At 43.3% G+C, this 144179-nt stretch overlaps 1 non-coding gene across 1 annotated transcript; it reads left to right on the top strand.

Annotated features, from left to right (window-relative positions):
* The first annotated feature begins 101990 nt into the window (after positions 1–101990).
* Positions 101991–102063, top strand: Trnar-ccu (transfer RNA arginine (anticodon CCU)). The gene has a single exon. It is a non-coding gene; the product is annotated as a tRNA-Arg (tRNA).
* Positions 102064–144179: the final 42116 nt, after the last annotated feature.

The raw sequence follows: 144179 nt of genomic DNA, 5'->3' as shown, positions 1-144179 counted from the left end.
CGTCTTCTGCATCAAGAAAAGAAACACTGTTGTCACTGCAGTGGAAATTTCAAGGTGCATTGCTTCTGCAGCAAAGGAAACGTTTCATTCCTGTCGTTGACTCTTTGCTACAAAGCTTTTATTTTCATCTTTTTTGTTTTTTTTTGTTTTTTGTTTTTTTAACTTTTTTATATACAAGAAAAGTTTTTCTTTAATTGTTTGTTTCCACTATTCTTTGCGTGAGATATCTCGGCTTATTCACGGCACTCAACGCTCGTCTTCTCGAGGGTTGCCTATTATGGTATACCCCAAGCATATGCTTGGTCTCGTTCCATTTTCCCCATTTGTATGTTATCTCCTATGTCAGAAGTTGTCTTCTCTTAGCACTGAGTGCCCAATTTCCGGATGCCACACACTGGTTGTGATGTGGAGTATGTGGAGGTGAAGGAAAGAAAAAATGCATAACACACTGCCATCAACGTTATGAACAGTCGGACGCAGTGCTTACATCTACTTCGTCGTTCTTTGTTCGTTTTTTTTTTTTTTCATCGTCTTTGTCGTTCATAGTGTCGTTATTCTCAATGCTGGTATATAGTTCGCGAACTTTTGTCTGTATTTGTCATCCTTCGTCAGCAGTTGTGCTTGTGTGGCTAGATATACTCTGTAGCCCCGGTAAGATGGCGCATCTTCGGCTTGAATTAGGTAATGCAGAGTATGTCCTGTCAGCCATGTCCATGTATTTTTCTTCGTGATGGGATAGTAAGTGCCATCAGGTTGCAACACCGATGTGATAGAGATTGTCTGTCTAGCTGGCCTGCAGATAGAGGCAAGGTTCATTCTGCACCATTCCCAGACCAGTTTATTTTCTCCGCAGACACATCTGTGTTGTAAGTTGTCTATGAGGGCACACTTCCCACATCTGTCAGTTGCCGGCAATCGTATTCTGTGTAATTTTTCTTTCGTAGGTATGGTCTCATTAACTACTTTATACCACGTTGATCTGATATTTGTTCCGAGCACTTTGTTGTGGATGTTCTTCCAGATTTGATCCCAATCCCGTAGGGGATATTTCGTTTCCATGCGGTTTACTCTTCCATCAGTATTCATTATCCGGTATAGTTGGGCGGTTGTAAGGTCCTGTAGTGGTGCGCTCAGTTTCGCTCGGAGGTAACTAACTTCGAGCAGAAACATCGGGATGTGGTTGGCTTTGTAGTGAGTTTCCCCCAGGTTTATCGGTATTGCCATATTAGTAGGTGTATACGTTGCATGGGGGCTTAATTATGTAGAATGTAAATATTTTTAGTAGCTGTATGTCGGGCTACGAAGTCTCGTAACCGGTTGGCCCTGACTAGTATTACTCCGCAATCTGACTGCATGGAATAACAACAAAGAATGAAAGGAAATTTCCGTTAACACACCTAATTAATTAAGTCCCCAGCAACTATGAAAGCTACGAAATAACAAAGCATAAGTGTAACTGTTCTGTGTGTGGAAGTGTGATTCAACGTACACATCTGGCACGGTTCTTCCTCAATACGACAAGATGCTTTAAACGCCATTTACAACGAAGTAATTAAAAAAACCCAGAAATGCTATGATTGCACATGGAAATCAGAATTACACTCTAATACATGAACACAAGCCAGATGCTTTGTTGACTGAACCTGTGACCAAGAAGCATTGTTAGTTAGGAAATTTGAAATACAAAAATTTTTTATTTCCTCATATATATTGACGAAAAATACGCTCTGATCATTACAACATCCGCAATCGAACAGCATCGGCTGTCTAGCCCATCAGAACAACTGCACACGACATGCTCACAACTAGTACTGCTATCAACATCGTCTCAACAAGCACTGCCCACGGCAACCTCCGAACTACTACTGCCCACGGCTACTTCTGAACTACTACTGCCAGTGGAGGCGGCTGAATAATACTCTTTGGCGCAATCTCTGGCGCTGTGACTCAGTGTAGCCACCTTTCAACGTCCGTAGGGCGATATGGAGCGCGCTGTCTGGGTAGTCTTGACACAGCTGAATAGTTCTCCGTATAAGAAGAGCCTTGCATTTAATGTCAACATCTATTAGCCCTAGGCCCCCTTTCTCTGGTGGGAGAGTAATAACATTAATTCCCACTTTGAATATTTCGCCCCTCCAAATATACCAACCAATTGCCGTCATTATTTGCTTGGAAATGCTGTTGACCACAGGGGTTGTCTGCCCTACATACCATATTTTCGAAAGTATACTCTTTGTATGAGGTCCTGTTCCCTGCCTTTATTTTGCTGGGGACAACCTCTCGTCATAGTCAGAAGCTCCTGCCAGTTGTCCGTAGTAGTTTTCAGAGGGCAGCGACTCATTCGTATTCCCAACAGCTTGATACTCTCGTGTACGACATATGGGCAGTTGTCATCGATTCTAAACCCTCTGCCGATCGGCATTATTTTAGTCTTTCTATAGTTGAGCTTTAAGCATGAGGCTCGTTCAACTCCCGTACACTATTAGTGACTTCTTGTAGGTCGCGCTCCGAACGTACTATGACACTTACGTCATCCGCGTATGCCACACATTTTACAGTCGTCGTATACAAGGTTAAGCCCTCAAGTTCAAATGGTTCAAATGGCTCAGAGCACTATGGGACTCAACTGTTGAGGTCATTAGTCCCCTAGAACTTAGAACTAGTTAAACCTAACTAACAAGGTTAAGCCCTCAAGTTCAAATGGTTCAAATGGCTCTGAGCACTATGGGACTCAACTGTTGAGGTCATTAGTCCCCTAGAACTTAGAACTAGTTAAACCTAACTAACCTAAGGACAACACACACATCCATGCCCGAGGCAGGATTCGAACCTGCGACCGTAGCGGTCACGCGGTTCCTGACTGTAGCGCCTAGAACCGCACGGCCACTTCGGCCGGCTCGCTCAACAGTTATTTGCCGGGAGAGTTGCCCATTGATGACGATCCTAGAACAAGCTGAGGTGTACATATTTTTGACCATGGTAATAAAACCGTCACCAAAACCTAAATGGTTCATAATTTGAAAAAGGTAGCTGTGCGAGATCCTGTCAAAGGCTTTGTATTGATCTAGAGCTAAAATTGCGGCTTCCGGTTGGATAATAGCACTAAAGGAGATGATCTCACTATAATCTGCGAGACTTTTAAAGATCGTTCGACCAGGGACGGCTGCTGTCTGGCTGTCATGTATGATTTTCTGTAAAACATGTTTAATTCTCGCTGCTAGAACGCGGGCCACAATTTTATAATCGGAGTTGAGGAGGGAAATGGGACGAAATTTATTGACATCATCTGGTGGGTATTCTTTGGGGACGAGTACAATTAGACTATCACTGAAGCCTGCTGGTAGTGGCCGACCTGCTTTAATTTCATTACATATGTTCAGAAAGCAATTTTCGAGTAAGTACCAAAATTGTTTGTAGAATTCAATGGGTAGTCCATCTTTCCCGGGCGATTTATTACCCTGAGCCTTCCTCAAAGCCTCCCGAAGTTCTTCCTCAGTGACATCACTCAATAATAGTTGTCTGTCCGTCTCGTCGAGGGTTGCTGTAAGGTAGTTTTTCAGGGTCGTAATTATGTCGTCGTTCGTGGGCTCTGACATGTATAGCCGTCGGTAATAGGCGGTTATATATTCCTTTATCTCATTCTGGGTTGTGGCGACACTGCCATCTTCTTTTTTTAATCTGTGAACCAAGTTCTGTCTTGCGCGGCGTTTCTCTTTCGCAAGATGGAAGGAGGATGGGCTTTCGTCATAGGCGCTGTTACCATCGCGAGAACGTATTTTAATTCCTTCCAGTTGTCTTCGTTACAATAGTGTTAGCTTCGCCTTAATCCTTTTGATCTGTACAAAGTTCTCCTGTGTGACATGAGTAGCAGAATACAGCTCACGGAGACATCGAAAATAAAATTCGAAAAGTTCTTTCTGCTGCCGGCTCCTTTCATAGCTGTAACCTTTCAGGCAATTGATAAGTTTGGGCTTTGCGCAGCGGCACCACCACACCTTGACCGACGGGAAATTTTGTTTGCGCCGTGAGCAGAGATTCCATACTTCCTGCACCCGTTCTCTTAGACCTTGATCGTTGAGTTTTGAAACATTCTGCCACGGTACGTTCCCTGCCGTACCATTCGGATTGTACAGTGATATGCCTCGTGGTCGGAGAAATACAACGGCCACGTCTCCGCTGCAGAGATCTTGTCCCTCAGGCGTTTTCCTACATAAATTCTGTCTAATCGGCTGGCAGTTTGAGCGGTAAAATACGTAAAACACTGACGGTCCCCGTTCAGGATTTCCCAGGTGTCTTCTAGGTCCATCAGTCGGACAGTTTCGGCAAGTGTCGCACAACCGTTAAAATTCGGCCATTGGTCTTTAGGCTTTAAAACACAATTAAACTCCCCGCCGACGACCACGTCCTCCTCATTCCTCCGTAAAAGATACAGTAAGTCAGTAGCGTAAAAATGTGTTCTGGCAGCTCTATTTTGATTCCCCGAGGGAGCATAGATGTTTATCAATCGAACTCCATTAATAAGGCACGAGATTCCTCTGCCAGACTCTAGTCTTTCCACGTCCGATACAATAATACCCTCTTTGAATAACAGAGCTGTGCCTGAGGAGCTATCTGGGATGGTATTTGTCAGAACGTCATACCCAGGAAAGTCGGGTAGAAAATGGTGTGCCACCTCTTGCAGCATCGCGATATCCGCATCACAGCTATACAAATAATCGCGGAGACTGTGTATCTTCTGCTCTGAAGTTATTTTGTTGATGTTTACAGTGACTATCTTGTAGTCCTGAAAAGGAGGCATGAAGTTCTCTATGTTAAAAGTCGCTGACCAGTTAGCACAAGCATGATGTCGGTGAGGAAATTAATACGTATCCAAATCATCATCTTTTCTCAGGTTCGTTGTCACGATTAATTTCGCTCTCGCGGCTGGCATAGCCTCCTTTGGTAGTTCAGACGTAGTCAGTCCTCGATCCACCGACATGTCCTCTATATCATCAGCCCAGCTGCCTGCATTGGACGTGCCCATCTTCTGATCTGAGCCCTTTCCCGTTGGACACTGTTCTTTTCGCCCCTCTCTCAGAAGCTACTGAGAGACCCGATCCTCGTCTGCTGCAGCGAGATTTCCAATCCCAGAGTTCGGCGTGGTCACTGTTATCGCCTGGTCTTGGCCACTCGATTGCTTCGCATCTGTCCTCCAAAGAGTTACATCAGTTAATTCAAGGTCAATTTGAGCACCTTTTTCGCGCAGCAGTGGAGCTGTTTTCTCGGCATCCTTGTGAGCGATCCGTCCCTTTTTGTGTCTTTTAGGAGAAACGTCCGTCCTTTCATTTGCCACAGGCACTAAGGAAGAGCTGCAGACTGGTAATCCGGTGTTGTAGTCGCTTCCCACTGATTTGGAATCCGCTCCTTTGTTGGTGCGTGGATCATTCTCGACATCGTGGGTTTTCTCGCCAACCTGGGCGCTAACCAAACACGTAGCCTCCGGATTGTTCAGTTTCATCGTCACGTCGGGGGTGGTGTCAGCGTTGCCCTCTGGGGTGGCAGTCTCCATTGGTGTCTGGTCAACTTCGGTGGTGTTGACAGTGGTGTCCATGTGAGTGACCTCCGTAGCTGCCATGGTCGAACCGACTGCCGCCACGTAAGTTAGAGGCATTGATGACATCTTGTTACTAGGAACACTTTCGCCTGGTGGCAAGTGCGTCACTCGTCTCTGTACGCATTGTGCGCGAACATGATCAGTTCCACCACACCCAGAGCAAGTGCGAGGCTGTCCATCGTATATAACAATGGCCCTATATCCACAGATCGTAACATATGATGGGATGTGTTTCTCCAGTTCTATTTTCACCTGTCGAACACCGTTCAAGACAGGAACTTTGAAGGACATCCACTTTTCCGCATTATTGCTGATAACCGTGTCATAATTTTTCAACACTGCATTTATTTCGTCGGCAGGAACTTCAAAAGGTAGTTCGAAAATTCTAACTGTGCGAACACTAAATCCTGCACGAGATACCTGAACTTTGCCAATATTACCATCGCTGTGAGTAAATTTAAGGCTACCACCGCATGATTGAACAATTTGGTCGCATATTTCTGCAGTTTTAAACTTTATGTGCGCAGTACTGTTAACGATCGAAAGATGTACACCAATTATTTCATCTAAAGATCGTTTCAAAACATTCTCAATCCATGCTTCAAGTTCGTAAAGCTTTAGGTCGTGCGTATTTCAGATCGAAACGTAATTTCAAAGTACCTTTTCGAGCTAGTTCATTCATAGTCAATTCGTGTCATTTTTCACACAATAACACTTATCTGTGTACGCTACAAGAGCGTCAACTCACCGTAAACAGCGCTCAGCCGGCAGCAGCGGAGACGTAAACAAACGCGCGCATCCGCTCGCCACGGCCGCCGAGGGCCGACTCGAACCATCTGACAAGGTAACCTCCCCATCGCACCCCCCTCAGATTAAGTTATAAGTTGGCACAGTGGATAGGCCTTGAAAAACTGAAAACAGATCAATCGAGAAAACAGGAAGAAGTTGTGTGGAACTATGAAAAAAATTAGTAAAGCATACAAACTGAGTAGTCCATGGGTAAGATATGCAACAACAAGGACAACGTGAACTCAGGAGCGCCGTAGTCTAGTGGTTAGCGTCAGTAACTGCGAAACGAGAGGTCTTTCGTTCAAGTCTTCCCTCGACCAAAAATTTTACTTTCGCAAAATTATGATCTGTCCGCTCGTTCATTGAAGTCTCTGTTCACTGTAATAAGTTTAGTATCTGTGTTTTGCGAACGTACCGCAAAACCGTGCGATTAGTAGACGAAAGGACGTGCCTCTCCAATGGGAACCGAAAACATTTGATCGCAAGGTCATAGGTCAACCTATTCCTCCACAGGAAAACACATCTGATATATTCTATACGACACTGGTAACGGCATGTGCGTCACATGACAGGAATATGTTGTCGACCCACCTAACTTGTACACTTGGCGAATGGGTAAAAAGATTCTTCTACCTTGTCCGATTTATGTTTTCTTGTGGATGTGATAATCACTCCCAAAAAAATGATGAAAACATAAGAGTTTGTCACATAAACTGAAAATAAAAAATTTAACTTTTCACTCGAGGTAAGACTTGAACCTAGGACATCTTGTTGCGTAGCTACTCTCGCTAACCATGGGACCACGGCGCTCCTTGACTCCCAATGACCTTAATGTTGCCTATCTTCGCATGGGCTACTCAGTTTGTATATTTTACTAATTTTTTTCATAGTTCCACACAACTTCTTCCTGTTTTCTCGATTGATCTGTGTTCAGTTTTTCAAGGCCTATCCACTGTGCCAACTTATAACTAAATCTGAGGGGTGTGCGATGGGGAGGTTCCCTAGTGAGCTACCGAAGCACGACTCAGGCCCGGTCCTCACAGCTTTACTTCTGCCAGTATCTCGTCTCCTACCTTCCAAACTTTACAGAAGCTCTCCTGCGAACCTTGCAGAACTACCACTCCTGAAAGAAAGGATACTGCGGAGACATGGCTTAGCCACAGCCTGGGGGATGGAATATTCTACCCCTGTACAACCTGGTAAATTTTGTTGGAGGAGTTCGGCATTCTGAAACGAGTGTCATTTTCTCTTTTTCTCATGGGCTAACATTAGTGATGTGGTTGTAACCTACTCAAACTCTTTCTCGGACTCTATGCATTCCTAGTACAATGATAATTCACACTCACGGCTCTTGTGTATGTGATGGTTGAAATATCGTATTGCTCTATATCTATGTCTAAACCCAATTTGATCGGTTGCCTGATTAAATCCAGTGTTTTCTCTATACGAATTTAGTGAAACATTTGTCATCAATGCACTCCTTTATAATAACATTGTTAACAAAGAAATGTATACACACACTTCATATAACGTTTTCTACATCTACATCTACATTTATACTCCGCAAGCCACCCAACGGTGTGTGGCGGAGGGCACTTTACGTGCCACTGTCATTACCTCCCTTTCCTGTTCCAGTCGCGTATGGTTCGCGGGAAGAACGACTGTCTGAAAGCCTCCGTGCACGCTCGAATCTCTCTAATTTTACATTCGTGATCTCCTCGGGAGGTATAAGTAGCGGGAAGCAATATATTCGATACCTCATCCAGAAACGCACCCTCTCGAAACCTGGCGAGCAAGCTACACCGCGATGCAGAGCGCCTCTCTTGCAGAGTCTGCCACTTGAGTTTGCTAAACATCTCCGTAACGCTATCACGGTTACCAAATAACCCTGTGACGAAACGCGCCGCTCTTCTTTGGATCTTCTCTCTCTCCTCCGTCAACCCGATCTGGTACGGATCCCACACTGATGAGCAATAGTCAAGTATAGGTCGAACGAGTGTTTTGTAAGCCACCTCCTTTGTTGATGGACTACATTTTCTAAGCACTCTCGCAATGAATCTCAACCTGGTACCCGCCTTACCAACAATTAATTTTATATGATCATTCCACTTCAAATCGTTCCGCACGCATACTCCCAGATATTTTACAGAAATAACTGCTACCAGTGTTTGTTCCGCTATCATATAATCATACAATAAAGGATCCTTCTTTCTATGTATTCGCAATACATTACAATTGTCTATGTTAAGGGACAGTTGCCACTCCCTGCACCAAGTGCCTATCCGCTGCAGATCTTCCTGCATTTCGCTACAATTTTCTAACGCTGCAACTTCTCTGTATACTACAGCATCATCCGCGAAAAGCCGCACGGAATTCCGACACTATCTACTAGGTCATTTATATATATTGTGAAAAGCAATGGTCCCATAACACTCCCCTGTGGCACGCCAGAGGTTACTTTAACGTCTGTAGACGTCTCTCCATTGATAACAACATGCTGTGTTCTGTTTGCTAAAAACTCTTCAATCCAGCCACACAGCTGGTCTGATATTCCGTAGGCTCTTACTTTGTTTATCAGGCGACAGTGCGGAACTGTATCGAACGCCTTCCGGAAGTCAAGAAAAATAGCGTCTACCTGGGAGCCGGTATATATTTTCTGGGTCTCGTGAACAAATAAAGCGAGTTGGGTCTCACACGATCGCAGTTTACGGAATCCATGTTGATTCCTACAGAGTAGATTCTGGGTTTCCAAAAACGACATGATACTCGAGCAAAAAACATGTTCTAAAATTCTACAACAGATCGATGTCAGAGATATAGGTCTATAGTTTTGCGCATCTGCTCGACGACCCATCTTGAAGACTGGGACTACCTGTGCTCTTTTCCAATCATTTGGAACCCTCCGTTCCTCTAGAGACTTGCGGTACACGGCTGTTAGAAGGGGGGCAAGTTCTTTCGCGTACTCTGTGTAGAGTCGAATTGGTATCCCGTCAGGTCCAGTGGACTTTCCTCTGTTGAGTGATTCCAGTTGCTTTTCTATTCCTTGGACACTTATTTCGATGTCAGCCATTTTTTCGTTTGTGCGAGGATTTAGAGAAGGAACTGCAGTGCGGTCTTCCTCTGTGAAACAGCTTTGGAAAAAGGTGTTTAGTATTTCAGCTTTACGCGTGTCATCCTCTGTTTCAATGCCATCATCATCCCGGAGTGTCTGGATATGCTGTTTCGAGCCACTTACTGATTTAACGCAAGACCAGAACTTCCTACGTCTGTAACCTAAACAGTCCAGTACTGCAAGCAAGGTTCTAACGTGTTCCTCTGTGCAACTGACCAGACAGAAGAGAGTGTGTGACCTCTGACATTCCAAGCAACGTTGGACGTTTTGTATTGGACAATGACTACAGGAGCGTTTTGTGCGCCGAGAGCAGCACAGTTCAAGGCGTTGGCTAAGCGCGAGACAGGTACTGATACTAATGGCAATCATTCAACGCTGAATAGTACCCGTAATGAACACGAAGGCAATTAAAGTAAGAAATCAATGAGACCTGCGAACAACATGATCCTTCCATCATAGTCTCAGGCGTACACTCACTCTCTCTCACACACACACACACACACACACATACACTCATACTCTCTCTCTCTCTCTCTCTCTCTCTCTCTCTTTCTTTCTCTCACTCATTCGCACCACCAACATGTAAAGGACATCGAAAAAGCCCTGATAGAAGCAGTGGAAGTAGTAGACATGAATATGTTCAGTCTAAGATAAGCTATTGGGCAGCTCAGCTATAGGTTCCAAAAAATCTAGAAAACATATGGATAGAAGAAAAAAATCCAGCCCACTGAGAGAGAGAGACTGAGAGTGTGGCACGGTGGCTGCTTTGTCAGATCTTAACACGTGCATCAATTTTCTGAAACGAAAGTTCAGCTACGTCACTAGGGCATGAAAATTACTTAATTGAGCTACCAGGAAATGGTCCTAAACGTGTTACTCCTAATCTGTAATCCGCCTGGGCACATTTTAGATTGCCGAATGTGGAAGACAAATTCCGACTCACTGCTTTGAAGGAAATGAGGAAGTAACGTCGAAAAATTAAAAAGTTCACTATATTCTTTTTGGCCTAGCCCGCAACACATAATACGTTATAATATGGCAGTTTATAATGATATATTCTAGACTATCTGCGAACTGTTCAATCAGTAGTGCTTCTTAATTACTGCAAATTTGTTTCGGCTGTAGTGCCATTCTCAAGTAAACGTATCGTTGGAATAGACTCTCGTATTGCATAAGCGAGTAAACTGTCGACTGTCTATTTCTTGCTAGACTATTATAAATCAAGTAATTTCTATTTGTGTAGAGTTTTTTCGTGACATACTAGGTCTACAACTTTGCTTCCGTCGTTTTTCTCAAAGTTCGGGGCTTTATTGTGAAAAACTTACAAATAATTATGATTCATAGTATTGCCCGTTGCTGGCCACTACAGTCTCCCATCTTTCGGACACCATACGAATCCCGTGGAGGAAGGACTGGGCGTCTTTTACGGGGATCCATCAATCGATTCAATTTTGCACTTGTTCAGATGATCGGAAGTGCTGGTCAGCCAGACTGTATGCCACTGACTGAAAAAGGTGGTAGAGAGAGCAACGTATGGAGAATACTGCGGGAGGGATAGGACTTCTCATTTCAACGTTTCCATGTATATTTTGACGGGTTTTACGACATGGCGTCGAGCACTGACCTGCTGCAAAATTACCTTTACGTGTCTATCGCTGTATTGTGGCCGTTTGTGTTTCAGTGCTGGGTTCGAACGCAGTTGCTTTCGATAATGATGTCCTGTGACTGTCTTCGTCTGTTTCAGTAGCTACGAAAACGTTCTATCTTTCCCCGCCATTCCGGTCTTCGACATCAAAATCACCGTTCTTAAGGCGCTGAAAACATTCTCTGCACGTTCTTCCACTAATAGTTCCCTCACCATTGGTCTTAACCAGCATTTTGAGAGTCACAGCCGAAGATTTCTTCATGTTAAAGCAGAAAATTAAAACTTCCCGCAAATGGCGAGAAATGGGTACGTAAGTTGACGTACTTTATCGAGAATAACCTTAGGATCCAATCTCAAATCTACTATGGCACTATGTCTACAGATGCCTAAGCTTATTGTATTACACCTATGACCAGTCACCCGAACCCCACTTGCCGCTACTGCCGTCTATTACAAAACGGTGGAAGCAAAGTTGTAGACCTAATACTTTTGACAGCTAGGCTGACATTTTATTCTCATTTCAGAAAACCAATTCACGTGTAAGGATGTTACAAAATTACACCGTTTCACACTCTTTCTCTCTCTCAGACAGTGTAAACATGAAGCATCAAAGAAAATAAACTGTCAGTCTAGCTGTTAAATATATTTCACGAAAAAATTCTATACAAATAGAAACTGCGTGACTTATAACAGTCCAACAACAAATAAACAGTCGATAGTTTACTTACTGTTGCAATACAGGCCTCTGTTCCAACTGGACGTTTACTTGAGAACGACACTATAGCCGAAACAAGCTTGTAGTAAGAAAGAAGCACCACTGATTAAACTGTTTGCGGCTTGCTTGAAATGATCTCTATATGTGCGGTGTCAAATGTGATGTCCTGGCTGACCGCCTGACAGCGACTCATCATCGCAGAGCCCAAACCGTTAAGGAGAGAAACTTGAAATTTGGTGAAGGTGTGGATCTTATACTGTAGACGTCGTCTGAGAAGAGAGTTTTCGAAATTCCAACCATAAGGCGGCGAAATAGGGAATGAAAGTTTTTTTTTCTTTCTATTAAAGCAATTTGGAGGCTAGACCTTCAAAAATCGGTATTTGGTTTCTCAGACATAAAGAAATACGTGTTTCATGTTTTTGGAAATTTAACCCTAAGAAGGTACAATAGCGAGTGAAAGCTTTTTTTGAAAGTGTATCATTATTAAAGAACTACCAGTGTATTTTTAAAGCTACATGTACGAACATTAGCATTTGACTCCTAGCTTAGAAATTAAAAAAAAAACACGTCTTTCATTGTTTTTGGAAATTGAACCACTAAGCGGGTCAAATAGGGGATGACGTTTTTTATGAAAATATTTAAGTATGAAAGCATTTTAAAAGCTAAATCTATGAAAATTTAAATTTAGCTTCTCAGTTATAAATAAAAAATTTGAGTTTTTACTGTGTTTGGAAATTCAACCCCTATGAGAGTAAAACGGGGGATGAAAGTTTTATGGAAATATTTCATCGTGCAAGTAATTTTGAAGCTAAATCTATGAAAATTTGTATCTTGCGTCTCTGTTAGAAATAAGACATACCCATATCACTGTTTTTGGAAATTAAACTCCTGAGGGGGTGAAATAGGGGCTGAAACGTTTTATGAAAATAATGCATTGCGAGTGCATTTTTAAAGCTAAATATTTAAAAATTGGCTTTTGCCTTCCCGGGTAGAGATGGAGAAATGCGTGTTTCACTGTTTTTGGAAATTCAACCCTTAAGGAACTGAGATAGTGTCAGACTGATTCACTGCTAAGGATAGAAACTTGCACTTTCCTGCGGGTGTGGATCTTATACTGTAGGCATCGTTTAAGAAGGGATTGACCTAAATTCCACTCCTAAGGATGAAAGACTTTTTGAAAGTATGCCACTATTAAGGGAATTCTGAAGCTAGAACTAAGAAAACTTGCATTTGGCTTCTCAATCATAAAATAAAAAAATGTGTGTTTCAGCATTTTTGGAAATTCAACCAGTAAGGGAGTAAGATAAATAATTCCTAAAGAACTACTAAAGGATTTTCAAGGCTACGTCTATGACGATTGATATTTGACTTATCGGTTAGAAATAATACGTGTTTCAGAGTTTCTGGAAATTCAACCCCTAAGGGAGTGCAACAGAGGATGAAAATTTAAAAAAAAAAAATTGTTTCGTTACATTAAAAAATATCTTGAAGATAAATTTATGAAAACTGGTATTTCTCTTCTCAGTTAGATATAAAGAAATATTTGTTAGGGGACAAAAGTTGCCGTTGAAATATCTCCACAAGAACGCAAAGGCATGATTAACAAAAACTTTGGACTCTAGCTACTAGAACCGCTTCCTGGTCAGAAGTACATTCGGAGGAGGCCATGCTTATATGGCCTTAATTAGCTTGAAAAGTTCATTATGAATTATTATAATCGTTGATATCCAAAAATTTATAGTTTCACATACACAGGTTGTCCATAAATCACATAGATTTTATCAGCTTGGCACAGTTCAGAAGCTAAATCAGCTCAAAGCTCCATTGCGTATAAATTCCTTCTCTGCGACAAATTGTTCGAGTAATTCAAAAGCCTGTTTAGCTTGCGAAAAAAAGGAAATTTCATTACTCCACTCTCCACAAGGATTTAAATTGCGGGCGACATACAACTCACGCTACAACGAAATGTTTGAGGTCCTTAACTAATTGTAGGTCTTTAACTAATTGCAGATGAAAATTCAAATACTAACGGTTGTAACAAAATGCAATCTTAACATTTCTTGTGATTACTCAAAGGGTATCCGTATGCACCCATTCGAGGCTCGCGTTACTGTTTACTACGAACAGCACAACAAACTCCATAATTAATATATAGCCTCGTACGGAAGTGAAATATGGACAATAAGCGATTCAGAAAAGAAGAGACTAGAAGCTTCTGAAATGAGGTGTTACAGAAGAACGTTAAAGATTCGATTGGTAGATCGAGTAAGTAACTGATACAGAATCTAACTGGGAAAAAAGGAATTTGTGGCGCAAAGTGACTGAAAGAAGGAATCAGTTGTTAGGACACATCCTGAGTCATAAAAAAAACATACTTTTGTAATGGAGGGAAGTTTGCTGGCTGGGTGGTAAAATAGTAGAGGGAGGCCAAGTCCTATTCAGTTTAAAATTGATGTAGGTTACTGCAGTCATACATCTACAAAGAAATTTCCACTGGACAGAGTAGCATTTAGACATGCACTAACCTAGTCGTGGGACTGAAGACCAGAACAGCAACAATGTGGTACGGTATACCACCGTTTAACATGTTTTCAGCTGAAAAACAGAAACAAGCTGGATCCTGATTCTACCTACCTACTGCATCATGGCATAACGGTTGTGCTTGCAAGTATACACACTATACGATGAAAAGAATCCGAACGCGTTAACTGAACCACGCCTGTATGAAGGTTTGAATTTTGCTGGGGACACTTTAGTGAAGTGTCATATCGTCTGTGAAGGGATGGAAGCTAATTCTCCCGCAATAGCCGAAACCAGAGAAGGTAGTGATGCTGGAGGGTGGGTTCTGGAGCCAAGTCCACGCTCTAATTCATCCCGAAGGTGATCCGTTGGGTTGTAGTAGGAACTCTGGCCAGGGGAGTTCGTTTCAGATCGTCCATATAACGCTGCCTCACAGATGCTGATTTTTGACAGAATTCATTGTCACGCTGGTACAATCGTCATCTCCAAACTGTTCCTCTGATGTACGCAATGCACAATGCTGTAAAATGTGTACATATCCCTTAAGCACAATAAAGGAATCATGCCGTAACCACGAAAAACACCTCCGTACTGTAACATCGTATTCTCCATACTGCACTGTTGGCACCACACATGATGGCATGTAACGTTCTCCAAGCATTGCCCAAACCTGAACTCTTCCATCTGATTGCCACAAGGTATAGCGTAAATCATCACTCCAGATCTTTCGCTTTCAGTCATCCTTGCACCACATCTAAAGTGGGATGGAGAAGAGAAAAATGTGACTTATGGGGAGCAGCTCCACCATTGTATGCGATTCACTGTATGCGATTCGCTGTGCTAGCTGGACTGCTGGTAGCACGTTGGAACTCATTCCGCTAATTTAAAGAGATTCTTTACAACCACCCTCCGCTGCCCATCCACCATAGTCTGCGTGGGGAGCTTTAGAAAGACTGAAATGTCCCTAATCGATTTGTTACTCAGATGGCATCCAATGTCTACTCCATGTTCGAAGTCACTGAGCTCTTCGGACCGTCCCATTGCTACGTCTACATCAGTACTCCGTAAGCCACCTGACGTTGTGGGGCGGGTGGTAGTTGTGGTACCACTGAATGATCCCCCTTCCATGTTTCAGTCGCGAATGGTACGTGAGAGGAATGATTGTCTGTAAGCCTCTGTATTACATACAGTTCCTCGAATTTTCTCGTCGTGGTCATTTCACGAGATTTATGTTGGAGGAAATGATTTGTTTACCGATTCTTCCTGGGAAGTACTCTCTTAAAATTTCAATAGTAAACCTCTCTTGTACCATCTGCCGCTGGTGTTTGTTGAGTATCTCTGAAACCATAAAGTGTCGACTATGCGATCCCGCGAGGAAACGCGCCGCTCTTCGATGGGTCTTGTCTATCTTTTCTATCAGTACTGCCTGGTAAGGGTCCCAGAGTGATGAAAAATACTTGAGAATCTATCGAGCAAGGAGTTTGTAAGCCACTTCTACCGTGGATGAATTACATTTCCTTAAGATCCTTCCTATGAGTTTGTTACTGTTTCTCTCCATACAACACTATATTCCCCGACTCCTTATATAACGATGGGTTCACCTCTCGAAACATATGGCGGTCAATTTCGCATTGCATAGGAGTGTTTGAATGCTTTTGATCAGATAATGTATGTGCCATGTGAGCAAGACATACTCTTACTTTTTCAGATGGACAAATAGTGTTCCAGAGCAGTATCAGCAAAACGTAGACACACGGTACTAAGACACTGTACTCACATTCGGGAGGGGGGCAGTTCAAATCGGAAAAGGGTTTTTGTGACAGATGAATAAAACCTGAAATACTATTTAATTAGAAACGCAGTGGCTTCATAAATCCACCAAAGGAATCTGTCCAAACACCCTTCTGCATGGGATCAAAACAGAGATACCCAAACCAAACTAAATAATTCCCAGCGTGTACCTGACAAAAAATGTAAATGTCGTCATTTTTATTATTACGCTTCGTTTCCGCAATCACATGTACACAAGTAAGAAATGCTATACACCGTCTTTTGTGACTGTAATAATAGTCTTATTAGGACCGTACGTGTTTCGCTTTGTATTAAATCGTTTTCAGTGGTCTAGATTCCTATTTCATTCTTAACCTTACTCAGGTGTTCGGTTTTATTGCACTATATTTTCACTGACACTGAATATATCGTATTTTAGTTTTCATACTCTGTAAGTCCATTTACACCTCGTGTACTCGTTTACACGAAGTGTTAACCGATCTACGCTGAAGCGCCAAAGGACCTGCATGCGTATTCAAATACAGAAATATGTAAACAGACAGAATACGGCGCTGCGGTCTGCAACGCCTCAATAAGACAACAAGTGTCCGGTGCAGTTGTTAGATCGTTTGCTGCAGTTGCAATGGCAGGTTATCAAGATTTAAGTGAGTTTGAACGAGGTGTTATAGTCGGCGCACGAGCGATGGGACACGGCATCTCCAATGTAGCGATGAAGTGGGGATTTTCCCGTATGACCATTTCACGAGTGTACCCTGAATATCAGGAATCCGGTAAAACATCAAATCTCCGACATCCGTGCTGTCGGAAAAACATCCTGCAAGAACGGGACCAACGACAACTGAAATCGTTCAACGTGGCAGAAGGGCAACCCTTCTGCAAATTGCTACAGATTTCCATTCTGGGCCATCAACGAAACATCATCGATATGGCCTTTCGGAATCGAAGGCCCACTCGTGTGCTCTTGATGACTGCACGACACAAAGCTTTACGCCTCGCCTGGGCCCATCAATACCGACATTGGACTCTTGACGACTGCAAACATGTTGCCTGATCGGACGAGTCTCGTTTCAAATTGTATCGAGCAGATGGACGTGTACGGGTATGGAGACAGACTCATGAATCCATGGACCCTGCATGTCAGCTGGGGACTGTTCAAACTGGTGGAGGCTCTGTAATGGTGTGGGGCGTGTGCAGTTGTAGTGATATGCGATCCCTGATACGTCTAGATACGACTCTGACGGGTAACACGTACGTAAGCATCCTGTCTGATGACCCGCATCCATTCATCTCCATTGTACATTCCGACGGACTTGGACAATTCCAGCAGGAGATTGCGACACCCCAGACGTCCAGAACTGCTACAGTGCGGCTCAAGGAACACTCTTCTGAGTTTAAACGCTTCCGCTGGCCACCAAACTCCCCAGACATGAACATTATTGAGTATATCTGGCATGTCTTGCAATTTTCTGTTCAGAGGAGATCTCCAGCCCCTCGTACTCTTACGGATTTATGGATAGCCCTGCAGGATTCGTGGTATCAATTCCCTCCAGCACTACTTCAGACATCAGTCGAGCCCATGTCACGTAGTGCCGCGGCACTTGTACGTGCTCGCGGGGCCCCTATTACGATATTAGCTAGGTGTTCCAGCTTCTTTGGCTCTTCAGTCTATATAAAACATTCCTTCCGCTGAAATCACGCATTTTTATAGACGCCGTCTCCGCTATGTCCGACGGTCTCAGACCGTCTGCCTGGTCGTGGTTTCGCTATGACTGTTCCTTTGCGTTTCCACTTCACAGTCACATCAGCAACAGTCAGCTTCATAAGGGGTGAAAAGTCCCTCAAGGATTTGTTGCCCAGGTGATATCCAATGACTAGTCAACATTCGAAGTCGCGTAAGTCTCCTGACCTGTCACTGCCTCTCTACTGCCAACACAATACTACCCATCTCCTTTTATACTGGCGGGTCAGCCTCTCGTGATGTCTAGTGGTCAGTTTCGCTTTACATTTGTCGAGATACTTCTGATCAGATAGCGTATATTTCCAATAAGTCTAAAATGTACGTGCGTTGTCCTGATTTTGAAGCCATTTTGTCTAAACAACAGAACGGTGCACACAAAATAAACAGTTTAGCATACGAAACTGAACTGATAAAGATGTAGGTAGAGGTATATAGTCTAAGTAGTTTCTGCAATAAAAATTTTATTTCAGCACGCATTTCAATATAATATACGAACTCTATTCTTGTCCACAGATCGTCACTAGTTTTTAACAATATGAAGTAATGAATCATTGATTTTCTATTGGCCGCTTAACTCGTCTCCCTAAATTTAGTATTGAGAACCGCTCCGTTCCGTCTCGTGTTTAGTTTTTCAGCTATGTTAATTTTATGTTAACTGTGACACGCAACAGTAATAATAGGTTTGCTGATGAATATATGGCTGATATGCAACGGCATACACTACTTGCAAATTACTGTTCAACATTCTTTCGACATGCTACCGTAAAATTAAGTACAGTACTTGGCTTTCTTTAGAATATTTCCGCCGACCGTGTTCCTTGAGTGATCACATCTGTAGAACTCAACTGTAAAGGCTTCTGGCGCGCTAAAAACGGATGGTAACCGCATCAAATTTCCGTTGTATCTGCAGGCAGATGCCTGCCAGAAATAGAAACAATACAGGTACGTTTTCTAAAGTGGAAAACAGACTTTTTTACTGTTATGAAGTTGTCTGCACAGAAAGAGAAGTAACTGGAACTTTTTTTGAGCCACCAATCTTATGACGATTCCCCAAGTTACCTTTTCCTGCGCCAACCTCTTCACTTCAGAGTCGCATTTTCATTCTACGTCTTCTTCTACAGATTTTCCCCACTGCACCTCCCTCTAGTAACAGGGAAGTTATTCCCTTATGTACCATCCTGCTCCTTCTCTTGCCTGTGTTTCTGATATGTTGCTTTCTTCGCCGATTCTGCGGAGAACAACCTCTTTTATTACTTTAGCAGTCCACCTAATTTTGAATATTCTTCTGTCGCACCACAATTCAAATGCTTCGCTTCTAATTTGTTACAGAATATGTGGTTACATGACAAATACTTTTCCGCAATCATGTGAAATGTGATACTCTCTCAATGCAACGAACGCGTGTTTTTTGTGTATCCTATTACAGCCATTGATTCTCTTTATATTTCTGACTAATGTTCGCGTTTTACCAAAGGAATGTGTGGAAGAAGAGCTTCCCATCAACTAATTCTTGGTGGCTGCTTTGGATATCGCTCAGAGCCATTTTTAATCTTTGTCGAAGTATATTTAAGGTAGCTATCTATTCTCTAAGTTGATCAGACCGCCAAAAGAGATTTCAGTGAGTTGCGAAAACGGTTCATATGAACTTTACTAGTTGAAACAGTTGTTGTGAGCTTATATTAAACATAGCTCTGTGTGATTTTTACTTCCTTTATAATACATTGTGCAAGCATCCACCGATCTCGTAGCTGAAGTGTACCCTACAAAAGACAGCGAACATTGTTATTTCAAGTCATGCAGTTCACGTCACCGAAAATAAAGGGTTTCATTGGTACCTTTCGAAGCTGGACACTATTCTGAGGTTGTATCCAGCAATCGTAACCAAGATGTAGATTGGCTGCTCTCTCGGCATAAATTTCCAAGGCAGCAAGCGGCTCCAGGGACCTGTCGCGTTTCATGCAACTTCTGTCGGCCGCGATGCTAATTCATTTACAGACCTTGTACATTTCATAATAAGAGTTTTGTCTCGATGAGATATAAATCCTTGTAACACAGGTTGCTCAGGGCTCTTTGGCCGTTTTGTTTGTAATTGTGCAAGTGCTATAGATTGTGATACAATAACTGAAAGCATATCAACAGCTATGTTAACTCCTTACTGCATGATTTTTTTTATTTTTCTGAAAAAATGTTACATGTTATATTCGATGTTCTGATTTCATAAAAAATGCTTAAAAAATTCTAAATTTTATGTAGGGGCGGTTATTTTAGAATTAAGGGTTTGTGCCATATATGGGACAGCATGCAGTAATGATTAATACCATGTGATACTAGTTTTGGGATTGATGATGCACAATGTGGAAAATATACAATAAGATACGTACATGAACTAGCAGAACTGTATTTATATAAAACAATTACACTTTCTATTCATTACAGTACACATATTTTGAGAAAATAACACAAATTCTGTTTCCATTTTTTTCTATTCATTATGAAACTTGATGAAGCAATTTCTCTCCTTATTCAAGCACAATGTCGCACTGCACTTCATACACGCTATATAGGATTTTCCCTTGCATTCTGGATACTTGCAACGACCACGGTTTTCCAGCCAGATAGGCATGTGATCTATCCCATCCAGTCGCACCTGACGCTGTGGAAGATCTGCTGTAGGGCCTCTCTTCTTCTTGCAGTCAAGCTGTTTTTGTAGTTCATTGCTTGGCCTACCACGTTTCTTGGATAAGGATTTCCCAGTTTTACAGAGGGCCTCTGCAACTGCGACCTTGAAATCAACAAGGGGCATGTAGTCTGTATTTCTTCTTCTCCATAACAGCCAGCTGTTCACACAAGCCAAGTCAACTAGATGAAAGAATATCTTCAAGTACCATTTCTTTGATCTGATTTGAATTCTGTAATATCGTAGCATAGAATCTAATAGATCGACACCCCCCATGTAGTCATTGTAGATCATCACAGAGCGTGGACAAGGTACCATTTTGTATTCCTTTTCCTTCCTGAAAAGCCTCTTGATCTAGCCTTCTGGTTTGCATCCAACGTAAGTTGACAAAGTGTTGACTACTTTATTATCAAACCAGGAGACTACTGACAGTTGCACACCGTCTACTGTTGTTATCTTTTCCTCCATGCTGGCTCGACCATTCTTCTTCATTGCTGCCTCCTTAGGTAAAATGCAACCACGTACTCGATTGGACCGGACTGTACCTAGTGATTGTATACCTTCCTTGTGCAAATACACTTCCAAGGGTACACTAGTGAACCAGTTATCAAAAAATAACTTGTGATTCACATGTCGTGGGACTGTTTGTGTAAGACGCACAACAACATTGCTGCTAGCTCCTAGATCCATAGCACCAGGTATTATGATACTACTCTGAGGTGCAGCAAAAATTTCATAATCATAGCTGAAGCCTGACACTCCGCTGAGGACAAAAGCTTTGAAGCCCCATTTATGTGGTTTACTGAGGTTGTATTGCTTTAGTGAAGATCTGCATTTTGTTGGAATAATATGTTCATCCACAGCCAAGAATTCCTCTTTTGGTACTCGCAACAGTCTTTCACGCAGTTGGTCTAGCAGTGGGCGAATTTTGAAAAGTTTGTCATGGTTGGGTTCACCAGCGGGAACTAGATTACTGTTATCACAGAAGTGTTTGAAACGCTTTATTTCTTTCCATCGATTACAACTAATTATGTCACCCACAGCAGGGTGGCCAAGATATTTGCACCAATAATGTCTTGTTGCTGGGAGTTGAATGACTAACATAAACAAGGCAGTACCAATAAATTGTTCAATTTCTCCAGCACTAACATTTACACATTTATTGGGTCGGCACTGTATCGAATACAGATTGGATTGCTCGACTATGTACTGCACTATGTCTTTAGTGAAGAAATACTGGAAATATTCCACTGGAGTGTCAAGTTCCAATACTTCCTGAGGAAGAGCAGTATTTCCAGCGAATTTCGTCTCATCATCCCCTCTAATCAAATGTCCTGGTTTCCAGTGTATGGTAGGTTTCCCCACCTTAGTTGAAGGTTTTGAATCTCGTTGCATTGCTGTCATCCTGTGTGCAAGAGGAATGCTTTCAAGGTCACAATCATCAGTAGGCCAAATCTCACTGTTGTCTTCTGTTTCTGACTCTGTTTCTGATATCACAGTACTTTTATTTTTTGTATTGTAACTCTTAGGCCTAATATCATCATCACTGTCTGATTCCGAACAGAAAATGAGATGTCCATTTTGCAAGTTTTTTTCCATGGACAATGTTTCGTCATCTGACATATCAGGATCCTCACTAGCATTTCCGTCCTCTATAACTCTTATTGCGGCCGAAGAGCCATAAAACTTTCTTACGTTCATTGCAGTAACAAAGCTGAAAAGAAAGAAAACGAAGTGCTATATGTTAGTAGGAAAGGTTAGGTTACGTTCAATTTTTACTCTTCGCTTTAAAGGCTGCATGTTGTGCCATATCCGTCACAGACCTATTTTTCAATATTATATGTATTCTCATGAACAAATATATAAACTTACCTCTTTATAACTGCCCACAGATGTCCTTTTCCCTCTGCAAATTATATAAACACTGAAATCAATCGTTTACTGCACCTGATGCAACTGTTTGTGTGACCAAACTTGGATGTAAACAGCTAGCAACACAAAGCAAAGATTCGTAACACATAATTCCTTACTCTCCCAACAGATGGCATACACTACTTGCACAGCTGCTCGTGACTGTGTGCCATATCTGTCCCAACATGCAGTTTGGAAATATATTCTCAGATATGAGATTGACAAAGAGAAAAGTGGTATGTGCCATATCTGGCACAGTATGCGGTAAGGGGTTAATTGACTAATGAGTTCTCTTTCACGATATAATGTCACTTAATGAGCACAGACTCAATGTAGGTACTGACGTTGAGAAGTTATCTTCCTTTGTAATCCGCGTAATACATTTTCCTGACTATGGACGTCAGAATCGTGTTAGCGTTTCTTTAATGAGCGAAGGGAAAATGATATACTACTGGCCATTAAAATTCCTACACCACGAAGATGACGTGCTACAGAGGCGAAATTTAACCGACAGGAAGAAGATGCTGTGATATGCAAATGATTAGCTTTTCTGGGCATTCACACAAAGTTGGCGCCGGTGACGACACCTACAACGTGCTGACATGAGGAAAGGTTGGCGACATCGCGGTGAACGCACATTGGAAGCGTGTATTCGTCATCGCCATACTGGCGTATCACCCGGCGTGATGGTATGAGGTGCCATTGGTTACACGTCTCGGTCACCTCTTGTTCGCACTGACAGCACTTTGGACAGTGGACGTTACATTTCAGATGTGTTACGACCCGTGGCTCTACCCTTCATTCGATCCCTGCGAAACCCTACAATTCAGCAGGATAATGCACGACCGCACGTTGCAGGTCCTGTACGGGCCTTTCTGGGCACAGAAAATGTTCGACTGCTGCCCTGGTTAGCACATTCTCCAGATCTCTCACCAATTGAAAAGTCTTGTCAATGGTGGCCGAGCAACTGGCTCGTCACAATACGCCAGTCACTACTCTTGATGAACTGTGGTATCGTGTTGAAGCTGCATGGGCAGCTGTACCTGTACACGCCATCCAAGCTCTGTTTGACTCAATGCCCAAGCATATCAAGGCCGTTATTACGGCCAGAGGTGGTTGTTCTGGGTACTGATTTCTCAAGATCTAATGACTCAAATTGCGTGAAAATGTCAGTTCTAGTATAATATATTTGTCCAATGAATACCCGTTTATCGTCTGCAATTCTCCTTGGTGTAGCAATTTTAATGGTCAGTAGTGTACATTTCTCTGTTATCGGTTTCGGCTACTGCCATCTTCAGATCTGTTACACGTAAAAAGCAGTAGTGTAACCAGTTTAGTTCAGTTACCTGAAACGTAATCTATAACGGGCCTGGTGATGCCGAAAAATATTTAGCATGAATAACAGCCATGCATACCAGCCAGAGATATCATAAACATCTATATTAATAGGAACATAGTAAGTGCTGGTGATGGCCTAGACGCGTTAGTATTTATACAAATAACTGAGGCCAGCAGAGGGCACCATAGCCTACAATAAAACATGACCTAACAAACAATATGTGGAATTATATCCATACGTAAAGGCTATTTGAAAGGTGTAAGTAGTCATGTGAGAAGCTCCTAGCCTGGCAAAGTAAATGACACACAGTTGTGTAAGAGTCAGAATAAAAATTTAAAAATAACATTATACATATAAATTGAAAACTTGCAGCATGATAAAACAATTAAACTATAACCATGACTGTAAGGCAATTAACAAAACGGTGACTATAAATAAAAAAAAACTCGGTCAGACGGGAAGGAATTTGAAGACTCATTTTAGAGGGCATGCATATGCAAAAATAAGACCACTTTCAGTACACATTTGGGTAAAGAAACACATGAGGCAGGAAGTATAGAGCATAATATGGAAGTTTTACATAAGGCACCAAATGGACAGTTACTGAACCTACGCAAGAAATGGAAATTTATGTTCACAGAGAACAGCAGCCGAAATTACTGATGCATGAACAGAATGCGTTTAAATTGAATGCTTATTCTAATGTATTCAGAAGCCTACTAGTTTGATGAGCGTCGAGCGTCGCAGCAGTTTGGCGTCACGTCATACGTGGGACGTCATGTGCTGTCCGGGCTCGTCTTTTGACTATGTTTTAGAGATGTATAAGCGATCATGCATAGTTCGGATCGGACGCCCATCTGTCTTTTCAGCCAAAGTTTTGCCAAGGAGTGACATATATTTATGCGCACTTGTAGCTTGGAATTTGTGGCACGTGAAGCATTATGAAACGTAGATACGTAGGGAAAGGCAGGATTCAGTGTGGAAGGGGACGTACTCAGTTACCGTTGGTTGCTCAAATGTTAATCACGTACACATTATTTGAAAACAATTGCAAATAAGGTTGACAACAAGGAACAATTATCAAATTTGACTCTTAAGACACAATGTCTAACAAAAAATTTCTTAAGAAAGTTGCACTCACGGCTGAAGGCTTTATTGACAAGAAATTCAACTTATTTGTCAGCTCAAGGCCCCAACCGTAATAACTCAAAAAACAATTTGACGGCTGAAGGCCTGGATACCAAATTCTTAAAAACGAATTAAACTTTCCAAGAGATACTAAAATATTGTAAAAAATGGACAATCAATTTTCACTATTAAGAGACAATATCTGATTAAAAATTATTAAGACAAATTGCATTCACAGATGAAGGCCTCAATGACAAGAAATCCAAATTATTTGTCGGCTGAAGGCCCATAGAGTAGTAATTCAAAATTAATTTTTTTAAAAGAATCATCACAATATGACCAAATCAAGAGAGAAGTGGGCCTCAGACAGTGCTGCAAGGATCGACCTGGGAAAGTCGCTCAAGTTCGTAGTTGATGAGACAGATAGCCAAGAGTTGTATTCACTTAACGGGATGGCAAATGAAACTAGTGACAGTTTAAACGCTCTTGCAAAATTTACCTAACGTCTGATAACCAATACAACGATGGAATAACCCAGGCAAGGCAGAACCGTCGGACAGCACTGCATCTTCAGAATCCGGTGTTTAGAACATCCAGAAGCAGAAAGAACCAATACGACCAAAGCAGACCAAAAGAAACAAATCTCCAAACCGCAACCAAGGAGGCTGTCGAACTACACGCCTTACCGGACTGCAGTGGTAAGACGAGGAAAGGCACACTGCCGCCAAAATACGCTAACGTCAAGAGCAGGTAACTGGGGCGTTAGCGGCCATTAGGCAGAAAGATACCGCTGGTTGAACTTCATCCATAAACACAAGGAATTCCAAGATTGATAACAAAAGGTGGAAGAGGGTTAATTAATGTCGCCAACTCCAAACACTCCACTCATTGCTCTTCATCTCAGCGACCCTGTGAGCAGCAACGCGCGAACAAATGGTGTGATCTCAAAATAGTGGAGGTTTCACTAGTGGGTTAATGTTCACTCAACTCAAAATCCTGTGTCCGGTGGAGAACGAAGTTGTGGCCCTTGCAAGTACAGCTCCCATCTGGCAGTGCCTGCATGCCGCCAGCTGTCCCAGCATGTCGACGCACTGCCGAACCTCACTGCTGCTCCGTCCGAATCCAACTCCCAACACACTCCTATCCGGAAAATACTTGCCACCCTTCCAAAGATAGTCCTAGGGTACTAGATATCGATAACTACAACTGCTGACACTCACAGACAGACAAGGCTAGCAAATGTAGTGGCGCCAGTAAACAAGAGAAGAAAACGAGACCCCACTATCCCTATTACATGATGCCAACTTACCCCCTCAAACACCAACTCGAGGGTAATTCAACAAGTGGCCTAACCAAAATTAATTTGATTAAGATGGACCCAGTATTGCTTACCAGTGTGATTGTCCTGAACCAGAAGATTAACTCGGCCTATAATACGCATAATAGTACAAGGACCCAGGAAACAGGGAGCGAACTTACCAAGGTTTCCAACACGCACCTCCCTCCCGGGAAAACTATGGACATACACCTTGTCTCTGGTCTCCTTGTTTACCCCTAAAGGCCCCTCGATTACGGTTGTAACTGTCAGCTTGTTTGTTATGGGCCCTGAGTATACTGTGCCTGGCACGTTTCCAGTTTTCTTTGACGATCTGAAGGGTAATATCCTCAGAGATTATATCTTGAATTCCCCATAAGTTCGAACGGGGGGAATTAACAGGATAAGCAAAGATCAAGGAAACCGCAGTAGCACTCAAAGCCTCATGGCTGGCTGTATTGAAGGCAAAACTAAGCCGAGGGAGACTAGTATCCCACTTAATAGGCGTCTTCTGATGTAAGATCAGTGCGGATTTGAGATTACGGTTGACCCTTTCCGCGAAAGAGCCCTCTGGGTAATGTGGAATGGTAGTCACCTGTTTCACACCGCTTTGAAAACAGAAAGCCTTGAAGGGAGCCGAAAGAAAGGCCGGCTCATTATCGCTAACGATTTACTTAGGGGGTCCAGAAACACTAAATACATTAGTTAAATGCGCAGTAGTAGTAGTAGTAGCAGCAGCAACCACGTTACGATTTGGAAGAAGCCAGCTGAACCTCGAAAACGCGTCACTAATAACCAATACGTATCGATGGCCTCTTTTAGTGCGAGGTAAGGGCGCTACATAATCGATAAAGAGTTTATCCATAGAGCAGGATTCTCTCTCAGAACTCGAGAAGCCCTGTTGAAGAGCGTTCTTAGGCTTGGCCACACAACACAACCGACACCGAGAAACCATCTCTCTAGCGTCTCGGTCCATAGACGGCCAAATCAAATGCTCCTTAATTTTCTGCAAGGTCTTGTACGTTCCTAAATGCCCGCCAATCAGCGAGTTGTGAGAGTAATGGAAAACGGGGCGTACCAGGGTGGCTGGTAGACAGATCTTCAACTCCTTGGCACGTTCCACCCTTTTACATAAATTGCCTTTCCTGATGACGTATCCATCCAAAGGTTCCCCCACCGGCACCCGTTCTTTAACGGGTCCCTAAATGGGGGCCTGATCCTGATGGTCGGCAACGTCACTAAATAAATGAGGAATACCGCCTAACACGACACAACTAAGATTGCCTTCCTCCGTTTCTTGGGCGCGCTCACTAGATGGATGTTCAGTGAACATATGGGTGAGGACGTCCGCGAGCACATTCTCAGTCCCCTTAATGTGTTTAACCTCGAATTCAAACGCTGAAATGCGTACTGCCCACCTGGCGATACGGCCTGTTTTACGCGTCGTGGTTTGCACCCAGCTTAAAGCTTGATTGTCGGTTTCTAGCTGAAATAGTCTATGCTCGAGATAGAAGCGATACTTCTCCATTGCGAAAAAGACGGCCAATGCCTCACATTCGTAAACGGAATATTTAAGTTCTGCATTGGTTAACCGACGAGACGCGTACACTAATGGCTGCCTTTGACCCTCGAACTCCTGTAGGAGGACGGCCGAAATCCCCGCATTAGATGCGTCGGTTTGTACAATAATTTTTTTATTAATATCAGGCACTCCAAGAACCGGAGGGTTGGCTATCGCTGCCTTAATGTGCTCAAACGCGGCATCTAGGGCAGGTCCCCATTCAAAACTCACCCCTTTTCGACGTAATTCATTTAAAGGAGCCGCCAACTGAGGAAAATTAGGGAAAAAACGCTTAAAATAATTGGCCATGCCTATGAACCTGGCAATCCCGCGTTTATCAGCAGGCGGCGGGAGAGCTCTCAATGCCTTAGTCCGCTCCTGGTCAATGCGAATGCTCTCGTCTGATACTAAGTGACCTAAGAAGGATACCTGTTGCCTGGTTAATGTCACCTTACTGGGTTTAAAAGTCAAACCGGCCCCCTGCAACCTAGCAAAAACTTGCTGCATATGTTCCAAATGCTCCCGAAACGAACGGCTATAAATCACCAAGTCGTCCAAGTAATTATAAACAAAGACTAATTTCAAGTCTCCAAGAATATTATCTAGCAAACGAGTAAGAACTCCTGCGCCAGTAGCCAGACCAAAGGGTCCCTGTTAAACTCAAACAGCTTCCAGTCAGTACAAAATGCTGTAATGTGTTTACATTCTTCGGCAAAGGGAATCTGATATTAGGCTTGATTCTGATCGAGCACGGTGAACCAATTAGCGCCGGAAAATCAAGTAACAGAGTTATGAAGATCAGGTAAAGGAACTGATTCGAGGACAACCTTGGTGTTCAGGCGCCGGTAGTCAACAACAGGCCGAAAATCCCGCACCTGATCCTTAGAAACAAGGAATATGGGGGAAGCATAAGCAGATGTAGAAGGCCTAATGACACCTTGCTCGAGCATTGTAAAGATGTTTCCTCTTGGTATCTTCATCTTAGGCGGTGAGAGACGATATGGAGACTGCCTGACGGGAATATGGTTAGATAGACGAATATGGTAGTCAAAAACATCAGTAACCCCCAGTCTGTCACAGAGAAGCTCGGGGAACCTCTGTAATAAATCCCCTAGTTCAGAGGCCTGCTGTAAAGACAGATGGGTGAGATCAAACTCATTAACCTTAACATCAACAGCCAGCGTGCCGACATTTCGATGCACCTTACGCTTAGCGCATTCACAGAACCCAAACTTCTGAGTAGAAGCGAACTTAGAGAAGAAGGTGTAAGCGGAATAATCCAAGACAAGACCAGTTTTACTGATAAAATCACATCCCAAAACCAAATCGATAGGCACTTCTTAGCCAAGGCCAAAGACAAGGGCCAGGGGAAATCCCCAACCGAGATACTCCCTCGGACCCAATCATGTAGAGGCAACACCTGCCCATTGGTAACCCATTATCTCTGCACCGAAAAAGGGACCGACCCAAGTCTCGTAAGATGACCAAATTCAAGAAACCATTCCAGGCTCCGACAAGGAGCTACCAGAACCCAAGAGGGGACAAATAGGTTCGCCACCTACTCGAGAACAAATATAAGGCAGGGGAGGTGATGATCGAGCAGCGACACGGGCACATCAAGGTTTAAGCGCTTGATCCCGAGGTCGCTGCCCAGTCCGGCGTCTTTTATTGGCTCTGGGAGCGCGCGGTTGAACGCAAGAACGAACTAAATGACCTGTGCGACTGCACCTGAAGCAACGCTGTGGTTCCCTTTTAGCAGACTCAGCCGATGTAGATAACCCAGAGTTCTTGATAACGACCGCTGGCTGAACCCTAACTTCACGGCCTGGATCGTCCGCGAGTGGTAACACAGATACCACTACAACGGCGGCATGAAGTACTTCCCAGTTGGAGGGACGACCACGAAAAACAAAGTGCGACTTATCCGACGCCCGCAGTCCCCTCAGAACAATAGAAACTAACTCCCGTTCTGGCGAGTTGACTAACAAGGCCAAGCAGGCCGTCTTAACTCTACCCACATATTGATGTAACTCCTCTTCATCTTGCTGCATCTGCCAATATAGCGACACTCGTGCTGTTTGCGAACTCCCATGGTCAATCTTTCGTTAATTACAAACTCCCTCAACTCCTGCAAGGAAAACCCCTCTGTCATGGCTCTGGATACGAGGGTCCTCAATTCGCCTCTAGCTAACGGATAGAATAGCGACAAAACTACTTGATGCGAAACGCCAAAGGCATCAGCGTGTTGCTCAAGGCGAACCAACAGCCATAATAACCTTCAAATTTACTCGGGTCGGTCTACAACTAATTCTGTGAAGTCCCGAAAGAGATGCACCAGAGGATTAGGCTATTTAGCAAACGCTGCATCTAACCTCTCGAGAGACATTAGTGCATCATTCCCGGGCTGGTTCACAAGCCCCCCTGACGACAGCAAGCCCTGCTCCCCAGTCCTCTTCCCATCAAGCTCTAAACATGTAGTCTTAAACTGTAATTCATTAATCAAAGACCCCTATTCAGCTGTTGATTCCTTATGAAGATCCTCTAACTTTAATGTCCTTCAATCCGCTATCCAGTTGGTTAAATATATTAACTGTATCCGCACCCTGTCTAACTGACTGCCACTATGTTGAGGACCATTCAAAAAGCGGATGGTGTCCTCAAGATCCCTAACAGCTTTACACAAAAACTCAATAGCTGCTTCTGTCTCACCCACAACATCCGACGTGATGTCAACCGGCTGAAGAACGGTAGCACGCAAACGGGCGGCCAAGTCCGGGACACTACCGTCAATAGGCTGCCGCCTTATCGCTAGCTCATAAATGAGGTGGTCCTTCCTCAACAGGCCGATCCCGAGGCACTGCCTGACCCCCATTAGAATTGGTCACCTGAAACAAACAAATAGCAAAGACAGATATCGTGTAACACTGACAGAGTTACAGTTCGACCCAACGGTAACTGTAATGACAATATTACAATCGCAACCACGCTCTGCTACCAGTGAAAAGTGGATACTTAGAGAAACGCAGGATTTTGTGTGGACGGGTACTTACTCAGTCACCGTTGGTTGCGCAGTTGTTAATCACGTACACTTTATTTGAAAACAATTGCAAAAAAGATTGACAATAAAGAACAATTATCAAATTTGACTGTTAAGACACAATGTATAATACAAAATTTCTTAAGCAAGTTGCACTCACAGCTGAAGGCGTTATTGACCAGAAATACAACTTATTTGTCAGCTCCAGGCCCCAACAGTAAAAACTAAAAGAAACAATTTGACGGCTGAAGGCCTGGATAGCAAATTTATAAAAACGATTTGAACTTCTCCATGAGATACTAAAATATTACAAAAAGGACAATCATCAAATTTTCACTATTAAGAGACAATATCTAACGAAAAACTGTTAAGACAAATTGCATTCACAGCTGAAGACCTTAATGACAAGAAATTATTTGTCAGCTGAAGGCCTATATAGCAGATTCTTAAGAACGAGTTAAACTTCTCCAAGAGACACTAAACATTATAAAAAGGACACTCATCAAAATTTCACTATTAAGAAACAAAAATTCTTAAGACTAATTCCATTCATGGCTGAAGGCCTTATTGACCAGAAATCAAAATTATTTGTCCGCTGAAGGCACCAAGAGTAATAATTCAATATTATTTTTTTTTAAACGATCGTCACAATCGGACCAAACCAAGAGAGAAGTGGCCCTCAGACAGTGCTCCAAGGATCGACTTGGGAAAGTTGCTCAAGTTCGTAAAAGATGAGACAGACAGCCAAGAGTTGTATTCACTTAACCACAAGGCAACTGAAACTAGTGAAAGTTTAAATGTAGGCCAACGCTCTTGCAAAATTTACCTAACGTCTGATAACCAATAAAACGATGGAATAATCCATGCAAGGCGGTACCGGCAGAGAAATGCGTCTTCAGAATCCAGTGTTTAGAACATCCAGAAGCAGAAGTATCCACTACGACCAAAGTAGACCAAAAGAAACAAATCTCTGGCCCAAATTACCGTTATCCAAGATGCCGGACAGGATGTCATCCAAGATGGCGACGATGAAGAAATCCAAGATGGTGGCTGTGATGTCATTCAAATTGGCGGATTTTGGCGGGAAGTTTGAATATTGGCGGGAAGATAGGTCGATTGGGCTACCACCTCTAACCTAACCACCCCACCCCTCCTCCAGAAAAATGGTGGGAAGTTCAAATGCCAATAGGATAATGCATCTCACTGCAGCTATCTCTACTCACCAAAAAAATCGTGGGAAAACAGGTCAATTGGCCTACCTCCACTAACCTAATTCACCTGACACCCACATCTTCCTAGGAACTGGAGCCAAGTTTGAATTTTGGCACTAAAGAAAGGTCACTTGCGCTTTCTCTACCAACCTAAGAAAATCGCGGAAAGATAGTTCACTTGGGCTACTTCCACTGTCCTAAGGTACCCGACTGCCATCTCTTCCTAGGGATTGGTGAGAAAAGGACTCAGCCTGCACTGGGCTGGTGGAGAGAGGAAGGAGTGTACTGTATTTATTTTGAACAATTTATTTAGGGTTAGAGTATATTTATTACAGTATTACAGAACACATGCTCTGACATGCCACACAGCATACAGACCTGCAAACTACACCTAAATAAATCATTTATAATGCTCTACACATGCACCTGCTAATTGCAGACTGTCAAAATAATGCATTCCACAGCCTACAGACATGCAAACCACTTATAAATCATGCAATACATTTACGTCCAGAGAGCCAAACAACTCGTAAAACGTCAAAATAATAACCCATTTAAAAGATTCTGCAAACATGCTTGCTAATTGTCAGCTGTCGAAATCATGCACCAGTCTTTATTTAAACAATTAGAGACAGCACCACCCTACAGTGTGTTCCATTAAGTTTCGAGTGTGCAGCCGCAAGAAATCTTCTTCTTCTTCTAATATTTCGGCTGTATAACGTTCAGCCATCTTCAGAGTGAGCCGAAAGACTGCCACTCCAGTGCTTGCTTCGTCCCTTTATACTGTTGTACCGCGCGACTGCTCATGCGGCCACAGATGCAAATGCGCCAGAGACGTACACTCCTTCCTTACTCTATCCAGCAGCCCAGCGAAGGAGATTTCTTGTGGCTGCACACCCAAAACTTAATGGAACAGTCTTTGCGCCGCCAAAACCTGAAGATTCACACCCTGCAATGTGTTCGTCAGGAGGTCCACACTCCAACTGACCTAGTACACAGTACCACCACCAGAGGGCGCTGTCGTCCATTTCGTGATGTAATCCATGATAGTGGGGGGAAATAGCGGGAAAACGATTCAGTTTTCGCTGGGCTGCTGGATAGAGTAAAGAAGGAGTGTACTTTATTTACTTTGGAACAGTTTATTTAGGGATGGAGTATATTTATCATATTGATACAAAACACATGCTTGAGGTCACGTATCACAGCCCATAGACCTGTAAACCACTCCTACATAATGCTCTGCAGACACGTAAACAACTCCTAATTTACCGAAATAATTTCAGTACAGACATGCAGACTCCTCCTAAATAATGCAGTACACAGATGTGCAGACATGAAATCAACCCGAGAAACTGCCCAAATAATACATACCGCAGCCTACAGATCTGCTCAGGAAATAATACAACAGACACACAAACGATGTACACAGACACCATCCGACACCCTCCTGTAGACCGCACAGAAGACTACCTGAAGCACTGCGAAGGGATGCGGCCATCAGCTGTCAAACCACACACAGATGCCCGCATACATGAGGCGGCCACATCCCTTTTATACTTTATACCTGGCAAAATCCTCTCGAAATTTGTGCTCACCTAGGCACCATTGCTGACACGACCAGGAGGGAGCACAGGCGCTCAAGCGGCGCCTGCCGTGACAGCAAAGAGCCGCCACCAGACGCAGGTGAAAGTTACCTCTATTTTTGGGTATTCAAAAAGTGTTATACTGATGTCGCAGAACTCCAAGGCATGCACATGCCAGTCTCATATGCGAGACACCTCCAGCCAGCATGTGTCTTTACCGTTGATGACAGAGTAGCACAGGACGCATTGTACCTAGCGCGACATGAGAGACGCGTCTAACTGCACTTAACTGCAAATAGCGCAGAATAACATTGACTGCCCTTTTCCCAGCGGTCCTAACGTGATGCTCCACTCCATGACGTCTTACCCTTCCTGCTTTCAACACACACAAACGTTCACACTGGAATGTAGAAGCTCCTATATCCTAGCACAAAGGATGTGAATGAATCGAGCATTATGATTGTCTCTTATCGAATATACCCACTGAATTACCGATGCTGTCAGTGTCGAAACACAATCCACCTTCTCTTTCTTTCTGCAGATGGGACTTTCAGTGGTAAAATTATTTTACACAGATCACTAAATTACATTGAAAGTTAAGCCCCCAAAGTTGTCTATAGATCATCAAATACATACAAGATTCACAAGAATATTGGATACCAGGAACATATTTACCAGTGTAACTACAATTAAATATTGCTGCTACTGTCTGGCGTTAACTGATGTACAGGTAATATCTCCTCTTGATGGCTGTGCTTCTTAAATGAATCTCAGCATCTATAGCACACATAATTTTCCAAGCAAGACATCTCTCTCACAACCTTGCAGTTATCGATGTCCTGAATCTATACATCCCTCACAATAGGACATACATTCATCCTCTCTAGTCATGACACAACATAAGCCACAGTTACTTTACAATGTAATAAATACACATTTTACACCACATAAGCCACAGAACCTTAACAATGCATTATATACACATCTGACACAAACAGTGCAGTTGTCTTTTATATCTGTACAGCACCCGAAATTATTATGGTACACCGACACTCACACTGGCTATACATCACGATGCTCCTCAATCCTAGGGAAGTACTGTCCACCTTTTCTTTCTTTCTACAGATGTGACATTCAGTGGCAATAAACTATTTTACACTTATCGCCGTATTGCACCGACAACTAAACCTCGCTAAGTGCCATCATATCGCCAAATACAGAAAGTCTCTTACTCAATTACACTGCTCTCCCAGTGAGGACAGGAGCTTGAATATTAGAGCGTGAAACCGATCTCCAATCCAGCAATACATCACCGCATACTGTGTCAGTGTAGTAAACATACAATTCATATCCTCCATCATACAAAATCATCCCTTTTACACCATAAAGCCGTCAGTGGATCGAAATCACTCTCAGAACTGTTGTGCAAAGACTGGCTCATCCCCCCCCCCCCCCCCCGCCCTGCCCTCGTTATTGTTTCTGGTCCAGACCTGCCTGCTTGCTCACGTCTCCAACCCCATCTCCAGACTCTGGGATTACAACAACACATCTAATTTCACATGGTTCACACACAACAGAATCCTACCAATCACTCGCACAACGTAATTCCGAAGATATAGACTGGGAATTATTTCTATACAAACCTGAAACTTTAGCCAGGTGGAGTGTGCTCTAGACCACTGAGTAACTAGAAATAGACGAAAGATGATATTTCCACCTGTGAATACCAATCTCAGTGATGTAACAGATTTGAAATCATCCCTATAATTTAGAAGGACAACTAAGGTGTTTCTCATGTCTAGTGAATTTGCAAATGTGTCTTCCACATGCTAGATGCACACCCCACAATTGATCTTCTCTCAACTAAGCAGAGGTGGGAAATATGCAGAAGCAGTCAACCAAACAATTTACAAATCATTCATCCTAAGAAATCGGTCACATACATATTTCATCCCTGTACTTACAACTAAATGTTACCTAGCAGTCTCAACTGAACAATGAGCGAAGTATCTGATATACACCCTTTTGATGGCTATAGCTCTGGAAATATAAATATCAGTACCATTCCTATGACTTGACATTCTCTCCACCAGCCCAGTGCAGGCTGCATGATAGGAATCTTCTAACGCTCATAATGTCGTATCTACACACGTGGCACAATTGGCGATGAACCTCTACTAGAGATTGCTTCTGAACAAGCTATAGTCTAGAAACTGCTCGGAACTTACAGTTGGCGGGTTATAATATGAGAACAGTCATTTTATCCTAGCACTGTCCGATAACCACCTCGAAGGTCTCAACTTTGTAGTCTTGCTGGAGGCTGCAATTTCTAGCATTTGCCGTAAAAGATATGCATTGAGAAAAAGAATGTTTAAAATTAAATTTTTGTTTTCTTTTTCACCATTGTTCACCATTGTTCACAGTTGCTGATGTACTATACTTGTTGAAAAAAGTTCGTTTGCGCTTTCTGTACAATTAAGAAAAATTAGAACGTGTTGCCTTTATCTGTAACTACACTACCAGCCAAAACAAGTGAAATACCTGGGGGGAGGGGGGGATGGGGTGGGGGAAATGAAGAAACGAAAGGAAACCTCATGGCTTGTGGGGATATGTGCTGTTACTGCAGTGATTATAAAATAGAGTCAGATTCATAGAAAACTTGGCAGTATGAAGGTTCTTACCAGTATACGTTACTATACGTTACAGATCCTCTGACTGGAATGCCTGCACTGATGTGGTTGGGAAGGATGCCATAAAGCCGTTGCATCCTGTCCTGAGGCAAGATGCTCAGCAATTGTTGTGACTGGTCCTTTGTACTTACACTGGGACTGGGTTGAAGTCCGAGCTGGTCGCACACAAGTTCTGTCAGGGATCGATCTGGGGATCTTGGTGGCCACGGGAGGAGCTGAAGATGAAAAAGATAACAATATATGTCAGCCGACACTGCCGTCTACTGTATACTGTATTTCAATAAGGGCGATGATTCTAGGCTGATTTTGCGTCTATCTTTAGACCATGCCAATATGGCTTTATTGGGTATTTTTAAAGCAGATCTGAAGATGATCATCTAGGACCGAAACCGGTAGTCTAAGCACATAACAAGTTTGCGATCGTAGACGGAAGTAAGAGAAATTTATAGAGACATGTGCCTTATGCGGACGAGCATTACCCTGCTGAAAAATTGTACTACGCAGGATGTCTGTGACGTCCCTCAATCACTGTCAGCTGTGAACTGTAATAGCATTACTTCTTGCGTCATGCCGACCGCTGTGGTCGAGCGATTGTAGGCGCTTCATTCTGGAACCGCGCTGCTGCTACGGTCGCAGGTTCGAATCCTGCCTCGGGCATGGATGTGTGTGATGTCCTTAGGTTAGTTAGGTTTAAGTAGTTCTAAGTCTAGGGGACTGATGACCTCAGATGTTAAGTCCCATAGTGCTCAGAGCCATTTGAACCATTTGAACCTTGCGTCATGATGTGGGGAGCCATCGGATGGGACTACAGGCGTGACCTGAGGCCACATCGAATGATTCCCCAATTGTGATGCAAGGAGTAGCACCGGTGTGACTCTCCAAGTCGTTGGAACAATGGGACCCTCCCTAGGCCACGCCAGTTATCCGGGAGAGTGGTGAACGGCGATTAATACCTGAAGATAACGCGATGCCAGCAGTCCATGTTCCCGGTCACGACAGCAATCCAAACGCAGGCTTTTGTGTAGTGCTCCTGGCAACAGCCTACACATGGGATGGTATGTCGTTAGTCTGTCTACTGCTAGTCTCCGACGATTGGTGCGGTATTACAAAGAATGCTGCGTGGAATCCATTGACTGTTTTCGGATGGAAGGAGCAGATGTGAAGAGTTTACGATGTGCTTGATGCACAATACGGCGCTCCTCTCCTGTGGTTGTCAGACACGGTAGATCGGAACCACGAAGACGAGTATGGCTGCTGTTAGGTTGCTATGCAGTTCAGCATCGGGTCACTGTCACATCCGAATGCCCTACATATCTATATACTACACGATTCTACCAGCCGGCCAAGTGCAGTCCACAATGAGGCTCATTCAAAGTCCTTTAGGTGATCAAAATGCTGCCGCAGAAGAGTACGCCTTGTTTCTGTGTCCTCACAATGATCACTCGACATCTGACGATCCCTCCCCCTCCCTCCCAACCGTCTTACCCTACCAGGGTTGAAAAGAACACTAAACAGGACCAACAATAATAATGGACTCAGGTAGTCTTGTACCTGTCACAGAGAATTGTTACTCTAATCATTTACAAGCCGACCGATGGCGTGTAGGTGTACAAAATTATATCGAGATTGCCCCACGTGTTTTGGGTGCTTTACTTTTTTCTTGTCAAGTAGTGTATTATGATCAATGTACCTTACACCACTACGAAACGACTGCCTTACTTTAGTGCTGTATCTGCTGTACTGTTTATTATGTGAACAAGTTACTGGCATTCCAGTACTTTTAGCGTAGGTAGCTGATTTAACACTCAAGCTATAGCTAGTAAACATCACAGAAAATTAGCGTGTAAAGTAACGAGCTTTTATTGTTCTGCTGAAACCATTATCCTTCACTAATGCGCGAAGGCGTGCTGCAAAGTAGTGCATTCGAATTTTAAATGTCCAAATTCTTAAAGCATTTTAAATAAAACAAATAACATTCTACATCTACACACAACTGGCCATTAAAATTGCTACACCAAGAAGAAATGCAGATGATAAACGGGTATTCATTGGATAAATATACTGTACTGGAACTGACATGTGATTACATTTACACGAAATTTGGGTGCATAGATCCTGAGAAATCAGTACCCAGAACAACCTCCTCTGGCCATAATAACGGCCTTGATACGCCTGCGCATTGAGTCAAACAGAGCATGGATGACTTGTACAGGTACCGCTGCCCATGCAGCTTCGACACGATACCACAGTTCATCAAGAGTAGTGACTGGCGTTTTGTGACGTGCCAGTTGCTCGGCCACCAATGACCAGATGCTTTCAGTTCGTGAGAGATCAGGAGAATGAGCTGGCCAGGACAGCAGTCGAAAATTTCTGTATCCGGCTGAAATGTAGGGTTTCGCAGGGATCGAATGAAGGGTAGAGCCACGGGTCTTAACACCTCTGAAATGTAACGTCCACTGTTCAAAGTGCCGTCAATGGGAACAAGAGGTGACCGAGACGTGTCGCCAATGGCACCGCATACCATCACGCCGGGTGGTACGCCAGTATGGCGATGACGAATACACGCTTCCAATGTGCGTTCACAGCGATGTCGCCAAACGCGGATGCGACCATCATGATGCTGTAAACAGAACCTGGATTCATCCGAAAAAATGACGTTTTGCCATTCGTGCCCTCAGGTTCGTCGTTGAGTACACCATCGCAAGCGCTCCTGTCTGTGATGCAGCATGAAGGGTAACCGCAGCCATGGTCTCCGAGCTGATAGTCCATGCTGCTGCAAACGTCGTCTAACTGTTCGCGCAGATGATTGTTGTCTTGCAAACGTCCCCATCTGTTGACTTAGGGATCGTGACGTGGCTGCACGATCCGTTACAGCCATGCGGATAAGATGCCTGTCATATCGACTGCTAGTGATACGAGGCCGTTGGGATCCAGCACGGCGATCCGTATTACCCTCCTGAACCAACGATTCCATATTCTGCTAACAGTCATTGGATCTCGACCAACGCGAGCAGAAATGTTGCGATACGATAAACCGCAATCGCAATAGGCTACAATCCGACCTTTATCAAAGTCGGATACGTGATGGTACGCATTTCTGCTCCTTACACGAGGCATCACAACAACGTTTCACCAGGCAACGCCGGTCAACTGTTGTTTCTGTATGAGAAATCGGTTGGACACTTTTCTCATGTCATCACGTTGTAGGTGTCGCCACCGGCGCCAACCTTGTGTGAATGCTCTGAAAAGCTCATCATTTGCATATCACAGTATCTTCTTCCTGTCGGTCAAATTTCGCGTCTGTAGCACGTCATCTTCGTGGTGTAGCAGTTTTAATGGCCAGTAGTGTACATTCTTCTTCTCTACATATTAGCATCTCTGCCGCTGGAGGGCTCCAAATTGTAGCCTGTAACATGGTGGTGTGTAACGTAACTACGTATGTCGGTGCTTGAGAAGCCTTCAGCGTGACAATGGCAGACCACTCAAGAGCGGTGCGACATGTGCAACGATCAGACGCCTTCCGTTCGCTATCATCGATCATCCTTCATACAACCCTGACTTAGGTCCATCCGATTTTCATCTGTTTCCAGATCCTGAAGAAAACCTTCGAGTTTTTCATTGTGGTCGCAATGGAGCGGTGCAACTAGAGGTGAGGTTGTGGCTCCATCGACAAAGTTAAACGTTCTACAGTAACACTAGCAACACACTGGTCTCTTGTTGCCAGAAATGTGTTCGTGGTTGGGGTGACTATGTTGAGAATAAAGATGTGCAATATTAATAACGTTTGTTTTATTTAAAAAGCTTCAAGAATTTTCACATAAAAATTCGTAGGGATTACTTTCGGCACACCTTCACAATAACAGGTATTTGCTGGTGCAACTTAGTTTAAACGTACACACGTCTGCGCTTGTTGCTCACTGGCTGTCAGCGCCGTAGCTCCATATGGTTGCATGTCCAACTTGTCGTTATCTGGAAGATTTTGCTCAACTGGACATTCCCTACCATACTCTGAGCTTATTAGGTCGTTTCTCTCCATCCTCTTCACGTTATCACTTTCCTTCTCCACGACTGTGCGACGAGGTTTTACGATAAGAACAGTTTTGAGATTTTCACTCTGCAGCGGAGTGTGCGCTGATATGAAACTTCCTGGCAGATTAAAACTGTGTGCCAGACCGAGACTCGAACTCGGGACCTTTGCCTTTCGCGGGAAGTGCTCTACCATCTGAGCTACCCAAGCACGACTCACGCCCCGTTCTCACAGTTTTACTTCTGCCAGTACCTCGTCTCCTACCTTCCAAACCTTACAGAAGCTCTCCTGCGCACACTCCGCCGCAGAGTGAAAATCTCATCCTGGAAACATCACCCAGGCTGTGGCTAAGCCATGTCTCCGTAATATCCTTTCTTTCAGGAGTGATATTTCTGCAAAGATTCGCAGGAGAGCTTGAATAAAGTTTGGAAGGTAAGAGACGAGGTACTGGCAAAGTAAAGCTGTGAGGACGAGGCGTGAGTAGTGCTTAGGTAGCTCAGATGGTAGAGCACTTGCCGGCGAAAGGCAAAGCTCCCGAGTTCGATTCTCGGTCTGGCACACAGTTTTAATCTGTCAGGAAGTTTCAATAAGAAGAGTGATTACTCTGCGGAGAGACCATTCCTCGGTTCACTCTTTCTCCAATGTCAATTCCGCCGACGACACGATAAACAAGACCTTTGGAATGCCGTTAGTGAGACGCACTCTGCCAGACGTGTAACAGAGAAGACAAACTTCTGAGAGCCTCCAATAAAATTCTATAAAGTGATAAGAAGATCTAAAAAAAATGTGCTTGCCCAAAATAGTTTTGAAAGTGGTGCTTCACAGTTCTGAAATGATTGAGGAATGATATCTTTCAAACTGCTTAAAGTGGCTGTACCAATAGGTGATAGCATCCAACGGTGTTTCGTTGACGTAAAAGACAGAGGCAATTTAAAGAAGCTTGACTTATTACCATATCTCTGCAAATACTACATGATATCGTCGTTCGTGATTATGTAACCTATTAGTTTATTATTATCATTTATTTTACAGCCACTGTGCGTAAAACAATGGACTCTCACGGCTTGTTTGTACCTGTAAACTGGCATAGTGTTATACACTACACAACAGAATTCCAGGCTCTCTTTTTCGAAACTGGAATTGGAGGTGTGTCAAGTGGTTGTCTCTCTTCGGACGCCTGGGTCTACTTTTCTCTGTAAAGGCACTATTTAAAATTCTCAATAAATGTGGGCAGGTGCCACCAAGGATTTTGCTGACTTGGGGGCTGTTATAGGGATCCGTTATTGTTTTGTACACGCTTGTGTCAATGTCGCATCGATCCGTGAATAAGCCACAAAAGTACGTGATAGAAGGGGGCTGAAAAAGCAAAAGTACCCTATGCTCCTCCGGGTCACGTTCAATATCCGTCGAATGGTTTTGAACGGTCCCTAGTGGTTCCAACCTGTGTACGACAGCCAAACTTGCGGTCACACTGCGCTCCACAGGGGTGAAACCACGTTCAGTGTGGCTGTTATCCATGATGTCCTTATAGAAGCGTTGAAGCATCAGGAAGATGTCAGCGGTAACTAAAATTGTCAGGAACGTCTAGCTGCTGCTCGTCGCACCGCAAACTGTTGTTTTCGATCGCGAAATGTGTGGAAATCAACGCCTTAAGGAAAATGGTAGTTTCATTATGCCACACTATGAGACTCTTTCATATCTTTACTGAGTGGCGGTGAGTTTGAAATGTTTTCCTCGGCCGCTCATAAGAAAACGCGTGATTTCCACTCTGGGAGTCCCGGTTCTGATTTCCACAGCGGACGCGTCGAAGGAAGGGGTGAAATGTGGGCAAGAGGGGTGTGACTCGTCCACGGTGACGTTGGGTAAAACTGTGGTGAAATTTGGTGCCAATGTGACACCATCAGCCCACATTACATTTCATTTAAACCTCCCATGGCCTTTTTTCGCACGTGTCGACAACTGCTGTTGGAAGCGTCGACGAGCCCGGGAGTGACGTCATAGGGCACTACGTTTCTGCACCGCTGCTGAGGAACCTTTGGGCCAAATTTTGTCCAAATGGAAGATAGTTACCGTGTTTTGAAAAATTAATTCGTTAATTCTGTTGCGCTGTGTAGTTATATACAGGGTGGTCCACCGATCGTGACCTGGCCAAATATCTCATGAAATAAGCGTCAAACGAAAAAACTACAAAGAACGAAATTTCTCTAGCTTGAAGGGGGAAACCAGATGGCGCTATGGTTTTTCCCGATAGATGGCGCTGCCATAGGTCAAATGGATATCAACTGCCTTTTTTAAAATAAGAACCCCCAGTTTTTATTACATATTCGTGTAGTACGTAAAGAAATGTGAATGTTCTAGTTGGACCACTTTTTTCGCTTTGTGATAGATGGCACTGTAATAGTCACAAACATATGGCTCACAGTTTTAGACGAACAGGTAGGTTTTTTAAATTAAAATACAGAACGTAGGTACGTTTGAACATTTTATTACGGTTGCTCCAATGTGATACGTGTACCTCTGTGAACTTATCATTTCTGAGAACGGATGCTATTACAGCGTGATTACCTGTAAATACCACATTAATGCAATAAATGCTCAAAATGATGTCCGTCAAACTCAAATGCATTTGGCAGTACATGTAACGACATTCCTCTCAACAGCGAGTAGTTCGCCTTCCGTAATGTTCGCACATGCATTGACAATGCGCTGACGCATGTTGTCGTCAGGCGTTGTCGGTGGATCACGGTATCCTTCAACTTTCCCCACAGAAAGAAATCCGGGGGCGTCAGATCTGGTGAACGTGCGGGCCGTGGTACGGTGCTTCGACGACCAATCCACCTGTCATGAAATATGCTATTCAATACCGCTTCCACCGCACGCGAGCTATGTGCCAGACATCCATCATGTTGGAAGTACGATTAGCCACGACAGCAGCTGAAACACCTACTTGGGCATGATCATTTGTTGCATGTCGTGGTTGACCTTTCACATGTGGCTGAACACTTCCTGTTTCCTTAAATAACGTAACTATCCGGCGAACGGTCCGGACGCATGGATGATGTCCAGGATACCAAGCAGCATACATAGCACACGCCCGTTGGGCATTTTTATCACAATGGCCATACATCAACACGATAACGACCTTTTCCGCAATTGGTAAACGGTCCATTTTAAGACGTGTAATGTATTACGAAGCAAATACCGTCCGCGCTGGCGGAATGTTTCGTGGTGGTGGTGGTGGTGGTTAGTGTTTAGCGTCCCGTCGACAACGAGGTCATTAGAGACGGAGCGCAAGCTCGGGTGAGGGAAGGATGGGGAAGGAAATCGGCCGTGCCCTTTCAAAGGAACCATCCCGGCATTTGCCTGAAGCGATTTAAAGAAATCACGGAAAACCTAAATCAGGATGGCCGGAGACGGGATTGAACCGTCATCCTCCCGAATGCGAGTCCAGTGTGCTAACCACTGCGCTACCTCACTCGGTCGGAATGTTTCGTGATACCACGTACTTATACGTCTGTGACTATTACAGCGCCATCTATCACAAAGCGAAAAAAGTGGTCCAACTAAAACATTCATATTTCTTTACGTACTACACGAATATGTAATAAAAAATGGGGGTTCCTATTTTAAAAAAACGCAGTTGATATCTGTTTGAGCAATGGCAGCGACATCTAGCGGGCCAACCATAGCGCCATCTGGTTTTCCTCTTCAAGCTAGACGAGTTTCGTTGTTTGTAGTTTTTTCCTTTGATGCTTATTTCGTGAGATATTTGGCCCGGTCACTATCAATGGACCACCCTGTATATTCAGTGTTTACTCATTTCTTGTTATTACAATATATACAAGTACATGTCAAGTCTCTCGTGTCTTTCATTGTGCGAGTCTACTTCACGAAGATAGAGGACTGAAAACATTAAATAAAAAGATACCAGTATTGACATAAGAGCTTTCGGCAGTTTTAGAATATCTTTTCAGACTCTTTTGCATTTGCAGTTTCCGCATGGTTCACCTGTCCCGAAGGAGTGAGCCACGAAGCGATCTCGACACTTGATAGGCGCGCTGACCTTTGCGAGACGGCACCAGATGGTGGTGGCTGGCTGTAACGGGACCTGACCTACCTCACGCACTCTGGAGGGGCAACCCGAGCAGAGGTGAGAGGTGTCGCTTTCTGCCCAAGACGCGGCGGCTAATGGCCCGCAGAGGGCGGAACACCTGCCGCTGGGAACTCCGGCTGCACCGCCGCGTCCCTGACCACCGCCATCTCTAGTTGCACTCGAACTGTTATAACTCCTCCTTGGGTAGATCGGTGTGACCTGTGCTTTTTCCCAGTCACATAAATCTGCATGAAATTAAATTCAGGAGTGGCTCTAGTTCACTCGAAAATTCCGTACTGAAATAGAATGGGACCATAACGGGACCTAAGATCTTAAATCTTTTAAGAACTTCAGTCTGTCTTTCGACACTACAAGTTCTGAAACTTCTCGGCGGGAGTGGCTCTAGTTCACTCGAAAATTCCGTACTGAAATAGAATGGGACCATAACGGGACCTAAGATCTTAAAGCTTTTTAGAAAGTCAGTCTGTCTTTCGACACTACAAGTTCTGAAACTTCTCGGCAGATTAAAATTTTGTGTCGACTGCGACTCTAACGTTGGACCCATTTTGCGTCTTTCGGGCAAGTGCTCCACCGACTGCGCAATTCCAGTAGGACTCACGGCTTCCTCTCACAGCTGTATTTCCGTCGTAACCTCTCACCTACATTCGAAACGTTACAGAAGTTCCTTATAATTTGCTGGCAAGCTACACTATTGGCCATTAAAATTGCGACACCAAGAAGAAATGCAGATGATAAATAGCTATTCATTGGACAAATGTATTATACTGACATGTGATTACATTTTCACGCGATTTGGATGCATAGATCCTGAGAAATCAGTACCCAGAACAACCACCTCTGGCCGTAATAGCCACCTGGGCATTAAGTGAAACAGAGATTGGACGGCGAGTGCAGGTACAGCGGCCCACGCAGCTTCAACACGATGCCACAGTTCATCAAGAGTAGTGATTGGCGGATTGTGACGAGCCAGTTGCTCGTCCACTATTGACCAGACGTTTTCAATTGGTGAGAGATCTGGAGAATGCGCTGTATCCAGAAAGGCCTGTACAGGACCTGCAACATGTGATCGTGCATTATCCTGCTGAAATGTAGGGTTTCGCAGGGATCGAATGAAGGGTAGAGCCACGGGTCGTAACACATCTGAAATGTAGCGTCCACTGTTCAAAGTGCCGTCAATGCGAACGAGAGGTGACCGAGACGTATAACCAGTGGCACCCCATACCATAACGCCGGGTGATGCGCCAGTATGGCGATGAAGAATACACGCTCCCAATGTGCGTTCACCGCGATATCGCCAAACACGAATGCGACCATCATGATGTTGTAAACAGAACCTGGATTCGTCCGAACAAATGACGTTTTCTCATTCGTGCACCCAGGTTCGTCGTTGAGTACACCATCGCCGGCGCTCCTGTCTGTGATGCAGCGTCAAGGGTAACCGCAGCCATGGTGTCCGAGCTGATAGTCCATGCTGCTGCAAACGTCATCTAACTGTTCGTGCAGATGGTTGTTGTCTTTCAAATGTCCCCATCTGTTAACTCAGGTATCGAGACATGGCTGCACGAACCGTTACAGTCATGCGGTTAAAGTGCCAGTAATCTCGACTGCTAAGTGATACGAGGCTGTTGGGATGCAGCACGGCGTTCCGTATTACCCCCCTGAACCCACCGATTCCATATTCTGCTAACAGTCATTGGATCTCGACCAACGCGAGCAGCAGTGTCGCGATACGATAAACCGCAATCGCGATAGGCTACAATTCGACCTTTATCAAAGTCGGATACGTGATGGTACGCATGTCTCCTCCGTACATGAGGCATCACAACAACGTTTCACCAGGCAACGTCGGTCAACTGCTGTTTGTGTATGAGAAATCGGTTGGAAACTTTCCTCATGTCAGCAAGCTGTAGGTGTTTGTAGGTGTCACCACTGGCGCCAACCTTGTGTGAATGCTCTGAAAAGCTAATCATTTGCATATCACAGCATGCTCTTCCTGTCGGTTAAATTTCGCGTCTGTAGCACGTCATCTTCGTGGTGTAGCAATTTTAATGGCCAGTAGTGTATATAGGGCGCAACAGCAACGTAGCTGAGTAGGAGAGAAAACCTTGTGCAGCTCAATGCAAGGGCATGCAACAAGAGCGTAGCCAGGATTTTGTCAAAAGGGGGAGGGGGTCAGATTTGTTAAAGAGGATCTTACGAAGACTTGTGTTTTACATTTATTCTGAAAATTTCCATAAAACACGACAAATCGGTTTATTAGAATTTGATCTCGGAGTTTTCACCAAGCTGAAATATAAGCTAGTTACTTAGGAGTGCTGTATTTTGGCAAACCACTAAGAAGCAGTCATACTCCAGTCTCCATTCAGCCTGGAAGTGGTCAGGAACGGACGAGCACGAATTTTTTGGGACACCGTGATTATCACCAACAGGGCTGTTCGAATAAAGAGAGTTCTGTTCGACAGAGAAGGTAGAAAAATTTTTTGTTGATCTAACGCAAAGGATCTGACATTATTCAACCATACATTTCCCAAATTTCCCCATTTAAGTGTCCATCTGTCACGTCTTGCAATGTAGAAAGATAATTTTTGACATTAAAGAATGTCTCAGCAGACAAACTCATGAGCCTAAATGAGAAGCATCTGGATTATTATGTTTTGGCTTTTAGTGCTGGGAGTCTCAAAAGAGACGTTTGGTTCGCCTTCGGTGCAGTTTCATTTAAGGAGAGAGACTGCGTTTTTAAGGGAATTGGGTCTGCCACGAAAGGAAGGAATTGGGAAGGAACTGAGTATGTCCTTTAGTAAGGGAATAAATCCAACATTTGCATAAACTGAAAATGAGGAACCGCGAAATGTGCTGTGCTGCGATACAATACAAGAAGAGTTTACGACAGTTGGTGCCAGAAGTACCATGGACGCCCGTCTGCAGCAGGAACATCGCTGTGCGCAAACCAATCATGCTGCCCGCAAAAATTAGGCTCCCTGTAGCGGTAGCGCCACCGGAAAGAGAGACGCGTGCTCAAGCATCCGCGTACGAGCAGCAGTTGCTAGTTGTGTAAGTCGGTCCGAGTCTTGCAAGAGAGTTCCTACTGAGGGTTCGTCGTGTCTTCGAGTCTTCAAGTCGTCGTGTGAAACAGAAACAGTGGCTGACAGATAGACTTCAGTAGAAACCAAACAATGAATAGAATTATCGTGTACTGACAAGACATTTAACTGAGTACTGTTATTAAGGAATAGTACATAAAGACATAAAATTAGTTTTCTTACGACTTTGTTTCACAGAAATTATTTAGTTGGTGTTCGTTGAAATGTCTTCATCGCGGGGGAGACAGGCAAAACCTGCATTCTACACTATTGGCCATTAAAATTGCTACACCACGAAGATGACGAGCTACAGACCCGAAATTTAACCGACAGGAAGAAGATGCTGTGATATGCAAATGATTAGCTTTTCAGAGCATTCACACAAGGTTGGCGCCGGTGGCGACACCTACGACGTCCTGACATGAGGAAAGTTTCCAGCCGATTTCGTATACACAAACAGCAGTTGATCGGCGTTCGACTGCTACCGTGATCAGCACATTCTCCAGATCTCTCGCCAATTGAAAACGTCTGGTTACTGGTGGCCGAGCAACTGGCTCGTCACAATACGTCAGTCACTACACTTGATGAACTGTGGTATCGTGTTGAAGCTGCATGGGCAGATGTACCTGTACACGCCATCCAAGCTCTCTTTGACTCAATGCCCAGGCGTATCAAGGCCGCTATTACGGCCAGAGGCTGTTGTTCTAGGTACTGATTTCTCAGGATCTATGCACCCAAATTGCGTGAAAATGTAGTCACTAGTCAGTTCTAGTAAAATATATCTGTCCAACGAATACCTGTTTATCATTTGCATTTCTTCTTGGTGTAGCAATTTTAATGGTCAGTGGAGTATAAATTGCTGTAATCAGCGTTACCAAATCTGAGTAACATATTTTACTAATCACTGTTCTGTGTTACTTTCATTGTGTGTGTGTGTGTGTGTGTGTGTGTGTGTGTGTGTGTGTGTGTGTGTGTGTGCTGCCCTAGAACCGATGCGTGCCTCGTACCAGCACACATTTGAAACTTCCTGGCAGATTAAAACTGAGTGCAGGACCGAGACTCGAACTCGGGAACTTTGCCTTTCGCGGGCAAGTGCTCTACCAACTGAGCAACCCAAGCACGACTCATGCCCCGTCCTCACAGCCTTGCTTCTGCCAGTACCTCGTCTCCTACCTTCCGTACCTTACAGAAGCTCTCCTGCGAGCCTTGCAGAACTAGCACTCCTGAAAGAAAGGATATTGCGGAGACATGGCTTAGCCACAGCCTGCGGGATGTTTCTAGAATGAAATTTTCACTCTACAGCGGAGAGTGCGCTGATATGAAACTTCCTGGCAGATTGAAACAGTGTGCCGGACCGAGACTCGAGTCGTGCTTGGGTAGCTCAGTTCGTAGAGCACTTGTCTGCGAAAGGCAAAGCTCCCGAGTTCGAGTCTCGGTCCTGCACACAGTTTTAATCTGCCAGGAGTTTCATATCAGCGCACACTCCGCTGTAGAGTGAAACTTTCATTCCAGCACACATTTGTTAATCGTTTCCAGCAAGATTTTCATGAAAATGGGCGGCCCCGTTCCACAGCACAAGAAACCACTTTCAAAGTTGCCAAAGATGGATTTCAGCCACCTTTCCTTCCGACTCCAGGGACTGCTAGCTCGGCGGCTCAACGTTCAGAGCTGCCGCAATCGGTCGAGAATTTGGAAAAAAAGCTGGTTGTTGCACATTACTTAAAATTAAAAAAAAGTATCACAACAAAAGAAGGAATTCTAATATTGCGTGTTTTTCCTTTAACTGTGCATGTTTGGTCTTTTGATAAATGGTTGCCGGCCGCGGTGGTCTCGCGGTTCTAGGCGCGCAGTCCGGAACCGTGCGAATGCTACGGTCGCAGGTTCGAATCCTGCCTCGGGCATGGCTGTGTGTGATGTCCTTAGGTTAGTTATGTTTAAGTAGTTCTAAGTTCTAGGGGACTGATGACCACAGCAGTTGAGTCCCATAGTGCTCAGAGCCATTGGAACCATTGGATAAATGGTTGCATGTCTTACGATTTAGTTGTGCATTGAAATCCTGTTTCAGTTGTTATAGTTTTACAACAGCGTAAATAGATTCTGGACGAATGCGTTGGTTGTGCGGGGGGGGGGGGGGGGGGAGGCGGGGGTGGACTTACGACGCAGCGTGGAGTCAAATCGGAAGAATTCAAGCAGCCCGCTAAAAAGAAACCTTTTAGAAATAAACGAACTATGGAATGTGCTATCATAACACCCCCCCCTTACGCTTTCCACAAAAGCTGCCCCATCGTTCCACATCAGATCTGGTTTTCGTAATTGAGTACAACCCGGGCAACCAGATTGAACGCTATTTTGACATTTCGGCCACTAATGGTAGAACTTTTTAAAGAAATGAAGCCATAGCCGTCTGGACGAAAATTTGTTGATCAACACAGACAGATACAGCTGTAAAAAAAGTTTTCGATGGTCCTGAACCCCAGTCATACAACATTTCTTGAAAGAATACCCCCCCCTTTTTGACTATAATTACCCTATTTCTCTTCTGTAAAATGTATATTTCGGCTTTTACTTTACAATGGCGTAAAAGCCGAAATCTAGATTGTACAGAAGGAAAATGCAGTAATATGCAGTCAAATAGAGGTGTGATCTTTCAAATAAAAAATCCAAGTGTATTTATATGCAAAAAAATTTTAATTTAATGTTATTTGTGATTATGTTTACCGAACCATGCGTTGTGAAATATTGAAATATTGCAATCCCAGAGCTCTACTAGCTTCCGAAAAACGTCTGCAGTGTTAACATTACACTAAGGTGCCAAGGTGTTTAACTGAGTAATGTTAGTAAGGACTAGTACATCAAGAAATAAATTTAGTTTTCTTCTGACTTTGTTTCACATAAATTATTTAGTTGGTGTTCATTGAAATGTAATCATCTCAGGAGAGACAGGCCAAACCTGCATTCTACAATTGCTGTAACCAGCGTTACCAAAGCTGAGTAACATATTTTACTAATCACTGTTATGTGTTACTTTCATTGCATTGTGTGTGTGTGTGTGTGTGTGCTGCCCTAGAACCGATGCGTGCGACGTACCAGCACACCTTTACTAGTCTTTTCCAGCGAGAGCGATATTTTCATGAAAGTGGGCGGCCCTGGTCCACAGCACAAGAAACCACTTTCAAAGTTGCCAGCAAATTGATTTCAGCCACCTTGCCTTCCGAATTCAGGGACTGCTTCCTCGGCGGCTCAAGGCGTAGAGCTGCCCCAATAGGTGGAGAATTTGGAAAAAAACTGGTTGTTCTACATTACTTAAAATAGAATAAAAAGTATCACAGCAAAAGAAGGAATTCTAATATTGCACTGAATAAAATGTTCTTGGGTTTCCAACCGCATCAATTGCTTAAAACTACACGAGCTTTCGGCCAAGCGCTCCTTGGCCATTGTCAAGTGGTAAGACTGCCAGTGGGCTGTTGGTGCGCCCTTGTATCCGCCAGCTGCTGGCTGTGACGTCACTGGAGCCCGTGACATTGCCATATATGGGCATGCTTTGAGTCGGGGTTCGAGGTGCCCTCTTCAACCGCGCGATTGCTGAACCCCATATATGGCAATGTCACGGGCACCAGTGACGTCACAGCCGGCATCTAGCGTATATAAGGGCGCACCAACAGCCCACTGGCAGTCGTACCACTTGACAATGGCCAAGGAGTGCTTGGCCGAAGCTCGTGTAGTTCTAAGCAATTGACGCGGTTGGAAACCCGACAACATTTTATTCAAACCTATCGCCGCGAGACTCGGCATTCATACACTAATATTGCATGTTTTTCCTTTAACTGTGCATGTTTTGTCTTTTGATAAATGGTTGCATATTTTACGATTTAATTGTGCATTGAATTCCTGGTTCAGTTGGGACCGGGGGGGGGGGGGGGGAGGCGGTGAGAGGGGTCATGGACTTAGGATGCAGGGTGGATTCTAATCGACGAATTCAAGCAGCCCGCCTGAAAACAATCTTTTAGGAATGAACGAACTATGGAATGTGCTAACAAAGCGTCCCCCTTACGCTCTCCACAAAAGCTGCCCCATTGTTCCATATTAGATCTGGTTTTCGTAATTGAGTACAACCCCGGCGACCAGATTGAACGCTACTTTGTCATTTCGGCAACTAATGATAGAATTTTTTAAAGACATGAAACCATAATGGCCGTCTGGGCGAAATTTTGTTGACCGACGTGATCAACACAGACAGATACAACTGTAAGAAAGTTTTCTATGGTCCTGAGCCCCAGTCATACAACATTTCTTGAAAGAATACTTCCCGTTTGACTATAATTACCCTATTTCTCTTCTGTAAAATGTATATTTCGGCTTTTACTTTACAATGGCGTAAAAGCCGAAATCTGGATTATACCGTAGGAAAATGCAGTAATATGTAGTCAAATCGAGGTGTGTTCTTTCAAACAAAAAATCCAAGTGTATTTATATGCACTAATTTTAATTTAAAGTTATTTGTAATGATGTTTATGGACCCATGCCTTGTGAAATATTGAAATATTGCAACCCCAAAGCTCTACTAGCTTCCGAATACCGACTGTAGTGTTAACATCACACTGAGGTGTCAAAATTCATGGAATGACGATATGCACAAACACAGATGGGGGTAGCGTCGAGTACACAAGGTATAAAAAGCCAGTGCATTGGCTAAGCTTTTTACTCAGGTGATTCATGTGAAAATGATTCCGACGAGATTAGAGCCGCACGACGAAATTAACAGACTTTGAAGACAATAATTGTAGCTAGACGCATGAGATAGTCAGCTTCGGAAATCATAAAGGAATTCAATATTCTGAGATCCATCGTTTCAAGAGTGTGCCGAGAATACCAAATTTCAGGAATTACCTGGTATCACAGACAAAGCAGTGGCCGAGGGCCTTTACTTAACGACCGAGACCAGCACGTTTGTGTAGGATTGTCAGTGCTGACTGACAAGCAACACTGCGTCAAGTAACCGCAGAAATCAATGTGAGACGTACGAAGAACGTATCCATTATGACAGTGTGGTGAAATGTGGCGTTAATTGGTTATGGCGGCAGACGACCTCTGCGAATTCCTTCGTTGACAGCATGGAATTCCCTGCAGCACATCTTCTGGGCTCGTGACCGGATCGGTTGGTTGCTGGGCGACTGGAAAACCATGGCCTGGTCAGATGAGTTGCGTGTTCAGCTGATAAGAGCCGTGGTGTAGGAGTTGCGTCGTTGATTACTAATCAAGGCGTTGTGGGTCGCGAGTTCGAAACCCGTCCCGCTTTTTTTTATTAACAATCAGAATTGGTGGCGGAAGGCTTCCGGCGTAAGAAGCCACATTCATTCTGGCAACGGCATTGTCAAGATGGCGAAGGAGAGGATAGAGGTGTCGGGCACTCTCTTGTCCTTGGGGGTGGGAAACTGCCACTAAAGGCGAAAAAGTTAGCAATTATCAATTACACTACTGGCCATAAAAATTGCTACACTAAGAAGAAATGCAGATGATAAACGGGTATTCATTGGACAAATATATTATACTAGAACTAACAGGTGAATACATTTTCACGCAATTTGGGTGCATAGATCCTGAGGAATCAGTACCCACAACAACCACCTCTGGCCGTAATAACGGCATTGATACGCCTGGGCATGAGTCAAACAGAACTTGGATGGCGTGTACAGGTACAGCTGCCCATGCAGCTTCAACACGATACCACAGTTCATCAAGAGTAGTGACTGGCGTATTGTGACGAGCAGGTTGCTCGACCACCATTTACCAGACGTTTTCAATTGGTAAGAGATCTGGAGAATGTGCTGGCCAGGGCAGCAGTCGAACATTTTCTGTATCCAGGAAGGCCCGTACAGGACCTGCAACATGCGGTCGTGCATTATCCTACTGAAATTTAGGGTTTCGCAGGGATCGAATGAAGGATAGAGCCACGGGTCGTAACACATCTGAAATGCAACGTCCACTGTTCAAAGTGCCGTCAATGCGACGAGTAACCAATGGCGTCCCGTATCATCACGCCAGGTAATACGCCAGTATGGTGATGACGAATACACGCTTCCAATGTGCGTTCACCGCGATGTCGCTAAACACGGATGCGACCATTATGATGTTGTAAACAGAACCTGGATTCGTCCGAAAAAATGACGTTTTGCCATTCGCGCACCCAGGTTCGTCGTTGAGTACACCATCGCAGGCGCTCCTGTCTGTGATGCAGCGTCTAGGGCAACCGCAGCCATGGTCTCCCAGCTGACAGTCCATGCTGCTGCAAACGTCGTCGAACTGTTCGTGCAGATGGTTGTTGTCTTGCAAACGTCCCGATCTGTTGACTCAGGGATCGAGACGTGGCTGCACGATCCGTTACAGCCATGCGGATAAGATGCCTGTCATCTCGACTCCTAGTGATACGAGGCCATTGGGATCCAGCAGGTCGTTCCGTATTACCCTCCTGAACCCACCGATTCCATATTCTGCTAACAGTCATTAGATCTCGACCAACGCGAGCAGCAATGTCGCTATACGTCAAACCGCAATCGCGATAGGCTACAATCCGACCTTTATCAGAGCCGGAAACGTGATGGTATGCGTTTCTCCTCCTTACACGAACATCAGAACAACGTTTCACCAGAAATCGGTTGGAAACTTTCGTCATGTCAGCACGTTGTATGTGTCGCCACCGGCGCCAACCGTGTGTGAATGCTCTGAAAAATTAATCATTTGCATATCACAGCATCTTCTTCCTGTCGGTTAAATTTCGCGTCTGTAGCACTTCATCTTCGTGGTGTAGCAATTTTAATGGCCAGTAGTGTACAAGGGGATACAGAAGGCAATGAAAACCACTTCAATAAAGAAACATAAGATGTATCCAGAGGACATGTGGCCTATAACTAAAAAAGTGTCATGATGATCTCTCCATTGGCAAAAGATTCCGGAATAGTCCTCCATCCGGACCTCAGGGAAGGGACTGTCAAGCGGGAGATGACCATGAAAAAAAGACTGAATAACGAAGAAAAGGATAACGTTCTACGAGTCGGGGCTTGGAACGTCAGGAGTATGAGCGTGGTAGGGAAGCTACAAAATCTAAAAAGGGAAATACAAAGGCTGAAGCTAGATGTAGTAGTGATTAGTGACGTGAAATGGAAAGAGGTCAATATGAATGTAGGATAACATCAACAGCAACAGAAAATAGTGTAACGGTGTAGGATTCGTGATGAATAGGAAGGCAGGTCGGAGAGTGTGTTACTGTGAACAATTCAGTGAAAGAGTTGTTCTTATCAGAATCGAATGATCATGCATACACGCCGACGTCGCAAGCCGAAGATGAAGAGATGGAGATAAAAAATTGGAAATTTGTCGTAAAGTCTTATGGGACCAAACTGCTGAGGTCATCAGTCCCTAAGCCTATACAAATCTAACTTAAAATAACTTACGCTATGGACAACACACACCCCCATGCCCGAAGGAGGACTCGAACCTCCTGCGGGGGGAGCCGCACGGACCGTGACAAGGCGCCTCAGACCACGCGGCTACCCCACGTGGCGAAGAGATAGAGAAAGCATGAGTATATTGAAGGGGTAATACAGCACGTAAAGGGAGATAAGGTCTGATGGTGAGGGGGGACTGGAATTCAGTTGTAGAGGAACGATTAGAAAAAACGGTTACAGGAGAATATGGGCTTGGGACAAGGAACGAGATAGGAGAAAGAATAATTGAGTTCTGTAATGAATTTCAACTTGTAATAACGAATACTCTGTTCAAGTATCACAAGAGGAGGAGGTATACTTGGCATAGATCGGGTAATACAGGAGGATTTCAGTTAGAATACATCATTTTCAGACAGAGATTCCGAAACCAGATATTGTAAGGCGTACCCAGGAACAGATTTAGACTCAGATCACAATTTAATAGTGATGAAGAGTAGGCTGAAGTTAAAGCGATGTACAGGAAGAATATATACGCGAAGAACTGGGATACGGAAGTACTAAGGAATGACGAGATACGCTTGAAGTTCTCTAAGGCTGTAGATAAAGCAGTAAGGAATAACTCTGTACGTAGTACAGCTGAAGAGGGTTGGTCATCTCTAAAAAGGGAAATTATACAAGTTGGAAAGAAAAACATAGAAACAAACAAAGTAACTGCGAAGAAACCATGGGTAACAGAAGATATACTTCATTTGGTCGATGAAAGGAGGACGTACAAAAATGTTCAAGGAAATTTAGGAATACAGAAATTCAAGACGCTGAAGAATGAAATAAATAAGAAGAGAGGGAAGTTAAGACGAAATCGCTTCATGAAAAATGTGAAGAAATCGAAAAAGAAGTAATTGTCGGACTCAGCGTATAGAAAAGTCAAAACAACCTTCTGTGAAATTAAAAGCATGAGCTGTAACATAAAGAGTGCAACGGGAATTCCACTGTTAAATACAGATGAGAGATGGGATAGGAGGAAGGAGTACACACAAGGCCTCTGTCAGAAGGAATATTTGTTTGATGTGATGTAAGAAAAAACAGGAGTCGATTTAGAAGAGATAGGAGATCCAGGATAAGAATCTGAATTTAAAAGAGCTTTGGAGGACTTAATATCAAATAAAGCAGAAGGGACCGATAATATTCCATCACAATTTCTAAAATCATTGGGGCTAATGGCAATAAAACGACGAGGACATAAAAAACAGTCTAGCACTGGTAAAAGGGGCATTCCCGGCGCAGAGAAGTCTACTAGTATCAAACATAGGCCTTAATTTGAGGAAGAAACTTCTAAGAATGTACGTTTGGGGTACATCAATGTGTGATAGTAAAACATGGACTGTGAGAAAACCGGAATAGAAGAGAATCGAAGCGTTTGAGATGTGGTGCTACAGAGGAATGTTGATAATTAGGTGAACTGATTAAGTAAGGAATGCGTAGGTGCTGGTGAGAATCGGAGGTGAAAGGAGTATGTGGAAATCACTGACAAGGAGAAGGAACAGGATGATAGGACATGTGTTAAGATATCAGGGAATGACTTCTGTGGTGCTAGAGGGAGCTGTGGAGGGAAAAACTGTAGAGGGAGACAGTGATTGGAATACGTACAGCATGTAGTTGAGGACGTAGGGTGCAAGTAAAACTCTGAGATGAAGAGGTTAGCACAGGAGAGGAATTCATGGCGGGCCTCATCAAACCTGTCAGATGACTGATTACAATAAAATAAAAGAAAAAAAAAGAGATGATGGGAGGGTTCGAGTGTGCCGCAGACCCTACGAAGACATGGACCAGGTTGTCAACAAGGCACTTCGCAAGCTTGGGTGGGTCCACAATGGTGTGAGCGATGTGTACGTGGAATGGAGTGGATCGTCTGATCGAACTGAACCAATCATTGACTGGGAATTGTTATGTTCGGCTACTTGGAGACCATATCTAGCCATTCATGGACTTCGTATCCTCAGACAGTGATATCATGGCATTCGGCTACAACATTCTGGACAATTCAAGTGCATGATTTGGCCACCTAGATCGCCAGACATAAATCCCATCTAACAATAGTGGGACGTAATTGAGAGATCAGTTCTTGCAACAAAATCCTGCATCGGCAATACTTCATCTATTTCTACGTGATTACTCTGCTATTAAAAATAAAGTGCCTGGCACAGGATTGAATGTACCATCTTCAAGCCGTCTCTCTACCGTTCCACTGTCGAACGGCTCGCGGGAAAAACGAGCACTTAATTTTTTCAGTGCGACCCCTGATTTCTCTTATTTTATCATGATGATCATTTCTCCCTATGTAGGTGGGTGCCAACAAATGTTTTCGCAATCGGAGGAGAAAACTGGTGATTGAAATGTCATGAGAAAATCTCGTTGCAACGAAAAACACCTTTGCTTTGATGACTGCCACTCCGATTCAGGTACCATGTGTATGGCACTGTCTACCTAATTTCGCCATAAAACGAAACGAACTTCCCTTCTTTGAAATTTTTCGATCTCATCCGTCAGTCCCACTTTATGCAGATCCCACACCGCACAGCAATACTCCAGAATAGGGTGGACAGGCGTAGTGTAAGCAGTCTCTTTAGTAGACTTGCACCTTCTAAGTGTTTTGCCAATGAATCGCAGTCTTTGGTTTGCTCCACCTACAACATTATCTATGTGATCATTCCAGTTTAGGTTATTTGTAATTGTAATCCCTAAGTATTTAGTTGAATTTACAACCTTCAGGTTTCTGTGACTTTACGCGTAGTCGAAATTTAGCGAATTTCTTTTAGTACTCATGTGAATTACTTCACACTTTTCTTTATTCAGGGTCAATTGCGATTTTACGCACCATACAGATATCTTATGTAAACCACTTTGCAATTCGTTTTGGTCATCTGATGACTTTACAAGACGGTAAATGACAGCATCACCCGCAAACAATCTAAGACGGCTACTCAGATTGTCTCCTATGTCGTTAATACAGATCAGGAATAATAGAGGGCCTATAACACTTCCTTGGGGAACGCCGGATATAACTTCTCTTTTACTGGATGACTTTCCGTCTATTACTACGAACTGTGACCTTTTTTGAAAGGAAACCACGAATTCAGTCACATAACTCAGACGATATTCTACAAGCATGCAATTTCACTACGATCTGTGTGCGTAATACGAAGGAACGGTGTCGAAATCTTTCTGGAAATCTAAAAATGTGAAATCAATTTGACATCCCCCGTCGATAGCACTCATTACTTCATGAGTACAAAGAGCTAGTTGTGTTTCACAAGAACGATATTTTCTGAATCCGTGCTGACTACGTGTTAATAAATCGTTTACTTCGAAGTACTTTATAATGTTCGAACATATTATATATTCCAAAACCGTTCTGCAAATCGACGCTAGTGATATGGGCCTGTAGTTTAGCGGATTACTCCTACTTCCCTTTTTGGGTATTGGTGTGACTTGAGCAATTTTTCAGTCTTCAGGTACGGAACTCTCTGTGAGTGAGTGGTTGTATATAATTGCTAAATATGGAGCTATTTTATCAGAATACTCTGAGAGGAACCCGACTGGTATACAATCTGGACCGGAGGCCTTGCCTTTATTAAGTGGTTTAAGCTGCTTTGCTACACGGAGGATATCTACTTCTATGTTTCTCATCTTGGCAGTTCTTCTTGATTGGAAGTCAGGAATACTTACTTTGTCTTCTCTGGTGAAGGAGTTTCGGAAAGTCGTGTTTAAAACTCTGCTTTATTGGCACTGTCATCATTGACTTCACCGTTGTTATTGCGCTGAGAAGGTATTGATTGCGTCTTGCTAATGGTGTGCTTTATGTATGATTAGAATCTCTTTGGGATTTCTGCCTGATTCCAAGACAGAGTTTCGTTGTGGAAATTGTTATAAGCGTCTCACATTGAAGAACGCGCTATATTTCGAACTTCTGTAAAACATTTCCAATCTTGGAAATTTTGCGTACTTTTAAATTTGGGATGCCTTTTTCGTTGCTTCTGCAACAGCGATCTGACTCGTTTTGTGTACCATGGGGGATCAATACCATCACTTATTAATTTATGTGTTACATATCTCTCAACTCCCGTCGACATTATCTCTCTGAAATGATTGCACATCTTTCCCATGCTTACATGATCAGATCGGAAGGAGTGAAGACTGTCTCTTAAAAAGGCGTTAAGAGCATTTTTATAAGCTTTTTAAAATAGATATACTTTGCGTTACTTTTTGATGGTTGTAGGTGTTACGGTATTCAGCCTAGCAGCAACTACCTTGTGGCCGCTAATCCTTGTATTCGTCACGGTACTCCCTATATGTCCAGGATTATTTGTTGCTAAGAGGTCAAGTATGCTTTCGCAACCATTTACGCTGCGAGTGGGCTCATGAACAATTTGTTCAAAATAATTTTCTGAGAAAGCATTCAGTACAAATTCGGATGAAGTTTTATGCCTGCCGCCGGCCTTAAACGTATAATTTTTCTAGCATATCGGGGGTAGATTGAAGTCACCACCGACTATAATTGTATGAGTTGGGTACCTATTTCAAATTAGACTCAAAGGTTTCCTTGAGCCGTGCAGCAACTGTATCTTCTGACTCGGGGGTCGATAAAACGATCCAATTAATAATTTAGTCCGATTGCCGTATGAAATTTAATTTGTATGGGGGGGGGGGGGGGGGGATGCGGGCGGATCCCGTGGGTCTCCTCTTTGGCTACGTCATTGTATGCAACTATTCTAAATAGATCATGCGTTGATTTTACATTGTGCACCTGTGTTCCGCTCCGTGCAATATGGTGACACACATAACCAGAAAATAAAATTTCAAAGAGACGATGCTGGGATCTGAAATCGCTAAATGAGTGGAGAATCGAAAAAACTAAAAACTGTATTGAAAAACCTGAAACTCATTTTCCGGCTATTTGAATCACTATTGCAAAAAACATCTTTTGTAATAAATTTTCCTTCGCCAAGTAACTAATTTCTGAAAATGATAAAGGACCGGTAAAACTGAGTTCAGAGTGTAAGCCACGTGAACTGATATCTTAACTTGAACACGTCCGAAAAATGAATTAACTAACTGAAACCAGTAAAGAAAAATTCCATTAGAACCTTCCATTAATAAAACACATCACAACTACGTGCAAGCAAGCAATGCGGTGCCACTTTACCTCAAAATCTTCACTTGTCCAAATAATCTTTACAAAATAAAATTTCACAGTTCATCATATTCCGTAATTTTCTCTGTGTTCTGCAAGCTGTTTCAAAACCGCGCATAGTTAGTATCGTACCCAACACTCGATTCTCTCACTAGTTTAGCATAGAATGCTTCCTGCAACGACAATGTCGCTACCCTGCAAATATCACTGTGTTTGTACTCAGAACCTCTGCTGCATAACTTATCGACTTTTCTCGTAGCGAGACTGAATACTGTAACTCCCAAACCCTCCAAAACTAAACGAAAAATATGTCTATTTACAAAAAGCCGGTACAAATTCACTTAACGACTTCCTAAGATCTTTACTCCTTCCAGATTAACAACATACTTATAGACTAGACGTGGATTCAATTCAAAGAAGTAATATTGACAGTAGTTGAGAGATTAGTACCAAATAAATTAACAAACGACAGTGTTGCTCTCCCATGGTACGCAAAACAGGCGAGAACACTTTTACAGAAACAACAAAAAAAGCATGTCAAATTTAAACGAACGCTAAAGATTGATGATCTTTTTCAGAAGTTCGAACTTTAGAGCGACCTTCAATACGAGGTGCTTTAAAAAATAGTTTCCACATCGAAACTGTCTTGGAAGCTGACAGAAAGTCCAAAGAGATTCTGGTTATACAAGATGAAAAGTACTTAAACCGACAAACTCTGGGACGTTCTAGGGGACATCAAAACAAATATTTTTCGCTAATGTCATATTTTCCTATGAGGATTATTTAAACCGGTGGAGGCCGTATTACGATCTTCAGTTGTTAGAGGGCGTTTCCTAATGGAGTGATACATCTGGAGTGAGTACACTGATATGGTGGGTGCGTACTGCGTAGCGCACCACAACTGACGAGCTGCACAGCGGGTTTATCAACAACATTATCCTAATCGCGGTATCCCGCATCACACGACCTTTGCTGCTGTGTACCAACGTCTGCGTGAGAGTGCGTCATTTAGCAGATTACCTGGACAGGGACCCCGTCGCACGGTAATAACGCTGCAATTTGAAGAAGCTGTCTTGCAGCATGTGGAGCGGGATCCTTCAATTAGCACTCGAGCAATTGCACGTAACATGGGGACGAATCAGACGAATGTCAGAACAGTCCTTCGAGAGCAATTGTTAGTCCATTTCACTTACAGCGTGTCCACAACCTGGAACCGGTTGATTATCCACCCATAGCACAGTTTTCGCAGTGGTACCTGGAACAGTGTGAAATGCATCCTACATTTCAATCCTTTGTGTTGTTTACCGATGAAGCAACGTTCGGGCGTGATGGAGTCTTCAACATGCACAATTCGCATGTTTGGAGTAAGGGTAACCCACATGCCACAGTTACTAGCGCTCATAAAGTGCGGTTCTTTGTTAATGTGTGGGTCGGTGTTGTTGGAGATTGTTTAATTGAGCTGTATCTGCTACCCAGGCCATTAAATGGCAGTCACTATTACAATTTTCTCGCCAGAGCATTGCCATAATTGCTGGAAGACAACGCATGTGGTTCCAACATGACATGGCGCTGGCACATTTCAGTCGTCGTGGGCGTCGAATCCTGGACTGACGGTTCCCAGAAACGTGGACTGGCAGAGGTGGTCCTGTAACATTGCCTGCTCGATCCCCAGATATGTCCCCTCTGGACTTGTTTACACAACTCCTGTTGCATCAGAAGAGGATCTGGTTGCCCGGATAGTAGCAGCAACAGGAACAATTCAGAATACTCCTGGGGTTTTTGCCCGTATCAGACGGAACAAGAACCGACGGTGTAACCTTTGTTTACGGGTCAATGGAGGCATTTTTGGAAATCTACGTAATTGAAATTGGGTTGTGTTAATATGTTGTCTCTTGGTCATAAAAAATGGAAAAGTGTTTGTTCGTTTAGTTAATTTGCCGTCAGAGAAATCTTCCTCTATCGGTTTAAATACTCCTCATAGGAAAAAATGACACTAGGGAAAAATATTTGTTTTGATGTCCCCTACAACCTCTCAGAGTTTGTCGGTTTAAATACTTTTCAACATCTATATGAAGTAAGCTAGCGGCAGGGCACAGTGTCTTGTCTTCTCTGCGCGATAGTAACGGAAATACTATTGCCGACAGTGCTGCTGAAGCGGAGTTACTGGACACAGCCTTCAGAAAGTTCTTCACCAGGAAAAAAGAAGAAAATATTCCAGAATTCGAATCAACAACAGCTGCCAACATGAGTAACTTAGAAACAGATATCCTCGGAGTAGGGAAGCAACTCAAAACACTCAATAAAGTAAAGTCTTCCGTTCCAGACTCTATAGCAGTTAGGTTCCTTTCAGAGTATGCTGATGCAATAGCTTCATACTTAACAACCATATTTCACCGCTCACTCAACGAAGATCAATACCTAAAGACTGGAAAGCTGCACAGGTCATATCAATGTTCAAGAAATGTGTGGTTGTTGTTGTCGTCTTCAGTCTTGAGACTGGTTTGATGCAGCTCTCCATGCTACTCTATCCTGTGCAAGCCTCTTCATCTACCAGTACCTACTGCAGCCTACATAATTCTGAATATGATTAGTGTATTCATCTCTTGGTCTCCCTCTACGATTTTTACCCTCCACGCTGCCCTCCAGTACTAAATTGGTGATCCCTTGATGGCTCAGAACTTGTCCTACCAATCGATCCCTTCTTATAGTCAAGTGGTACCACAAACTCCTCTTCTCCCCAATTCTATTCAATACCTCCTCATTCAAGAATGAGATTTTCACTCTGCAGCAGAGTGTGCGCTGATATGAAACTTCCTAGCAGATTAAAACTGTGTGCTGGACCGAGACTCGCAGGAGAGCTTCTGTTAAGTTTGGAACGTAGGAGACGAGGTACTGGCAGATGTGAAGCTGTGAGGACGGGGCGTGAGTCGTGCTTGGGTAGCTCAGTTGGTAGAGCACTTGCCCACAAGAGGCAAAGGTCCCGAGTTCGAGTCTCGGTCCTGCACACAGTTTTAATCTGCCAGAAAGTTTCATATCAGCGCACACTCCGCTGCAGAGTGAAAATCTCATTCTGGAAACATCCCCTAGGCTGTGGCTAAGCCATGTCTCCACAATATCCTTTCTTTCAGGAGTGCTAGTTCGGCAAGTTTCGCAGGACAGCTTTTGTTAAGTTTGGTAGGTAGGAGACGAGGTACTGGCAGAAGTGAAGCTGTGAGGACGGGGCGTGAGTCGTGCTTCGTTAGTTCAGTTGGTAGAGAACTTGCCCGCAAAAGGCAATGGTCCCGAGTTCGAGTCTCCGTCCGGCACACAGTTTTAATCTGCCAGGAAGTTTCATATTAGCGCACACTCCGCTGCAGAGTGAAAATCTCAATCTGGAAACATCCCCTAGGCTGTGGGTAAGCCATGTCTCTGCAATATCCTTTCTTTCAGGAGTGCTAGTTCTGCTAGTTCGGCAGGAGAGCTACTGTTAAGTTTGGAACGTAGGAGAGGTGGTACTGGCAGAAGTGAAGCTGTGAGGACGGGGCGTGAGTCGTGCTTGGGTGGCTCGGTTGGTAGAGCACTTGCCCACAAGAGGCAAAGGTCCCGAGTTCGAGTCTCGGTCCGGCACACAGTTTTAATCTGCCAGGAAGTTTCACCTCCTCATTAGTTATGTGATCTACCCGTCTAATCTTCAGCATTCTTCTATAGCACCACATTTCGAAAGCTTCTATTCTCTTCTTGTCTAAACTATTCATCGTCCATGTTTCACTTCCATACAAGGCTACACGCCATACAAATACTTTCATAAACGACTTCCTGACACCTAAATCAGTACTCGATGTTAACAAATTTCTCTTCTTCAGAAACACTTTCCTTGCCATTGCCAGTCTAGATTTTATATCCTCTCTACTTCGACCATCATCAGTTATTTTGCTCCCCAAATAGCAAAACTCCTTCACTACTTTAAGTGTCCCGACTTAATTCGACTACATCCCATTATCCTCGTTTTGCTTTTGTTTATGTTCAATTTATATCCTCCTTTCAAGACACTGTCCATTCCGTTCAACTGCGCTTTCAAGTCCTTTGCTGTCTCTGACAGAATTACAAAGTCATCTGCGAACCTCAAAGTTTTTATTTCTTCTCCATGTATTTTAATACCTACTCCGAACTGTTCGTTTGTTTGCTTTACTGCTTGTTCAATATACAGATTGACTAACATCGGGGAGAGGCTACAATCCTGTCTCACTCCCTTCCCAACCATTGCTTCCCTTTCATATCCCTCGGCTCTTCTAACTGCCATCTGGTTTCTCTACAAATTGTAAAGAGCCTTTCGCTCCCCGTATTTTACCCCTGTCACCTTCAGAAATTGAAAGAGAGTATTCCAGTCAACATTGTGAAAAGCTTTCTCTAAGTCTACAAATGCTAGAAACGTAGGTTTGCCTTTTCTTAATCTTTCTTCTAAGATAAGTCATAGGGTCAGTATTGCCTCACGTGTTCCAACATTTCTACGGGATCCAAACTGATCTTCCCCGAGGTCGGCTCCTACCATTTTTTCCATTCGTCTGTAAAGAATTCGCGTTAGTATTTTGCAGCTGTGACTTATTAAACTGATAGTTCGGTAATTTTGACATCTGTCAAAACCTGCTTTCTTTGGGATTGGAATTATTATACGAGGGGCGTTCAGAAAGTAAGCTCCGATCGGTCGCGAAATGGAAACGACTATGAAAATCCGATAAAGCTTTGCACAGATGTGTTGGGTAGTGTCTCTAGTATAACCCCAGTTAGCATCACGTCGCTCTTCTCACTTCTGAGCTCGCAGTGAGTGCGTAAAGATGTCTAGAAAATAGTGTCTGCCGCCAAGTACGAGGGCCTGGTGAGAAATTTCGCCTGAAGCTATGCAGCTAACATTACATAACTGTCGTGCTATTTCTTCTTCAAGACAATTCTCAGCCGCATTCTGCAGGGGCAATGAAGATGCTCCTGCATCGTTTTCAAATGGAAATGTGAGATTACCCACAATACAGTCCGCAATTGTCTCCCCCTGAGTTTCATCTCTGGTCACATGAACCGCTGTCTTTGAAGACAACATTTTGACACAGACAACGAGGTGTAGGCCAGCGTGGAGAATTGGCGGAAAGCACTGGCGGCTGCCTTCTATGATGAGGCTATTGAAAAGTTGGTACAACGCTATGACAAAAGTCTAAGTCAGAACGGCGACTACGTAGAGAAGTAGCTGAAAGGTGTAGCTAATTGTTACAAGTAAAACATTTCTGATGTTCACTGTGGTTTCAATTTGGCAATCAATCGGAGCTTACTTTCTGAACAGGCCTCGTATTCTTCTTGAAGTCTGAGGGAATTTCGCCTGTCTCATACATATTGCTCACCAGATGGTAGAGTTTTGTCAGGACTGGCTCTCCCAAGTCTGTCAGTAGTTCTAATAGAATGTTGTCTACTCCCGGGGCATTGTTTCGACTTAGGACTTTCAGTGCTCTGTCAAACTCTTCACACAGTATCATATCTCCCATTTTATCTTCATCTACCTCTTCTTCCATTTCCATATTATTGTCCTCAAGATTGCCCTTATATAGACCCTCGATATAGGGTGTTACAAAAAGGTACGGCCAAACTTTCAGGTACCATTCCTCACAGACAAAGAAAGAAAATATCTTATGTGGACGTGTGTCCGGAAACGCTTACTTTCCATGTTAGAGCTCATTTTATTACTTTTCTTCAAATCACATTAATCATGGAATGGAAACACACAGCAACAGAACGTACCAGCGTGACTTCAAACACTTTGTTACAGGAAATGTTCAAAATGTCCTCCGTTAGCGAGGATACGTGCATCCACCTTCCGTCGCATGGAATCCCTGATGCGCTGATGCAGCCCTGGAGAATGGCGTATTGTATCACAGCCGTCCACAATACGAACACGAATAGTCTGTACATTTGGTACCGGGGTTGGGAAGACAAGAGGTTTCAAATGCCCCCATAAATGAAAGTCAAGAGGGTTGAGGTCAGGAGAGCGTGGAGGCCATGGAACTGGTCCGCCTCTACCAATCCATCGGTCACCGAATCTGTTGTTGAGAAGCGTACGAATACTTCGACTGATATATGCAGGAGCTCTATGGTGCATGAACCACATGTTGTGTCGTACTTGTAAAGGCACATGTTCTAGCAGCACTGGTAGAGTATCCCGTATGAAATCATGATAACGTGCTCCATTGAGCTTAGGTGGAAGAACATCAGGGCCCAATCAGGACATCACCAACAATGCCTGCCCAAACGTTCACAGAAAATCTGTGTTGATGACGTGATTGCACAATTGCGTGCGGATTCTCGTCAGCCCACACATGTTGATTGTGAAAATTTACAGTTTGATCACGTTGGAATGAAGCCTCATCCGTAAAGAGAGCATTTGCACTGAAATGAGGATTGACACATTGTTCGATGAACCAATCGCAGAAGTGTACCTGTGGATGCTAATCAGCTGCTGATAGTGCCTGCAGACGCTGTACATGGTACGGAAACAACTGGTTCTCCCGTAGCACTCTCCATACAGTGACGTGCTCAACGTTACCTTGTACAGCAGCAACTTCTCTGACGCTGACATTAGGCTTATCGTCAACTGCACGAAGAATTGCCTCGTCCATTGCAGGTGTCCTCGTCGTTCTAGGTCTTCCCCAGTCGCGAGTCATAGGCTGGAATGTTCCGTGCTCCCTAAGACGCCGATCAATTGCTTCGAACGTCTTCCTGTCGGGACACCTTCGTTCTGGAAATCTGTCTCGATACAAACGTACCGCGCCATGGATATTGCCCCGTGCTAATCCATACATCAAATGGGTATCTGCCAACTCCGCATTTGTAAACATTGCACTGATTGCAAAACCACGTTCGTGATGAACACTAACCTGTTGATGCTACGTACTGATGTGCTTGATGCTAGCACTGTAGAGCAATGAGTCGCATGTCAACACAAGCACCGAAGTCAACATTACCTTCCTTCAATTGGGCCAACTGGCGGTGAATCGAGGAAGTACAGTACATACTGAGGAAACTAAAATGAGCTCTAACATGGAAATTAAGCGTTTCCGGACACATGTCCACATAACATCTTTTCTTTATTTGTGTGTGAGGAATGACTCCTGAAAGTTTGGCCGTACCTTTTTGTAACACCCTGTATACTCCTTCCACCTTTCTGCTTTCCCTTCTTTGCTTAGAACTGGGTTTCCATCTGAGCTCTTGATATTCATGCAAGTGGTTCTCTTTTCTCCAAACGTCTCTTTAATTTTCCTGTGGGCAGTATCTATCTTACCCCTAATTAGATAAGCCTCTACATCCTTGCATTTGTCCTCTAGCCATCCCTGCATAGCCATTTTGCACTTCCTGTTGATCTCATTTTTGATACATTTGTATTCCTTTTTGCCTGCTTCATTTACTGCATTTTTTTATTGTCTCCTTTCATCATCTAAATTCAGTACCTCTTCTGTTACCCAAGGATTTCTACCAGCACTCGTTTTTTTACCTACTTGATCCTCCGCTGCCTTCACTATTTCATTCCTCAAAGCGACCCATTCTTCTTCTACTGTATTTCTTTCCCCCATTCCTGTCAATTGTTCCCTTATGCTCTCCCTGAAACTCTCTACAACCTCTGGTACTTTCATTTTATTCAGGTCCCATCTCCTTAAATTCCAACCTTTTTGCAGTTTCTTCAGTTTTAATCTACAGTTCATAACCAATAGATTGTGGTCAGAGTCCACATCTGCCCCTGGAAATGTCTTACAATTTAAAATCTGGTTCCTATATCTCTGTCTTACCATTATGTAATCTATCTGAAACCTTCTAGTATCCCCAGGGTTCTTCCTTGTATACAACCTTCTTTCATGATTATTGAACCAAGTGTTAGCTATGATTAAGTTATGCTCTGTGCAAAATTCTACGAGGCGGCTACCTCTTCCATTTCTTAGCCCCAATCCATATTCACCTACTACGTTTCCTTCTCTTCCTTTTCCTACAGTCGAATTCCAGTCACCCATGACTATTAAATTTTCGTCTCCCTTCACTACCTGAATAATTTCTTTTATCTCATCATACATTTCATCCATTTCTTCATCATCTGCAGAGCTAGTTGGCATTTAAACTTGTACTACTGTAGTAGGCGTGGGATTCGTGTCTATCTTGGCCACAATAATGCCTTCACTACGCTGTTTGCAGTAGCTTACCCGCACTCCTATTTTTTTATTCATTAATAAACCTACTCCTGCATTACCCCTATTTGATTTTGTATTTATAACTCTGTACTCACCTGACCAAAAATCTTTTTCCTCCTGCCATCGAACTACACTAATTCCCACTATATCTAACTTAAACCTATCCATTTACCTTTTTAAATTTTCGAACCTACCTGCCCGATTAAGGGTATCTGACATTCCACGCTCCGATCCGTAGAATGCCAGCTTTTTTTCTCCTGATAACGACGTCCTCTTGAGTAGTCCCCGCCCGGAGATCCGAATGGGGGACTATTTTACCTCCGAAATATTTTACCCAAGAGGGCGCCATCATCATTTAATAGTAAAGGTGCATGCCCTCGGGAAAAATTACGGCTGTAGTTTCCCCTTGCTTTCAGCCGTTCGCAGTACCACAACAGCAAGGCCGTTTTGGTTAGTGTTACAGGGCCAGATCAGTCAATCATCCTGACTGTTGCCCCTGCAACTGCTGAAAAGGCTGCTGTCCCTCTTCAGGAACCACACTTTTGTCTGGCCTCTCAACAGATACCCCTCCGTTGTGGTTGCACCTACTGTACCGCTATCTGTATCGTTGAGGCACGCAAGCCTCCCCACCAACGGCAAGGTCCATGGTTCATGGGGGGGTCAAGAAATGTAGTAAGAGTAATCCACTAAATTACAGGCCCATATCATTAACGTCGATATGCAGCAGCATTTTGGAATATTATTATGTTCGAACATAATGAATTACCTCGAAGAGAACGGTGTATTGACACACAGTCAACACGCATTTAGAAAACATCGTTCTTGTGGAACACAACTAAGTCTTTAATCACACAAAGTGTTGAGTGCTATGGACAAGGTATTTCAAATTCATTCCGTATTTCTGGATTTTCAGGTTTTGACACCGTGCCTCACAAGCCACACGCAATCAGACTGCGTGTTTATACAATATCGTCTCAGTCGTGTGACTGGATTCGTGATTCCCTGTCAGAGACGTAATAGCTCGTAGTAATTAACGGAAAGATACAGAGTAAAACAGAAGTAATTTCTGGCGTTCCTCAAGGTATTATTATAGGCCCTCTGCTGTCCCTTATCTATACAAACGATTTAGGAGACAATATGAGCAGCCGTCTCAGGTTGTTTGCAAATGATGCTGTCGTTTATTGCCTAGGAAAGATGTTAGAATATCATAACAAACAACAAAACGATTGAGAAAAGATATCTGTATGGTGCGAAAATTGGCAATTGACCATAAGTAATGAAAAGTGTGAGGTCATTCACATGAGTACTAAAGGGAATCCGTTAAACGATTACCCGATAAATGAATCGAACCTAAATTTCGTAAGTTCAACTAAATACCTAGGAATTACAAGTACGAAAAACTTAAATTGGAAAGAACACATAGAAAATGTTGTGGGGAAGGCAAACCAAAGACTGAATTTTATTGGCAGAACACTAAGAAGATGCAACAAATCTACTAAACAGACTGCCTACACTGGAGTTTCTCTTTGCGGCGGGATCTTCTCACGACATTTCAATCACCACCTTCTCCGCCGAATGCGTAAATATTTTGTTGACGCCGACTTACATGGGGAGAAACGACCACCATAATAAAATATCGGAAATCAGATATCACACGGAAACATACAGGTGTCTGTTTCTTCCGCGCGTTGTTCGAGAATGGAATAATGGAGATTTATTGGGAAGGGGGTTCGATAAACCGTCTGCCACGCACTTAAGTGTGACCTGCAGAATATCCATGTAGATGTAGATATAAATGTAATTTGTCAAAAATATCTAGTATTTTCAATTGAAATATCACACATCGAATGAAAAAAGTGCTTCCGTCACGTTTCTTATTAAAAATAATCTAGAAACCTTACAAAGGCCTCTTAAAAGGTTCTTTCCGTTTCTACATCCATAAAAAACAATGAAGTCATTATTATTAAAAATTACTTTCCTACATCTAATAATTTTCTACATTGACCTTGATAACTTTGCGAAATCTGTGCATCAAGATATTTAGTCGCTCTGGATGCGTTTAGAATGACCCATCTTAAGCTGCCATACCACGTATTTATCCACTTTTTCCACTAAAATTAAACAGTGGCAGTGACTCTACCCACAGTTTCTAAATGCCGTTACTATCCATTTATTCAGTTCACGTTAACGCCATCCACTGCAGAGGCTAAGATCTCACCCCTTCACCCGTTTATACTTTTATTTCACTTTGATTACAATACACTACGAGCCATTAAAATTGCAACACCAGGAAGAAATGCAGATGATAAACGAGTATTCGTTGGACAAATATATTATACTAGGACTGACATGTGATTACACTTTCACGCAATTTGGGTGCATAGATCCTGACAAATCGGTACATAGAACAACCACCTCTGGCCGTTATAAAGGCCTTGATACGCCTCGGCATTGAATCAAACAGTTCATCAAGAGTAGTGACTGGCGTATTGTGACGAGCCAGTTGCTCGGCCACCATTGACCAGACGTTTTCAGTTGGTGAGAGATCTGGAGCATGTGCTGGCCAGGGCTGCAGTCGAACATTTTCTGTACCAGAAAGGCCCGTACAGGACCTGCAACATGCGGTCGTGCATTATCCTGCTGAAATGTAGGGTTTCGCAGGGATCGAATGAAGGTTAGAAATGGTTCAAACGGCTCTGAGCACTATGGGACTTAACATCTCAGGTCAACAGTCCCCTAGAACTTAGAACTACTTAAACCTAAGGACATCACACACATCTATGCCCGAGGCAGGATTCGAACCTGCGACCGTAGCGGTTTCGCGGTTCCAGACTGAAGCGCCTAGAACCGGAAGGTTAGAGCCACGGGTCATAAAACATCTGAAATGTAACGTCCAGTGTTCAAAGTACCGTCAATGCGAACACGAGGTGACCGAGATCTGTAACCAATGGCACCCCATACCATAACGGCGGATGATACGCCAGTATGGTGATGACGAATACACGCTTCCAATGTGCGTTCACCACGATGTCGCCAAACACGGATGCGACCATCATGGTGTTGTAAACAGAACCTGGATTCATCCGAAAAAATGATGTTTTGCCATTCGTGCACCCAGGTTCGTCGTTGAGTACACCATCGCAGGCGCTCCTGTCTGTGATGTAGCGTCTAGGGTAACCGCAGCCATGCTCTCCGAGCTGATAGTCCATGCTGCTGTAAACGTCGTCGAACTGTTGGTGCAGATGGTTGTTGTCTTGCAAACGTCCCCATCTGTTGACTCAGGGATCGAGACGTGGCTGCACGATCCGTTACAGCCATGCGGATAAGATGCCTGTCATCTCGACTGCTAGTGATACGAGTCCGTTGGGATCCAGCACGGCGTTCCGTGTTACCCTCCTGAACACACCGATTCCATATTCTGCTAACAGTCATTGGATCTCGACCAACGCGAGCAGCAATGTCGCAATACGATAAACCGCAATCGTGATAGCCTACAATCCGACCTTTCTCGAAGTCGGAAACGTGTTGGTACCCATTTCTCCTCCTTACACGAGGCATCACAACAACGTTTCACCAGGAAACGCCGATCAACTGCTGTTTGTCTATGAGAAACGGTTGGAAACTTTCCTCATGTCAGCACGTTGTTGGTGTCGCCACCGGTGCCAGCCTTGTGTGAATGCTCTGAAAAGCTAATCATTTGCATATCACAGCGTCTTGTTCCTGTCGTTTAAATTTCTCGTCTGTAGCACGCCATCTTCGTGGTGTAGCAATTTCAATGGCCAGTAGTGTTTTTATCCAGTATTTCCTCTGAAATTAAACAATGGCAGTCGCTCTACCCACACTTTCTAAATGCCGTTACGATCCATTTATTCAGTTCACATTAATGTCATCCACTGCAGAGGCTAACATCACGCCCCTTCTCCCGTTTATACTTTCATTTCACGTTGATTACAATATATGTTACTCATGATCCATCAAAGTATTTTAGCAAATACGTAGCGTCCATTTCACATCTCTGATAATTTCCACAAGGCGACCCTCGACATGCCTTGCAGCGCAGTGCATTTCAGAAAATTTATGATTTCTTGAACGATTATAGCGAAATCACCGTTGGTAGCGAATGAAGCATATCCAGCCCCATACGTTAGTTGTTGCGGAGTGGGGACGAGCCGTACAGAGGGAATCAGCCCTGCGACCACTGTTCATTGTGCTTGTGATTTATCCGGCATCTTTTGTCATTGTGATAAGTCTATGATATGTAGACACTCCAATGGACAAAAACTAGCTTCATCATTTATTTTCAGTCAAAAAAAAAGTGAAAATAGCGCAGTGTAGGGCAAGAGAATTGATCCCAAAAACTACCGTTCAGTCTCATCGATGACCTTCTCCTGTAGAACCCTGCACCTCTCTCTGCTTGACCTAATCCCACGCAGAGGTGTGGTGGCATGACGAAGTAAGCCTTTTGGTAACCTGCCTCCACGATGCTCTCACTTGGGCATAGTATATTGCTTTCTGCAAGCCCATACTGGTCACACTCTTAATCTGGTCTACCCACCCAAAGGTACGCGTCCTCTAGGTCTTCGGCAGCCGACGTTTCCCTTATGATTGTTCTTTCCGTTACCTCCTGTCTTCGGGCAATGTGACCATAGTGAGTACATCATGAAACATATTCTTGAAGACTGGTACGACGGTGTCGTTGTATGTGGCAGAAAAATTAACAAGTTTAAAAGAACTATGCTCTACATAAATATGTATTCAGTAGAGCAAACAGTTCATAATGAGAGAGATCCTCAGTGGTGTAAAGTAACTGTGAAGAAACTTCCATAGAAACAGGGCCTCCTGTATAATAGGCATAAAGCAAAGCATAGGGCTATACAAATTCTGGTCGTGTGTAAAGGCCGTTAGCGGCACCAAAGTTAGTGTCCAGTCACTCATGGACGAGGCAGGAGCTCAAATAGAGAACAGCCAAGCAAAAGCAGGAAGACTTAACTTTGTTTCCAAAATTTCTTTACAAAGGAAAACCGAGAAGTATTCCCCCAACTTAATTCTTGAACTACTGAAAAAATGAATTAAATAATATTAGTGACGTTGAGAAAAATCTGAAATCGTTAAAATTGAACAACGCCACAGTGCCCGATGGAATCCTAATCAGATTTGCGGGTGACTTAGCCCTTTGTTAACTATAATCAATCATAAATCTCTCGAACAAAAAACGGTGCCAAGTAGCTGGAAGAAAGCACAGGCCACACCTGTCTGCAGGAAGAGTGGCAGAAGTGACCCGTCAAACTACTGTCCAATATTCTTGACATCCGTTTGTTGCAGAATCGTAGAATGTATTCTGAGCTCAAATATAATGCGATATCTTAACTTAACGGCCTCCTCCCTGCCAACCAACCAGGATTTCGAAAATATGAATCATGTGAAACCCAACTCGCACTTTTATCACATGACAGCCTGAAAGTAATGTATGAAGGCAGTCAGATAGATGCAGTATTTCTCAGTTTCCGAAAAAGATTTGACTCAGTGCCACATCTACGCTTATTATGAAAAGTGCGGTCATACGGGTCTCAGACGAAATATGTCAGTGGACTGATGGTTTTTTGATAGGGAAGACACATTGTGTTACCTTGGATAGAAAGTCATCGACATACGTGTAAGTAACTTCGGGTGTACCCCAGGGAAGTGTGTTGGGTCTTATGCTATTTGTGTTGTATGCTAATGACCTTGTGGACAAATTTTGTAGTAACCATAGACTTTTGGCAGATGATGCAGTTCTCTACAACAAAGTACAGTTTGAACGAAGCTGTACAAGACCCCGGTAAGATTTTAAGGTGGTGAAAATATCGCCAATGTGCTTTATATGTTCATAAATGTAGAACTGCGCACTTCACAAACAGAAACAACATAGTATCCTACGAATACAAGAACTGTGGGTCACAGATGGAGTCTGTAAACTCATACAGATACTTGGGTGTAACGCTTGGTAGATACATGAAGTGGAACGATCAGTAGGTTCAGTCGTAGGTAAAACAGGTAGCAGACTTCGCTTTCTAGGTAGAATTCTAGGGTAATGCCGTCTACAAAGGAGATTGCTTACAGATCGCTCGTACGATCCATCCTGGAACAATGCTCAAGTATGTGGGACCCATATCAGATGGAACTGACAGGGAGTATTAATCGTATACTGAGAAGGGCAGCACCATTGATCGTTTATTTGATCGGCAGGAGAGTGTCGCTGAGATGCAAAAGGAGCTGAGCTGGCAGACTCTTGAAAATACACGAAAACCATTCCGTACTAACAAAATTTCAAGAATCGGCTTTAAATGGTGACTCTAGGAAAATATGACGACCCTCTACATATCACTCCCATAGGGATCGTGAAGATAAGATCAGATTAATTGCAGCACGCACAGAGACATTGAAACAATTATTTCTCCCGCCCTCCATACGTGAATGAAGTGGAATAAGACCGAATGACTACTACAGAGGAAAATACCCTCTGCCACGCACTTCACAGTGATACGCAGAGTATAGATGTAGATTCAGACACGGATACCAAATAAAATTTGTGATAGGACTCAGGATTTCTTGGTAAAAAGTGCGCAGCATGATATCTTGGGTGGAGGGTCATCAACAGAAGTAAAAGTAGCTTCAGACATTTTGCAGGAAAGTGCGTTTCGACCGTTATTGTTCACATTTAATGTTAATGAATTTCCATACAATATTAATAGTATTCTCAGAGTTTTGCATGTGATGCAGTTATCAATAAAGAAGTACTATATCAAAAAATATGCACAAATATTCAACCAGATCTTTAGCTATAAGATTTCGAAGTGGCTTAAGGATCGCCAACTTGCTTTAAATTTGGTGAAATCTAATACTGAACACACCAAAAATAAATAAAAAATGTAGAATCCTATGAATATAATATCAGTGTTTCACCGTTGGAATCAGTCAGCTCACAGAATCGCCTTGATGTAAGACTTTTTCTTCTTAGGGGCCAGGTGCATTATATATATATATATATATATATATATATATATATATATATATATATATATATATATATATATGAGTTTTAGAAATATCCACCAGCATGGCTGTTTATAGTATTTAATCTTTATTAACGACGGCCTGTTCGGCACATATCGCCACTGTCAAGTACCTACGAATAAAATTTTCGTGAGAACGTGTATCAATGAAATATCATTTATACTAAAGTGACTATGTTGCAGACACTTCTACAATGATATGGTGTCCATATTACGTCGTTATTGAACTGTCGTATTACTGTCAATGTTTTGCTTAGGAGGTAGATGGAGTGTATGTATTGAAAATAATCCGTTAACTATGGTTTCACAGTTCTACTCTTGCGACGTTATATGTTTGCAAAGATTATACAGATGAACAGCGATATTATTTTACTAACAAAATTTTGTCGCGATTATCTTTGGTTTTTGAATGTTCTATTTCCGTTTTATCCATTTCCCTGTTTTAAATGTGTAATAAAGTATTTGACGTAGTATTTGTGTCTAAATTCTGTATGCTCGTTTAATATTTCTTGTGTATATTTTATCATGTGTTTATAGATTTCTAGTTCCTCAAGAATGTTTATTGCAAGGCATTTTGATATTCTGTACATGTTTTAGAGTGTGTTTTCGATTGTGTCATCAGTGTGGTTTTGATTTTTCAAATGTAGAGAGAAACTCGACTGATTACCCTCGCTGTTTCTAATGTGTTCTTTACATCTGACGTTAAAATTTCTTCCTGTCGGACCACAAATATTCAACTAGCTTTTCGAACAAATAACAACTTTTCATTAAAATTTACTTTCCGCCACCACTAGAATGTCCGAATAAGCTAACCCACGCCTAAATAGAATCACGTGTAGTAAGTGTAATAACTTTTATATACGCCTAACGGGAAGAAAGTTTAATTTCAGATATAAAGAACAAATTAGAAACAGCGAGGATAATCAGTCGAGCTTCTCTCTACATTTGAAAAATCAAAACCACACTGTTGTTGCAATGCCACACACTCCAAATACTGGAAAGGATACCAAAAGTTATTGCAATGGACATTTTTGAGGAATTGGAAATCTGTGCACACACATGACAAAATACCTACAAGAAATATTAAAAGAGCATAAGGAATTTAGACAGAAATACTGTTTCAAATACTTTATTGAACTTTTGGAACAAGAAAATTGATAAAATGGGAACAACACATGCAGCAATGCAGCAATGAAAGGCAGTCGTGACAAAATTTAGTTAGTAAAATAATATCGCTATTCATCTCTATAAGCTTTGTAAACTTATAAAGCCGTAAGCATAGAATTGTCAAAGTACAGTCAAACCATAGTTAACGTATTATTTTGAATATTTTTATGTCATTTACCACATAATCAAAACACTGAATGTTATAAGAGAGCTCAGTAACGACGTAATATGGACTTCACATCGTTGTAGACGTCAGTACAATATAGTTACTTTAATATAAATGACATTTGCCAGATATCTGACAATGGCGATAAATGCAGAAAAGTCTGTCGTCATATTTCTAATAATGTGGATGCAACAGTTTGTGTGGGTTTTAAACCGAATGACTACATGCCTTCAGTTGTGATAAGGCAGGTGGTGGACTTCGGTTCATTGGCAGGAAGCTGCCATAATGCAGTCACTCTACAAAGGAGACAGCTTACAGCTCACTTTTGCATCACATCCTAAAATATTGCTCAAGTGTGTGAGGCCGATACGAAATAGGACTAACAAGGGATACTTAAAGTGTACAAATGAGGGGGGCAATAACATTCACAGGTTTACTTGACTCACGAGAGAGCGTCACAGAATTGCTGAACGAGCTTCACTGGCAGACGCCCCAATATAGACAACAGTTTACGCCTATTTACTATGTTTCAAAAACAAGTATTAAGTGAAGAATCTAGGAATGTTTTCCAACACCATACATATCGCTCCATTAGAAGAGGTCAGACTACTCGCAGCGTGCAGAAAGACATCTAAACATCACTCTTCCCGCACGCCACAAGCAGTCGGAATGAGATGTTATCCAAACATGAGGTACAATCCTAAGTACCCTCTGTATGCTTTCTCCATTGGTTTTCAGAGCGTCTGTATAATCGTAGATTAAACCGAAATCAGAATTTAATATTTACAGAAAATGACACTTTCGGGATCAACATTAAGAAAATTGCCTTGTTACCAACCCCGTAGTCAATCAGGGAAACTTTCTATCGCCAGTTCTTTACAGCCCAGTGACAGAAAAAAAAATGGTTCAAATGGCTCTGAGCACGATGGGACTTAACTTCTACCGAGCGAGTGGCGCAGTGGTTAGCACACTGGACTCGCACTCGGAAGGACGACGGTTCAATCCCGCGTCCGGCCATCCTGATTTACGTTTTCCGTGATTTCCCTAAATCGCTCCAGGCAAATGCCGGGATGGTTCCTTTGAAAGGGCACGGCCGACTTCCTTCCCCATCCTTCCCGAATCCTATGAGACCGATAACCTCGCTGTTTGGTCTCTTCCCCCAAACAACCAACCAACCAACTTAACTTCTGAGGTCATCAGTCCCCTAGAACTTAGAACTACTTAAACCTAACTAACCTAAGGACATCACACAACACCCAGCGATCACGAGGTAGAGAAAATCCCTGACCCCGCCGGGAATCGAACCCGGGAACCCGGGCGTGGGAAGCGAGAACGCTACCGCACGGCCACGAGATGCGGGCTGACAGAAAAATTAAGCCGATACACCAGGTAACTGAATGACAGCAAAAGTAAAATAACCTAAAACTCCTACATTGGTTTATGCTGGTGATATTGTTCTTTGAGGAGACAATAAGGGAGAATCTATAATTGCCATGCATCAAATTAATCAACGCCCTCAGAGGAACTAGTTTAAAATTTAATGCCAACAAAACGAAATATTTTGTGCTCACCCGTACTCCAATACATAAAGATAACTGGAACTTTTTAGCAAAGAGACGAATTGAAACGTCGAAAAGCCTTCTTCAAAACATCCACTAATTCAAGAAATGACATCAAAATTAAAACTCAATAAATTCAAATAAAATGGATGCATATATCTTAATGAGCAGAAACGTGTCTAGAAAAACTAAAATATGTGCCTATAAGTCATTTACACGACTAGCTGTAACTTTTGTGAAGCCTGATTAAAAATGTGTAGTTCTCAGAATATTTGAGAGTAAAATACTACGTATAGTTTTTCGAGCAGTGAAGGACCCTGTCAATGGGGAGATAGGAATCAAACAAATATGTAGAAATGTATGGCCTCTTTAAAGTTTGTATTCTATTTGTTAAAAAAAACTGGAAAGATGAAAAGACTTTCTTATGTAATGAGAAAATAAGCAGGTAGACTCAACAAGATCGTGGTAGAAGACTCCCCAGAAGGAAGAAAGCTACTAGGATGGCTAAGAACGACATCGTTAAATAGTGTGGAAAAGACTCAAAATAAAAAAAATACCAAATGGAATGATTATTGTAAAAGTAAAGAAATATAACAAAACATCAAGTCAGCAATAAAAAGCTTACATAACTTACGTTTAATCATAACAATACCACTCCTACAGTGGAAATGCATATAGTTTTGTCACATCAGTGATATTGGCAAAGACCAAGGCTCTAGCGACACGAAGTATTGCGCTTTTCACTACTCACTCGGAACAAACAGACAGCAAACTCCTGGCAGCAATCACGGCTCTCGTGACCTCTGTTGTGTATTAATATTGAAGTGGTAACTACTGATTAAAGACTCTACAGTAGAATATTACAAATCTGATCGGATAGGAGATCCAATAGTAAGGCTGTACTTTTCGTATACTGTATTATTTAACTTACCTTTTCGATTACGTGTTCCTTATGTATTGCATGAAGAATTCTGCGGATGAAATCTGGCGCTTTTGTACGTCTCTAATTTATCACGGCGGAGAAAATGATGAGTCAGATCGTTATCTTAGAAAGTGAACTAAGAGAAAAGTTTCTAGAGCGCTTGTGATAGAATGTGACAGCAGATGTAGTGTATAAATTATAAATTTAACGTTTGCTGTTTGTTCTCGGGCTTAGCATATTGATAATAACGCCATTATTCATAGTGGGATACACATAACGTATAACAGATCTATGGGATTGACATGTAAATGAGGTTTATTGTTATGATAATCGATGAGGTCAGGACACAGATTAGGCATTCAGGCATTATCCTCCCTTCTTTTTTGAATAGACCCAGATCTATTTCATTGCACCGTCCATTAATTAGATAGAAAACTCATTAATGTAGCAATACACTACTCTTACTTGTTAATATAAAAAACAGAGCTCCCTCGTGTGGCAATAGGTGGTAGCCCTCGATAGCTTCTCGAAACTCACAGTTTTGATTATAAGTAAAAATGATTTTATTTCGTTGGAATGGCCATAAGGGTGCTCTTACAGTCCAGCAACGTCGACCGACTGAGAGAGGAGTTATGCTACTGATATGCTACCACCTGTAATGAGATCATACTTGAAGACCTGCGTCATGAACGGTTTACAACAGCATCGGTGGTTTTATTTGTCACTATCGGTGTGGTCAATGAATGACTTAATTTGTTGGTTCGTGTCTTCATGGTATCGTAGAACTTGGCCATGCACCAGCGCACAAAATTCTCCCCTTCTACATTTATTACAGAATTGAGCCCTTACTCTTTTAAGTAAATAGACAAGTTAGTTAATAATATATAGCCTTGTAGAATTTTGCACAGAGCATAACTTAATCATAGCTAACACTTGGTTCAAGAATCATAAAAGAAGGTTGTATACCTGGAAGAATCCTGGAGATACTAATAGGTATCAGATAGATTATATAATGGTAAGACAGAGATTTAGGAACCAGGTTTTAAATTGTAAGACATTTCCAGGGGCAGATGTGGATTCTGACCACAATCTATTGGTTATGAACTGCAGATTGAAACTGAAGAAACTGCAAAAAGGTGGGAATTTAAGGAGATGGGACCTGGATAAACTGAAAGAACCAGAGGTTGTAGAGAGTTTCAGGGAGAGCATAAGGGAACAATTGACAGGAATGGGGGAAAGAAATACAGTAGAAGAAGAATGGGTAGCTCTGAGGGATGAAGTAGTGAAGGCAGCAGAGGATCAAGTAGGTAAAAAGACGAGGGCTAATAGAAATCCTTGGGTAACAGAAGAAATATTGAATTTAATTGATGAAAGGAGAAAATATAAAAATGCAGTAAATGAAGCAGGCAAAAGGGAATACAAACGTCTCAAAAATGAGATCGACAGGAAGTGCAAAATGGCTAAGCAGGGATGGCTAGAGGACAAATGTAAGGATGTAGAGGCTTGTCTCACTAGGGGTAAGATAGATACTGCCTACAGGAAAATTAAAAAGACCTTTGGAGAGAAGAGAACCATTTGTATGAATATCAAGAGCTCAGATGGCAACCCAGTTCTAAGCAAAGAAGGGAAGGCAGAAAGGTGGAAGGAGTATATAGAGGGTTTATACAAGGGCGATGTACTTGAGGACAGTATTATGGAAATGGAAGTGGATGTAGATGAAGATGAAATGGGAGATAAGATACTGCGTGAAGAGTTTGACAGAGCACTGAAAGACCTGAGTCGAAACAAGGCCCCGGGAGTAGACAACATTCCATTAGAACTACTGATGGCCTTGGGAGAGCCAGTCATGACAAAACTCTACCATCTGGTGAGCAAGATGTATGAGACAGGCGAAATACCCACAGACTTCAAGAAGAATATAATAATTCCAATACCAAAGAAGGCAGGTGTTGACAGATGTGAAAATTACCGAACTATCAGTTTAATAAGTCACAGCTGCAAAATACTAACGCGAATTCTCTACAGACGAATGGAAAAACTGGTAGAAGCAGACCTCGGGGAAGATCAGTTTGGATTCCGTAGAAATGTTGGAACACGTGAGGCAATACTAACCTTACGACTTATCTTAGAAGAAAGATTAAGAAAAGGCAAACCTACGTTTCTAGCATTTGTAGACTTAGAGAAAGCTTTTGACAACGTTAACTGGAATACTCTCTTTCAAATTCTGAAGGTGGCAGGGGTAAAATACAGGGAGCGAAAGGCTATTTACAATTTGTACAGAAACCAGATGGCAGTTATAAGAGTCGAGGGGCATGAAAGGGAAGCAGTGGTTGGGAAAGGAGTGAGACAGGGTTGTAGCCTCTCCCCGATGTTATTCAATCTGTATATTGAGCAAGCAGTAAAGGAAACAAAAGAAAAATTCGGAGTAGGTATTAAAATTCATGGAAAAGAAGTAAAAACTTTGAGGTTCGCCGATGACATTGTAATTCTGTCAGAGACAGCAAAGGACTTGGAAGAGCAGTTGAACGGAATGGACAGTGTCTTGAAAGGAGGATATAAGATGAACATCAACAAAAACAAAACGAGGATAATGGAATGTAGTCAGATTAAATCGGGTGATGCTGAGGGGATTAGATTAGGAAATGAGACACTTAAAGTAGTAAAGGAGTTTTGCTATTTAGGGAGTAAAATAACTGATGATGGTCGAAGTAGAGAGGATATAAAATGTAGACTGGCAATGGCAAGGAAATCGTTTCTGAAGAAGAGAAATTTGTTAACATCGAGTATAGATTTAAGTGTCAGGAAGTCGTTTCTGAAAGTATTTGTATGGAGTGTAGCCATGTATGGAAGTGAAACATGGACGATAACCAGTTTGGACAAGAAGAGAATAGAAGCTTTCGAAATGTGGTGCTACAGAAGAATGCTGAAGATAAGGTGGGTAGATCACGTAACTAATGAGGAGGTATTGAATAGGATTGGGGAGAAGAGAAGTTTGTGGCACAACTTGACTAGAAGAAGGGATCGGTTGGTAGGACATGTTTTGAGGCATCAAGGGATCACAAATTTAGCATTGGAGGGCAGTGTGGAGGGTAAAAATCGTAGAGGGAGACCAAGAGATGAATACACTAAGCAGATTCAGAAGGATGTAGGTTGCAGTAGGTACTGGGAGATGAAGAAGCTTGCACAGGATAGAGTAGCATGGAGAGCTGCATCAAACCAGTCTCAGGACTGAAGACCACAACAACAACAACAGCTAGGTGAAATGACTGGACAAATCCCACAGTATTAATGTTGCCGACGAAACCAGAGGATTACAGATTCAACCAAATAAAAGGTTTATTTAATAATATCCACTTATGTGGCCTCGCACAAATTGTGGATTCAATTAAATAATAATTAATGTCTACAAGTACAGTCCGAAAGAGCATTGTTCTACTACTAGCCGTGAAGTAAATTTAAGTTCGTTATCTCGAATAACTACTGCAAAGATATGCATCAGGTCTATAAACAAAGTTGAAGTTCATGATATTGCAAAGTCAGTTATTGTCAACAGTGTCAGTGAAAAGCTGAAAATACGTAAGAGACACTGATGTGTGCCTGCACAGCCCTTTACATCTCATTTTACAGTGTGCCTAGAAATATTATAAATACGTATGATCAGTCTGAAGACCGAGTGTTCGTCTGTTCTTTACTTGGAATGTCATTAGTTTGATTACGTTTGTCATAGTAATTTTCATCTAAACTAAACTTAACTCCGTCCGAAAAGGTCTCGAAGGACCCAAGGGTACCGACCTATCGCCGTGTCTTCCTTAACCGAAAGGTGTCACTGGATGTGGGGATGCCGTTGCCAGCTTTAGTGATCGGAGCCGCTACTTATCAATCAAGTAGCTCCTCAGTTGGCCTCACAAGAGCTGAGTGTACCCTACGTGCCAACAACGCTTGGCAGACGCCGGCGGTCACCCATCCCATTGTTCGCCCATCACAACAGCGCTTAACTTCGGTGATCTGACAGGAACCGATGTTACCACTGTGGCAAGGTTGGCGTAATTTGCACCTACATAGCGGTTGTATACAATTCAATTAACGGCCACGTGTATAGCTAATAAGTTAAAGTATGTCAAACAGAAATCTTTGGGTATTCATCAATAGGGCAGACTAGGGAAGCACCTGGAAAACTCAGGCCACATCCATCCTACGTGTTATTGTAGAGGACTTATACATGATCCATGCCATTAATATGACCACCACCTATGTTTGACATGCAATAACCAATCACAGACAGCAGTTAGCAGCACTGTTTTCCACGTCCCCTCGATGTGCTTTACATACTCTCATACTAGTCATACTAATGCTGCCACCTGCAGTCTGAGAGTGGTTATTGCACCCTGATACCAAACATAGACGGTGTTCACAGTAAAGTGACTGAACCACATAGTTATTGCCTCCTGCAAGCACTTACAATACTGCTTAAATAATATCAAAACAAACAGATAAATTAACAACAGAAAGTTCCCTAACCCAGATCATTAGCTACCCACAACTCTGACTGCGAGAATCTCAGAATTCATTAAATCTACATGCTAACATGGATGAAAATAAATCAACAAATAACTCCTCTTACTAAAGATCAAATTATTCTGAGAAGCCAAAGAAAAATCTCATCCCCGACTAGAGTCAATCTACAGGTGCAGCTTCTCACGCCACACTTGCTTCCACACATGTCAGTAGTGAAATCCCCCCCCTCCCCCCCCCCCCCCACCCCGCGCCCATATACTTTTACGCTCATGATATACACTAGCTTCACAAAAATACTTGTACACCTAGTAGGGGACATTAATATGGGATATGTCCAGCCTTCGTCTTTTTGAGTCCTTTTAGGGACACTTTCAATAAGGTGTCTCAATGCCTGTTCAGGACTTGTAGTCCATTCTTCCTCAAGAGCGGAAATCAGAGGAAGTATTGATGTTACACTCTGCGGTCTGGAGGGAATTCAACATTCTAACTCATCCCAAAGGTGTTTAATTGGGTTCACGTCGGAAATCTGGGCAGGTCAGTCAATTTCAGGAATCTTATTGCTCATAAACCGTTGCTTCACAGGTGTTTTATGAGAGCCTGCACTGCATCGGTGATACTATCATCGTCTCTGAACTGTTCCTCCACGTACGCAGTACACAATCCTGTAAAATGTCTTGATATCCTTCCGCTTTCAGCATTTTCTTAAGCGCAGTAATGCGACCACACCTAAACCATAAAATTCGCCCCCATACCGGAACACCACTTCCTCTGTATTTCAGTGTTAACAGTACATATGACGGCAGGTGACGTTCAACTGGCATTCGTCAGACCCAAACCCTGCCATCGGATTGCCTTAGGTTATAAAGTGTTTCATCGTTCAGAGCCACTCGTTCTCAGCTATCCGTTGTCCGGTGGCCTCACTCTTTACGTCACCTCAAGTGCCGGTTACGATTTACTACAGAAACCTGTGGCTTACGAGGAGCTGCTCAACCATCGTACTCCATTATGTTTAACTCCCTATGAACAATCATTGTGCTAGCTGGACTGCTGGTAACTCTTTGGAACTCACGATCATTCGTTCCACTGATATTGTGCGGTTTTTTCCAACCCCCCTCTGCAATGTTCGACGCTCAATACATTAGGCTTTTCTGGTCTTGGTTTAGGTGTGGCTGTTCTTTCGCATTTTACAATCACGTCAGCAACATTAGACTTAGGCAGCTTTAGACGGGTACGCATTCTGCTGTTACTCCTTCATATCTCATGACAAAATACTTCACGCCTGCTTTTGAATTGATGATTCCGTCTCTTATGACATCTAATGGTCAATTCCGCATGACGCGGATGCTTCCGGAAAATTTTGATCATAAACTGAGATAAAAGCGTATCATTAATGGAAACTAAACTGTTCAAGCTAATTTCTGTCCCTTCCATAAATCAGCTGAGCCTTTCACATTATCCTACTATTTACAGGATGGCAGATTATAGCAAACTGTGCTGCGCATAATATCCCCACCCCCACTCAAATTCGATGGTTAAGGATGCACACAATCAATAAATTGAACAACACCTAATCTCAGTAACACCTGCAATAAGATAAATTTCTACCTATTCGCTCTTACTTCACTTCTCAACATACAGCCTTAATTCCACCACCTTTTGAATACTGAAACCGACTACTTCTTTACTTGCCATGGCAATAGGAAAAGGTTTTACTATCATTACATCATGGGGTATCACTTTCAGAGAGTACTAGGAATTACTAACCTTACCCAGATTTATCAGAGGCCGCATTCTGATGTTTGCACAACTATTCAGAAAACTATGAACTCTGTTCTTCAGAAAAATGTTGCATTTTACGTGTAATTTGTAATCTCTTCTGAATATATCTCCTTACTTTATTAATTTTCTCTCTGTAAGTGTGCCATTTTTTCACTCGCTGTTAATTTCCTTTTGAATCTTATGTTTTTCCTGTATTCCTCAGCATTAAAAGCTAGAAGTTACACCTATACTTTCACAAGAAATTCAGCCCCAAAATACCGTTCATATTCAAACTAAGTATCACAAGTATCACAAAACAATCAATAGCAAAGCAGATTCATCAATCTTAAATTCGAACCACATTTCTTTCTTAACTGGATTTATGTATGTACTAGTTTCTGTTTTTATTTTTACAGTAGTCACAGGTAGCTCTACTAATTCGCTGCTTCTTATTTTTTGCCAAAAACATTCTAAAACAGCTGATGTACAAGAGCCAGAATCTAACAGTGCCATATTTTTTTACTTCTTTCCCCACTTGCACAGCAACAATAGGATGAACTTTTACACGCTTCTTCTTCCCATGATACATACATTTTTCAATAACTGATGTCCTCAATTTCTTTATCTCACTCCAATAAGTTATTATTTATCCCATCAACATCCTGTTCATCACTTAATTCTCAATCCTTCTAGCTAATTCAAATTGTTGTTTCTTCCATTCCTCAGAAGTTAACACCTTATGAATTATTGCATAGCATCCCCAAACACCTACATTATAATCTGCCTCATCTTTCTCCATCCAGTCACTACTGATATACGCTCCTGGAAATTGAAATAAGAACACCGTGAATTCATTGTCCCAAGAAGGGGAAACTTTATTGACACATTCCTGGGGTCAGATACATCACATGATCACACTCACAGAACCACAGGCACATAGACACAGGCAACAGAGCATGCACAATGTCGGCACTAGTACAGTGTATATCCACCTTTCGCAGCAATGCAGGCTGCTATTCTCCCATGGAGACGATCGTAGAGATGCTGGATGTAGTCCTGTGGAACGGCTTGCCATGCCATTTCCACCTGGCGCCTCAGTTGGACCAGCGTTCGTGCTGGACGTGCAGACCGCGTGAAACGACGCTTCATCCAGTCCCAAACATGCTCAATGGGGGACAGATCCGGAGATCTTGCTGGCCAGGGTAGTTGACTTACACCTTCTAGAGCACGTTGGGTGGCACGGGATACATGCGGACGTGCATTGTCCTGTTGGAACAGCAAGTTCCCTTGCCGGTCTAGGAATGGTAGAACGATGGGTTCGATGACGGTTTGGATGTACCGTGCACTATTCAGTGTCCCCTCGACGATCACCAGTGGTGTACGGCCAGTGTAGGAGATCGCTCCCCACACCATGATGCCGGGTGTTGGCCCTGTGTGCCTCGGTCGTATGCAGTCCTGATTGTGGCGCTCACCTGCACGGCGCCAAACACGCATACGACCATCATTGGCACCAAGGCAGAAGCGACTCTCATCGCTGAAGACGACACGTCTCCATTCGTCCCTCCATTCACGCCTGTCGCGACACCACTGGAGGCGGGCTGCACGATGTTGGGGCGTGAGCGGAAGACGGCCTAACGGTGTGCGGGACCGTAGCCCAGCTTCATGGAGACGGTTGCGAATGGTCCTCGCCGATACCCCAGGAGCAACAGTGTCCCTAATTTGCTGGGAAGTGGCGGTGCGGTCCCCTACGGCACTGCGTAGGATCCTACGGTCTTGGCGTGCATCCGTGCGTCGCTGCGGTCCGGTCCCAGGTCGACGGGCACGTGCACCTTCCGCCGACCACTGGCGACAACATCGATGTACTGTGGAGACCTCACGCCCCACGTGTTGAGCAATTCGGCGGTACGTCCACCCGGCCTCCCGCATGCCCACTATACGCCCTCGCTCAAAGTCCGTCAACTGCACATACGGTTCACGTCCACGCTGTCGCGGCATGCTACCAGTGTTAAAGACTGCGATGGAGCTCCGTATGCCACGGCAAACTGGCTGACACTGACGGCGGCGGTGCACAAATGCTGCGCAGCTAGCGCCATTCGACGGCCAACACCGCGGTTCCTGGTGTGTCCGCTGTGCCGTGCGTGTGATCATTGCTTGTACAGCCCTCTCGCAGTGTCCGGAGCAAGTATGGTGGGTCTGACACACCGGTGTCAATGTGTTATTTTTTCCATTTCCAGGAGTGTATTATTAGTCTCTACAAGTCTTGTGAATCGCTGCAGGAAGTCATTCACGGGATTGTGTATCCAGCTGTTCGAGCACTTACAGCACAATAACTCGCGTATGTCGACCAAATGGCATCGATAGCCCCTTTTGACACATCTTTTTAAACATTGCGAAAGATTTTTCAGACATTTAACAGCCAAGCCAGCCACTTAGCTTTATTGTCTAGCAGCCACAATTTTACCCTCTTTGCGTTTTGAAAGATGGGGCTTGTGAGTTTTGTTTTTCATTAAACCTTCGGGAGAACAGTGAAACTATGTATATTCAGCACTTTGATTCGGCCATTGGCTTTGGTAGAGAAATCCTACTCAACGGGCGGCCATCGCTATGATAAACCCCGCATCAGCGGCTTAATGTGACAATAAACATGACCTCCCTCAGAATTCTAAGGCGAGAGTCCGCCCCCGGTAGCTGAGTGGTCAGCGCGGCAGACTGTCAATCCAAAGGGCCCGGGTTCGATTCTCGGCTGGGTCGGAGATTTTCTCTGCTCAGGGACTGGGTGTTGTGTTGTCCTAATCATCATCCCCATCGACGCGCGAGTCGCCGAAGTGGCGTCAAATCGAAACATTTGCACCAGGCAAACGGTCTACCTGACGGGAGGCCCTCGTCACACGACATTTCATTTCATTTCTAATGCGAGAAATTTGCTATATCTGGCAACGGCAGTTTCTAGAGAAAGTGCCTCTTTCGCTGGAGTCCTCTCTTTCTGTACGTTCTTTTAGTCTAGTGGCAAATGGAATGCAGTGTTAACGCGAAGCCCGACACTTCAAACAATTCATCACATTATTTTTACACTTAATTTTGCCTGTGTTCTGAAGTCTTCCGAATGTAAACGTAATCACTTCTTTAGCTTTTTAACACTCTGACAATAGCAGATACTGCAAAAAATATTTTCATTATAGAGCCTTTGCCTGCATGGCCGCCACAGAACATAGGCTTGCCGATAGTTTATCCCACGATGCAGCGGACTTTGGGCGTTGGCTGTCGGCAGGAAAATACTTTATTCAGCATCCATTCGGCATATACGCTTCAAGTTCCGACGAAATACGGTATAATGATGCACTATTTTACGCGCATTTAGAACATCACACAACCTAATCGATATTTTATAATCTCTCGCATGCAATGCTGTGCCTAAATTTTTACGCATGAACTTAATGCGTTTCTTCTGACCACACGACAAGCATAACGATGCCCCTTTTTCCTCATCGCCCCACCCATACACACACACACACACACACACACACACACACACACACACACACACGTCACACATTCGCAGGTGGATCAAGAAGAAACAAGAGTCATCACCTAGCAGAAAACAGAATTTTAGGCACGAGGTAAGAAACGCTGGCCATCCGTAATGCCTCTGGCCAGAGTTTGGCGTTACATTACTGTGGATACGTATATATGCCACTATAGCCTTCTTAATTCTCAATCCGAAGGCTGGTCTGCAGCAATTCTTCTTCCAACTCATCTCTCTTCTCACTTAGTCTGTTCATTTCCTTCATCTCTGATCTGTCTGGAGTATTACAGTCCAGATCTGCCTTTTGGGGTGGAGCTGCTCAATGGTTGGTTGAGTGATTTCGGAGAGGGGACCAAACAGCGAGATCATCGGCCCCATCGGATTAGGGAAGAATGGAGAAGGATGTTGGCCATGCCCTTTCAAAGGAAATATCCCGGCATTTGCCTGAAGCGATTTAGAGTAACCACGGAAAACCGAAATCAGGATGGCCGGACGCGGGTTTAAACCGTCGACCTCCAGAAAGCGACTCCAGTGTGCTAACCACAGCGCCACCTCGCTCGATGAACTGGTCAGTGGATCTCCATTTGTCACGTACTGGAGTATACGAAACACATGACATATTAACAACACGATCCAGCAACATACAAATCGTAATCTTATATTTCGTATAGTTTTGGTGGTATGACTAAAATGATCTTTTATATCTGTAAATAGAAAGTATGACGAAACATCAATTTAGCATAAGATTTAATATCTTTAAAAAAACGTAATTAATTTTTATACTTCTGATATAGCTCAAAATTGTAATTACACGTACATTTGAAATAATTGCAGTTATTGGTATTATTGTAATATAAGCTGAAAACATTTATAAAAGTAATTAATTATTATTTGTAAATCTCTCTAGATATAAAACCATTGTACTTTGTTGGGATCTCTGTGCTGTGAGTTGTTATATCTTTGTTTTTTTGAGTTAACGTATTATAGTACGAGCTAGTGCTGGTGCGGAGTTGGTAATGGTTGCCTGTTCGAGTTATTTGTCTGCAGTGGTATGGTGAGTCAGCCATGGCGCGAATAAGTACTAGTGTTGGGGTGGTAGTGGTTGTCTGTTTGACTTCTTGTATGTAGCAAGGAGATTGGTTTGTGATGTTACATGGAATATATGTATGTATGTGAACTGAAAATAGAATATCGGATGGAAGAAATTGAAAGAAGCAGTGATCGAATGTAAAGTATCAAATCCGATCATACTTCCTAGACGTAAAATTTATGAGGGAGCCATGCTTTTCGACGAGCCACGTTATCAACGACAAGCTACAAGAAACAGAAGAGTAAAATGGTTTTTAAATGTTCGATCCTTCTACTCACTTATAATGGTTGCACTATCTTAGTGTTAGAATACTTAAATAAAGTGCTATGATAACCGTTTTTTGTAGGTATGGAGGGAAAGGTCGTAATGCTCTCAGGTATTGAATCATTCCTTGCACTAACTTAAACAGAAAACTATTGTGACGATAGAAATGACCAATTAAATGATCTATTCCTTTCTATATTTTTGGAAGTAGAGATCTTTTTGCAACTAGTGTTCCAAGAATTTCTCGATTTAAGAGGTATGTTGTCCAAGAGATCTGTAGCATCCTCCTCAAGCACCACATCTCTAATGTCTCCTCGCGTCTTTTCCATTCATCAGTTGCACCAGTAGTCACTTTTTCTTTTAGGTATACAACGTCACATTCCAAACAAAGCTCTTAATAAATCCTTATGTCATTTGAATTAACCGAACGGAAATGAAATTGATGGAATTAATGGGAATAAAGTCAGTGTATCAGAACTGATGAAGGCGTGTCCCTGATGTGGGAGGGTTTGATGGGGAATCAGTTAAAGTAATTAAAAGCCACCATCTTCACACGCCAGCAGTGCACAGCCACACAATACTTCTGCTCACTCTGACAACCTATAATGGCCTTCTCTCTTCTCCTAAGTAACATGGGAGTGCTAACAGACCAGTGAACGACTACTTTAATAACAGTAACGCTAAGCCGTCGTCTTCCAGTTAGAAAGGAAAAGACTGCAAAACAATGCTGGTAGAAGTTCTTCTTCCGTCCCATTTTTTGGAACGTTATGGTCGAACATTTACTTAATGTTTTAAAACAACATGGAATGAAAAGTAAAGAAAAATGAAACTGATTCATGCACAAGTATTCCCATCTGATCATTGTACCTCAAATAGGAAATCTAGCACAGAGACAAAAGCAAAACTGCCTGATATTTTGATATGTGCGTCACACTTCGTGAGTTACGACTCTACCATGTGGCTGTAGCAATGAGGGACGGTGGACAATGATACCTTAGTCTCTGCAGCCTGTAATACTTGGCTTCTGGAGAACTGATATCACCCTCTGTGTACACTCACTAGGAAAGAAGAGTTGTTATACACAGAACTTCACAAAGCAAAGAAGAGACGGAACACAGTAATACAAAACACGCCAAGACAAAAACAAGAAGTTACAGAAGACAGAAAAACACACACAGTAAATATTCCTGCTGCTATCATTGATCACACTCATAAATATTAAGATCTGACACTAAATTATTTGGGGATCGAAAGTGTATTTTCTACTTAAGGAGATCATATAGTGATGACGTATAAATAAGGCAGTGATGATGTTCAGAACATTTATTTTCACAGACACTGTTCTCTCTCTCTCTCTCTCTCTCTCTCTCTCCCTCTCTCTCTCCCTCTCTCTCTTTCTCGCGTCCTCCCTCTCTCTCGCACGCATTCTGTCTAACACGCATATAACCTCTCAACGGTTATCCTCGGCAGCTCTTCCACTGATGCATCGCCGTCTTGACAATGTCATACACAGCACAGTAGCCGCCCGTAACTATTTTATTGCGGTTAATTGATAAGTGGTACCCATTTTGCACCATCTTAGAATCAGTTGACAATTGTCTCAAAAGTCGAGAATGACCAGTTGTGAACTAAAAAATTTTAACATTTGATAAAAAGCTTATAGGCACGGAGGGACCACGATTCTAATCTTTTGGGAAGAACAGTAATAATCGTTCGTACAACACTAAAAGAAACGTGAACTCCGTTACGAACTACTAAACCTATCAGTGGCTCAAAACAAAGCTCAACATATAGTCACCAAAAATTTTGCTCATTTGCCCAACAGTAAAAATCTGATAGGCGTGAAGAAAAATTTTAATCTAACCTAAAACCATATCTTCTCGATAACTCTTTCGTCATTCACATGAATATATGTACAAAGAAGGCTTATATTAAACAAATATGTTTTCCTTCTTGTTAAATTAGTATTTCATTTAAAATAACAATACTGAAAAGACTAGCTACTCATTTTACTGTTTTTAAGATAATGTGGTATACATCTGACTCTCAGTCCCTGACTTTTGGTTAGCAATATTAATCGAACAAAGCGTCTAAGGAGCATTTAATTAGCTAGCTAACTAAGCTACTTAATTTATTAAATAAATGGTTATGCTTTCGCCATTTGGCAGTTGTATTTCCTTCCGGATATGCTATTGCAATTCCGCCTTTACAGCTATTTTGAAGTGAGTCTGTTATTAACATTCACACTTCGTTTATTATTAAGCAATACAGTTTACATCATGAAAAGTCGTTCCGAGTATACTGTTAATTAATAACATGCCATTATTTTCCTTCGAAATTAGGAATACTGCATGTGGTGCGTATATATCAAGAACATCATACACATTATCTTAACCTAACAAGATGAAATCAGTTTCTCTATTTTTTGGTAACGCCACAGATTTTATACAACTGTATTCACTGCTATTTCGTTTTTGGAATGAATTGATGAACCGACATCTCACCTACAGTAACAAACATGGGCATAAAATCTGTTGGGCTCTCTTCATTAAGACTGCTAAGCATTCGCAAATGCTTGGCTTGCGATCAGCGTTCAGCATATGCACCACCCATCAGCACAGTCCAACATATGTTCCATCCAACCAGCACAGTCCTTCCTCATAAACGGTGCCTTATAAAAAAGGAAGCACGCTCACTGCTCTGACATGATGTACGATGACTCTCCAAGTTCTCCTGAACGTTGTGCTCCTCATTTCCTCCAGGATATATTCTGTGCTTTATATGATGTCTTGTAACCATCGTCTCCTTGTTTTCCTCCACCTCTTTGATCTTCTGTTCTTCCGATACTTACAGCTTTTTGTAAAGATTCTTTTGATCTCTTAATTTCATCTGAAGTTTTTGACCACCAAAAAAATTATTTTTTACTTTTTTTAAGGACTGTGTTATTTATTACTTTTGAGTATATGAAATCATCAGGATCCCTCTCCAAATCCACATTCAAATCAACTGGTCTTCTTGCGATCCACTTTTTTTCATCGTCACCTGTTCCCATCAGCACAAAACTGCAGGGAAGATCACAGTTTTGGTCAGTTTTATTTTGGTAAATAATAACAATTAACTTTCTTTTAGTAAGTTATTTAATTTCATTGTAGCGGCTTTTCCAAGTTGTACCATTCTTCTTATTTTCTTAGTGCAAGAGATGCTTTTTGCTATCGTATATCCTAAAAATATATATTTATCGACTTCGTCAATGATTTCACCGCCATAACAAAGTTAGTCTTCATTCGTGATGTCAAAATATTTGTGTTCTTCGAATTGAGCCTTAAGCCAAATTTTTCACTTTCCTTTCATATTTTTTCCAGCACACTTTTAATGTCCTCTTTATTGCCTACAATAGCAGTTGTGTCATACACATATCTTAAGTTATTTATTAAATGCCACCTGTTCCCCGCCAGTTTCAGTTCCAGTTTCCACACCGGTTAGACCTGAAGTTCTCATTACATATTCACCATACAAATTGAAAAGAAACGGAGACACAATGCACCAGTCTTTCCATTCTGACTCGTTTCCTCATCCCGAAAGTTTCGGTATATCCTTGCTATATTTTTACTGCTGCTTCTTCGTTTCTCTACAGATTACAAATTATCTATAGCAGGTGCTGTGATATTCCCATAAAGCCTAGTACTTCCCACGTTTTTGCTTTGCTGTAGTCTATGAAGTTACGTGAATAAGCCTTGTTGACCTTTTCTGATTTCCTCCATGATTCATCTTATGTTTACTATATTGTACCTGGAGCCTCAAGCATCTGTGAATCTTGCTTGTTCCTTTGGCAAGTCTGTCCAAGTTTCATTTTAGTCGATTCTAGTTGATATTCTAACCGTGCTAGCATGTTGTATTAAAGCCATTGTTCTGTAATTTTCACACTAGTTTGGATTCCATTTCTTCAGGAGTGGTACGTACTTTCTTTTCACTCTATAGGCCAGTTACATGTAAAGAAAATTTTTGACACAAAACTATTATTATTCCATTGCTTCATTTCCTATACTTTTAATAGCACTTTTTATGCCTATCATACGCTGGAACTCTTCTTCCAGGAACTTTTTTAGGGTTCACGTAACCACCTTTTCAACAACTGTTGTTTCCATACCATATCGCGTCGTCTTGTGTATACTGTGTGTATTATACGTTTTTTTTTTCTTTTTTTCCTCTGATAAATTACTCTTCTTGTCACTGGCATTCAATATCTTGTACATAGTATTTAAGATCGATCCCTTTAGGCATAGTGTCGCCCCGGACAAAGTGGAACAATGCGGAGGAGCTTTCACTGTGGAGGTCCTCAGGAACCACAAACCAGGATGAAGGAGACACCGGTGCTGGGTTAATGAAGACGGCCACGTGGTGCGAAGGCTGCGACGCACGTGGGCCAGAGACAAAGGACCGCTGCCAACCTACCGGGGAACACAACACCAGCCACTACATCACAGCGTCTTCGCTCTGCACTCTCTGAGGTAACAACGGTAAAGCTCCATAGAACGTCCCTCGAACTTTTCTACCTATAATTTGTTTTTCAACTTTATTAAAGTCTGTTGTATGTTCTGCCACATTTGTTCATCTAGGCACATGACGTAGACTAAAATTTACTTTCTTCTCCCATACAATTGTTTTGTGCTGTAGACTGCTTCATACTGCAAACTGATGAACCAAAAGTTCGCCCACTGCTGCAGTCAACGTCCGGATCCGAGCAGTACCTTCGGAGTTAATGAATATGGTGAAAAAGCCATCAACGAAACACTTCAACACGAACAGTGACGAGACGGTAGACCAAACACACACTACTCTTCATCCCACACGATGACGCTAATATAGTTCATCAGACTCTAGAACACAATCCACAGGAGTGGTCCTTAAAATAGTGTTATTCAATCATAATGTTGATAAAGAAATATCTATGAAGTGCTTTCTTTCTTAGAAATCGTTAAATGTTAAGCTTCGTGGGCCTCTTGAGGATCCAAGGGCCTGTTTCGCTGCAGCCTTAGAGAAAATCGTTAATACTACTGACACCCATGGAGGCTTTGCGTTGTAGGATCGGATTCCGCCAACTACGGGGCAAAATAGTCATTGACGTAGAAAATGAATAAGCTGTTTGTGTTCTGGTCTTCAGATCGTAGATAGATTTTATGCATTTCACCACGGTATTCTTTTTCCATCGCCCACCTGAACCACGTTACCGTATTTAAGCCTTTGGTCTCTCCATAGAACTTTTACCATCCACATCTCTCAACAGCTAAATTGAGTATTTCGTGATGCCTCAGAAGACATTTTATCGAGCAATTCCTTCTTTTAGTCTCGCTCCGATTTAATTGTATCACTATACCGAACTATCCGTCTAATATGCAGCGTTCTACTGTAGCCTTGCGTTTCAAAATCTTCTATTGCCATCTTGTTTATACTATCTATAATCAAAATTTCACTTCCATACAAGGTTACATCCCAGACAATTACTATCACGAATGACTTCTTAGCACTTACATTTACACTAGATGTTAAAACATAATCAAAAGTAAAATTGGCTTAGTGGCGTACAGTGGAATTAAATCAGGCAGTCGTGAAGGAACTTTCTTGCTGTGGGGTGCCACGGCTGTATAATTGTTGAAGGACATGGTAATGTTTACACAACTCCTGTAGATTACAGGTTTTTACTTCCTTTAAAGTTCACAAAACGGTCATCGTAGAAACTATTGTCACATTTTTAGACACTGATATACTCCCTTTAGTTTTTTTTTTTTTTTTTTTTTTTTTTTTTTACTACGGAAGTGAATATATACAGAGTCTGAAAAGGAGTCTATAGTTTCTATGCTGCATTCAGTAAACACCGTTTCAAATACGACTCTTACACGTATGTGTGCTCTCTTTCAGAATGTCACTACTAAATAATCAGATATACTACAAACGATAGCTCCTCCAAAACTTGAGAATGGCCTGTGAGGCAGAAACTGCCCAATCGTACGAAATTAAGTATAGTAATTGCATGTAAGCAGTAGCCGAGGTGGAACCATCACGATACTCAACAACTGAACGAACTAGACTAGGAAATAAGGAAGTGAAAAAAGTAAAAACATAACTTGGTTATTTAGTAAGCAAAATAGCTTGTGCTGGTCTATGTAGAGAGGATATAAAATGCAATAGTAAGGAAAAAGAATGTAATACAAGTTTAAGAGCTAGGCATTTCTTTGTGGTAGAGATTGTATAATGTCTATAGAAGCGAAACGTGAACGATAAATGGTATATACGAGAAGAGAACAGAAGATTTTGAAATGTGTGCTTACTGATCATTACATGTGTATAACAATTAACTAAGTCACGGGTATTGAATCAGTAAGACAGAAAAGTACTCCTTAGACCACATTTGATTCACGACAGGAGCTGAAGCAAATGTACACTCTAAGACAAAAAAAGACGTACCACGAAGGAATTATCCGAATGCGACGTATTTGTTTAAGAGGAAGAGTTCTTTAAATTGAGCAACTCAACAACAAGTCGGTCCGCCTGTGGCCCTTATGCAAGAGTTATTCGGCTTGGCATTCAATGACAGAGTTTTCTTATGTCCTCCTGAGGGAAATCGTGCCAAATCCTGTCCAAATGGTGCGTCAGATCGCCTAAATCCCGAGGAATTTGGGAGAGATCCAGCGAGCTTGCTGGCCAAGGTAGGGATTGCAAACATGAAGGCAAGCAATAAAAACTGCCACCATGCGCAGGTGCTCATTAATTTCCTGAAATGTAAGCCCAGTATGGCTTGCCATGAAGAGCATAGAATATCGCCGACGTACCGCAGTGCCGTAAGTGGGCCGCTGGTGGCGACTAAAGGAGTCCTGCTATGAAACGAAGTGGCATCCCAGACAGTCACTCCGGTAGTCGAGCCGTACGGCGGGTGACAGTCAGGTTGGTATCCCAATGCTGTCCAGGCCACCTCCAGACGCGACTTAGACCCAAAATCTTATTGACTGGACTAGAATTGTCTGCAGTGGTGAGTCCCGCTTCGAATTGAGCCCCAATGACTTATCTTCCTGTGTTCTCAGTTCTTTTGTGCTTTATTGAACATGTTCAGTTCTTCTTGATGTTGAACTTTGCTTAGAGGTGATCTATATTTTCTGTATACCATGTCTCTGATGTCTGCTATTTTTGAGAATGTGGATGGTTTTTTTTTTGAGTATTGAATTGTCTATAGTATATGATTTCTGAATATGCTGAAACAGTATCTGTTGTTGAATTTTGTGATTTTGTGTTCATGGTTGTATATTGTTACTTCAGGTTACATTTCCACTATGAATTAATTCTACATCTCTGCTTGTGTGAACCGTTTACATGTTCTTGTGCTTCATATATAACATCATCTACATATATGTGCTAGTATAAGCTTCTAAATTGCTCTTTCTTTTAATTACTTCTGCAGAAAGTTTATTTTCATTGTGATACGTTTATGTATTTATTAGTATATATTGAGCCATTCCTTTGTAAATATAAACACATCAAAAATATTTTGCATTACCTCCGTTCCGAGAGTTCCGGAACCTGTACAAAAACTGTAACAAAGATCAACATAAACATCGTCCATCCCAGGCATATTCGATAGAGTTCATGTCTGGAGAACATGCTGGCCACTCTAGTCGACCGATGCCGTTATCCTGAAGGAAGTGATTCACAATGTGTGCACGATGGGGGAGCGAATTTTCGTCCATGAAGACGAATGCCTTGCCAATATGCTACCGATATGGTTGCACTATCCACGTATTGTACAGCCGTTACGGCGTCTTCCACGTCCACCAGCGGCGTACGTCGGCCCCACGTAATGCCATCCCAAAGCATCAGGGACCCTCCTCTTTGCTGTACTTGCTGGACAGTGTCTACGGCGGCCTGGTTGAAGGCACATGCGACACTCATCGATGAAGAGAACGTGATGCCAATCCTGAACGGTCCATTCGTCATGTTGTTGTGCCCATCTGTACCACGCTGCATGGTGTCGTGGTTGCAAAGATGGACATCGCTATGGACGTCGGGAGTGAAGTAGCGCATTATGCAGCCCATTGCGCACAGTCTGAGTCGTAACACGACGTCCTGTGGCTGCACGAAAAGCATTATTCAACATGGTAGCGTTGCTCTCAGGGTTCCTCCTAGCCATAATCCGTAGGTAGCGGTCATCCACTGCACTAGTAGCCCTTGTGCGGCCTGGAAGAGGCATGTCATCGACAGTTGCTGTCTCTCTGTATCTCCTCCATGTCCGAATAACATCGCTTTGGTTCACTCCGAAACGCCAGGACATTACCGTTTATGAGAGCCCTTTTTGGCGCAAAGTAACAATGCGGAAGCGATCGAATCGCGGTACTGACCGTCTAGGCATGATTGAACTACAGACTACACGAGCCGTGTACCACCTTCCCGGTGGAATGACTGGAATTGATCGGCTGTCGGACTCCCTCTTTCTAATAGGCGCTACTCATCCATGGTTTTTTATATTTTTGGTCGAGTTTAGTGACGTCTGTGAACAGTCAAAAGGACTGTGTCTGTGATACAATATCCACAGGTGTTCAGGGAACTGGGGTGATGTGTGGATAAAATAATTTGTAAATAACGAACTTTTAAATTCAATGTTGTTTTGCTTCCTGATTACCTTTATGATCTGTATCAGTTCTTGTGTACTTGTGTTTCGATTTCTTAGCTTTCTCCCAGTTGCTCTTTTACGATGCTGATTGTGTCGCTGTGTGGGATTAAAATTTTATTGTTTAGCTATCGAAGGAAATCTGTTCAGTGGTTGTTGGGATGTATTTCTTACTTTCTGGGTTAATGCTAAGGAGTCATATATGTTAGTTTTCTCTAGGTTGTAATATCGAGCTAAGTATTAATCTGAGAAATTTGCAATTTGGTATGTAGCAGCATTCTTGATACTGATAACTGGTCTGTCTCACAGGGCTATTGTCTTAATGTTTTTTGGACTGGCTTCTGAGCACTGGTGCTACTGAGTTTTTTGATACTATATTTTGTTCCTGTGTTTTTGTAAGTTTTTGATATTTTAAGGTGTTCTTTTTTATTTTTGTTTGAGATCTAATACTTTCATCAGATTTTAGTTTATAAATGGTCTTTGTTTTATTCATACATTCCATGGTATCAACGAACACTGCAATGTTACTTTTTGTCTGAGTGTTTAGCTATTGCGCCCCTTTCCTGAAGTGCTTTTTCTTCATTGACTTAACTGTTATTGCTTCTTTGAAATTTTCCCGTTTGTTTTCAAGAGTTTTCTCGGTTTTAATACAGTCCATCACATGATGTCCCTAATGTTTGAACTTATTAATTTGTTCGTGTTAATGTTACATTTGCAATCCTCTAACAATTGTCTTTCTATTTCATTCAGTTTTATACCAGTGACATTCATTACTCTGACCGTAAAAAATGCGTGGGAAGTCTTGTGTGTTCTGCTGTTGAATTGATATTTCCCTAGCCAGCTACTCCACTTTGCCTGTTATGTTCCGTATGACTGTACGATTGTTCAAGTAACCCGGGTTCCCGGGTTCGATTCCCGGCGGGGTGAGGGATTTTCTCTGCCTCGTGATGACTGGGTGTTGTGTGATGTCCTTAGGTTAGTTAGGTTTAAGTAGTTCTAAGTTCTAGGGGACTGATGACCATAGATGTTAAGTCCCATACTGCTCAGAGCCATTTGAACCATTTTTTTGTTCAAGCAAGCTGCTATCTGCAGCTGGAAATTGTACAATTTTTTAAAATTTAGTCAAGTTTTTATTGCATACTGTTGCCTAATTTCATTATTTAACGAATATCTCTGCAATTGTAACTTAGCTATTTACGCAGCTTGAGACTCACTACTTATCCTAAATGTCATCTGAAATCGAATTGAGTAGATTAAACTTTTTGTTGAATTTCGGATTATTGATTGCTCTGTGGAGTTGGATGATTGTTTTCTTCGGTGTGTTGTACATCTGTATGTTGTAGGTCTGTGATGGAGTATCCGCGCGATCTAAGGAGTCTTGCCACGGTTCGCACTGCTCTCCCCGTCGGAGGTTCGAGTCCTCCCTCGGACATGGGTGTATGTGTTGTTCTTAGCGTAACTTAGTTTGAGTCAGAATAAGTAGTGTGTAAGCATAGGGACCGATGGCCTCAGCAAACATACCTTGTGGAGAATGATCTTATGCCTTGCCTGTCCTTGCTGTAAGAAGCTTTCTGATTAACGTATTTCCAAAAAAGGGAGCATAGCTTCAAAAGAAGTTGTGAAATGTGACTGAATAAGCTGATATGGCAGCAAAAACCTGAGCTGTGGATGAAAAAAAAATAAATGTATTGGCTTAGACATTCTCTCATTGGTCTGTCCAAAGAGGGCGGGGGCTTAAGAAGAAGTTGAGAAACGTGATTGGAAAGTGAAATACTGAACTGAATAGCTCTCTCAGTGACCTAATTTCAAAAAGAAGCATTGATTAGTGAGGGAAGAAAGGGCAGGAGAAGGGAGGATTATGCCTTAGGAAGAGGGGGTGGGTGAGGAGAGGGGAGTGCGGCATTAGAACTACATGGTTTGACCTTATCTTTGCATGTAGGCAACCCAACAATCAAAAGACAAATTTGACCAAAGAGTGCTTTGCTCTTCTACTTGAATTTACTCTAGGTGAAAAGAAATTTATGGCATATCTTGACTAAGGGAAAGTGTCAGATCACAGAAAATATCCCTAGGCATCACTATATGGTCAATTTTATCATACCGGGGGTAAAACTACTGTGAAGAAGAAGGCTTGAGTATATTAAGGAGATTCAGGTGAACGTTGTTTGCACGTTATGTAGAAACGAAGGGGCTTGCACAGGAGAGACTATCACGAAGAGCTCCATCAAAGCAGTCTTTAGAGAACAACAACAACAACATCAACCACATGTGACGTTACGAGAAGCCGTCTTGCATAGCAAGAGGCAATGGTTAGTACGAGGGTTTTAACTTAAAATATTGGCAACTATTTATTCACAACCGATACAAAAGAGTTACAAGTTTGCACCTGTTACTGTCCTTCGAAATAGTCACCAGCGTAGTGCAGAATCCGTTGCCAGCGATGTGGAAGGCATAGTATACCGTTAGCAGAGCCTGTTCTGTTGACGGTGCGAATGGAGCGGTCTACTGCTTGTCGAATCTCTGGAACGGTTCAAAAGCGAATACTACGAAGCCAAAACTGAGACGCCAATCCAACGAATGGCGTCATTTTGGGTTGCCGCGAAAGTCGAAAGTGCGTAAGAGCCCAGTATGGTGAAAGTTATGGTGATTCTCGTGTACGACTGTGATGGTGTTATCCTAACGCATTACGTTCTTCCACGGCAGGCCGTCAATGCACAGTATCACTGTTCGTTTTTGTAGCATCACCTGCGACCAGCTTTGTGAAAGAAGGGGCGACACTTTCCGCGCAACCGACCCATCATTTTGCACGACAATGCGCGGGCGCATACAACGCAAACCGTGGATGCTCTGTTCGGTCGATGGGACTGGTAAGTACTGTACCATCCACCATACTCCCCGGACGGAAGTCCTTGTGACTTTACCGAGCGGGGTGGCGCAGTGGTTAGCACACTGGACTCCTATTCGGGAGGACGACGGTTCAAACCCGTCTCCGGCCATCTTGATTTAGGTTTCCCGTGATTTCCCTAAATCGTTTCAGGCAAATGCCGGGATGGTTCCTTCTAAAGGGCACGGCAGATTTCCTTCCCAACCCTTCCCTAATCCGAGCTTGTGCTTTGTCTCTAATGACCCCGTTCTCGATGGAACTTTAAACACTAATCTCCTCCTCCTAGTGATATTGATTTGATTCCGAAGATGAAGGAACCACTTCGTGACATTCGCTTCAGAACTGTTCCAGAGATTCGACAGGCAGTAGATAGCTCCATTCGCAGCATCAACAGAACAGGCTCTGGTGACAGTATATTAGGCCTTCCACATCGCTGGCAATGGGTTCTACACAACGCTGGAGACTACTTTGAAGGAGAGTAACAGGTGCAAACATGTAACTCTTTTGTATCGGTTGTGAATAAATAGTTGCCACTATTTAAGTTCCAACACTCGTATTTCGAGATCTCGTGGCAAACAGGTAGGCCTGTGGTAGCACATTGGACCTACAGATTTTCCCTAGGCCTGAGACTGTGACCTAGGCTGAAGAGTGGAGACGATTCAGGCTGAATGGAATCATTCATCATTTGCTTGGGCCTTTGTCCCACTTTTACTGCTGGGTCAGCCCTGTTACAATGGATTAGGCGATGTTAGTATCAGAGGTTGGTCATATGCCCTTCCTGGACCTCCCCAGGATGGAATTTGTGTACCCCAGCTGTCTGCATCTAGTGTAAGCCATGGAATAGTGCGAAAGCTTTCAAATGTCTGCGAGTCGTGTAACTGAGGTGGGACAGGGGGACCAGCCCGTTATTCACCTAGGGGGATGTGGAAAACCGCCTGAAAGCCACATACAAACTGGCTGTCAGACTGGCCCTCGTCGTTAATCCGATGGGTGGATTCGATCCGTGCCCTGCGCGCCTACCCGAGTCCAGGAAGCTGTGTTTAGCGCCCTCGGCTAACCTGGCGGGTTCAGGGCGAACGAAATGAAAGGCGAATATCGTACTACTTTCATCTAAATTACGTTACAGATCCTACAAACATGATACAGCAGAACCAACTACTCCAGAAGAATGGAGGCGGTGGGTCAGGCGCATTGGAGTTCTAAGCGTGTCTGTACTATAAATGTTAAAGAAGTTACGATTATTTTTAATTATAATAGCTTATAAAATTAATAACAACTAAACTACTGGAGTCATTTGACTATATTAAGAGTAAATGATAGCTAATGATGATAGTAAATATTACAAGAAGCTACTTTTGCAATATTTATATATAAAATATACGCACAAGAAGTTACATGCGAATTTATTAAAAGCTGAAATGCAAATGTGTCCATACTATAAATTCTCTTCTGTTACATGTAGAACGATGGCAACATTAGTTTCCCCCTCTTTCACCCTATTTCCTAGTTGATGAGTACCTTTTGTCGTTTAATTATGTAGAAGCCATTAAATAAAATGTATAATACCCATGTATGGCACAAATTATAACGAGTAAAATATGTGAATAAATGGCGTACAAACTAAAGGGCAGCAGAACACTTGTTCTTCAAACTGGCGATATGTATTTATAATTTTACAGTATTTCTAGGCCTACTGTAAAACCAATGTAGGTATGGTTTAGAGTTTTTTGAATTGTTTTTAATACTGACGTTTTTCTTTGTTCTTTTTTACAATGAAAAAGTTGCAAAATGACCACAGTTAGTTCCACAATATTCTGATGTCTAATCGTATTGTAAAGCATCGATTGATGTTTCCGCAATATTATTTCAGATTAATTTGGCAGCTATCACACCCAAGTATGGGAACTTTATGTAGAGAACACGCTTCGTTACAAAATAAAACTGACCATGTGCCTATTATTACACTTTTCAAAACTTACAGTTATTCAGGAGAAAAATTGAAATAAGGTTTGAAGTCAAATTACTTTGTTTTATTGTCCGTTTAGCACGTAACAAACTTCCTTAACAATGCCTAACCACATCCAGTCTCGAGTTAACAGTTAGGCTTGTTTCACATTCGCTCTGAAGTAACCATTGCTACATTGCGTTATCCGCACTAATTATACAGGTAATCAGTAACCACTGGAGCCATTTCACTTTACGATATGCTATCAGTATTTTCCTCCACAACAATCACTAATTCGCAAAAACTATACCATTCCAACCATGAATCTCATAGCTAACCTCGCGAGTTACTCAAAATCTTTTCACCTACATGCCATAAAAAAAATGGTTCAAATGGCTCTGAGCAGTATGGGACTTAACTACTGTGGTCATCAGTCCCCTAGAACTTAGAACTACTTAAACCTAACTAACCTAAGGACATCACACACATCCATGCCCGAGGCAGTATTCGAACCTGCGACCGTACCAGTCGCGCGGTTCCGGACTGCGCGCCTAGAACCTCTAGACCATCACGACCGGCTACATGCCATCATAAAGCGTTCAATTCTTAGTTATACTTTCTAGCAAATTCTTCTTAATGTTTGTTGTGTTGACAGGAGAGCCAACACCGTGTTACTAGAGGAGGCAGAAATGCATGTGTTTAGCTCACGCAGAGGGAAGAACTATACTGACGTGAGGTCTGGAACATGACAAGGAATGAGAATTCAGAAAGTGGACGGAATTAGTTTCATACTTAACTTTAATCCATTAATGATGGACGTCGCCCTTGACGGTACGTAAGTCACAATTTTATCTGTTCAGAAGACATAGTAATTGAATATGGCGCCTTGCTAGGTCGTAGCAAATGACGTAGCTGAAGGCTATGCTAAACTATCGTCTCGGCAAATGAGAGCGTATGTAGTCAGTGAACCATCGCTAGCAAAATCGGCTGTACAACTGGGGCGAGTGCTAAAGAGTCTCTCTAGACTAGACCTGCCGTGTGGCGGCGCTCGGTCTGCAATCACTGATAGTGGCGACACGCGGGTCCGACGTATACTAACGGACCACGGCCGATTTAAAGGCTACCACCTAGCAAGTGTGGCGTCTGGCGGTGACACCACATTCCTCCCCCGCAAATCGGCGTACGATTGTGGTATAAGGCTTCTGCCCGTTTGGGGAGGACCCCATGTTGACGTATGCGACGAGGCGGGGAGCCTAACAACAGGCGAGGCTGTGCCACCCGCACCCTGCCATTCGGACTGCGGGGAGCTAGGGAACGCCTGAAAACCTACTCCAGGGTGCACGCCAACATGTGGTGTATGCGCCCGTAAAGAGACAGGAGGGGCCGAAGGATCGACCTCCATCGGGCCGGGGCACCCGACGGGCGAAGACGACATATGGTCCGGAGCGGGCGAGAGTTCCATGTCGAAGGACAACTGGTCACGGAAAGCGATCGTCGGCGCGTGACCCAGGGGGTCGCCTGGCGGCTGCAGCGACGCGTCCACTGCGGGATTCGCCGGCGGGAGAACAGGCGGCGGCGGCGGCGCGTCACCATGGGGCAAAATGGAAGGCAGCGTCGGTAACACCTGGGGCTGAGGCGACCCAGTAGATGGGTCCCCGGGGCGCTGACCGGACGGCACCGTCGCTGAAAGCAAACGGTGAGCGGCAGATCCCGTGCGACGACAGAGGCACAGCTGATTGAGATGCCGGCGCACCTCACCAGAGGCTCCCAAAACCAGATACATAGCGCGTCCGAGGCAGCGAAGAATGCGCCCTTCGAGCCAACGCCGTGAACCTTGATAGTGGCGGTAGTAGACAACGTCGCCTGGGGCAAAAGCAGGTGTCTGCCGCTGCACAGGAGCTGGATGCGGCGGTTGTAGCAAAGACATCAAGGTTCGATTATGGCGACCGTGGAGCAATGCAGCCGGTGAGCGACCATCTCGGGGCTGAGAGCGATACGAGGACAAAAAGAGCAATAACACGTCCTCCCGAGAATGCGACTCTTTCAACTTTAACACCTGTGACTTGAAAGTCCTGACCAATCGTTCAGCGGCACCGTTTGACTGTGGCGAAAACGGCGCGGACGTCAGATGTTGAATGCCATTGGCCTTGCAGAATGACTGAAATTCTGCGGACATGAATTGTGGGCCATTGTCGAAACAATTGTCTGTGGAAGACCTTCAATGCAAAAAATAGCAGATAACGCTTGGATGGTGGCAGATGATGTCGTGGAAGACATCCAGACAACAAAAGGAAAATTACTGAATGAATCTATCACAACCAACCATCGAGCATTCCAGAATGGACCGGCAAAATCTATGTGCAAGCGTTGCCAAGGGAAAGTGGCTTTTGGCGATGCAAAGAATTTCCGTGGTGGTGCTGATTGTTGTTCGGCACACACCATGCAAGAAGAGCACATATCCGTAATCGCGGCATCGATTCCGAACCAAGTACAGTGCTGAAGAGCAAGTTGTTTCGTTCTCACTATACCCCAGTGTCCTTGGTGGAGAAGCTTTAAGACAGAGGACTGTAACGAATGTGGGACCACGGCCCAGGACTGATCATTATCAGAACGCAACAGCAAAACACCACGTCGAACAAAAAGTCTCTCCTTGTGAGCAAAAAATTTGCGAACCAACGGGTCCCCGATCCGTGACTTTGACAAGGGCCATTGCTTAGCAACAAAATGCAGAACGGTAGCAAGGATAGGGTCGGCCGTTGTGGCTGTAGCTACACGACGAAAATCAATCGGAAACGATTCGACCACGTCATCGGTTTCCGAATCAATGAACATGCAAGGAAGTTCGGAGGAATCGATTGCCCTATCCTCAGCAACAGGCAAACGGGACAACACATCGGCGTTTCCGTGCTTAGCAGTGGACCGGTACAAGATATCGTAGTGGTACTGCGAGAGGAAAATAGACCAGCGAATGAATTCCTGCGCTGTACGAGGAGGTACAGGCTTGTTCGGATGAAAAAGCGATGTCCAAGGTTTGTGGTCTGTGATTATGGTAAAATGACGACCATACAAGAAGTCATGCCAATGCTTCTTTCTCGATCTGTGAATAGTTTCTTTGCGCAGACGAGAGCAATTTGGACGCAAAGGCAATAGGGCGATCGTGCGAGCCATCTTTGTGCGCAATCACAGCACCGATCCCGAAATCCAATGCTTCCACCATCAACAAAAGGGGCTTCTGGGGATCGAATTGCGTAAGGCAAGTATTGGAAAGCAACGCCGATTTCAATTGGCGAAAGGCGCGTTCGCATTCCGTCGTCCAGACGCACGGAACACCTTTACGGCGTAAGCAATGAAGCGAAGCTGAAATGGAAGAGGCATGCGGCACATATCGGTGATAATAGTTGATTTTTCCCAACACACTCTGTAGCTGCTTCAAATTCTGCGGCGAAGGCAAGTCTTGTATGGCACGGAGGTGCGTGGGACTGGGATGTATGCCTTGGACATTGAGTACATGTCCCAGGTATGGCAAGTCACGAGCAAAAAACACACATTTGTGCTTCTGTAAGCGAAAACCATTATGTCGCAAGACCTGAAATAATGTTCTGAGATTGGCTAAAAGTTCTTCTTCCGTCTTTCCGGAGATCACAGTATCGTCCAGATAGTTTGCTGCAGTAGCGACAGATGCACAAACAGTTTGTAGATATTGCTGAAACAATGCAGGGGTGAATGCACACCCGAATGGCAGTCGTTTGAATTGATACAAACCAAGCTGCGTGTTAACCACCAAAACGCGCTGGGATTCTTCGTCCAGCAGTATTTGCAAGTACGCATTTGCTAGGTCCAACTTCGAAAAATATTTGCCTGGGCACAGTTTGTCAGAAAGATCTTCTTGGCAGTGTAAAGGAAAAGTTGCAATCACTACTTGTGGACTCACTGTTGCCTTGAAGTCCACACAAAGTCTCAATTTTCCCGAAGGTTTTGGCAAAATTACTAATGGTGATGCCCAGAGAGAAGCCTGCACACGTTCAATTACACCTTGTGATTCCAAATCGTTTAATGTTTTTGCGACCTCATCGCGCAATGCGTGGGGAACACTGCGCGCTCTGAAAAATTTCGGTTGCGCGTTTACTTTCAGTTCCAAATGTGCTTGATAGTTCTTAGCGCAACCGAAGCCCGGTGCAAAAATGTCTGCAAATTCTTCACATAGACGAGAAACACTGTCTGAAGGCACAGTCTGGTTCACTGATAGGACTTGATTTACTATAGACAAGTTAAATAACTGAAATAAATTTAAACCAAACAAGTTCACTGCAGAAGAAGAACGAAGGACGTAAAATGACACAAGGTTTGTTTGTCCTTTGTATGTTGCAAGAAGGCTGCACTGTCCTAACACAGGGATCCCTTGGCCTGAATAGCTAGTTAACATTCGCGGCATGCAAAGTAGGTGTGCCCAGCTGTTTGTATGTATCTTGATTGATCAGTGAAACTGCAGCTCCGGTATCGAGCAGGAATGGTATCACTTTGCCGTTAATGTCCAAGTCTACAAAAAGTTTATTGTCCTCCTGACGACAAGAGCGACCGTCTCGTGGAACGTGAACTAACACTGGTACAAAATAACTTGCGACTTGATGGAAGTTCCGTCGATGTCTACGCACACGATTTGCGGGACAAACACAGACACTGTTAGAGAGAGTGGCACAGGGTGGAGTGGACTGAACGACATGAATTTCCATGGGCGAAGTTTCGCGAGCCTGAGTATCCTTGGTGCGATTCCGATTCCATCGCGAAGCAAAGGGCATGGAATGCTTTTGAGTTTCCTATCTGAGCTTTTTCTGGCAAACACTCTGAACATGTCCTTTTTTATTACAGTAAAAGCAAGTAGCTTGGCGTGACACGCAATTGTTTAGTAGCGCACCGCGGGCATGATTTGAGGACTGCATGTGCTTGCCGGCGCGGCACACGTGGCTGAGAGCCTGGTGGCAGCGGCATGGCCGGACGTGAGGGCTGTTTACTGCTCCGTGCAGCTCACCTGGCGGGCTGGTTAACCTGACATACGGCTGGCGAAGTTTCAAATGATTCCTGAGCAAAGTCAAGTGTGTCCTGCCGATCCAATATGTCCATCACTTGTTGAAGGGAGGGATTGACTAGTTTCAAAATCTGTTCCCTTATACGAACCTCAGAAACGTTCTGTGAAATTGCATCACGGACCATAATATCTGAATATGGGAGTCCACATTGACACTCAAAAGCACAATCCCTAGCAAGGCCTTGCAAGATTGCAACCCACTCCCTATTAGTCTGACCTGCCGTACGTTTTGTTTGAAAGAAGGTATACTGTTTCGCAACTACATTGACTGATTGTTTGAAATATGCATCTAATGCAGACAAAATTTCTTCATAGGACAGAGTTGCCACATCATGTCGGGGAAATAATTTGACTATCACACGGTAAGTCTGCCGCTCATTACCTTGAATTCTGTAGGCGGCGAGATGGAATCCAAATTGGCGTGACCACTCCGTCCAGCATTCCAGTGCAGCATCAAAAGGTCTGAAAGTTGGTGCAACGGCGAGTTGTGGCTGCGTTAGCGATGGAGCGGCGGCTGCCGCATCGTTTTGCTTTGCACTTTGACCCTAGATGAGCTGTCCAAGGGCATCCAGTAATGCCTGCGTCTGCTGATTCTGTAAGCGATAAAATTCGGACAGTACATCTGGAGATTGTGGCGAAACCATTACACAAGTAAATCAGGGCAGTACAGATAAGAACACCGTTTTGACTCATCGCCAATGTTGTGTTGGCAAGAGAGCCAACATCGTGTTACTAGAGGAGGCCGAAAGGCACGCGTTTAGCTCACACAGGCTGGCGTGAAGAGAGAAGAACTATACTGATGTGAGGTCTGGAACATGACAAGGAATTAGAATTCAGAAAGCAAACGGAATTAGTTTCATACTTAACTTTAATCCATTAATGATGAACGTCGCTCTTGACGGTACATAAGTCACAATTTTATCTGTTCAGAAGACATAGTAACTGAATATGGCGCCTTGCTAGGTCATAGCAAATGACGTAGCTGAAGGCTATGCTTAACTATCGTCTTGGCAAATGAGAGCGTATGTAGTCAGTGAACCATCGCTAGCAAAGTCGGCTGTACAACTGGAGCGAGTGCTAGGGAGTCTCTCTAGACTAGACCTGCCGTGTGGCGGCGCTCGGTCTGCAATCACTGATAGTGGCGACACGCGGGTCCGACGTATACTAACGGACCGCGGCCGATTTAAAGGTACCACCTAGCAAGTGTGGTGTCTGGCGGTGACACCACAATGTTTACAAGCGACAGGACCCGCCTCGGTTAGCCGACGGCGCTAATGGGCTGCTTCCTGGACTTAGGTAGGAGTGCTGGCCCCGGATCGAATCCGCCCAACGGATTAATGACCTAGGGCCAGTGTTGACACCACAATGTTTACAAGCGACAGGACCCGCCAGGTTAGCCGATGGCGCTAATGGGCTGCTTCCTGGACTTAGGTAGGAGTGCTGGCCCCGGATCGAATCCACCCAACGGATTAATGACGTAGGGCCAGTGTGCTGGCCAACCTGGATGAGGTTTTTAGGCGGTTTTCCAGATCCCACTAAGTGAATACCGGGCTGGTCCCCATGTCCGAACTCAGTTACATGACTCGCAGGCATCTGAAAAACGTTCACACAATTCATGGCTTACACTAGATGCAGACATTTGGGGTACACTAATTCTGTCCTGTGCGGTATGGGGTGGACACAGGAAGGGCATCTGCCCACCCTCTGCGACTAACATTGCCAAATCCATAGAAACAGGGCCGATCCCACGTTGAAGTGGGACAAAGGTCCAAGGAAATGACGATGATTATGTTTATACACGAAGGAGCTGTGCGAGACTGCTCCGCACTGAAGCTTGTATCAATGACTCTCCTTGCCCATGCAAAGATGGTGCGTGACCACTATCGCTGGGGTATTCTTGCCATTGAACAGCAAGATAAATTTACCATCATTTGACCATCGGACAGACTCCTCTATGGGGGCCTTAGTAATAGGTATCCCTGGCATAGAGAAGCAACTGGAAGAGTTGAAAACAAATAATTCTCGAGGTACAGATGGAAACTCAGTTTGTTTTTACAGAGAGTACTCTACGGCATTGGTCCCTTGTAATTCTTGCGAATCTCTAGCTGGGTGTAAAGTTCCAAATGACTGGAAAAAAGTTCAGGTCACTCCTGTATGTAAGAAGGGTAAATGAATGGATCTCATAAACATCAGTTTGCTGCAGAACTCTTGAACATATTCTTTGATCAAATATAATAAATTACCTTGAGACTGTAAAGCTTCTGACCTAGAATCAGCACCGTTTTAGAAAACATCGCTCGTGTGAAACTCAGCTTGCCCTTTTCTCACATGATATCCTGTGAACTATGGATGTAGGGCAACAGGCAAATTCCGTATTCATCGATTTCCGAGAAGCATTTGACACGGTGCCCCATAGCAGATTGTTAACGAAGTTAGGAGCATGTGGAATAGGTTAATAGGTATGTGAGTAGCTGGAAGATTTCTTAAGTAGCAGGACCCAGTATGTTGTCTTCGACAGCAAGTGTTCATCAGAGACAAGGGTCTTCTCAGGAGTTCCCCAAGTAAGTGTGATAGGATCGCTGTTTTTTTTATATACGTGAATGGTCTGGCGGACAGGGTGAGCAGAAATCTGTTATTGCTTTGCTGATAGCGCTTGGTGTACGGGAAAGTATCGTTCTTGAGTGACGGTAGGAAGATACGAGATAGGCAAAATTTCTAGCTGCTCTGATGAGTGGCAGCTAGTTCTAATTGCAGAAAAATGTAATTAAATGTGGATGAGTAGGCAGTGTAGACCTTAATGTTCGAATACTGCATTAGAAGTGTTCCGCCTGACACTGTCACGTCGATTAAAATCTAGGCTTAACATCGCTAAGCGATGTAAAATGGAACGAGCATGTAAAGACTGTTGTAGGGAAAGCGAGTGACTTCAGTTTATTGGAAAATATTTAGGAAAGTGCGGTTCAGCTGTAAAGGAGGCTGCATATGTGACATTAGTGTGACCCATTCTCAAGTACTGCTCAAGTGTTTGGTTACTGCACAAGATCAGATTGAAGGAAGACATTGAAGCAATTCAGAGGCGGGCTTAGGTTCGCACAGCACGTAGGTATTATGGAGATGCTTCCGGAAAAGAAATGGATATCCTGGAGGAAAGATGTCACTCTTTTCGAAGAACACTGTTGAGAAAATTTAGAGAAGCGACATTTCATGTTGACTACAGAACGCTTCTGCTGCTGCCGACGTACATTTTGCATAAAGACCACGGAAATAAGAGAAGTTAGTCTTCGTGCGAAGGCATGTAGGTAGTCGTTTTTCCCACGCTCTGTTGGCGAGTGAAACAGGAATAAATGAGTAATAGTAGTATAGGGTACCTTCCATCACACACCGTACAGTGTTTTGTGAAAGCTGTATGTAGATGTAGAATGCTTCTATCGCGTTCCCACTGTGCGTTAGGCTCGCGATTTTTTTTCCTTTATTGAGATTCGATTCCCCCCGAAGGGGGCGGGCTGGCAGCAGCTTAGTACGCCGCTCTTCAGCCTACAGAATTTTTTTAAAAAAATGAAGATAATAATAATAAAAGCAGGCGATAAAATCGATGACTTAAATGGTAAAATGGCAGAAAATTGTGGAACTTAAAAACATAAAACAAAGGTTTGGCGATGCTAATAAAGTACACAGGAAGCAGACAGGAAAATAATAGACACACAACTGAAAAACACGGCGACAGTCTGGTTTCTGTTCGCAAAAGATATAAAAATCACACCCAGCGAGAGTATGATTTCTGTTCGCAACACTTTGGAAAAGACGCACAACACTGAACACTCACTTGAACACTGCAGTAAAAAGTTGGCACAAATATGACACACCACAGCCGGGGGGAACCTGGACAGATGATGGGAAAGAAAAGTGGGAAGGAGAGGAAAAGTGAAGGGGGGGAGAGGGGAAGAAGCCGACGGAGGACGAGGACTCATTAGGAAGGGGGGGGGGGCTGGGCAGACGCGAGAGGGAGTGGGGAAACGCAGAGGAGGGGAATGCAAAAGGACTGGGGGGGGGGGGGGCAGGCTCACGTAACATAGGCAGTAATTACACAATAAAAACCAATGGAACGTTACAGAAAACTTGGGTAGAACTCCCCAGAAACGTTTTGTGAAATCAACGACGGAACGGTTATAACGTGGCACATCGTTTAAAAGACAGTCATGGAACGCTCGCGCACCGCCTCAGGGAGTAAGTACATGTCAGCGCTCCTAGCGGCCGGCACGCGAGCCTCGTTGACACTTGCGTTCCGTCAGCTGATCGCGTCTGCCAGCCGCGCGACCGCCTTTGGTCGCCACACTGCCTCCCATGGGAGGGCGGAGCGCCGTTGTCCTTGAATCTGGCTGGAAAGTGCACACGACGTCCGGATCGCGTTGTTCGCTGTGTCTGCGTCGAAGGAACTGGGTGAGGTGCTGGATTATCGGCTGGCGAAAACGCCGGTCGGTGGAGAGAACTGTACGCGTCTGAAGATTCCTCAAAGGCAAAAGCAGGTTTAACTCCGCTGACCGACACTGTGTTCCTTTTTTGAGTCACCATAGTCACCATCGTTTTGTCCCGTCTTATTATGTGGTGAGATCCAGTGTAAGGTAGCATGACATGGGTGCAATGCTTTAACTCTTTAGGTACAAACGTATGCGGTGTCCCATGTTGCGATGCCGGATGCGGTCGCATGTGTGAAATCTGATCCCACAATTGGACTATAAGCTGGGACGACTGTGATACGTCCCTCCGTGAGGCACCTGGATCAATAAACTAGCCTGGTAGCTGCAGGGATTCCCCATAGACCAACTCAGCAGGGGATGCGTCGAGGTCTGGCTTAGTGATGCTGCGGAGACCGAGTAACACTAAGGGAAGAGCCGTGGTCCACTTCGATTCGTGACACATTACGGCGGCTTTGAGGGACCAGTGCCACCGTTCAACCATACCGTTGCTGGCTGGATGATAACTCGTTCTTACTTGATGTGATGCGCAGCAAAACTTGCTCAGCTGAGTAAACAATTCAGACTCGAACTGGCGTCCTCTGTCAGTTGTTATACATAATGGACAGGCTAAACTAGCGACCCAGTTGGACATAAATGCGACAGCCAGCGTTTCGGCAGAAATGTTGTCAATCGGAATAGCTTCTGTCCAGCGAGTGAATCTATCAATGATGGTTAGCAAATAGCGTTGACCCTGTGTGGGCGGTAAAGGTCTCACGACGTTCAAGTGGACGTGGGCGAACCTCTCGTTCGTGTCCGGAAATTTGCCTACTGGCGCGCGAGCATGTGAAATTTTGCTGCGGTGACGACTGACGCACGCGCGAGTCCACTGACGGCTATCTCTTTGTATCCCCGGACATACTCTGACAACACTACCACATCAAAGGTCAAAAATTAATTGTGATTGTAGTGTTGCACACGCTGCTAAATATTGCATTTTTGGGCAACAACAAAGCTATATTATGTGGCAGGTGTCATTAGAGTACAGTTAATAAAGTCATTTCTTGAAATAATGGATAAACTAGGCACTCATCTTTTCGTGTTTCCCACGCTGGCCTCGTGAACTCATGGCTCAATCGTCGAAAATCTAGGTAGTGATGATTCCAAGCTCGGATGAAAAGAGGCCTAGGTGTTATTCTGCGATATTCAAAAGTTTTATAGATGTGTTTCATAAACCATTCTTGAAGATTAAACTTTTGCAAGTTGGGACAATGGTGACGTAAAAAAAGTAATCAGCACTCCGAATTTAAGTTAAACTTCTTTTTATTACTTTAGTTGCAGTATCACGTAACTCGTTCCAAAACATCACTTCACAATATAAAACATACTTGAAAATATCTTCCTCACTGTTAGAGTTCACATTTCATAAACTGACTACAATTTGCGTCTTTTTAACATGACGACCAAAGCTTGACTCTCTAATAACCGTTTACGCGCCCAAAAATCAGAGTTACAAGTACATCAATGATCATAGTGACAAAAGAAAGAATACACACAAGAATCATATCATTGCAATATATACATATCGATATATCGAAGTACCTATACATTAATGAAATCAAATCTGAATGTTGTCACAGAAATATTTTAACTATTTTACAGAAACACAGTAGAATACTGCTGGTATCGAGAGGTTGAGGTGAGGTGCCGTAATGGTTACGTAATTCAAGTACCATTACAACACGTAACGACCAGGTACGAGCTTCGTCGTCACCTTTACCCCTGGATGACATAAGTCGAGGAGGTTATTAAATATTTGCTTACGCAGGTCTGCCGGGACGAATGGGCGCGCTTTGTTACTGGAGGTGTCGCAATATATCTTAGTGTCTGACCCTGGTACATCAATGTGCTTGAGCTGCAGGCCTGCTGTGTCATCGTTTAGGCAATTTTTAAGTTCTTGATCTGATTGTTGTGCTTGGGCCAGACGTGCGAGCTCGATAGTCTCCGTGATGGCATTGACGAGCGACAAACAGTCTGCCACTACATTGCTCAACCGAGAGATGTGTTTAATGTCGGTGGAAAACTGAGCAATAAAATTCCAACTGATTAAACTGCCTCGGCGAGCATTTATTGTTATTCTGGTGGAAAGCGAATGTCAGAGGTTTATGGTCCGTATAACCTGTAAATACTCTCGCCTCCAGCTGCTTTCGAAAATATTTCACGAAAGTGTAGATGGCCAACAATACCCGGTCGTATGCGCTCCATTGTTGCTGACCGGGCGATAATTTCCGAGAGAAAAAAAGCGAGGGGCTGCTAGGCTTCTTCCACATATTGCTGCAATGCTGCGCCGATGTCCACCTGGATAGCATCGACCACGAGCGCAAGAGGTGTGTCTAAAGCAGCGCGAGCAAGAAGCGTTGCTGCCTTCTTGGCGGTTTCGAAAGTGTCTGTCATTGTGTATGACTACAGTACACGCGCTTTGCCTTTTGTTTTCCGGCCGGCCAGCGCTGCTGTAAGTGGTTCTTGAAGTTCTCCTGCATGTTGCAGATGGCAGCGATAGAAAATGAGGATTCCGAGGAATATACTTAATTCTTTGACTGTCTCTGGGCTAGGAATATTCAAAATGACTAACTTCCTCTGACAAAGGGCGCGATCCCGCAGAAGAAATTAGGTGACCCAAAAAGTTATCTCCGGTTGTCCGGACACACACTTAGTGACGTTCAAATCAATGCCGTACTTGTCAAGGCGCTCAAAAAGTTCAATGACATGCTGTTCATGTTCCTCTGGCTTCGTTGAGAAGACGATTGCGTCGTCTAGGTAGGCAAAACAACATGGTAACTCTCGTAAAACAGAAACAATAAATCGTTGCCATGTTTGTGCGGCGTTTCTCAGGCCAAACGTCATAAATAAGCTTTAGAACAAGCCAAAGGGCGTTGTAATGGCTGTCTTCGGGATATCTTTCACAGCAACCGCAATTTGTGTGTATAATTTGGCACAATCCAACACACTAAACACCTGTTTGCCACACAATGCGTGATTGTGTAGAAAATTGCAGCGAAATGCAGGAAGATCTGCAGCGGATAGGCACTTGGTGCAGGGAGTGGCAACTGACGCTTAACGTAGACAAATGTAATGTATTGCGAATACATAGAAAGAAGGATCCTTTATTGTATGATTATATGATTGTGGAACAAACACTGGTAGCAGTTACTTCTGTAAAATATCTGGGAGTATACGTACGGAAAGATTTGAAGTGGAATGATCATATAAAATTAAATTGTTAGTGAAGCGGGTGCCAGGTTGAGATTCATTGGGAGAGTCCTTAGAAAATGTAGTCCATCAACAAAGGAGGTGGCTTACAAAACACTCGTTCGACCTATACCTGAGTATTGCTCATCAGTGTGGGATCCGTACCAGGTCGGGTTGACGGAGGAGACAGAGAAGATCCAAAGAAGAGCGGCGCGTTTCGTCACAGGGTTATTTGGTAAGCATGATAGCGTTACGGAGATGTTTAGCAAACTCAAGTGGCAGACTCTGCAAGAGAGGCGCTCTGCATCGTGGTGTAGCTTGCTGTCCAGGTTTCGAGAGGGTTCGTTTCTGGATGAGGTATCGAATATATTGCTTCCCCCTACTTATACCTCCCGAGGAGATCACGAATGTAAAATCAGAGAGATTCGAGGGCGTACGGAGGCTTTCCTGCAGCCGTTCTTCCCGCGAACCATACGCGGCTGGAACAGGAAAGGGAGGTAATGACAGTGGCACGTAAAGTGCCCTCTGCCACACACCGTTGGGTGGCTTGCGGAGTATAAATGTAGATGTAGATTGTAGCCTTTTAGGAGAGGCACTGGAAAGCGGTCTGGAATTGTTCTCGCGTTTAAGGCTCGGCAGTCGCCGCACGGCCGCCACATGCCGTTCTTTTCACGCGCCAAATGCAAGGGTGACGACCACGCTCCACTAGACGGGCGGGTAATGCCCTCGGCCAACATAGCATCAATCTCTGCCTTAGCGATCGCTTACCGGTCAGGAGCTAACCGTCTGGATCTGCACGAATTCGGGGGGCCAGCCGTCATATTAATGTAGTGTACTGTATCATGACGTACCTTTTGTGGGGCCCCTGAAGGCCTCGTGAGAGCAGGGAACCGCGCTAGCAGCTTAGAGTACCTGTCTTCCGGAGCGTGGGTCGCCTTGGGGTCGTAAGTTGCAGCGTGGAGCCGGAATCCAGTCCTGTGACTGTGTCCAACAGCCGAGCGTTGGCGAAGTCAGGCATCAGGCGGTAATGCGCCAACGGCCCCCGCCGATGAAAGTTTCCATCACGTCTGCGACTATGAAGTTCCACACCAAAGAACGTCTCGGTCCGGAGTCTAGTTCCAAATGCTGTACTCCATAAGTCGTGATCGCAGAATTATTATCGGCCGACAGTTGAAATGCGGCGTCCAGACGGTATTTATGTAGCTTATCGCGTGATAGAATGCTGAGGTCGGATCCGGCGTCGATCAAAAACTTTCGGCCTGTCTTTTCGGTCCGTTACGAATAGACGTACAGAAGATCTGCCCAATGCGTTTACTCCCGTGTGATGTTTGTTGCTGGTATATGCACAAGGCAGTTTACATTAGCGTGCCTGTTCTCCATATCGCTGGTGATAGCAACATACGTAAGTAGGGTATCAGACGGATGCCATATTCCTTGACTTCCGGAAAGCGTTTGACTCGGTGCCCTGCTGCAAACTCCTAACTAAGGTACGAGCATATGGGATTGGTTCCCAAATATGTGAGTGGCTCGAAGACTTCTTAAGTAATAGAATCCAGTACGTTGTCCTTGATGGTGAGTGTTCATCGGAGGTGAGCGTATCATCTGGAGTGCCCCAGGGAAGTGTGGTTGGTCCGCTGTTGTTTTCTATCTACATAAATGATCCTTTGGATAGGGTGGATAGCAATGTGCGGCTGTTTGCTGTTGATGCTGTGGTGTACGAGAAGGTGTCGTTGTTGAGTGACTGTAGGAGGACACAAGATGACTTGGACAGGATTTGTGACTGGTGTAAAGAATGGCAGCTAACTCTAAATATAGATAAATGTAAATTAATGCAGTCACGTCGATTAAATATTTGGGCGTAACATTGCAGAGTGATATGAAGTGGGACAAGCATGTAATGGCAGTTGTGGGGGAGGCGGATAGTCGTCTTCAGTCCATTGGTAGAATTTTGGGAAGATGTGGTACATCTGTAAAGGAGACCGCTTATAAAACACTAATATGACCTATTCTTGAGTACTGCTCGAGCGTTTGGGATCCCTATCAGGTCGGATTGAGGGAGGACATAGAAGCAATTCAGAGGCGGGCTGCTAGATTTGTTACTGGTAGGTTTGATTATCATGCGAGTGTTACGGAAATGCTTCAGGAACTCGGGTGGGAGTCTCTAGAGGAAAGGAGGCGTTCTTTGCGTGAATCGCTACTGAGGGAATTTAGAGAACAGAATTTGAGGCTGACTGCAGTACAATTCTACTGCCGCCAACTTACATTTCGCGGAAGGACCACAAAGATAAGATAAGAGAGATTAGGGCTCGTACAGAGGCATGTAGGCAGTCGTTTTTCCCTCGTTCTGTTTGGGAGTGGAACAGGGAGAGAAGATGCTAGTTGTGGTACGAGGTACCCTCCGCGACGCACCATATGGTGGATTGCGGAGTATGTATGTAGATGTAGATGTAGGCGGCGCGTCAGCAGAGGTGTTTCCACTTTATTCACGGGACTATTGTAGTCGGGTTTAGTTCCCATCGAAGCACTGGAACACGGATCGGAATGGGAAGCGGACATAATTGCGAGATCGGCTACGGAGTCTAGCGGCATATCGGTTTGTGACGCAACGATGGCTTTCACTTGAGCCGGCAATCTACTGCTCCATAATGTACGAAGTAGCGTTGGGACCGTGCCTGCGTCGACTTTGCTCCTCAGGTGGCGGAAGTGTTGGGACGATTTTTTGTCTCCAATGTCCCACTTTGTTAGAACCTGCCGCTCTCCTTGTCGAATTAACTCGGTCTTGAGTTTCGTGTAGGCCTCTGTGTTGGGCGGCGAAGTTATAATATCCTGTACTTCGGCAGCGTATCGATGATCTAATTGGCTCACTACTAATGCAAACTTGGTGGAAGATGACGTCACACCTCCACAAAGAAAACTCGCCTCAACTTGTGAGAAACCATAACGCGGGGTTGTGAGGCCAGAATGGTGACAGTCGTACTGCCAGTCTTGAAATCGTGTGAGTTTCTGGTGTATCTGTCATGTTTCCACTGACGAATGTTACTTTCTTGGTCCTGATGAATCATCTTAGCGACAATCACGTTGGGGTCACCAGATGTTGCGTTCCAACTGTGCTTCATGGTCGGACTAACTATTGCGTTTTTATTGTGGAAGAAATATTTTTTTTTCTTTATTGCGATTTCATTCCCCTGTCCCATATGGGCAGCGGAGGGCTGTCTGTGGCACAATCCGCCGCTCTTCAGCTGAGTGACATAACAACTTAAAATAAGAATAAAATGTTACATACATAAGGCGAGAAAGGGGGACTTAAAACAGAATAATGGGAGAAAATGGAGGTAAAAAATAGACTAACACGGAAACGTTCATGGAGGACAGTTAAAAGTCACCAGAAAGTTAAAAAACACAGTTGGCGAGTCTTCAAAACTCAGAGAAGACACTGAATGGACATGAACACGTTAAAAGTTGGCCACAGTAGTAAAAACACTCCGGAACAACACACTTAAAACCCACTTGGAGCACACACGACGAAGAATAAAACTGCCAGGCGGGACCTGCCGAAGGAAAGGGCGGAGAGGATGGAAAAGGAGGGGAGAGTATGGGGCAGCAGGGGAAGCGGCGGGATGAAGAGAGGAGGGGCTTCAGTGGGTACACGAAGAGGCAGGAGACACGTGGGGCGGGAGATGGGAAGAAATACGTCTTCTATTTTTATCATGCTTTTATTGAAGATCAATCAGGAAAGAACACATAACACTGGCAGTGACTACACGATAATAACCAATGGAACGTTAGAGAAAACTTGGGTAGAGCTCCATAGAAACATTCTGTGAAACCAACAACGGAACAATTATGACGTATCATATCGCTTAAAAGTCATGGAATGCTCGCGCGCCGCGGCAGGAGTAAGTACATGTCAGTGCTCCTCGCGGCCGACACGCGAACCTCGTTCACACTTGCGTTCCGTCAGCTGATCGCGGCTGCCAGCCGCACGACTGCCTTTAGTCGCCACACTCCCTCATAGAAAAGGCATGCGATGTTTTCGAAGTTCTATAAGCCAGCGATAATTAAGAGTACAATATCGATACGTTACAGTATCAAAGATAGCAGCATTCTTTACGGTATGTGCAGTTACCTTTCGGTAGGAAAACTGATCATTGTGTACGTATCTAAAAGGCATTCAGTAGTGTGTGACATTACTGATAGTATTTAAGGGCAAGCGGTAGGATGTGCGTGGGCGTTTGCTGATCAGTAGTCTTTGTACTTCCGTCGGTCGTTGTTACTGAGTCTGTTGAGAGGATTGTTTATAGACTTCATGGATATCTTTGCGGTTGTTATTCAAGATAACGAACTTCAGTTTAAAACACAATGATAGTAGGCCTCTGCACTCTTGGACTTTCTGTATTTGCTGTTGCTTTTGCGAATTATGGTGCAGTTAAATGAACTTTGCTTGCTTGAGTTTATCTGCATGATGCTCCACATACTCCACATATATTAATTATTATTTATTTAATTGCTTTTCAATTGAATCATTAGCCTATCTGAGGCCAGCATTACCACATGACGAATGCCCAACGTTATTCAATAAACATTTATTTAGTTTAAACTTCAATCCAATGGTTTCATCAAAATTACACATCCATTAAATGCGAACATTTTAGGTTAGGTTCTACCGTGACTGTTGTAGAGATTAAATGAAACAACAATTTTACTGTTACCAGTCACTGTTTATTTATCTCCACGACGCGGTTCAAAGGTTTAAATCTCCGTCATCAGGTGGATTTACATTTGTTAGTATGACATGTGTCAGTGTGTGTGCTGTGTTATGATTTTTAGTAGGAACTTGTGGCACTGTCTAGTGGAGAAAAAAAACAGTATATGAGAACATGATTTTGCGTTTCTTTTGACAAAAAAAAACTGAACGTATATCTAACAGTAAAAATAAATTAAGTGAAACAGTACCTCCAGGGGTCACAGGTCCCTTTCACTGTCGTAACACATCACATGTATACTGTCATGCTTTGGAAACAAATATGGCGTCTGGGAACTATTGAGTGGAAGGGTCATACAGCACAAGAGAAACATTATCACAAAGCACAAAGAATACGCATCGTAACAACATTATTACAGAATAAATTTTAAAGCATTTTTGAGATCTTTGTTTTGAGGTGCTGAATACTTGCATTTGAATAAGTATTTCAAGTGGTATATAAATCCCATTTTTCAAGTTAATATAGTCGTTTATATATTCAGGTGATATGTTACGCACTCTTAAGCACAATAATTATGCTGGCTACAGTGGTAAAATTACACACAAATAACAATTTTGGTTGGAATTCACAGATAGATATGAAAGGCTAGGGAGATGAAGAGAAAGAGAAAGTGAGAGGGAGAGAGAGAGGGTGGAAGCAGTGATTGGAGGAGAGTAAACTGTCATAGAAGCGGGTTCTTCGTATTATGTCTGTTACATGTAATAACTGCCTAAAGATTGAGATGATAAATTGGTTCATGCTTTAAAATATGCAGATAGATACACAATTTGTGCCAGTAGTTGATGTACATACAGTTTCAAGCTGTCACGAGGTAGAAGCTGTTGGTATGATGATATATTTGTAAATGATGTCAATCCCTTGTATATCGGCAGGAGGTCATGGTAACATAGCTAAATATTTATGGTACATTTTAAGGTCTGTGTGTGTGTGTGTGTGTGTGTGTGTGTGTGTGTGTCTGTGCGTGTGCGTGTGTAGGTGCCTTGCAGATTTAATAATGATGGCAATTGCTGAAAACAGAGATGATACTAATGTAGATATTGCCATTTTTGTCATTTAAGATGGATTCAGGTTGTTTTTTTGGTGTTTGTATATTTGGAGTGTTTCAAGGAAGTCTATTTTTTTTGCCTTCACGTTGAATGTGTAGAATGCTGATGCTTATGTTGTTAACACAGTGTATTGTTTCATGCAGGTGGGTGGCTATTGCTGATGTATGGTATTTGTTTGTTTTTTAGTGCTGCCACGTGTTCTTTGAATCTAATCTCAAATGACGTGCCTGTTTGGCCTATGTAGAAGCAGTCAATTTTATACATACCCATGTGATGAAGTGGGTTTTGTGTGCTGATGTTGTGGGGTAACTTCTGTCTAATCTTAAGGTCTGTGGTAAAGGAAATGCTTCTGCCTTTTCGTTTGGAAACGTTGGCAATCTGATATGAAATGTTACGTAGAAAGAGGATTTTATGGAAGACGTTGTTTCTTTTTGTTTTTGTGATGTAATTGTTTTGCGACTCTTGAGTATTTTGGGGTGTCTGCTACAGAGCTGTTAAAACCGTTTGCAATAGCTGTTTGTTGTACTATTTCAATTTCTTGTTCACATTTGTCTTCAGAGAATGTTAGTTGGATACCTCTATTGATTATGTGCTGGAATGCTGCCATTTTGTGGGCTGTGGGATGACAAGAGGAACTGAGGATTGCAGTATGTGTTGTGGTATGCTTCTGATGAATTTCAAAGTGATGTCTGTTATTCTTTATTCTAATGTAAAGGTCTAAAAAATTTATACTCTCATCTACTTTGAGTTCATCTGTGAATTTTATGTTTTTGTGGGAGTTGTTGAATAATTGGTTCGACAATAGTATCATCTCTGCTTGCAGAAACTGCCAACATCATTAAATTTGCAATGCACACATGCGCGCACACACGCACACACACACACAAACACACACACACACACACACACACACACACACACAGACAAACCTTAATATTTACCACAAATATTTAGTTATATTACCATGACATACACCAAATCTGCAAGGATATGACCTCATTTACAAAGATATTATCACAAAAACAACTTGTACCCCAGTCAGCTTGAAACTATATCTACATCAACTACTAGTACAAATTGTACATCCATCTGCATATTTTAGAGCATTAACCAATGTATTACCGCAACCTTTAGGCGGTTATTACATGTAACAGATAGAATCTTAGGAACCCAATGCTTTGGAAAGTTTGCCCTGATCCAATCACTCCTTCCAACTTCTATGTCTCCTTCTCACTTTCTCTTCCTCTCCCTAGCCTTTCCTGTCTATCTGTGAATCCCAACCAAAATGGTTATTTGTGCATAATTTTACAACTGTAGCCAACATAACTATTGTACTTAACCTTTGTAACATATCACCTGACTGTATAAACGAATATGAAGTTTGAGCTATATTAGCCTGACAAAATAGAATTTATATATCACATGAAATACTTATTCCAATATATGTTCAAACTTCCCCTTAGAAAAATTAATGAATTACTGTGCTGGTAAGCCCCTACGTTATTTGATTTTCAAACAGCTGAGCAGAACTGAACATACTCAGACATTTCGCATTTCGCTCTTTACCTATTCTGATCAACACTAAAATGACACACAATATATTTGGCGCAACGCAATCTGACTTTCAATAATCCCTACAAAAGAATGGCCCTGACTAACATTAACCAATACCTTTCACAAATGACTTACCTCACAAAAATCTTCGTTACTCCAACTACTGCAATACAGCAAGCGCCACTACTGCTAGCTAAATAAAAGATTCAGACTACTGAAGACACTAACTACTGATAGGCATAGTTAGCAAATGAAAGACTTTGATAGAGAACAAACAATGTATTTACCTCAATAGTGTTCAAAAGTGGTTTTATATATATATATATATATATATATATATATATATATATATATATATATATATATATATATGTCCGCTCAAAAATCCGCCATCTCACTTCCCCACATCCACCACTGCTGGTAGCTCACCTCCAACTGCGCAATGCTACGCGCTGTTAACAGCCAACAGCCCAACACTACAATAGCGAATATTACAACAATGCCACCCAGCCACAGACTGCACACAGCATAGCCAGTGATTTTCATACAGAGTGTTACATGGCGTTGCCAATATAAAAACCTAAACAGCCTACTTACAACGTATTCAGCACCTCAAACAAGGATCTCAAAAATCCTTGAAAATTTATTGTGTAATAAAGTTGTTACAATGTGTATTCTTTGTACTTTGTGATAATGTTTCTTTTCTGCTGTGTGATCCTTACACTGAACAGTTTACACACACTATATCTGTTTATGAAATAAGACAGTATACATGTGATATGTTACAACAGTGAAGGGAACCCCTGACCACTGTAGGTACTCTATTTTATTTCTTTCATTTTTATCGTTAGATATACATTTAATTCTTTGTTAAAAGGAACCCAAGACCCAGCGACCAGTAACAGTAAACTTGTTGTTTCATTTAATTACATATCCTGTAGGATTTATCATTTCACTTCTTTGTACATTATTTATTAACTTGCCAACCTAGTTAATAAGGTAGAGGGTAAGTTCTGTAATAAACGTATGGGCTTTTGTGTGCTGGTGCATGACCAGCACCTTGGATACCATAAGTCAGAAAATTTGGCCATGCTTTACCCACATCAATAATGGCCAATAAAACAGCCGGTGCACTCACAAATGTGGGCTAGTCGTTGGTTGAACTAAAATTGAGATTTTTCTATCAGTCTTGAGCCTTGTGAGTCAAGTTTCTGTTGAAGATAGGATGGTACATGTGATTCCTATTAAATAATTTAGTTATGAGGTTGACTGGTTTTCCAACTATAAGAACAATACAAATATGTATAAGTAGAATAGGCAGCTGGCCTGAGGAGTCGAGATTTTTATGTAGTGCAGCAGAAGCAGCACTAACAATGGTGTTGCGGAAGTAGATGCGTCCCACGTTTGAGTAGATTCAAGGGATTTTACTTCAAGATTGATGAAATTGTTAAGTTCTGCAAGGAATCAATAATAATTTGGGCAAAGTAACAAAAGGGATTAATAACAAAGGTGGAAGTTGTGGAAAGTGTACTTGGAGACTAATTAAGGCACAGGAGCCTAAATGTAACAAGCATGAGTTGGAAACAAATGCAAATTAGTCTGTCAGTAAATGTACATCTGAGTGTAGCAAAGGCTTAAGAATCAACAAAGAGAACATTAAAAGGAAAATAAGTAACAAAAGAGAAACAATAAATTATGTAGCAATTGGAAAGCAGATGTATTAGTGGGATATCCCATTACATCAGGATGATGGCCTGAAACTTTTAATGGAATACCATGTGGGGGATTTCTTCGTAGCACTCAAAGATAGAAGTGGGGGGGGGGGGTCTGATTGGGCTAATCAGCTTGCTGAGCAATCCACATATCATGAAACCTCTGAAGCTAAGTTTTCTAAATTTTTGTTGGGGACAAGCCAGGCCACTCAGATCACAGAACGATTGCTTAAGTGTAGGAGGTTGTAAGAGTGTAAATGAGAGTATGAAATAATTTTGTGCAAGAGAATTGTTTAAATGGATTCATTTGGACAGACCATTAAGTGTAACAACAGAAATTTCTACCTTGAAAAGAGACTTTCAGAGTCATTGCAGTGGGAACTTATTCGCAGCTCTACTAACTTAATGGAGCAGTTCCTAAATTTGATTCAAAAATGGCTACGATTCTATATTATTGAATGTAGAAGTTAGGACACAGAGAGGAGAATAATAACAGAAATCATCACTGGAGTAATATAACAGTTCATATCAATATGGTAATTTTGGCAGAGATAGTTTATAGAGACTTGCACATTGGTCAGTATAGCGTCTAGAGAAATAGACCGCAATTATGAAGGGAGAAGAGAGAATTTTTAGTGCAGAACAGACGATGGCTCTTTAAGGTCAAGACAAGAGGGCATACAAGTGCAAACTTCCAGAGCAGGCATTTGGGAACTAACTGGTGCTTCATGCAATTGCAGCAGGGGAATGGGGGCTAATAAATACATAATGAACAGGACCAGGCAGGGTTGTAATAATAGGTAGTACAATTACAATAAAACAGAAAAGTGGGAGACTGATATGTGCCTTATGAATGCCATTATAAGAAATGAGAAGATGCGAGGAAACTGGAATAGATACAATAGTTGGGAATGTAAATAGCAAGGAGTTGGCATCTATAGCAGTTAATCAGATTTATGAAACAATCATGTTTCTGGAAGTGGAAGAAAATGTTAGCATGGAGATGAGGGGTGATGTAGTTAATAACAGTGAAGCTATTAATAAAGAAATATTTTTCTGGGATGGTAAGGTGTATTATAATATAAAAAGTGTAAGTTATGTTGACAAGGTTTCTTCTTTGAATATGTGGAGAATGTACAGATATTGTTAATAGTAATGATGAAGAAGGTATTGAAGTAAATGCTTATGATGTAAATATACCAATAGATGTACATGGTAACGGTAATGATATAAGTTCGTTAATGAAATTTGCTCCAAAGAAGAAGTAAAAGTACATATGTTTGAGGAAATTCTACGTTATGTGGTTCTGGACAACTACACTCCTGGAAATGGAAAAAAGAACACATTGACACCGGTGTGTCAGACCCACCATACTTGCTCCGGACACTGCGAGAGGGCTGTACAAGCAATGATCACACGCACGGCACAGCGGACACACCAGGAACCGCGGTGTTGGCCGTCGAATGGCGCTAGCTGCGCAGCATTTGTGCACCGCCGCCGTCAGTGTCAGCCAGTTTGCCGTGGCATACGGAGCTCCATCGCAGTCTTTAACACTGGTAGCATGCCGCGACAGCGTGGACGTGAACCGTATGTGCAGTTGACGGACTTTGAGCGAGGGCGTATAGTGGGCATGCGGGAGGCCGGGTGGACGTACCGCCGAATTGCTCAACACGTGGGGCGTGAGGTCTCCACAGTACATCGATGTTGTCGCCAGTGGTCGGCGGAAGGTGCACGTGCCCGTCGACCTGGGACCGGACCGCAGCGACGCACGGATGCACGCCAAGACCGTAGGATCCTACGCAGTGCCGTAGGGGACCGCACCGCCACTTCCCAGCAAATTAGGGACACTGTTGCTCCTGGGGTATCGGCGAGGACCATTCGCAACCGTCGCCATGAAGCTGGGCTACGGTCCCGCACACCGTTAGGCCGTCTTCCGCTCACGCCCCAACATCGTGCAGCCCGCCTCCAGTGGTGTCGCGACAGGCGTGAATGGAGGGACGAATGGAGACGTGTCGTCTTCAGCGATGAGAGTCGCTTCTGCCTTGGTGCCAGTGATGGTCGTATGCGTGTTTGGCGCCGTGCAGGTGAGCGCCACAATCAGGACTGCATACGACCGAGGCACACAGGGCCAACACCCGGCATCATGGTGTGGGGAGCGATCTCCTACACTGGCCGTACACCACTGGTGATCGTCGAGGGGACACTGAATAGTGCACGGTACATCCAAACCGTCATCGAACCCATCGTTCTACCATTCCTAGACCGGCAAGGGAACTTGCTGTTCCAACAGGACAATGCACGTCCGCATGTATCCTGTGCCACCCAACGTGCTCTAGAAGGTGTAAGTCAACTACCCTGGCCAGCAAGATCTCCGGATCTGTCCCCCATTGAGCATGTTTGGGACTGGATGAAGCGTCGTCTCACGCGGTCTGCACGTCCAGCACGAACGCTGGTCCAACTGAGGCGCCAGGTGGAAATGGCATGGCAAGCCGTTCCACAGGACTACATCCAGCATCTCTACGATCGTCTCCATGGGAGAATAGTAGCCTGCATTGCTGCGAAAGGTGGAAATACACTGTACTAGTGCCGACATTGTGCATGCTCTGTTGCCTGTGTCTATGTGCCTGTGGTTCTGTCAGTGTGATCATGTGATGTATCTGACCCCAGGAATGTGTCAATAAAGTTTCCCCTTCCTGGGACAATGAATTCACGGTGTTCTTATTTCAATTTCCAGGAGTGTATTTTTGTCAAATGAGTTTATGTCTCTAGAAAAAATTTTGAGTCTACAGTTTTTCAATTGAGCGCTTTAGAACAGGGATTCATTATCTATCAGTGTCACTCCTTGTGTGTCATATTTGTGGCATCTGCTCCGAAACATTCAAAAAAATACACGGTTGCATATGACAACACAGCGCAGGGAGGCGCAGTGAGTGAGGCATTGGGTTCGGATTTGCTAGACTGGCGCTTCAGATAGGTTTCCATAAGTCGCTTACGTCAAATGCTGGGCCTTTTGTTTTTTTTTTTTTTTTGGGGGGGGGGGGGGGGAGGGAGGGGGGTAACGCGGCCTATTCCCTTCCCCAGCCTTCCTTAGTACAAGCTTCAAGCTTGTTCTCCTTCTGTAATGAACTCGTTGCAATCTCCCTTCTTTTCCTCCACACGACATTGTTTTACAAGATTCCTAACTTACCTTTAATTCATTACTCACCCACTCACCCTTGTGAATAAACCTTCCATTCAGTTCTTGGACGTGTCGAGAATGTGCTGCCAGCTCACCGTGCGGCACCATTACGACTGACATTTCCTTTCCTTTTGGAGAGCCTTGGCGTGTTCTGCGGGGGCGTTTGAATGCGGTACGGCGGCAGTCGGCTGGAACATAATACATGCAAATGGCGACAGGGTGCACGAAGTGAATCGCTGTCCCGGTGCCAAATATAGGTTTCAATTGCATTCGCGTGTGCAAATTATCTACTGGCGTGCTGTTATTACTGGCAAGAGACGAAAATAAGTTCCCACGCATAGTCAAACAAGTGCGTGACACTCCTATGAACGGAAAGATACGTCTAGTGTTTAGTGCAGTAAAGATCTAAGATGAGAGTGCGAAACGGACTGTTTGCTTTTACCCATCGCTGTTGGACGGCAGCGATAACATTGTTCGGCTGGTGACTAAGTAAGAGTACAGATGTTGCGACTGATATTGGTACATTCACTTGCAGCAAGGGCTTTTAGACATTATTACTGGCTAGATGGGCTTTGAAATCGTGATTACTGCGACTATAATCATGAATGTACACGGAGTACCAGCGGCGTCAAGCATTGTGTGTCCTCTTACACGAAGTGGTCGCTCGACATATGTTGTTCTGCCTACTCATATTGCCCGCGGAAGGACGAACAACGTAATGACTGTCGAGGTAACTGGAAAGCGTTATTAGCAGTGTAACTTTTTAGTGTGCGTGACTGGATTGTGAAGTGCCAATATCGATGAAATTTTGGGGCACCGTTGCTAGATGTTGTGAAATTTGTCACTTTGCTGTGTTTTAAGCAATTCGAAAATACTGTACGCAGTAGTTGTGTTCATGTGTGTATGGCATCTTTTCTGTGTAGAGGAAGCCTGGATTTGACTATTGAATTGATAACACATCCAGATGAACAAGAAAATTGCAACTCCAGCGCAAGAGAATGACGTACAATATGATGGTTTTGTTCATTGACTAGAATATGGGCCAGAAAGGAAGATGTGGTCTTTGGCCCCACAGTAATTCGACTCTGAATTGCGGGAAATGTGGAACTGTTCTGTACTTTACACCAAAAAGAAAATTTTTTAAGATGTTTCACATGAAATACTGAAAAATACCACCATTCTTTCAGCCAAAGGAACAACAATGTAATATTTGTATTGTAGCACCCATGCGCATTTGGTGGGCAATGATACTAGACAGGGAATAATGTTTATGTGAGTGCAGTTTGCATTGTTGCGAAATTTATTCAAATGGGTGCTCTCCCTGGGTCATCCGCCCACCTCCTGCAAGTGTGTGGTGTACATGTGGCAACGTTACACCGATGACGTCACGATCCCCTCACCTCCCCCACTTTGCTCCTCCCCTCTCCCACTTACCATCCCCTTCCACACTTACCCTCCCCCCATTAGTGTGTTGATGGGGAAAAGACCGTACTGAGCTGCTTGTGAGGAGGGATGTAAGGTACCGTCTTGGGAATTGTCTTCATTTATTTATGTGAGTATTATCCTGCTTCGCCTGTAAGGTTAATGGAGAAAGGAGATATGTTGGTAATTCTGATTTCGTTCATATGGAAATAACCTCTTCCTCGTCACAAGATAAAACTTTGCGGCATATGAAACTTTGGTGGTGTGCAAGTTTCTGGAGTGGTTCGTGCATAAAGATAGCCAGTCCAGGAAGTGAAGCATAATTCTAGGCATAATTAGTTTGGCAAATGAGATATATTTCTCGACGCTAATGTGCAGGACACAGATGTGATCGTTTTCCACATCGAATTCAGCCAAATGCTGATTGATAAATTCAGAATCATACCCCCTCAGATTGTGGAAAAAGACGGGTATGTGTCGTGATAATTGGTACTCCAGGTTGCATGTGTTACGGCCAGCTTCGCCAAACTTCATCGTTAGATGACAGTGGTCTCTACGAGGAGTTTTCTTATTTCAATCCGTGCTGATGCTGTAACGTTTCCTCCCATGAAACCTTCTCGAGCTCAGTAGCCAACCAAATCACAGGATTATCCCAAACATATGACTTGTAATGGCTAAGACTCAAATCATACATACAGACGACCTAGTATGCTACCGTATATGGTTGGTGTTTTACTGGGGAGACTATGTTTGAGCCTGTAGCGTCACCCTGACAGCATGTGAGCGTTCTTTTTATTTACGACATGTTGTTTTGTACATTTTTATTCCAAATACCATCTTCACTCACAGTATGAATTATTTCGCCTTAATTTGATAAATTATCATGTGCTCAACTGTTCTCAATGTGGTGGAAGCATCTGACTAGTTCAGCTTACAGTCACGAAGGGTGCTAGTGAGCTCAACCCCCCATCCCCTAAAATCCTCAACACCCACTGGTCCATGTCAAGATCACATTATACTATGTCATCACATCTATAACAGGAGTCACTCTCCAGCACACTTTCTCAATCGTACATTGTTCGCCGCATTGTTCGCTTGTTCTTCTGTGTGTGTGATAGCTAGTTCGTTTTTCAGTTAAGATGAAGAGATCTAACAGCAACAGCAACACCTCAGAGTCCACTGGGAAGAGATTTAGAATCCAGGATACGATATCGCCAAGAGTCTGAGGAGTGGGCTTGACCACAACAATCTCTGGAGGTACAGCCTCCTGTGCTCGAGGCACAGTCAGCATTGCCATGTGAGTATAATTTTCATTTTAATTTGTACTTCTTTTTATTTTGTATTAGCCACTGAAATTTTTTTCTTATTTCGTGCTTCTTATTAAATTATCTTTGTTTCTAGACCACTTAAGGCAAATTCAGCTTCAGTTGGAAGCAGAGCTGGGGGATGTTCCCCATAGCGCCGATGCCCTACGTAATTTTGTTCAGCCCCCAGCTCCAGATAACCAAGAACACCACTTGCGTAAGTATAGGGAAAATTATCCATTTGTATGATCTTCCAGTGTAACTAAGCATTCCAAATAAATAAAATTATATCTCATTCTATTACAGGGACTGCTATTGACGACCTCAGTTCAACTGATAGACAGCTGGAAGCTGTTCATCGACAGGTGATGGAGCAGCCTCCAGTAAATAATAATGACATCGCTAAGTAGCATACATGTAAGTTTAAAAAAAAAGATTAATTTTCTCTATTAGTAGTAGTAGTACAGTGAGTTTATTTTTCTCTAACAAATCGATTTATATATATCTTGTTCATTCCAGGTGAGGTTTGAGGAGATCATTCCTATCTCTCGCTCCTATTCGATGCCTATTTGATGGTGTGATCGAGTTGCCTGACGAATTGTTTATGCCATGGAGCCAGAGCCAAAAAGGTAATTACTCACTCTCCTTATATAACCATGTGTGACAGTTAGAATTCATTTTCCTTCACCTCACCAGGAGTGGTAGACAATGTACTTATTTATTTTATCTCTACTTGTTGTTCTTCTTCTACAGCGGTCACGCCTCAGCATGGAAGCATCACACATGTAATGGCAGCAGCGACTAAACCCTCTTCGAAGCGGCATCCACAAAGGCATGCATCACCTGTCAGGGCGCCGTTACCTGCCGGCAGGAAGCGAACGCTGCAGTAGCCACGGATACTGCACAGGGAGCCAACCCCGCTCCCGGATGCTCTCACTGGGGACCGGCCGCCACCACGCCATCGCACAGGCCTCCATGGCCCACTGCTCACTCACAGGCGTCTCCTCCTGCACCGTCATGTGAGGTACAGGGTGTACCAACTAGTTGAAGTTCTAGTTATAGTAGTACTATTAGTGATGATCCTGTGGCTACTGGCAGTTCTCTCCCCCATCCTTTTAATGCCCAATTGACCTACTTTCCGCCAAAACCAGCCATCTTGATTGACGTCACAGCCGCCATTTTGTTGAATGTCATGCCCTGTTGCCATGTCTAAACGACGTCACCTTGGGTGACATCATCGCTTGCATTTTGGATACATCTGGCAACAGTGGAATGTGGGGTAGAACAGACCTTGTCCCCCTACTTGTATGTATGTGTATGGCTTGTTTATCACAGTGTAAATATTTTGAGCATGGAAGTGTGTGTGTGTGTATGTGTGTGTGTGTGTGTGTGTGTGTGTGTGTGTGAGTGAGTGTGTGTGTGAGTAAATAAATATATCCACACAACATGTGGGTTTTGTCAATATTGTGCACCACATGCCTTTGTAAATATTTACATGCAATCTGTGTATGTGTACAGAATAAACAGTTCCTGTAAATAGTGTATTTTCACCTGCTGCCATCCAGCTAGTCTGATTAGTTTTTAGTCTAAATAGAGCTCATCCACGTAGAAAATATTCTCATCTTGTGCCACTGTGCCCTGGAGTATTGCGTAAACATTCTTAACCAGTGCTACTGTGCCCTGGAAATTATAAAACATATTCTGAACTAGTGGTGCTGAAAATTGTAAACATTCTCAACCGGTGCTACTGTTGGGTGGATTGTGGAACGTTTTTTCTAATCATAGTTATTGGTAATTACACTCCTGGAAATGGAAAAAAGAACACATTGACACCGGTGTGTCAGACCCACCATACTTGCTCCGGACACTGCGAGAGGGCTGTACAAGCAATGATCACACGCACGGCACAGCGGACACACCAGGAACCGCGGTGTTGGCCGTCGAATGGCGCTAGCTGCGCAGCATTTGTGCACCGCCGCCGTCAGTGTCAGCCAGTTTGCCGTGGCATACGGAGCTCCATCGCAGTCTTTAACACTGGTAGCATGCCGCGACAGCGTGGACGTGAACCGTATGTGCAGTTGACGGACTTTGAGCGAGGACGTATAGTGGGCATGCGGGAGGCCGGGTGGACGTAACGCCGAATTGCTCAACACGTGGGGTGTGAGGTCTCCACAGTACATCGATGTTGTCGCCAGTGGTCGGCGGAAGGTGCACGTGCCCGTCGACCTGGGACCGGACCGCAGCGACGCACGGATGCACGCCAAGACCGTAGGATCCTACGCAGTGCCGTAGGGGACCGCACCGCCACTTCCCAGCAAATTAGGGACACTGTTGCTCCGGGGGTATCGGCGAGGACCATTCGCAACCGTCTCCATGAAGCTGGGCTACGGTCCCGCACACCGTTAGGCCGTCTTCCGCTCACGCCCCAACATCGTGCAGCCCGCCTCCAGTGGTGTCGCGACAGGCGTGAATGGAGGGACGAATGGAGACGTGTCGTCTTCAGCGATGAGAGTCGCTTCTGCCTTGGTGCCAATGATGGTCGTATGCGTGTTTGGCGCCGTGCAGGTGAGCGCCACAATCAGGACTGCATACGACCGAGGCACACAGGGCCAACACCCGGCATCATGGTGTGGGGAGCGATCTCCTACACTGGCCGTACACCACTGGTGATCGTCGAGGGGACACTGAATAGTGCACGGTACATCCAAACCGTCATCGAACCCATCGTTCTACCATTCCTAGACCGGCAAGGGAACTTGCTGTTCCAACAGGACAATGCACGTCCGCATGTATCCCGTGCCACCCAACGTGCTCTAGAAGGTGTAAGTCAACTACCCTGGCCAGCAAGATCTCCGGATCTGTCCCCCATTGAGCATGTTTGGGACTGGATGAAGCGTCGTCTCACGCGGTCTGCACGTCCACCACGAACGCTGGTCCAACTGAGGCGCCAGGTGGAAATGGCATGGCAAGCCGTTCCACAGGCCTACATCCAGCATCTCTACGATCGTCTCCATGGGAGAATAGCAGCCTGCATTGCTGCGAAAGGTGGATATACACTGTACTAGTGCCGACATTGTGCATGCTCTGTTGCCTGTGTCTATGTGCCTGTGGTTCTGTCAGTGTGATCATGTGATGTATCTGACCCCAGGAATGTGTCAATAAAGTTTCCCCTTCCTGGGACAATGAATTCACGGTGTTCTTATTTCAATTTCCAGGAGTGTATAATAATTTGTAAGTTTAAAGTACTCTGCACTGAAAATATTGGAACCAAATTGTATCTCTATATTAAAATATTAAAACCAAATTTGCATCTCACAAATCAAGTTCTACCTACGAACTAAATTGTATCTGTGAAAATTGAATACACAAAAGATTAATTACCCTACATCTTCGTTGTTGTTATTTACAGGAGATCTATCCCAACTGTACATACACACTGAAGCGCCAAAGAAACTGGTATAAGCATGCGTATTCAAATACAGAGGTATATAAACAGGCAGGATTCGGCGCTGCGGTCGGCAATGCATATGTAAGACAAAAAGTGTCTGACGCAGTTGTTAGAGCGGTTGCTGCTGCTACAATGGCAGGCTATCAAGATTTAAGTGAGTTTGAGCCTGGTGCTGTGGTCGGTGCACAAGCGATGGGACACAGCTATGAAGTGGAGATTTCCCCATACAACCATATCACGAGTGTACCGTGAATATCACGAATCCGGTAAAATACCAAATCTCCGACGTCGCTGCAGCCGGAAAAAGATTCTGCAAGAAAGGGCCCAACGGCGACTGAAGAGAATTTTTCAACGTGACAGTAGTTCAACCCTTCCGCAAACTGCTGCATATTTCGGTACTGGGCCATCAGCAAGTGTCAGCATGCGGACATGCAACGAAATATGGGCTTTTGGAGCCGAAGGCTCACTCGTGCATCCTAGATGACTGCACAACACAAAGCTTTATGCCTGGGCCCGTCAACACCCACATTTGACTGCTGATGACTAGAAACATGTTGCCTGATCGGACAAGTCTCGTTTCAAATTGTATCGAGCGGATGGACGGGTACGGGTATGGAGACAACCTCACGAATCCATGGACTCTGCATGTCAGCAGGGGACTCTTCAAGCTGGTGGAGGCTCTGTAATGGTGTGGTGTGTGTGCATTTGGAGTGACATGGGACCCCTGATACGTCTAGATACGACTCTGACAAATGAAATGTACGTAAACATCCTGTCTGATCACCTGCATCCAGTCACGTCAATTGTGTATTCTGACGGACTTGGGCAATTCCAGCAGGAGAATGCGACACCGCAGACGTCCAGAATTGCTACAGAGTGGCTCCAGGAACACTCTTCTGAGTTTAAACACTTCCGCTGGCCACCAAACTCTCCCACCATGAAAATTATTGAGCTTATCTGGGATGTATTGCAACTTGCTGTTCAGAAGAGGTCTCCACCCCCCTCTATTCTTACGGATTTATGGACAGACCTGTAGGCTTCGTGGCGTCTATTCCCTTCAGCACTACTTCAGACACTCGTCGAGTCCATGCCACGTCATGTTGCGGCACTTCTGCAGATCCTTTATACACTGAAGAGCCAGAGAAACTGGTACATCTGCCTAATATCATTTGGGGCCCCCGTGAGCACTCGCGGGGGCCCCAAATGATATTAGACAGATGTACCAGTTTCTCAGGCTCTTCAGTGTATAAAGGATCTGTAAGACACAAATTACATTACTTTTGAAAATGAGTGCTATTAAGGAGTTGAAGTTTAAGATGGAGAATAACAAAATATATGTAATGATTGCATAGTCTTATGCCTGTCCTGCAGCATGTGTTTCGTTAAACATGTGGCACGTATCTCTAAAATTATACCACCTGTGCTTGAGGAGAACCACGGATGTGGTAACTGGGTGAAGTTATATACTAACAAAGTGTGAAACAAAAGTGGACCGATAGTGAGGTAAAAAAAATCATTGATTTTTCACCCAACCTAAAAGTTATTTTACATTTTCATGAGCAAACACAACACTATTTTCACATATCTTCTTCTTCTTTTTCTTCTTCTTCTTCTTCAGTCGATGGAGAGCAAGACACTCTTAGAATTCTCGGTTTTAAATAACAGAAAACTTGAAGATTCGACAAATGCATGTGAACTTCTCCTCATCCTTCACCTAGATGATGGATCTGTGTGGACGAATAATCAAAAAGACGTCACCATATCTTTATAGGATATAACAGGATCATCCCAGTGAATTTCATGGTAGAAACTCCTTTGTGATTTAGCATACTTCACATCATTGAAAGACCTCGGTGATGGAGTGCTTGCTGAGAATATCTCTCTTATACTGGTATCTTCCGTGTATGCTATGAATGCAACAACTTTAAATATGAATTGTCTGTGCTCATCATCATAGAAACCCTGAGCGTTTCCAATGACGTTCACACCTTGAGACACCATTGTGAAATGCCCTTGATATGATATAGCACTTGTTCATTGAGTGTGTGGTCAATCTCGACGCTGTTAAGTTCACAACGCATCTCGTGAAACAGGAATGCTAAGTCATTATGCTTATGGTTTGATGTCACTATAGCAGTACCATCCCTTTTCGTAAATGATCCATCGAGATATGTGAAACTCTTGCATGTGAGTTTTAAAGCGTCTTGATATTGGATGACAATCCTAATTTCATCATTCTTGTTACATGTGGTCGAAGCAAAGTGTCTATACGCCGAAGTACTCCTGGTGTATAACACTCTTGTCATATTCTACTGGGTTACTTGTATCGAGCAACGTCATTTCTAAGTCTCAGACCTTCTCATTTAAAAAATTCACCTTGCTGTTTGATGTGAAGTTCTGCACTGTGAGTTGCGTGCTGTGTTTTTATACCTAAGCTTGTCTTGACTTCAGTGATAATACTCACATGTTGGGAAGCTGGAGGCTGCTGTCGAGTCCTGTCTGGTTGCCTCCAGTCCAATAGTGTGAGGGTCGTCATCGTCGCTTTTGCCTTCGACAGGTCCCGGCTGATTGAAGGTCACCACCGCTTCTGGTACTGACTGGCTGAAGATCGTTGCTGCCGCTGACGGGTTTCCGCAAGTTTGAGGTCATTGCTGGTCCCGCTTTAGATGTAGTTGTACAATGTTTTTTCTCATCACAAAAGTCTAGAGGTTGATTATCCTCCACAATACACAGCTCCAGGCAGTCCAATGTCTGAACTGTTACTGGGGGACATACAGGTTGAGTCACTAACTATTGCACCAAGAATAACTCCGAAAGTATGATAGCAGCTGAAACGTTTGTGGGACAAAAGTTGCTTGGGACAACGAACGCCATAATATGACGTTGGTTTTTTGTTGCTAGGTGGGGCTGCTTCAGAGATGTGAAGTTCAACTTTGTTTTTTTTTTAAATAGGATACTATAGTTTTGTACTTATTTTCTGATACTGGCTATCGAGACGAATCCAGCGATGTGTAACAGTAAGGTCTCTGAAGGTCAACGAAGGTCACAAAGGTGGCATGAACCTCCATTTAGAGAAGGTGTTAGAAGTGATGACCATTGGTATCAATGCAGTGCTGCAATCTTTTTATCATGGACTGAGTGGTATTCCTTATCACATCGGCACTTATCGAAGCACACGCTCTGACATTTCTGTCTCGCGTATCTTCAGTTGTAGTAGGAACGTCTTTATAATCAACGTATTTTACGAATCGCCACAAGAAAAAATGTTTCAAGTCTGGCGAACGAGTCGGCCACGACACATCTCCTCCGCGTCCAATCCAACGATTTGAGAATTGTCTCTGCAACTAGCCATCAGTGAAAAATTTGGGAGTTGTCTCTGCAACTAGCTATCAGCGAAAAATGTGCCGGACACCCATCGTGTTGTTACCTCATTCTGTTCCTTGTTCCTAAAGGTATTTATTCCAATAACAGACCTATTGTTTCTTGCAGGAATGTGGTATAGTTCCTACCATTAAGATTTCCTTCGATGAAATAGGGGTCTACAATTGTGTCCTCCAGAGTCCCAAATCAAACATTCACCGACCACCGTTTTTGATGTGCAACTAGCCGCAGCCAACATAGATTTTCAGCTGCCCAATAATACATGGTATGCAATTTAACGTTTCCATGGTTCGTAGCATCGTCAGTAAATAAAATCAAATTAATAAATGTGTCATCCCTCTGAATCTGAAGTTGAGCCCATCGACAGAATTCAGTGCGACGCTTACAATCCGTACCAGTTAATTCTTGGTGGAGACTGATATGGTAAGAATGATATTTATGACGATGCAGAGCACGAACAACACTACTCTGGCTCGTGCCAGATTGTCTTGCGATTTGGCGCGAACTGACGCAAGGATCTCGAACCAGAGTGGCCAGAGTACTAATTTCCGTTTCCTCGTCAGTAACTTTGCTTTGCTTGATATGTTTCCGATGCGTTAAAGATCCAGTTGTTCTGAATTTATAATACAAATATTTAAATGTACGACGTGTAAGGTGAGTACGTTGAGGGTATTTTTAAGCGTAGCTCTCACTGAATTTCATTGTCATTCTCCGTAAATGAGAAGCTTGTAGACTTGTTCTTCTAAGGAATACATCATTCACATTCCTTGATTCGACGATACTAGTCTTACCGTTCCTATTAGTGTTGTATTGCGAAACCGTCGAATGGTGGTACGTTAGGAGGACACGCTGTATTCGGCGAATATTTACTATTTGCACGATATACGAGAGAGACTTGTCAGAGCATGTGCTTCGATAAGTGCCGAGGTGATAAGGAATACCAGTAAATTCATGATGAGAAGATTGCAGCACTGCATTGATATGAATGGTCATCACTTCGAACACCTTCTGTAAATGGACGTTCATGCCATCTTTTTGACCTTCGATCACCTTCAAAGACCTTACTGTTACACATCATTGGATTTGTCTCTATAGCCGCTATCAGAAAAAAAAAGAACGAAGTTGACCTTCATATCTCTGACGCGGCCCCAGCTAGCAAGAAAAAGACCAACGTCATATTATGGCTCCCGTTGTCCCAAGCAACATTTGACCCGCAAAGTCTTCAGCTACTATCATGCTTTCGGAGTTATTCTAGGTGGGAATAGTTAGTGACTCTCACTGTATAGCGTTGGTATGGGTCCCGACGATCTTTACGTAGTTTAAACAGTTGGGGAGAATCCATAAATTGTATGAATCAGTCTATTGCTGGGATAGGAGTTTTTTGCAGAGTTACACTCGACTCGGATTGTACTGATAGGAAGTTTATCCACTGAGTGGGCAGGTCTGCAAAATCCATTAGGGTCCTTCTTCAAAACCTGTCCTTTTGTGAAACCGAGTAGTCGTCCGGTTCTTCCTGGTTAAAGTCAGTCATTGCACTCACTGTCTTTATTTCAGGTTAAGTGTATTAATGTCTGCGTGTAGCACAATCCCTTTTCCAGACCGTTTTAAAACGTCGTTTAAATCGTCAGTATCGAATGCACCAGGTTCTGTTTCCACAATTTATTTTCTACCATTAATTTCCAGATAAAGTTTATTGCCACCCTTTCTGATATTCGGAATGCTGTTGTACGTCCCCAGTCTAATGAGCACTACGCAAAAGCTTCCATTGCTTAAATTAATCGGTGGGAAGTAATTCGTGAGTAATACCAACGATCGTTGTTTTGAAGTCAGAGTATCTGACATTGCATCTGCATCTTAAATGACGAGAGGATGCTTAATGCATCTCCTTATGTATGCTACTTCGTAAGCGTTAGGAAAAGCATGATGCACAGATGCCCATACAGGTGAGTATTAAAGTGTTGCTAGCGATAAAAATTGTTTAACACACGTCTACTGTCGCTGAAGTATCGTTGCAAGTCTTGTAGTGGCAAAATGTCTGCAAATGAATAGGAATTGTAGTTATCACTTGTATTTTTCTTAACATATGCCACCCAATGGTTTTCTGGTCCCCTAGAAATCTGTAAGTTCACAATTCCACCTTTTCTGGAATTCCACATAGTTTTCAGTAATGTATCCCAAATAAACGCTATGCGGGATCTTAGAATACTGATCTTTTTCCTGACAGACTTGAGGATATTTGTGAGTGGTCTGTTGATTAGATTAGCTAATGGGTCTTGTTTTATTTATGAAGAGAGCTAGTCCTTCCTTATATGGTATCAAGTATAGTCCTTTCCCGATGTCTACTGCTTCCATAATGCAGTTGTGACTCCTTGTCTCCTTTAGTTGCTCCTGGGAGTTCTGTGCCTTCTTGACTATTGACTATTCCGGCAATAGCCACAGCACCGCCAGCCAGTGAACTCATCGCCGACAGACCTGGAGGGCAGGAATAACGAAGGGGATTATTCTGTCTGAGGTCTTGGGTACCGGCAGAACCTGGGTGGTTTAACCAGTTCTTTACGCTTCAGGGAACTTTTAGATGCATACATCGCTGTCAGGATAAAGTTTTTTAAACACCCCTGCCTCGGCACATTCGTCTTCATCAGCATTGTCTTCTTCCTCTTTTTCATTGCACGACGTGCAGCATTCATAACTTGCTTGAAGTTCACGTCCAAGCCCAACTTATTTTTACCGTGCATGGTTTCATCAGCTACAAATGCCACAATACCCCCTCCTAATTAGATATCCTTTTCCAAACGTATTATCTTGGCTTCATGAGCTAAAATTCGACCTGCAGCATGATGACCTGCGAGATATTTATGTTTTGCATACGCAATGTCGTGTTCCAAACACACTTCGTCAAGAAGTTTAATCCACTTTCACTACAAGACAGCTGTCTTTGAAGCTTTGTACCAGGTCTGCAGTAATTGTTCCCCAGAATTTGCAATGCGACTGGCAGTTTGTCCAGAATACCACAATCCCATAATGTATGTGCTATTGTGCATGTTATGCTATTGTGGTGATCGTGCTGTGTGTACCCTGTTATATAGCAAATCGTCAGAGTCAATCAAGCTGTTTTGTGTTGCAGGAAAACCAAGCCACTTAACTAGCGCTTTATTCCTTTATGACGCGTTCTATGAGAAACACATGTGGTTCTGAGTTCTTCTGCAATTGCTCTGTGTAGAAGCATCCTGAAGTTTCAGTGCCACTCATATCCTTTAAGAGAAAAGTTCTCGGATTTGTTCTCTGCGCTCTGTAAATTGAGAATATCTCATTTTGGGAGGTGTGACTTCGCAAGTCCTGTCTTGTGTTTTGAGATACGCACCAAATAATCCACATCAAATTTCTGTTTGTATGGATCGATGAGTCCATTACCATGAACATCGATTGGTCTCATGTTTATTATGCTATGTTTGATTATACTGTGCAGTTATTTCTGAGAGGACATCGATCCATTTGTAAGAACCATGAAGATTAAAACGCATCCACATTTAGGCTTTTTTCGCTCTGTTCAGACGTTCCACAATACTCACCACCATGTGGGTGAATGTTGAGCGGTGAAGTAGTCCGTACTGCTTTATCACACTCTGGAAATACCTATTGTAAAACTCTCCACCGTGATCAGTTTGGAGGTTGTCTGGGCACTGATTCCTCCCTGACTCCAACAAACACTCAAACACCACTACCACATCTCACCCTGTTTTTGTTGTAATCAGTACTGCCCAGGCGAGTTTAGAGTATGTATTAATGACCTTTAAAATATATATGAAACCATTATCCGCAAGACAATATTTCCACATGTCTACAAGATCAGCCTGTCATAAATCATGCAAACCTTTATTCATAACATGCATACAAGGGTATGTTTTGCATATATATAGACGAATTCTCTGTCTACGTATACCCATCCTCTTAAGTGGAGTGCCAGGAATGGGTGTGAACTTGTCAATGGCGCTACTTGCACTAACGTACCTGCCTCTTTCGTAGCTATATATGTAGAAACTCGTGTAAATTGCGTCTATACCTATCGTCATCCAGTATTCTTATCAATAACAAGAAACCTGTACTACTATTCCAGCAGCCTCCAAAAATCTTTACAAATTCATTAAATGACATGTCAGTTCCTACATGAGCTTGGTGAGTGTGCTTTAAATTCAAAAGTCCTTTTTGAAAACTATAATGAGATTTGCATTATCCCTCACCAACTTTTTCAGGATTCTGGAATGTGTTTAACTCAAATAAAATATGTCAACTCCCATAAGACGACCAAAACAGAAGTGTCATAGAATTTGATCCTGGTTTTCCATAGTGACATCATCAAATATGAATATGGTGTTTGGCTTTACTTTTTCTGGTGGGAGGATTTCACTACTCTGATTGAATATCATGTATGTTACACCAGCGACACCCTGCAATATCTTTTACAGCAACTGTTCCTTGGGCTGCAGCGGCTTGTTTGAAAATAGACATGTATGCTCAAAGAGGACTTTGTCGGGGTGTGTAATCATTGACATTTGTCGTGCCGCAGTTGGATGGACCTTCATTTATCGCCTGTGTAGTATTGGGTAGGATTATCCTACTTTTCTTCTTTTTGTCCTACATCTACATCTACATCCATACTCCGCAAGCCACCTGACGGTGTGCGGCGGAGGGTAACTTGAGTACCTCTATCGGTTCTCCCTTCTATTCCAGTCTCGTATTGTTCGTGGAAAGAAGGATTGTCGGTATGCCTCTGTGTGGGCTCTAATCTCTCTGATTTTATCCTCATGGTCTCTTCGCGAGATATACGTAGGAGGGAGCAATATATTGCTTGACTCCTCGGTGAAGGTATGTTCTCGAAACTTCAATAAAAGCCCGTAACGAGCTACTGAGCGTCTCTCCTGCAGAGTCTTCCACTGGAGTTTATCTATCATCTCCGTAACGCTTTCTCGATTACCAAATGATCCTGTAACGAAGCGCGCAGCTCTCCCTTGGATCTTCTCTGTCTCTTATATCAACCCTATCTGTTACGGATCCCACACTGCTGAGCAGTATTCAAGCAGTGGGCGAACAAGTGTACTGTAACCTACTTCCCTTGTTTTTGGATTGCATTTCCTTAGGATTCTTCCAATGAATCTCAGTCTGGCATTTGCTTTACCGACGATCAACTTTATATGATCATTCCATTTTAAATCACTCCTAATGCGTACTCCCAGATAATTTATGGAATTAACTGCTTCCAGTTGCTGACCTGCTATATTGTAGCTAAATGATAAGTGATCTTTCTTTCTATGTATTCGCAGCACATTACATTTGTCTACATTCAGATTCAATTGCCATTCCCTGCACCATGTGTCAATTCGCTGCAGATCCTCCTGCATTTCAGTACAATTTTCCATTGTTACAACCTCTCTATATACCACAGCATCATCCGCAAAAAGCCTCAGTGAACTTTCGATGTCATTCACAAGGTCATTTATGTACATTGTGAATAGCAACGGTCCTATGACACTCCCCTGCGGCACACCTGAAATCACTCTTACTTCGGAAGACTTCTTTCCATTGAGAATGACATGCTGCGTTCTGTTACATAGGAACTCTTCAATCCAATCACACAATTGGTCTGATAGTCCATATGCTCTTACTTAGTTCATTAAACGACTGTGGGGAACTGTAT

The sequence above is a fragment of the Schistocerca nitens genome, chromosome 5 (assembly GCF_023898315.1).
Source record: "Schistocerca nitens isolate TAMUIC-IGC-003100 chromosome 5, iqSchNite1.1, whole genome shotgun sequence".
Lineage (NCBI taxonomy): Eukaryota > Metazoa > Arthropoda > Insecta > Orthoptera > Acrididae > Schistocerca > Schistocerca nitens.
The sequence above is the reverse complement of the archived record's forward strand: the minus strand, read 5'-3'. Positions and strand labels throughout refer to the sequence as shown.